Below are 144,179 nucleotides of genomic sequence, written 5' to 3'. Positions count from 1 at the left end.
GAAACTGAATTTAAACAAATTATCCTGTTCAAAAGTTTACTTTCCCTTGGTTATAAAAGGATTAGTTCACCCAAAAATGAAAATTCAGTCATTGTTTACTCACCCCTGAGTTATAACTCCATATGATTTTCTTTCTTTTTCTTAACACAAAGGGAGAAATTGTGAGAAAAAAAAAATTGTGCTCAGTGATGTCATACAATGGCAGTTTATGGTGACCACTTCAAGCGTCAAAACAATACAAAAGTATAATTCGGAGGTCTAACAAATTATTGTATGCGACTCTTGTCTTGTTCTGAAGGAATACGATAAGGTTTGGTGAGAAACAAACCGAAATATGGTATATTAAGTGAAACTTCACCGAACGTTTATCTCCTGTGCGCATTCATGAGATAGACTGCATGTAAGCTTTAGAGCTACTGGCTACTGGCAAACCATTTAATATGGTGTGTTGCTTTCTCTATGATTAATGTTTGTGTAATAATTGTTCATGAGTCCCTGCTTTCTCCTGAGCTGTGAAGCTGCCCACTTAAGAAAAATACTGTACATTCCTTGGTTTCCCAGAATCTGCTGCACCTTTCAATTCTTCCCAACAGTGAGTAAATAATATAGACATCCAGCTTTTGACACTTAGGACAATTGATGGACACATACACAACTATAACAAAAGGTGCAAACATTCATTGATGCTCAAGAACCAAGGGGATGCAAAATTTTGAACAGGATGATTTGTGTAAATAACAGTACATTTTGTGTAATGTAGCTTTTGAAGGGAAGTAGTACATAAAATATATAATCTTTTTTCTCTTATATTTGCATACATTCTGGAAGGGGTGTGAAAATGTATAGGCCTAAAACAAAAGGGGTATGCAAACTTCTGCAATATATAGTTTGTGAAAATGTATATTTTATTTTTTGTTTTTCACTAATCACTCAGCTTTTTTTTTTATATACAATTTCCACATTCTATCCATATAATTTCATATTGCATGTGTAATTATGAGTAGACTTGTTATGTCAGGTACACATTTTAACACAAAATTCACAACATTGGAACCTAAAATTCAAAATACAATCCCCACATCTCAACATTTAAAGGAATGTTACGGGTTCAATACAAGTTAAGCTCAATCAACAGCATCTGTGGCATAATATTTATTACCACAAACTCATCTCTCATTTTCTTTAAAAAAAGCAAAAATCTGTTACAGTGAGGCACTTACAGTTGTGCTCAAATGTGTGCATACCCTGGCAGAAATGTTGGCATTGATTTTGAAAATATGACTGATCATGCAAAAAAAACTCTTTATTTAAGGATAGTGATCATAAGAAGCCATTTATTATCACATAGTTGTTTGGCTCCTTTTTAAATCATAATGATAACAGAAATCACCCAAATGGCCCTGATCAAAAGTTTACATACCCTTGAATGTTTGGCCTTGTTACAGACACACAAGGTGAAACACACAGGTTTAAATGGCAATTAGTGTCTGTGTATAAATAGTCAATGAGTTTGTTAGCTCTCACATGGTTGCCCTGAGCAGGCTAGATACTGAGCCATGGGGTGCAGAAAAGAACTGTCAATAGACCTGCGTAACAAGGTAATGGAACTTTATAAAGATGGAAAAGGATATAAAAGATATCCAAAGCCTTGAAAATGCCAGTCAGTACTGTTCAATCACTTATTAAGAAGTGGAAAATTTGGGGATCTCTTGATACCAAGCCAAGGTCAGGTAGACCAAGAAAGATTTCAGCCACAATTGTCAGAAGAATTGTTCGGGATACAAAGAAAAACCCACAGGTAACCTCAGGAAAAAATACAGGCTGCTCTGGAAAAAGACGGTGTGGTTGTTTCAAGGAGCACAATACGACGATACTTGAACAAAAATGAGCTGCATGGTCGAGTTGCCAGAAAGAAGCCTTTACTGTGCCAATGCCACAAATGACAACACCTTGACATGCCTCACAGATTCTGGCACACTGTAATTTGGAGTGACGAGACCAAAATAGAGCTTTATGGTCACAACCATAAGCGCTATGTTTGGAGAGGGGTCAACAAGGCCTATAGTGAAAAGAATACCATCCCCACTGTGAAGCATGGTGGTGGCTCACTGATGTTTTGGGGGTTTGTGAGCTCTAAAGGCATGGGGAATCTTGTGAAAATTGATGGCAAGATGAATGCAGCATGTTATCAGAAAATACTGGCAGACAATTTGCATTCATCTGCACGAAAGCTGCGCATGGGATGCTCTTGGACTTTCCAGCATGACAGTGACCCTAAGCACAAGGCCAAGTTGACCCTCCAGTGGTTACAGCAGAAAAAGGTGAAGGTTGCGGAGTGGCCATCACAGTCTCCTGTCCTTAATATCATTGAGCCACTCTGGGGAGATCTCAAACATGCGGTTCATGCAAGATGACCAAAGACTTTGCATGACCTGGAGGCATTTTGCCAAGACGAATGGGCAGCTATACCACCTGCAAGAATATGGGGCCTCATAGACAACCATTACAAAAGATTGCACGCTGTCATTGATGCTAAAGGGGGCAATACACCGTATTAAGAGCTAAGGGTATGCAGACTTCTGAACAGGGGTCATTTCATTTTATTCATTGTTGCCATGTTTTATTACTGTGCCATTCTGTTATAACCCACAGTTGAAAATGAATCCCATAAGAATGAAAAGAAATGTGTTTTGCCTGCTCACTCATGTTTTCTTTAAAAATGGTACATATATTACCAATTCTCCAAGGGTATGCAAACTTTTGAGCACAACTGTACAATGGAAGTGAATGGGGAAAATGAAAGTGAATGTGGCCCATTTTTGGAGTGTTTAAACAAGGAAAGAAATGTGAAGCTTATTTTATAAATGTACTTGCATTATTTCTTCTGTTAAAACTCGTGTATTATTTGAGCTGTAAGTTGTTTAAATAGTCATTTTTACAGTCGTTCTAAGGTTTAAGGGTTTGTTGGCATTACATCGGATATAAATTTACACAGAAAAGGTTAGTAAGTGATTTTATCACAAAATCATGTTTACATGCATATCCTTTGTCTTGTGGCTATGTTTTTGAAATAGTGAGTATTTTAATGTTCACAAATTGGCCCCCATTCACTTCCATTGTAAGTGCCTCACTGTAACCCAGATTTTAGCTTTTTCTAAAGAAAAAAATCTTTTTTGTGGTAAATCAACATTATGCCACAAATGCTGTCAAATGAGCTTAACTTGTATTGAAACCGGAATATTCCTTTAAGTGCTTGTACTATGTAAAAAGTGTAGTGTAGCTGTCTGAATGTGAAACTTGTCTGATTTACCTCCGTGCTCGTGGGTAAAATAAACGTTCAGAAAACACCCCGCTTACGTTTTTACGAGTTGCGCGAAGACCTGGATCGGCTTCTTTCAGCTTCTTTTTGCATTATTTTGGGCATTTGCGCTGACTGACAGGACGACATAGAGCACGTGATGTCATTGCCATGGTAACCATATACATTTCAGCTGATTTGTTGAAGATTAGAATATGGACAAATCAATGTGTGATGCAACAAAACTGATTTTCTTATCTGCAAATGATACCAGAGACAATAGTAAAAAGGACAATGAGGAGATTTAATTTAAGAAGAAAACAATCAGTGACCCTACCAAAAATCGGGACTGTCCTGTATAATAAACCGGGAGGTCTGGTCACCCAATCTATAATTAAATTATAAACGCAACATTTCGCTGCCCAAAATAACTTTATTTCATTGTGCATTTATTGTGAAAAAAACTGTAAAAGAACATATTTTAAGCAGCTCGTCAATGCTTTTAAAATAGAAAAACAATAAATAGGTGCTGTTTATCTGTTTTTCAGAGTTGCAGTCTGCTTTAGCAATAACAATTTTTTTCCGACTATTTCAATAGTTAGTTAATTCATCAAGGACCACTGCGTGGACCTCAAGAGAATATGGATTCCTGCATGTGTGGATACATTATGCCTAAAAAGATTTAATAGTCCAATATTAATTTTTCTGAATTTGTATTTTTCTATGTTTTAGTAAACTGTGAGACTTAATGAAGTTCTTAACCACTACGAAACTGCAATGCGAGCACCATCTTGGCTGCACAAACGCCACGCACAATTTTACCAGTTGTCAGGTCCCGTGCCATGCGAAACTGCTTTGTAGTTTCTAGTACATTGGCTACATACCTGTCTCTGTGTTCGTCATGCCGGCCATCTCGGTAATCGGTGTTATACAGCTGTCTCCGTAGTGACATTCAAGCATATTGGTTGACTAAGTGTGCGGCTCTGCAGGTGTGTTTGCTCAACATGGTGAAACAAACTCTGGCTACGTCTATGACATCAGGGGGTGCTACAACTGCTTGCAGACAGAGTGTCAATTTATTTCTGTTTCGTTATTTTTATTTATTTTGTTCATTTCATCACAAATCAAATGCCATGGACTCGATTGGATGCTGAAAAAAATCCAGAGTCCCAAATGCTCGAGTAAAAATGCATCCGAGTCTGTGACAAGTCCAGTAATATTGGACTCATGACTCGGACTCGAGTCCGAATTAGATTACCCCAACTCTAGTTCATGTCTTCTGGTTCTACTCGTGGGCACTACGTGTTCCCTGCACCACCGAAGTGAATAAGAAGTTGAGGCTGCAGGCAAAAAAAACATGCAGAGGGGATGAACTGTCTTTGAGTATGTTAGTGAGGGTGCGCAGGGTAGCCTCATCACACCTTTTACTCGGTGATGGAAGAGAAGACAACGGAATGCCGATGATCCTGCAGCATCGTTTTTTTTAACACTATCCAGCTCTTCGGAAAGGCCTTTTGTCAGCCCACCACAAGCTGGGCTGGCATACTCGGACTGGCCGAATGAAGGTCAGATATATTTGTTTTAGAACATTGCATGGAGACCAGCTCTTTTGGCAACACTGAGATAATGGATCCTTGGCCTTGTCTTTAAGAGCATATAATTAATGTGGGTATCCCATAACAAATCAGATGATATCTGAGCTCCAAGCAGTTTAAATGTGGAGACTCTGCTGATGTTATGTCCAGAAATTGTAGGAGACGGAGCCGAGGGGGTGTTATCCTTTCTCCTGGCACTAATTACCATATCCATGATCTTATTTCCATTCATTGCCATTGAAAACTCCTGTCCCCATTCAACCATTGAGGCCTTCTGAGTCAGACCAGGAAAGGACCCCATCAGGAGCTCAGTGAATTTAAGATTGTTAGCATATTTCAAAGGGATAACAGGTGGCAGACGTGAGTCCAGACTGTTTATACAGATGACAAAGAGCAGTTGGGACAATAGCCCTCACTGCACCCTTTGCTCTCTGTCTCTCCGGTAGCTCCTCACAATGAGCCAAAGAGGGCATCTGACATACATGTCAGCCAGTCTATGAAGCAATGGACAGTGTTTTATTGTGCCAAAAGCATGGGAGAAATCAACAAAAACGGCATGAAATATCCATTTTGGGGTTGTTATTGAATGCTTCATGCCAGCATTGTAGGATCTGAGTCAAAGCAGTGACAGTTGATCTATTAGACATAAAGCCATGTTGTGAAGGGTCAATATTGAAAATTGTATTCTCCAGAAGGGCATCCCTTAGGATCCTTTCATACACTTTACTGACACAGCTGACTAATTAAATTTGATGATAGTCTGCTGGAAAACTGGTCTTTGTTTTTTTTGGGAACAGCTTTGACCAAAGCTTTTTTCCATTGGCTTGGAAAAATGTTATGTTGAATACAAGTATTAAAAACATCACAACACAAGCACCAGTTCTTCATGAAAAGTCTTTAAAACCCAAGAAGGAATGCCATCACGACCAGCTGCCTTCCCTGCATTGATTTTACGGAGTCTAGCTTTAATCTGCCCGATGCTCAGGAGAGGTATAGTACCATTTGACAGCTTATGAGTAACATCCTCCTCAGATGGAATAGTGTGATCCACTCGGTCCCATACTGAAGCAAAATGCTTGGCCAGGGTGTCACTCATGCTGCAGGGAGTTAGGTTCTTGTGGTGCCACAACTTGCCCATCATCCTCCATCCCCATTAGTGCCTCCACATACTTGAACCACTGTTTTGAATTTGAGCAACGCAGCTCCTCCACCTCGTTCTTGTAGTATCGCTGCTTGGCAATCCTTTTTTTTTTTTTTTTTTTTTGCAATGCTTGATTTTAGGTTACTGAAGGTAGATTCGTCGCCAGAGCAAAACGCATGCGGTCTCTCTATCAAATCTTTAATTTGTACAGTCATTCAGGCCTTGTCATTATTAGTAATTGAGCCTCTTTTTAGTGTGACAGCTTTATCCAAAATAGACCCAATAATGGAAGTGAAGGCACTGACCTTGGCCTCAGGGTCAGTGACCTCAAATGTAGGAAAAGTCAGTAGTGTTCATAAGAAGGCCCAGTTGTCTCTTTGCCTCAGATATGTTTTCTACAAGTGATGTACTGTATGGGCTTGAATGGCCATTTACCAGCATTCCACATGATGGTTTGATGGTCAAAGGTGCCAACAGGAGGCAGATGCACAGGTGACTCATACATGGAAGGAATGTTGGTAAGAATTTAATCAAGTTGACTGGATTTTCTTGTTGCTCCCGTCAAAACTTGTTTCAGTCCATGTCTGATAAAGATCATGTCCCTGAGGATGACAATTGCAGCAAGCTGGTAATTGCATTGATGTTGCCAAGGCAACATTCCAGATATTGTGTAATTAGTCTGTCTTGTTGGGCCATTGCTGAGGAGTGCGGTGGAATATACAGCACAGCAGCGATTAATACAGCTTAACCCACAAAGATGGCGGTTAGGGTGCAACCTAACTCATAAGACTTAATACTCATCTTCCAAGTGAGTCAGTTGTTTCTGTGTGATGTTATTACAAACCTACAGTGCAACTCCTCCTCCCCTGCTACCCTCACGATCGTGCCGATGTAAAGAATATCCAGAAAAAATTACAATAGAGTCTGCAATATCTGCATTTAGTCTGACATGGCGATAACAGCTGAATTGTTGTTCACTGATATACTGTGTAACTTATCACATTTGTGGCATAGTGAACGCATATTAGAAAGGAGAAAACCAGGCAGGGATGGCTTTGGTTTATGTTGAATTGTTCTTATACGAACTAAGTTTTTAAAACTGTAGCAACCCGCAGATATAAGCAGTCTTTGCCCAGACAACCGTTGTTCAGTGCCAGCTATGGTTCCATACAAGGTTGGGCGATTACCAACAATTGTACGTATTGGACAAATGATTTTGTTTCCAGCTTTCTTACCTCTCGGGCGAGATCTGAAACGTAGTATTCCGTTTAACTGTAATGCTGACTTCAGAGGCCAGGGGTGAAGCAAATTTCCTTAGGCTTCTGAAGAAGTGAGTATTGTTAATATATACAAGTTGTGCCATTGACAGAAGAGGAACAGAGACATGTTCTGTGCTGCTGTTTTCTTTCTGTGGAAGACAAAATTCAAGAGAGAGTGAGACACGCATGGCCGGTGTATGTGTGTGCGTCTTTGTTTTATGTTGTTTTAAGTTGAATTTGTCATTTAAAGTTACATTGACTGTTCTGCTGGTTCCCGCCGCCTCCCTGCCCATCCTTTACCCGTTACAAAACCTAATGAAGTTTTTACTTTGAAACCTGTTTGTGACAAAAGATTAGAGTCTCTAGTTTCATCCAATATGCCTTTTTTTTTATTTTTTTATTTTTTTTTATTTGAGCGATTTATCGTGAAATGCCACAGTGCTAAACACAATGTACACTAATGTGTACTTTAGTGCATTTTTGTGAACTGTGCATTATCACATTAAGAATAAAGTTCGTCCAAAAGCTGAAAAAAAAAAGTTGCTTTCAGAGGCTTTATATGGAGTTTGGATGAAAATAAGGTGCATTTCAAACTGTTCTGAGTCCAGTGCAGACAGACAGCATACTTGAGGTTAAGTCATTAACTAAATAGGGAGCAAGGGAGCATCCTATAGCTTTCAGCTAAGTGCATTCACTTCTATAATCTGACCAAAAGTTCAATTTCAGGCTGCAGATGATGTTTGGACCACTCAACATATTTGGCAGATATGGTACAATGGTAATCAATGTATAGATTCAGAATTCATAATGTAAAATTTTATTTTAACATGGTTGGCAGTGATTGGATGATGCTGGCCATTACTATGAATCAGATTTAATAATTCTAATTTCTGATGTAATGTCTGTATCATTTTAAAAACATGAATAACCAACACTTCTGGAAACATCATTAACAGTTTGATAAAAAAAAAAAAAAAAAATTCTTTAACTTGGTATTTAAAATTTCACAATCTAGTCCCACTGACGACATATGTTGCCATCGATTTTTAGGAAATGTTTTTTTTTTTTTTTTTTTTTTTGCATGTTTATCAGGTGCTACTAGTTACAAATCAAAAAGTGAAATGGAAAATGCACACAGCAGTCATGCTCGGGTCTCAGGAGGAAAAAAAAAAAAAAAAAACGTATTCCATGTTTTATAATGAGAGTAATTATACATAATATCTTCTGTTTAGCAGTAAAAAAATAAATGGAAAATATATATATATATAATATTACACTACCGGTCAAAACTTTTGAAACACTTGACTGAAATGTTTCTCATGATCTTAAATCTTTTGATCTGAAGGTGTATGCTTAAATGTTTGAAATTAGACAAAAATATAATTGTGCCACCATATTAATTTATTTAATTATAAAACAAAAATTTAATTAAAAAAAATTGATGACTTGGACCAAATAATAAAGAAAAGCAGCCAATAGGTGCCCAACATAGATGGGAGCTCCTTCAATACTGTTTAAAAAGCATCCCAGGGTGATACCTCAAGAAGTTGGTTGAGAAAATGTCAAGAGTACATGTCTGCAAATTCTAGGCAAAGGGTGACTACTTTGAAGATGCTAAAATATAACACATTTTTAGTCACAACATAATTCCCATAGTTCCATTTATGTTATTCCATAGATTCAATGACTTTACTATTATTCTAAAATGTGAAAAAAAAAAAAGAAAAAAGAAAAGTATAATAAAGAATTAGTAGTTGTTTCAAAACTTTTGACCGGTAGTGTATTTGCACTGGTAGCCAAAAGTTTGGAATAATGTACAGATTTTGCTGTTTTGGAAGGAAATTGGTACTTTAGTTCACCAAAGTGGCATTCAACTGATCACAAAGTATAGTCAGGACATTACTGATGTAAAAAACAGCACCATCACTATTTGAAAAAAGTCATTTTTGATCAAATCTAGACAGGCTCCATTTCCAGCAGCCATCATTCCAACACCTTATCCTTGATTAATCATGCTAAATTGCTAATTTGGTACCAGTAAATCACTTGCCATTATATCAAACACAGCTGAAAGCTATTTGGTTCGTTAAATGAAGCTTAACATTGTGTTTGTTTTTTAGTTGCCTCAGTATGCAGTAGACTGGCATGTCTTAAGGTTAATATTAGGTCAAAAATGGCAAAAAAGAAACAGCTTTCTCTAGAAATTCATCAGTCAATCATTGTTTTGAGGAATGAAGGCTATACAATGCTTGAAATTGCCAAAAAAACTGCAGATTTCATACAAAGGTGTACACTACAGTCTTCAAAGACAAAGGACAACTGGCTCTAATAAGGACAGAAAGAGCTGTGGAAGGCCAGATGTACAACTAAACAAGAGGATAAGTACATCAGAGTCTCAACTTTGAGAGATAGATGCCTCACATGTCCTCAGCTGACAGCTTCATTGAATTCTACCCACTCAGCACCAGTTTCATGTAAAACAGTAAAGAGAAGACTCAGGGGTGCAGGCCTTATTTTGAAGAATTGCAAAGATAAAGCCACTTTTGAAACAAAAACAAAAAGAAAAAGTTAGAGTGGGCAAAGAAGCACAGACATTGGACAACAGATATTTGGAAAAGAGTGTTATGGATCTTAACCCCATTGAGCTTTTGTGGGATCAGCTAGACTGTAAGGTGTGTGAGAAGTGCCCAACAAGACAGCCACATCTATGGCAAGTACTACAGGAAGCGTGGGGTGAAATGTCACCTGAGTATCTGGCTACAATGCCAAGGATCTGCAAATCTGTCATTGCTGCACATGGAGGATTTTTTAATGAGAACTCTTTGAAGTAGTTTAATTTTTTTTTTCTAATTGTAATAGTAATTTTTCATGTTATTAATGACCTGACTATACATTGTGATCAGTTGAATGCCACTTTGGTGAATAAAAGTACCAGTTTCTTTCCATAAGAGCAAAATCTGTACATTATTCCAAAGTTTTGGCTGCCAGTGAATAATTTTTTTTGTATTTACACAGTTACCATTTGATGTTGAAAATGTTTTTTCACTACATGTATTCTCTGTTTAACAGATGTTTTGTGTGTGTATGTGTGTGTTTACACACAATTATCGTTTGACATTGAAAATGTTTTTCACTACATGTATTCTTTGTGATTATTGTTTTCAGTTTGCCAGGCCTCAGTCTCTCATTGTGTTTGGCTCTCGCTTTGACAAACTAGACCAGTTAGAGACTAGAAGTCCTGCACATCATGAAGACCATTTCAGAGGGTGAGACTTCTAAGTGTCCTTCACAAACTATTTTTGCCATCCACTCCTGTCAGATGCAATATTGTAACATTGCTTAGCAATCATAAACAACTTTTCTCTAGACAACAAAAACTGATTCGCATTGTGCCTTAAAACATCCCTTGATAAAAACTTTGTCCTTGTCTTGGAAGGGGGCGGGACATTTCTACTGTTGAAAATGAAATGATGATATGCAAATGGTGCAAAAGTTATAATTTCTTTTATAAATGCATTTGAAAACAACTAATGCTATCAAACTTTGAAAACATCGACTTCACGCGTACTAGATTTTGATGCTCTTTGCAGGTGCTGGTTTTCAGTAATGAAAAATGTCAATACTGAACGCAGTTAACAAAGCACATTGTGGTACAAAACTAAAATACCATTAACCATAAATACTTTATATATAGTTAGATATAACTTAACATGAGCCTTCTAAACATTGTCATACCTTGCTTAACAGATTGTTATATAGTGGTTTATAAATCTATTGGTTTAGTGTTTTAATTGGATTCATAATACCAGTATTTATTAGTAGTAATAAAAGGAACATTTAATCAAACCTATCATTTAAATAGTTTTTTTTTTTTTTATTATTTAAATTTGTTTTAATATGGTAGCTGTGTACACCATGCCAGCAAGAAACTCTTACCATGACACTGCAGAAGAACCGTATTTGTTCTTTTATGTTAACTTATTGGACTGTAATTATAACATGTGCATAATGTTTCTTAAACATCATTATGCAATAACTGAACTGAACATAGGCCTATATGATTTGAGTTGACCCATTTCTACCTTTTCACAGCATCATAACCACCCTACTTACTAGGGATGTAGAACAACTACCAATTTTCATAGTCGACTAGTGGGTCAGTGAACGACTAGTCGACTAGGCATAATGTATAATTAGGCTCCGTTATGTTCACGTGACCCCAATCATACATGTTTCAGAGGGATATACCAATGCTAAGCGCATCACTTCCACATGGTAATGAACAGGTATTAAAAAAAATAAGCTAAATAACTATAACATCATATTGCACAAATCTATCAAAGTAAGAAAAGAAATAAGAAAGGCTCCAGTACAGAGCGGCACGAAACTGCTGTGTGTGAATGTGCACATCCTGAATTCAGAATGACACACTTTAACGTAACCGAAGTGCTTCAGGGCGATCCTCGCTGTGCATTCAAAGCGCAGAACTGCTAGATAATATTGCAAGTAAACATCTAGGTCACAACATCAAGCAGTTTAAACCTTTTTTACTGAAAATATTTATTTAACAGTGTCAGACAGAATCAGCAAATAACTTTAATCTCTCCACAGCACCTTGCAAATACGGTAAAATTACTCTCATTAGAGGATTTAATGTCCATCAGTGATCGTCTTGAAATGTATTGTTGATTCAGTGCTTTGCTGTAACTCTTAATTCTCTTAGTTAATTTGAGAAATGTCACTTGTTGTTAGTCAACCACCCTGGCACATCTACTTACTATAGTCTGTTTAAAAAAAAAAAAAAAAAACCATCCTGGAGTAACTCTTTTCCATGTACTAATCCTCTTCAAAAAGACCTATGCTGTAAATGGATGAAGTCCAAGAGGCAGCTGAAACCTACTTGTCCACACCAAGCACTTTTTAAATCCCTTTTGGGGAATTCACTTAGAATTAATTTTGCCCACTGAAAGCATTTATTATGGGCACACACCATCTGCATTGTTTAAACATCTAATTCACTAATAAATTGTGCAAATCAGGTAACGGCGCAAACACAACCAAAAAAATCTGTGCTGAACGCAATTTGCAAGGTGAAATTCCCCATCATGCATGTCGTTGTGTAGCAATCTGAGCGCTTGGTTGTGAAGGATGCAGCAGACTACCACAGTATGACATACTTTACTGGGACTTGACAGCATTTTTGCACAATGGTGATCCAGACTCATGAATCGAAATGAACTGCAACATTAAATGTGCCAGACAAATTGCAGAGTTTTGTGAATAAGGCATCTATAATGAGCCTAATTTAAGTAAAAATGAGGAAAAGAATGACAATGACTTCCTTTAAATATTCACATCGCAGTGCTATTTTAAGTGCTTGGTTAAAAATAGATTTCGGGTGGTTAGTGAATAAGATAAATATAAAATAAGGTTTTGCGCTGAAATACCATATGCAAAAGTGGTGCAGCTGTTTAGTGAATTTGCACTATTTCTCCAATTCTCTTTTGAAACAGATTACGTCTCCAACACTTCAGATTCCTTGGAAAGCATCACATTGTCAGGTAAATGCATCTGTAAGATCATTCCACACTTAGATATGTGTTCACACATGTGCTATAGTAAGTCTAACTGAATCTGAGAGTTGTATTTTCTTTTCCCTTCTGTCTGTCCCTGATTTTCTTTGTATATGTGTTCTCGTGAGAGAGAGACAGAAAACCGCTGGTCTGGAATATCAGATTTATTATTTTTTGCATACGCACAGACATTCTCACATTAAGTTGGTGTTTCAGTGTTTTGAACATAATTTGAGAAGTATTATTTGTAATTCAGTAAAATGAGAGTTTTTAATTGCCCTGGGGTAATTAAATCAAATCTGAAATGTCATTCTGCAAACTAAATTAACGCCTGCTCCCGACCATGTGTAAAATCGTGTAAGACAGCCGAACGTGTTGTTCTTTCAAGCAAACTGCTGTAACTACATTTTGATAGAAGTGAAATTAAATAATGAAAAATTTAAACTAATAATTTGAGTGAAATTAACCTTAAAAAAATAAAATAAAATAAAAAAATAGAAAAAAGCTTTTTCTTTTTAAACCATAGCCTATACTTACTAAGAAACCTTTCTTTACAGCTTGAATTTATATTTTTCAAAGTGTAATTTTTTTCCCAACTCTGCTTATCGTTTTTCCAGCAGAAGTGCTTGATTTTTCCCAAAAAAATTAATGGCCTCTAACGTGACTGGTTGAACAGTTTGTTTTTTTTATTTGTATATGATCTCTTTAATTTAGGTTACATATTTTAGTATAGGCATCTGTAAATCGCATTCAGCTGATAATGTATGGTCAGTGGTAATGCTGTTAAATTTATAAATTAACACATCACGGGCAGGTGCTACACAACACAACAGGGAAAAAATAGAAAAAGCCTGCACATTGTCGTATAGCTTGCAAATCTGTAATATCTTAGTGTTTCAGTCGAAGATCTTCTTCAGTCATTCTATTAATTTCTCTGAAGATTCTTCCAGTTGCAGGTATATCACTGTTACATCATGATTTACCCGAGAAGTTTCACAAATGATGCTGGCGATGCACTGCGAACTGAACCGGAGATGGTTAATGGTGGTGGACATCCTCCTCCCGGTGTGAACTGATTTATTTCTTTACTCATGTCAAACCATTTCTATTGACTTCTTGAACTGTTTGACTCCCAAAAGAGTGTCATATGACAGCAAAAACATGCAATGACTGTAAGTCCTCTCTTTGAGACTCTATTGTGTTTGCTAAATCAACATTTTACAATGTGAATGCACTTAATTCATAAAAAACGATTTCATTACCGTTCTGCATAGATGTTAAAAGTATTTACTAGCAAGTCTGGTGCCTTCCTTACATGGTGTTTTCATGGCCATGGATTATGATAATTGTGAATGAACTTGCACATGCCCCTTGTTTACGAATGTTTGGAGTTCACTAACATTCACACGTTTTACTAACAAATCTGGGGATTACGAATCGTTTGTGAATCCGGCAGAAAGTTTTTGGGAAGGTCCGTTTTACGCGCGAATTACTCGGAACTTACTCATATTTACGAAGTTTCATGAATGAGGCACATTGGGATTTGGAACAACACGTGGTGACTAAATGATGGCAGAATATTTTTTTTCTTTTTTTATTTAACTATTCCTTTAAACACCGATCTAGTAGCTTGGTTTTCATCTGCATGTCTTTAACTGCCTGGCTACTTATGCATGCGGAAGGCCAGTTCAGGATGAAGTTGGCATTAACCCTGCTCTGACTGGCTTGTTTGCGCAGGAAGTTAGCAGCCGCAGTTAAGCTGGCTCAGGCCACGCAGAACAATGGTACCCTGAAGGGGTCTAATGTATCATCACAGTCTTCAGGGCTCCTGCCACAATGGTAAACACTTCACAGATCCGCATAGAGCTACCAAAAATGACTTGCTCGTGGGAAAAACATGACACCGTCTCAGAAGTACATTGCTCCAGGTTAAAATCACTGCAGTTTCCAGGTGAAATGTCCTCTGAGCGGTGCTAAAAGCGAGTCTTATTCTTTCCAATGCAGAGAAGGCTTTAAAAAGGTTAGAAATCTGAACAGATCTCCAAATAATGTTCTATCAACTTTTAAATCAACCAACAGGAATACTTTTCTTCTAAGCCTATCTTCTAATCCTAAACTCTGATGCGTGCATTATCAAATCAAATAAAAAATTGTCATAAATAAATACAATGACATGGAAAGAGGTAATATAGTATTGAGTACTACAGAATTTTGGTTACAGATCAAAGGTAATTATCCCATTTTAGTTGGTTAAATGGTTAAAAAATAACTTTTAAAGATCATGCTGAGGGTTAAGATTCCTTTGCTTTTAATTTGAATTTTAGATTGAAAAGTCAACCTCAGAAGAGACCACAACTTTCTCATAGAATTTTCGCAATGTAAATTCTATGAGTTTGTGTGTTTTCTACAGTAGGAGTCAACACCTTCCTTGGGTCAAACTTTGGCATTGCTAGCACCATGCTCCACCAGTAGCGCTACAGGAAAACATTTACATCACATTTATGCATTTGGCAGATGCTTTCCAAAACAATTTACAGTGCATTCAAGGTGTACAACTTATCAGTTTGTGTGCCTTGGTAATTGAACCCATGATTTTGGAATTGCTATCACCATGCTCCCCCAGTAGAGCTACAGGCTAACCTTAAAAATTGGGATTGTTAACAAAAAATAAAATAAAAAAATAAATAAATGCAGAGGCATTATGACAGCTTTGTGTGAGGAACAGACCAAAATATATGCTGTTATTCACTAATCATTTCCCCCTCTAGTCTTGACTTGCCTCAATGGGAGTAAAGGTTGTACCATTTTTAGCGTCACTAGTGGTCATTTCACCTTGAAACTGCAACTGTATTTACCTGCAGCAACATATTTCAAATTTTTAAGAAATAAACAAAACAAACATAGTCATTCTTTTCTCATGAGACCAGGGGCCTCATGTATAAATGCTATAGAACAAACAGAAAACAAAAACATGAACTGACTGAAGACAGGACTGAACAGGAACCGACTGACTATGACTGACACAAAAACAATCTGGCACAAGACTGAAAACAAGAGGGTTTTAAAATGGGGAAAAAGGAGATAGGAGACAGGTGCCGCTGATCTAATAATGAGCACTGCTGAGCGGCACCTGTGGGAGACATGGAGAGAGAAAACACAAGCACATGTACAAACATAACCAATGGGCAGAGGAGACTGTCATGATCCCGCCACAACAAGAATAAGACTAAAGTAGCAGGATCATGACAGTTATCTAGCCGATATTAGGCTATATTATTTTTACGTAACTAATTGAATAAAGGCATTAAAATATAAGCTGTAAAAAAAAAAACATTGGTAATGTATGTGCTGCTTTTCAAATACTTTCCAGTGGCATCATACTGAGGGAATGTGTTAATTACATTGAGGATTTCTGGGCTCGTTATATTTTAGATTCCCAAAGGCCATACACTTGGAATTGTGTCCTATTACAGATATCACGTTCTGAGGTAAAAGACAACATTCGAATAAAGATGATCTGTAATGCTCACTTGACTCTGACTGAAGTGGAATGGCCTGGTAAAAGAGATATGACTCATTCAGCAGTCGAATGGACCATTGCAAAGACTAGTGGTCAGCTTTCTGGTTGGGGCTTATCAGAAACACGGTACTGTACAGCTGCACACACGTGCAGCACTGCACAACATGGGCATTTGTGCTGCCTGCCCCATTTACCAGTAATCCCGACACAAAACGCAATGATATCCTTGTTTGTAGTAATGAAAAAAATAATGTAAAAATGTCACTGCCGTTCAGCAGTGTTGTGGTATAGTAATTTGAATATAAAACAAAAGAAACGTACACATTGCACGTTTTAATTCTTTTAAAAAAAGCTGTGATCCGATAATCTCAGATAGCATTTACACTGCAAATGTTTTTTCTTTTTTTACTTCTAGAAAATAATCTATTCTATAGATACATTCTAGACATAAAAAGATACATTTTCTGTAAACAAGTCTTAATATACAATTATGATTCTCAGGTAAACTGATCTTGTTTAAAGGATGTTTAAATATTTATATACTAAAACAAGACAAAGATTAAGAAATTATTTTTAGCTGCAGCATTTATTCACATGCAACATGTAGGCTTCAGTCTGTTATCTTTTATTTTCCTGGTTTGTTGTATCATTTAATCCAGTAGTGTCACGTGTCTGGATGGCATTATGCATATGGTAATTACAGTTGCAATCAAAATTATTCAACCCCCCTGACCAGCAATACATTATGGTGATGTGAATTAAAACACATCAACTGAAACCTCAGTAAACAAAGTAAGTTTTTAATACACATTTGAGTGATTTTGAGAAAAAAAAAAAGTCTCTCCACAAATGTCATGTCAAAAATATTCAACCCCCAAAGTCAGTCATTTGTGGAGTATCCTTTATCCTTAATAACAGCAAATAAATGTTTCAGGTAAGTGTTCTCAGGCTTCGGACACCTCTCTATTAGAATTTGTACACATTTCTCATGAGCAAAAGCTTCCAGCTCATTGACTTTCTTTGGTTTCTGTGCTGCCACTGCTTCCTTGAAATCCCAACAAAAGTTTGTAATGGGATTTTAATGATGGACTGAAAGGGCCATTTAAGGACATTCCACGACCTATCCCTGAACCAGATTTTGGACAACTTGGATGTATCCTTGGTGTTATTGTCTTGCTGGAAAGTCCTGTGATCACCGAGCTTCAATTTACACACTGAAGGCATCATATTTTTCATGCCAAAATGGCCTGATACCTGAAAGAATCCATGGTGTCAGTCACATAGTCAGGATAGCCGTTTCCTGCAGCCGCAAATCACCCCCATAACAGGACTGACCCACCACCATGCTTGACTGTGGGCATGGTGTTGTTCTTGTCATCACCTTGTCATCTTACTCCAGACGTACTGCTCTAAAACTCATTTTCAGTTTAGTGTCATACGTCTTTAAAACCTTATTCCAGGACTCCACAGGTCTTTCCTAATTACTTCTTGAATATTCAAGTCAACATTTCCCTTGGTGAAGTTTTGCTTTCTTCCATACCCCAAGAAGGTTGCTGTTGTACCGTATTTAAAAAAATTTTTTATGAATGGTGCTGCCAATTTTGTCTATTGGAAATTGAAGTGCCTTGGAAATGTACTTTTAGTCATGACCTTTCTTGTGTAATGAAATAATCTCCTCTATTAGCTTTTGAGACAGCTTATTTTTAATTGCATTTTTTGCATAGAAATACATTTTTGCGTACAATGCTAAACTTAAATTTTAAAACTTTAAGTGCCATTGCAGATTGATGACTTAATTTTGTTTTAAAACAATTACTTGTGTAGCCTTACATATTTAAGAAACGGCTACATGCAATAGGGGTTGAATAATTATGACATGGCTTTATTTAAAAAAAATCCTGCTATTTAGAAATATTAGGTTATATACTCACACTATGACTTTGTGTCACTCAACTGATATAGATGTAAAGTTTAAAAATTCTGGGTCATCAGAAAAGCTTACCTTTGTAAATCCTTACTGTCTTGGGGGGGGGAGGTTGACTGCAACAGTATATGAAGATGAGATTATGGATAGCAAAAACAGGCGTTGCATGCTCCATATATGGTTATTTCGGGGAGCAGACGAGGAGGGGGATAAAGCACGTGCAAGTAGCACAATCTTCCGCTAACTGGGATTTAGAAAAGCAAGTTTCCATAGGTTCTGGCATGTGTACGGTTTAAAAAATCTGAAAACGTTTGTGCATACGCAAAATCTGACATTTGTGCGTACGCACACTTTTAGTATTAAATGTACGGTAAGTTTTTTTTAGATGAGGGTGCAGGGATCATCTGACATTTAGAACTGATAACTAAAATACTTTTAAACTGTATTATAACCTAACACACATGCACACAACATTTTTCCTGTGTAAAGACGCGTCATAGTTCATCATTTCTATTACAGTTGTTTCCATTTTGTTACATAAAGTAGTTCTCTGTGACATCCATAGTGTGGAAACCATTTTGCCTGCTTCCAGCCCCTCTCATTCACCTAATGTAGTTTATCTTTGTGTTGCTACAAAGAAAATAAATTGCTATTTATTGTCTTTTAATTTAAAGCACATATAAAAAAATGCACAGACATTCACAGTTTTCTAAAAGCCAAGCGTGCAGGTTGTAAATGTGAATTTTCAAGCATCGTGTTACAGTCTGTAAACACAAAGCATTATTCTAAGCTCTCTTAAAAAAAATGAATGTAGCAAATTTAATTATCTGCTCATCTACCTGTACCCAGGATGCTCTCTGCTCAGGACGGGCACAGGCATGCCCGCTCTCAGACCATGCCTATCATCAGGGGTAAAAATGCCCTCACCAACCCCAAACTATTGCACATGGAGACAGGTAAAGACCCACAACAGCTGATTAAACGTATAAATTTCAGACAAATGTCATTACTACAATCATCAAATAGATCATTTAATCAGCCAAAGTGTTTTGTATGTTGCATACATGGTCATATTTTGTTAATTAGTTGTTACTTTAGGTGACACTGCTCATTGAGTGAATCTCAGGAAAATGTCCAGTTTGCATTTTACCCCAAAATACATTTTGTATAAACGAAATGAAGCAATTTCAGGACCATTAATATTTTTTCATTGTAATATTTTCATAACAATTAAGCATTTGAGTCTCATTACTGTAATACAGTAGTATTTTGATTTCTATTCAAATTAACGTAAATCATAAATGCAACAAATGCTGCCATGATGTATAAATCTTTACAATAATATATTCAGTAATATATAATATGATGTTTTGCATTACAGTTATGAGAATGAGATTTTTTTATTTTTTATGATGAGAATTTGGGGAGGGGGAAATGTGCTTAATTGTCATGACTGTAAATGTCACAAAGCTTAATTTAATTATTTCTTTTGATTTTGGGGTGAAATATGACCTGGACAGATTACTTGAGATTCATCCTATTACAGTTAACTTTAATATAACTGTAATCTGTCTTTTTTGTGCGTGTTTGTTAGATATGTTCCTGGGGAAGAGAACTTGAGCCCTACAGACATCGATGCAAATCTCTCTACTGAAGTCTCCCTCACCATGTTGGATGTTCTGTGTCTGTTCATTCACCATCACAAGGTCAGAACATAAGCAGTTTTTGGGGCTGCTGGGTTTGGTAGTGGCTTGGCTAAGAAATGCCCATTTAGACAGGAAAAGCCATCTAATTGACATGTAATGCGACCAATCACAGACGGTTTTGTCATTCCGGGTTGTTTAGGGGCCGGTTATCTGAGATGTATCATACCATAATAAAAGACCGACATGGGGTGAAAAAATAACTTCTATAATGCCGCATGAGTGATTGCACAGAAAACACATGGTAGAATAGCAGAAAATGTGCAGAGAGTTGAAGTACAGCACAGAAAATTATAGTTGATAGAAAATTTCACAGACATAACTAAGTAAACAAAGAAGAAAATGCAGCTCTGCTTGTGAATATCCACTTTACTTTCTGCTACGTGCCTCAAACATAGCCACGGGAAGTAGGGGTGCTGAGCAAGGAGCTCTAAAAGACCATGCTGAGGGTGCTGCAGCACACCCTATCAGCATTCCAGCCAACCCTGTGAAGTGCTGTCAAAATAATGTATGCATGAAAAATTTGACAATTTATTAATGTTATTTGAAAACAATCGTATTCTATGTTAATCTCGTTAATGAAAGTAATGACAAATGTTTAAGGGTATTTTTATTTCATCAATGATAACGAAGACAACAAGAAAAAGATTATAATGATATTAAAACAGTTTTAATTTAAACTAACTCTTGTTGAAAATGTGAGGTGAAAAAAATAATACTGAAAGACCTTAGTGCACTAACAATGTTTTCAAAAAGAATAATCAAGAAAGAATGTATTAAATTATCCAGTGTAATAGTGTTGGGGATTTCCCTGCTTGAGCTGCATGAATTGAGCTGATCACCTGTCTAAAACACAGAACATTAATAACGGTCCCTAAAACAATTAACAACACCATAACTTCTAAAAAGATAATACTGATAGCTAATACTTTTCTCTTTACATGCTTTTCAGGAATGCAGGTTTTCACAAGGACAGTTTTCATATGCTATATATATTAATATGTGGTCATAAATCCGTCCGTCTGCCCGCAGCACCCCCTGTTCAAAAACCACTCCCATGTCTATGGCCTCGAACTAAATTCGGAATATCTTTAAAAGATTTGATGTCAGTAACCTGGCAAACTTCGGAAAATTCTGTGATTATTTCATCCTCAAAAGCGCTCAGTCTATCAACGCGGAACTTTGTGAACACAACTCGGGCTCCAGGCGGACTGATTAAACGTCCTGTGTGCGTCTGCCCTTACAAAAAATCAGGGTTCTGGCAAACTTGCACCAAATTTGGCAACAATGGACAGTTTGCCACAAGTTTGCCGCAAAGCTCATTTGCATGTGAAAATGGTCACTGCCAAATTTGCTGCAAATTTACCATGGACTCTAGATTTTTATAAGGTTACTCACGGAAGTTCCAACAAACCAGCCAATCAGATTTTAGCTGAGTCGATCAAGAAAGCATTTTTTTGATTGTTTGTATTTTTGTGATCTATAAGCATCAGATGGTTAGAGAATGGACTGTGATTGCATTTTAACAATGTACCTGTGCATTTGTCATTACATTAGATACAAAATATCAAAGCAATTGTCATCTGCAAACAATTGGTATTATCAGAACTAGCTTAACTTTTCAATAAAATGTTTGCAATTGCTTTAAAGCAACTGGTGCTAAGATGATTTTTATGTATAAAGTCAGTTCAACTTAAGTTCACACAGGTGTCTTAAACCCCGTTTCCACCTGGTTTTAAGATGAGTCTCGGGTGATCCGATCACGTGGTCAGGTGAGACACATTGCTGTTTACACCTGGTCACTTAAATGTGTCTCCTGTGACCACTTGTGATCGTATTTGGAGGGAAGAGTCTCTGTTTCATGATGACACACGTCAGTCACTATGTCAGTGTGTTACTGCATGATAATAAAGCACAACAAAGTCAGAAAAGACAGAGCAAAAAAAATGGTGCGCTGTTTCTTCCAGATGTGGTTGAAATTAATCTAAGTACAACTGCAACATGTCAAGCAGGATTATTCGTTATTTTAGTGGATTACCTGTATCAATGGAGCTTCAGGTGTTCGTGCTTGTCGTCTGTGTTGATATCAGACACACTTAAGAAGATCTGTGATCCACTCTCTGATCACAAAACATTTTAGACCCCATTTAGACCTCTATTTAGGGCTGACCACATGTGATTGGATCACCCAAAATGCATCTTAATATCGAAATGGGGTCTTAGCAGAGTAACCACAAATGTACAGTAGTTCGTCACAGTATCTATTGACAAATCTTCTGATGTTTGACAACCAGAAATATACATCTGTTGCTTGCTTTTTTGGGGCTAATATAGTCCACAAACAATATTTGCAACCAAATGGTCTGTGATATCAAGATGTAATTTTATGATTTGTTAGTATGTCCCAATTCTTGCTAAGTATTAAAAGTATGTACTTTGCTTTAGTATGCATGTGATTTTGGATGCAGCCAGTATGGGATTGTCCATTTTGATTGTATAGGCAGTATGTGGACACACAGGGCTTGTGACCGTCAAACAACATAATGCATATTTGTATTTTGTTTTTTAAAATGGCTGACTCCTATTATCTATCTTCTCCTACAGAAAGAGTTGCAGCATGATGAAGGACAAAACTCACTGATGAAGAAAGTGTCTGACACATACCTGCTGTTCTTCCAGATCAATCAGTCCACCAGCACTCTCAGACACAGCTCTGTGCCTCTTCATCCAGAAGGTCTTACACTCTCTCTCTTTGTTTCACACACTTCATAAATTCATGAATCAGGGCCCATATTTAACCCTTGCCAAGCGAGTAAAAATGGCTTGTGGCAAACTCCATGTGGCAACGCACATTGTAATATTCCTCACATTGAGGCACCAACCGAATTTTAGAAACAAAATCACAATGTGCAGGGCTCAACAAGACACTGCAACATTTTTTTTATGCTGGCCCAGGGCCAGTAGTTCAGATTTTTTACCTGCTCTTCCAACATTTTCACTGGCCACAAAGCCACAAGTATGATAAATAGCTATTTTAGCATTCGCATTTTATATGTGTCAAAGAAACGAAAAAAAAAAGATATGCAGTTAACTGCATGATGGCTCTAAATCCATCTAAACACATTTTGGATGGAAAACAATACCATACAGCAGATCTATTTAATTCTGTACATGGAGGGCCATGTCCTGAAAAGTTTAGTTCCAACCCTGCTCTTACACACCTGCCTGTAATTTTCAGGTAACCCTAAAGACTCTAATTAGCTTGTTCAGCTGTGTTTGATTATAGTTAGAGCTGAACCAATACTCCAGGAACGAAATTGAATAGCAGTGGCATACAGTGTGAAACAATGATTTGTTTAAAATATATAACCTTTTCTAACTGATGCTTCCAAGAGTGTCACAGGTCATTCTTGCAATTTTGAAAAATACGTTAGAAAATATTCACTTGGTGACCTATTAAATAATCAGAATTTGACAATGCCACATTCTGCAGACAAACACGTTTGTAGTTTTGGGTAAAAAAAAATAAAAATTCTGATCTTCATTTAAACTATCCCGATATCGATTCTTAAAGCTGCACTACATATGATTTATTTTATTTATTTATTATTATTATTTTTTAAATGAATAAAAGTCCATTATTGAGTAAGTACATCAGTTTTGAAAACCCTGTCCTTGTCTTACCCCGATTCACAACGATAAGCCTACAATAATGATTTATATTTTGAGTGGTCGGGTTTGATTTGGCGTGAAATTGCAGGCAAATATCATTCGTCCTTGCATGTTCATGTCATGTCCGTAAGCACAGAAAAGAAGGACCAGCTACTTTGTTGCATGTGAGACACTGGGGAAGCTACAGCCATTTCAGCAGGAAAGCAGTCTAGATGGATGTTTAACTGTTAAGTGTTTGGCAAGGTTGTTTACTTGCTATAGTGTTTGGACATGGTTTCTGGTGGTTGTTGAAGCTCATATAGGTTGTCATGCTTTAATCGAAAATTATTCAGTGGATATTGTGTTTATAGATCGTGAAGGGTTTAATAGGCTACCTTTGCCAGTGAAGTTACAGTAAAATGTTCACTAATATTCATGACTGAGTATTTTATAACATTGCTGCAGGTTTCATACTGTATGTGCCGCTGTTTTCTCATTTATTTTACCCCAGTCGCAGAAATGCACAAGTCCCTTTCCATTGCTCTTTTAGCAGGTAGGCTGTAGATAGTAATATAAAAATAATTAAAAAGATTTCCATTTAAAACATTTCAGCCATGGCAGGGCAGGGCACTGCATGGCATTTGGCAGGACACTACAGTGTTTAACAGTAGTTTACCTCTTCATCCTCAGAGAACAAGCTAGAGCGTAAAAAATCTAGTACCACCATTTCTGGACTCTGATAAACACTACTGCCATCTATAGGCAGATTAGTTATCTCACAATGGCTCAGGTCTATCCACTCAGCTGTTTCTTGCACCTTAACTGCTGCATCAGTTCCTAAAAGAACCTGAGGTGGACCTTCCAATTTGGATTCTATTGGTTTTTGAAGGAGTACACACCGTCACGTACCCTATACCATGACTGCTCTCAGGAAGTGGCTCACATGTGTTCCAAATATGCTTCTCAGCTCCTTGTACTGCCAGGCTGAGTGTTTCACAACTGTGGCTAAGGCTGTCAAATGTTAGATGGCATATACATATCTGCTTTGAGAAAGTCTGTGGTTCCGTGTGAGGATATGGGCCAGCCTGTGACATCTGTAGAAGGGCTTAGTCCAGTTTCTTTTTGGTTGTCCTTGCTGCATAGATTGTCATCATGCAGATTTGCTCCATCTTCCAATAATGACAACATTTGCTCTTTATCACAATGCAAGTTCATCTCTCACCATTTTCCTCATACTTCTCTTTGTCAACCTCAACTTTAGTGCCCTCAAGGGTGTGTAAAAAGGAACAGAAGGGTGATAGAGCCATTAAGGGTGCTTATTCAGATTTAAATACACTGCTTTCTATTTTACTGATCGGATTAAGATACACAGACAAATCAAACATTTATTTCTAAAATAAAAAATGGTCAAATTATGTATCAACTATATCTCATGTACTCTTAAGTGAGCAAATAACAGTTATTGTTATTTTCTCACTTGTGAGAAGTCACACATTTCAATTCTTTCTGAATCCTAGTTCAGAAGGCTAAATTACTTGTTTTAGACTCTTTCCATATCTCTCAGTGGAAGGCAAGTTAACTTGTAATTGCAATATTTTGTCTCTATGCAATCTTTTTTTTTTTAACCATTAAATACATTTTCCAAATTCCTCATAGTTGAAAGATCCACAGCTCAATTCACAACTTACAAAATTACTATAATGCACAATTTCTTTACTTTCTCGCAATGAAGAAATGTACCTATTTAATTCTCTAGCAATTACAAATAGAAATCTTCAGATCATTCACAGCTAAGAATAAATATACCATTGTACTGAATTCTACTTAATTTATTAGCTCCTACAGTTTCGCACCTAGTCAAGAATTTCAAAGTTCTGCAGAAATTTCAGTCCCAAGCTATTTCTATATTTGTACAGCTTCTACAGACTCTGGATGACTAGACCAAATTGTTCTCTTTAACAATTCCTTCAGATTTCAACAGGACTGGAACAAGCCTAAACTCAACAGTGTTCACTTTACTAGCTTCTACAATCTTCGTATGACCGTACCAAATTGTTTCTGTAGAAATTGTTAACTTTCTAAGGACCAAATTGTTCTTTTCAACAATTCTTACAGACTCCAGAGAAAGGACCAAGCTTAAATTTAACAGTGCTATGCTGTATATTGTGACTACATTACATAAAGTTACTGGTCTGCTTACTTAAGTGTGTTCTTTAAGAGAGCTGTTAAGTTTCACTCACCAAACTGGGATGTTTGTAATGGAGTCCAGGTTTTGCAATAAATTGTGTCCACGGACGCAACTATAGAGATTGTACAAGATTTTCTGTTCACTTGATGAGTTGCAGTTGAGAAGTTCTCTTCTTGTTTGTGTCTCCTGATATAAATTAGTTGATAAGTTTCTTCTTTTCAGTCTTTCCTGGCTGGCTTGCCAAATTGTTAGATCTTGAACTTGACTGACCAGATATCAGGTGGCTCGCCAATGTGTCAGAGTTCTTCTAATACATAAAGAAGAGTAAGCAAAACCAAGTGCTTGTGGGGAAAAGAGTTTATTGATGTCGTTCCTGTAGCATAGCTCTTCTGAATCTAAACCCAAAGTTCTGTCTATGTGACAGACCTTTTATACCTGAAGAACACCTTTACAGACAAATATTAAGTTGATTGCATCTGAGGCAGAGTCACAATGTAAACACATCGGACTTCAGATAATTAAAAGTACACACAAACCCTCACCACAGATGTCGATAGAAAGTCCAAAGTTCCGTCGTGCAGCTTTAAAATTCCCAGGTTGATCTTTTACTCAATGCATAACCCTCTACACTTAGTACATTTTTATATTTCGCTCTCCAGTGACTGACTAGTATAGTGGTGTTCAGTTAAAAAATAATTTTGTTTTGTTGAGTAAAAGTTTGGTTTGACCTGTCCGTGTAATGTGTGTTTAAAGCCACATAATCTATTTATTATAATCTATTGGTTTTCATCCGAAAAATGCTCTTGTCATTTGGAACTAATTTCTTCCGCCACATATTCAGTGTCTTGTTTTGATCCACCTTTTTCCTGGGGGTCTTACTGGGGAAACGTTGTGGGTGTGACTTCCACCGGAAGTCGTTCTATAGCATTCGCAAGCTCAGGCTCCAGTCATTTAAGACCCTGTTTACATCTGCTAATAGGTTTTTAATTCGAATAATCCGATGACAAGTGGTCAGCACTAATTACAGATGTAAATGGGGTGCAAAACCTTTCATGATCGGATCACAAAAGCACATACGGAGGTAGTTAAAAACACATGTGACCAGTAACCACATTGCATTTGAGGTGTAAACGTTGTCCTGATGCTTCCCAGGCAGCAGTGACGCGCCACCCTCACCTGTCAATCAACTGCTGTGCTAAAGCAAGAGTTTAAACTGTTCATGACACCGGTTACATACGGATTTAAACGGAAATAACCGTTAAATAATAATTAACCGGAAATAATCATTAAGTGCGTGACAATCACACCCTTAAGGCTCAACTGACACACGCACTCCACTAAAATAACAGAGGAGTCTGCTTGAAATGTTGCGTTTGTGCTTAGATTAAATTTCAGTAGCATCTGGGAGAAACAGTGCATTTTTTTAATGCATTATTTTTATGACATTTTTGTGTTTCATTATCATGTAGTAGCACACTGACATCAGAGACCCTTCCCTCGAAATCCCTTGTGGTCACAGGAGACACATTTGAGTGATCAGGTTTATACACCGTTGTCTCGTCTTACCACATATGATCAGATCACCCAAGACACATCTTAATACCAGGTGTAAACAAGCTTTTAATGATTATTGAATTATAACTGGAACATGTTACGATGTCCTTACGGCCCTCATGGACAACATGTGCGATTCGTGGCTGTACATACAACGTGAGACCACTTCTTTAAATCATACCCCCAACCCTCTAATAAAAAAGGAACGGGTATCCATATATTGTACTTATGAAGTTACATCAGGCTGTGCTTTTACATCTAGATGCATGAATGAATGATCAACACCACAACGAAAGAATGAATGGAAGTACATCAAAATGACAAATGACCCAAGTTCAGCCATGAAACTCTATTGGGCACAAGCTGATAGGTTTTCCAACTGGATGTTGAAGTGGATGTAATAGAAATTCAGATAAATATTTGAGTTTTACATATAATAACCTGAAACACTTTTCATTTGAATAGATTACATTCTACTTAATGTAGTGCCTGTGTGTACGATATAAGCCTGTATTATTTTAATACCAATTAAGGAGTCTGTGTTTTTGAATAATTTTAAATTGTTTTTATGAATAAACATGCTATATAAGATTATGGTTACATTAAGTTAATTGTGCATGAATTCGAACACACATATAGATTCACAGGCAGAGAGAGTTTCTGCTAAAAATGTGTGGCATGTTCCCTTGTGTGGAGCCGGGCCCGTTTTTTTTAAACTCTTTACAAAAGTCCAATTTGAAAGTCTGTGATTTAAAATTCCATTTAAACCTCTCTGCTTTAATTCTAGGTCACTAATCAATTTAAGCAACTTTGTGTCACTGACTAATGTATGTTATCTCCTTGTTAACCAAATGTGAGTTCCCTATAAGGAAGGTAACTTTAACACTGTGTGTTAACCTGACGCTATGGGAGCACCTCCCAGGAGCGGTGACCTTGAAACCCCACACCATCACGGCAATTTAATTGGCTGCTGACACTTGGCACTCCGCCTATGCTGAAATTATTGTGGGCATATAAGCCAGAGTCCAGCACCACACCATCCGAATTTTCCTCTTTTAGGGCAGTGTAGACCCCTCTTGTGCTCTGGAACCCTAAACCCAATGCTTCGTTGTTGACCTGCACCCTGTCAGTGAGAACAAGTTATATTCTTTTCCCTGCTGTGTTCTGGCAAAAAGAAGCACCTCTTCAAAAACTCTTCCCATTGTACAAGATACGGGAAGACAAGGAAACAGTGTTGCTAGTTGTGCCAAAATGGCCCAGCAAGTATTTTTATTTTTTTTTATTTTTTTTTTTATTTTTTTTATTTCTATAGCGCTTTTAACAACACTATATAATTTCAAAGCAGCTTTACAGAAAATTATTCTTTAACAGAAAAAGCTGTAATATCTGTAATATAATTGTGCCGTTTGATAAACATGATTGTAAATTGTGCCTTTAAATAATTAAATAAGTAAATAATATTTGAATTTAGACCCCCAGTGAGCAGGCTGAAGGTGACTGTGGCAAGGAACACAAAACTCCAGATGTTGGCTAATGGAGAAAAATAAACTTGGGGGAAAACCAAGCTTACTGTGGGGGCCAGTTCCCCTCTGGTTAAACAGCATTAATATAATGCCAATATTAGTTATTTATGTGTAGTACAAGTCATGGCATAAAATTAGAAAACTAAGTAAGTGTTAGGGGCCAATGTTTAAACAAAAATATTTTGTATGAACTATAAGATGAATGACTAAAGTCTTTGAATTCCATCCTGAAATTAACTGCAGAAGTGCAAACAGATGCATCGTCCATTGTTATTTGGCTGATGAAGGCTTCAGTTAGTAATTATTTTATTATCGATGTATTCCATTTAAGAGTGTAGTCCATCCTTTAACCAAGGTGATGCAGGCAGAGGTCAGTGAGGTCTTTAGTCTTGACTTAAACTGAGCAAGTGAGTCAAGAACCATGTTAGGAAGAATATTCCATAGTATAGGAGCCAAATAGGAAAAGAACTTACACCCTTTGTGGATTTTGATATTCTAGGTATAATTAACAGGCCAGAATTTTGCAATCGTAGTGAACATGATGGAATATAGTGTAAAAGAAGGTCGCTTAAGTACTGTGGAACTAGACTATTCAAAGCTTTGTCAGTAGTTAACAGAATTTTAAAATGTGTATGAAATTTAACAGGTAACCAATGTAGCAACGATAAAATTGGGTTGATATGATCACATTTCTTGGTTCTAGTCAGCACTCTAGCTGCTGCATTTTGAACCAATTGAAGTTTATTTATTGAACCTGCAGGACATCTTCCCAGTAATGCATTACAATAATCTAGTCTTGAGGTCATGAAAGCATGAATTAGTTTTTCAGCATCAGAAACAGAAAGCATGTGTTGTAACTTTCCAATATTTCTGAGATGAAATGCTGTTCTACAAATATTGGAAATGTGATTTTCAAAGGACAGATTGCTATCAAAAATAACACCTATGTTTTTCGCTGTAGAAGACGATGTGACACTACATCCATCGAGAAACAAATTATATTTTAGTGGTTTATTTTTAGAGGTTTTTGGTCCAATATTTAGTTCCTCTGTTTTGTTGGAATTGAGTAGAAGGAAATTTCTAGCCATCCAATCTTTGATATCATTGATTCAATCTAACTTGGAGAATTGTGAAATTTCGTCAGGTTTCGAAGAAATATAAAGTTAAACGAATTCCATGGTTTCTGATAATGTCTCCCAGGGGAAGCATATATAAGGAGAAAAGCAGAGACCCTAAAACTGATCCCTTTGTCACTCCATACTTAATTTGATCTTACAATTCCTCATTTACACAAACAAAGTGGTAGCGGTCGAATTAATAGGACCTAAACCAAGCTAATGCCTGTCCAGAAATGCCAACATAATTCGCAAGCCTATCCAAGAGAATGTTTTATCTATGGTGTTGAAGGCAGCACTATGATCTAAAAGCACTAAAGAGAAATGCAGCGGTGATCAAATGATAAGAGAAAGTCATCTAACTCTGATAAATGCAGTCTCTGTACTATGATGGGGCTTAAATACTGATTGAAATTCTTCATATATACAGTTTCTCTGTAAAAATGAACAGTTGGGAAGAGACTACCTTTTCTAGTATTTTCGACATAAATGCGAGATTTAAGATTGGTCTATAATTAGCCAACTCTCCAGGATCAAGCTGTAATTTCTTGATAAATGTTTTGATAACTGTCAGCTTAAAGTTTTTTGGACATGCCCTAAGGATAATGAGGAGTTAATAATATCAAAAAGAGGTTCTAAGATTACGGGAAACACCTCTTTTAAGAGCTTAGTCAGTACTGGATTTAACAAACATGTTGTTGCTTTTGATGTTTTTATGAGTTTTGTTAGCGCTTCCTGGCCTATGACAGCAAAGGACTGACGTTGCTCGTAGGGAATAATATGATTCACTGTCTTCTGAGGTGCTATGGCAGATGATTGCATAATTCAAATTTTCTCCGATCATTTCAATTTTATCATTAAAGAAATTCATAAAGTCTTTACTACTGTGCTGCGATGGAATATCTGGTTCAGTCGCAGCTTTATTCCTCACCAATTTATCCACAGTACTGAATAAACACCTACGATTGTTTGCTATTTCCTATGAGTTTCCTAAATATGCAGACCTGGCAGCTTTTAGAGCCTTTCTGTAGCTAGAGACACTATCCTTCCAAGCACCATGAAACACCTCTATTTTTTTATTCTTGTGCTCAATTTCCAAAGCTGCTCTCTTGAGAACATGAGTGTGATCATTGTACAGTGGTGTGGGGCTTTTCTCTTTAATTTTCTTTAATCGAAGGGGGGCGACACTATCAAGAGTGCTAGAGAAGACTATCTATATTTTCTGTGTCTACATCAAGTTCTTCTGAAACTTTTGGCTTACTGAGTATTTGAGACAAATCTGGAAGGTTATTAGTGAAGCTATCTTTAGTGGTCAAAAGAATAGTTCTACTCGATCAATAACGTGGCGTAGATTGTGTGACCTTTGCTAAGTGCAGAATACAAGCGACGAGGTAATGTCGAGATGTCATCCTGGCAGAATTACCATATTATCAACATCAATTCCAGATGACAAAATTAAATCTAGCATATGATTATGGCGATGAGTTGGTCTTATCACATTTTGTCTGACCCCAACAGAGCTGAAGGAGCTTCTGATTGGCTTACTCATTTTGGTAAGTATGCTTGCATTGGCCATTTGTAGTAGCGGGTGTGACTTTGAATGAACGTACAGTGTTGAATGAAAGGGCGGTTAACAATGCTTTGAATCAGAGAAAGCATAACACAAAGTGATGAAAGATGACAAAATTGAATGAAAACAGTAGTTTATATTAACAATTATATTTAAATATATATTATATTCAATAAAGTGATTTGATTTGATAAATATTCATGGTGTCATTTTTATTTTCACTCTTCTGTTAGGTTAGCACTGCTTACTTTGCTTATATGGGCGGCACATCCTTGGTGGCCTATATACTGTAGCAAACATTTTTTATTTTTTATTTATATCTGACCATGTCACATTAAGCATTATCATTCAAAAGAATTAAACTAATTTCCTGACCTCTGAGTAACACCAAAAATATCATTGAAAACTGTAGCAACACCCTCTCCTCGACCCTTCAGACAAGGCTCATGTTTATAACAATAACCTGGGGGAGTAGACTCATTTAAACTATTATATTCATCCGGTTTAAGCCAGGTTTCAGTCCAACAGGGCGAATCCAACCTCTGTAATTTCCTTTACAATTACTGCTTTGGATGAAAGTGATCTAATGTTTAGTAACCCTACCTTTTATGATGTTTTATGCAATGTTTACCTTTTTATATGCAATTTTTAAAATTACTTAATGAGGGTTTTGTGTTTGGTAGTTCGGGGAACAGACACAGTCTCTATATGATATCTAGGTGATACAGTACCTATGTGTTGTAGTTTATGTGACCTGTGTGATGTCTCAAGGCAGCTAGCAGATGTTAGGATTTGTCAGTCTGTCTGCTTCCTGACCTGGGCCCCAATTAGTCAAACACTATCACTATGAAGACCATGAGACTAGAAAGTACTAGAGAGGAGAGCAGCACCTTCCCTGTGTAATGATTACCTGCCGACCACCAGAGGTCACCATATAGCTCATTGTTTCCTTGTCTTTAGTTGGCTTATGGGTTTTGAAGTTCTTTTTCATTGGTCCTTGACATTAGTGTCAGATGTCCCTTGTTTTATCATTAGTTCTCTGTGTATTTTGTCCCTGTGTTCCCCAGTATTCTTGGCCAGTTGTTGTCCTTCGTAGGCTGTAGTGTTTGTTTTCCATTTTTTTTTTTAATTGATTTCATTTGTGTTTTTGCTTTGCTTCATTAAAATTACTGCATTTGGATTCTGATATTTGGAGGAATCTGACTTTACCATGGGTGAGATACCCGAGTCTCCGGCAGCCCCGCCCTCAGAGTCTCCGGCGGCCCCGCCCCCTGAGCCGCTGCCTCCTGGCCCCCACCGTTATCCATCCACGCCTCCTGTGGCCTCCAAACTCTCTGAGCCCATGCCTCCTGGCTGCCCACTGGATCTGTCCATGCCTCCTGTGGCCTCTGAGCCCACGCATCCTGGCTACCTGCCTGATCCCTCGTGGTTTCCAGTGCCACTTTATTTTTGTTGTTACTTTGGAGTATCAGGAGCCACTCCTTAAAGGAGGGGCTCTGTAATGATTACCCTGACGACCACCAGAGGTCACCATATAGCTCATTGTTTCCTTGTCTTTAGTTGACTTATGGGTTTTGAAGCTCTTTTTCATTGTCTTTGTTCATTGGTCCTTGTGTTCGTTAGTGTCAGGTGTCCCTTGTTTCATCATTAGTTCTTTGTGTATTTAGTCCCTGTGTTTCCCAGTATTTTAGATCAGTTGTTGTCCTTTGTAGGCTGTAGTGTTTGTTTTCCAGTTTTTAGGATTCAATTTCATTTGTGTTTTTGCTCTGCGCTTTATTAAAATGACTGCATTTGGATTCTTCCTTTTCGTCTTGCTTCTCAAACATTACACCCTGGAGGGATGGAGTCCATCTCTCTTTAGCAGGTCAGGTCTACACCCAAAACTCATCCAGTTGTCTATAAATCCTATGCTATTCTCCAGACACCACTCAGACATCCATTCAGTAACACTAATGTACTATAAACCTCATCACTACTACAAGCAGGAAGGGGGCCAGAGCATATTAGTGTCTGACATAGTTTTTGCAAGTTCACACACCTCTTTAACATTACTTCGACTGATGAAGCCGGACATCGTTAGTGCCAACATGAATAACAATCTCAGACTACATTTAGCATTAGCCAGTACTTGTAAATTTGATTTGATGTCAGACGTTCTGGCTACCAGAAGACATTTTACTGTGGTGGCTGGAGTCTCTATTTCCACATTCCTTACAATAGAATCACTATAACTAGGGTGCTTCCAACAGGCTTCTCAGTGGGTGCATCACTGAGTGGGGAGAATCTATTTGAAATCATAACAGGAACGGGAGAGTGGTGTCTAACTAATTAATCTTCTCCGTCAGCCTAACTAATTCCTTACATTTATCACATGTATATCCCTCACTGCTGATGGATGAAGCTATCATAAACATGTGGCATGCAGTGCAAGTAATAATGTGTGCTGATGCCATGATGTAATGCAGTTGTTTGTTGTTGTGGAGGTGGTTCTTGAGCAGTGACGGTTTGAGATCAATGTGAATCCCTCATGCAATTGTTTGTTGTTTTGGTGGTTTCTGATTAGAGGTTGTTTGGGATTGATGCAATAATCCATGTAAATCGCAGAGGAGAAAATGGATTGCTGATTGGTGCCCCTGCTGGGGTGAGGACCCAAAGCATTGCCCTGTGCAGACGATACTCTCCTTCCTGCAGGACATTTGGATGCAGGACACCCCCATCTATGCTCAAGGTTGACGTTGCTACCATAGCAACCACTTGTGACCTCTTAAGGCTTGTCTATAGGCAAACACCATCTGATCAGCAGATTTCTGTGTGGTGCGAGATGACCCATTTTTGCCCCGCTACCATCCCGGTTTTGGACTTAGAGCTGGTGTTAAACAGGTTTCCATACTCTCCTTGAAGACTGTGCTGCTATTCACTTTGACATCAGTCAAACATTTTGGGAACCTTCAGGCCCTTTTGGTAAGTACTCTCGCTTTGAATTTGGACTGGGCCTTTTTAAAGTTCATTCTCAAACCTAGAGAAGGTTATTTGCCCTAAGTGCTAGCAACCCTCTTTAGGGATAATGTTGTTAGCCTGCAGGGATAGGTTTTCTCCTCCTCCCTTTGAGTCAGACAAGGCTAAGAGACAACACATGCTCTGCCCTGTAAGGGCATTACATTTGTACATTGACTGAACGGGTCAATTTAGGGGTATCAGACCAATTATTTGTTTGCTTTGGAGTCCGTTCACTCATTTTGGCTATCTCCAAGCAAAGAAATTCCCTCTGGGGTTTGTGGATGCTATTGCGCTTGCTTATAATTCACAAGGCATACAATGTCCCATGGATGTGACAGCTCATTCTACCAGGAGTATAGCCAACTCCTGGCCATGGGTAAAGGGTGTGTTGCTAGAAGACATAGGTCTGGCTGCAGGTTGGGCTTCCTCTAACACCTTTGCCAGGATTTATTGCCTGCATGTATCTTCCCTCTTTTCCCAGATCTTTAAAGAGGAAGAGGGTTGATCACTGACCAATTGGTTATTATTGCTGTTAGATCAAAAGCTGTGCTCTTTTTCCCACTGATGTGAGTGAGAGCATGTATGCAATGTTTCAATACCCTGTTGGTTAGTGTCATTGTATAAAAGCCTTTGGCCAGACTAACTGGGAAGATGTGTTAAGACATTGGACCACTACCCAGGTTGGCTAGTGTCTCTGACTTGGCATCAAGCCATTGGTTTATTGTTCCAACCACTCTCCTTCTGAAGGTGTTTTACTACCCTGTTGGCTAGTGAGCACTGCCCATCAGTGCTACAATGTTATGGTATATGGCTCTCATAGTGTCAGTTACTTACACAGTGTCAGTGTTACCTTCTAGAAAGGGAACAATTTGGTTGCTTTCATTACCTTGTTTCCCTGAAAGAAGGGAACGAGACTCTGCGTAGCTTTGCCGCAACTACTGATTTTTCACTGTAATGGGACGAGAGATACGCTCTCATTCCTTTTTCAGAAAATCCTAATGGTGTGGTGCTGGGCTCCGGCTTATATGCCTGCAATGACGTCGGCATAGGCGGAGCACCAAGCTTCACTAGCCAGTCAAATTGGTGTGATGGTATAGAGTTTCAAGGTCACCCTCCCTGGGAGGTGCTCCTGTAGTTTTAGCTGTAAGTTTAATTAGACATATTATTGTGACTTAAATATAGAGCAAATCACATTCGGGACATTATGGTAGACAGCCAGATAACTTCAAAGTGTGTGTCTCATATTTGAATGACTAAAATGAACTAGTGCTTTAGATTTAAACAGACTTTAGCTACTGTATGAATATTAATTCTAAAATTATTTGAAAATATATTTGAAAATTTTTTCCATTGTCTATTTCAGGCAGCCATGTGCTATATCCACATCTCAGCCCTTATAGCAGAGTCTCTGAAGAGGAGAGCTGAGTGCCACCTTGTGGACATCAATATTTAAGCAATGCCTGCTAATGTCAACTTGTGCTAGTTTCCTGCAAACAAAGCTTGAGTAATCTTCCTGATGAGCTTTCCTTGGTGTGCTGTCTGATCAGTGCTGCTCAATTTTTTTCTCCACTGCTGTTTTTCAAAGTGAAAATGCTGCTAGCTACTATCAGCTCTTGTTTATACTGCGTTTTGTTATAGGCTTGTCATTTACTTTGTTCTCTCTGATCTGGTAGTAGCTGATTGTCTGGCTTTTGCATGTGCATGCAGGCATGAGCATGTGTTAACATTAGGTGCATGACTATAGTGCTTGATATCATTCTAAGTGTGAAATATGGGTGGGCGGTCTGACCAAAATCTTATCGCGATATGAGTAATTTTCTATCACGGTAGCAGTATATACTTTATCAAAATATATACACTATATTGCCAAAAGTATTCGCTCATCTGCCTTTAGACGCACATGAACTTAAGTGACATCCCATTCTTAATCCATAGGGTTTAATATGACGTCGGCCCACCCTTTGCAGCTATAACAGCTTCAACTCTTCTGGGAAGGCTTTCCACAAGGTTTAGGAGTGTGTTTATGGGAATTTTTGACCATTCTTCCAGAAGCGCATTTGTGAGGTCAGACACTGATATTGGACGAGAAGGCCTGGCTCGCAGTCTTCGCTCTAATTCATCCCAAAGGTGCTCTGTCGGGTTGAGGTCAGGACTCTGTGCAGGCCAATCAAGTTCTTCCACACCAAACTCGCTCATCCATGTCTTTATGGACCTTGCTTTGTGCACTGGAGCGCAGTCATGTTAGAACAGGAAGGGGCCATCCCCAAACTGTTCCCACAAAGTTGAGAGCATGAAATTGTCCAAAATCTTTTGGTATGCTGAAGCATTCAGAGTTCCTCTCACTGGAACTAAGGGGCCAAGCCCAGCTCCTGAAAAACAACCCCACACCATAATTCCCCCTCCACCAAACTTCACAGTTGGCACAATGCAGTCAGACAAGTACCGTTCTCCTGGCAACCGCCAAACCCAGACTCGTCCATCAGATTGCCAGATGAAGAAGCGTGATTCGTCACTCCAGAGAACGCATCTCCACTGCTCTAGAGTCCAGTGGCGGCGTGCTTTACACCACTGCATCCGACGCTTTGCATTGCACTTGATGTATGGCTTGGATGCAGCTGCTCGGCCATGGAAACCCATTCCATGAAGCTCTCTACGCACTGTTCTTGAGCTAATCTGAAGGCCACATGAACTTTGGAGGTCTGTAGCAATTGACTCTGCAGAAAGTTGCCGACCTCTGCGCACTATGCGCCTCAGCATCCGCTGACCCCGCTCTGTCATTTTACGTGGCCTACCACTTCGTGGCTGAGTTGCTGTCATTCCCAATCGCTTTCACTTTGTTATAATACCACTGACAGTTGACTGTGGAATATTTAGTAGCGAGGAAATTTCACGACTGGACTTGTTGCACAGGTGGCATCCTATCACAGTACCACGCTGGAATTCACTGAGCTCCTGAGAGCGGCCCATTCTTTCACAAATGTTTGTAGAAGCAGTCTGCATGCCTAGGTGCTTCATTTTATACACCTGTGGCCATGGAAGTGATTGGAACACCTGAATTCAATTATTTGGATGGGTGAGCGAATACTTTTGGCAATATAGTGTATTTTGGCTTGAAAATCAATGGGAAAAAAATGGTTCAAATATTAAATATCAACCTGGTAATTACTATTTTTGGATTCTGTAATGCATTAAATACTTTACTAATGAGAGATATATTAATGCGGGAGGTATGCATCCTGCTTTGGGTTTTCACAGTACTCCATGTTTCTTTATTGCTCTCGCAGTCAAACTAGTAAAGCAGCCCTACCCACTAAAATATCTTCTGCAGTATTAACGGTATAAAAGAATTTCTACCTCTGCAGAATCTATACTGTCCAGCTTCCCACGGTCTAGGAAAACCTGAAAATATTAGAGTATTGTAAAATTGTGATATTCAGGCCTGGATAAACCATGGGAATCTATCTTTAAAAGTTACATAAAAGTCAGGGAAATTTCTTTAGACAATAAACCTTTTCTATGCTAAGTGTTGAGTAGCCATTCCTTTGACTGCAGCTAAAGGTCTGGGGCTTATTGCAGCTAGTGATGTCAAAAGTACTGATATTTTGGTACCAAGCTGATACCAAAATAAAAAAAAGATGTAACAATACTGGTGTTTCTGCAGTACCAGTAGTACCAAGCACCGACTCAATACAGTCCCCCCACGCTGTCTGACTGACAGACGGCTGCTTTAAAATGCTCACACTCATATGAGCGTGTGCCGTGACTGTGATTAATCTGCATGAGCTTAGTGGTTCAGCACACATGTGATTATTTGAAACCACTTATAAGCTTAAAATCACAGACTGATAAAAACACCACATTATATGACCACCATGCGCTGTGCTCATTGGCGTAACTACAGGGAGGGCAGTGTGGGTAGCCACCCTAGGGCCCAGGGTGAGAGAGGGCCCACGACAGTCGACCAAAAGGAAACATAATAATGACTGTGGCCCGACAGGTGATAATGACCGAGGCCCCCCAAGGAGGCGGCTCGACAGGCTCTTTGCACTGGGGCCCATAAGATCCAAGTTACGCCACTGGCTGTGCTTGTTGTATTAGAAGGCATAAGAGAGCTCACGTTTACTGTAAAGTGTGCAGCGCCTTCAGACTATATATTTACATAATTAAATCACAGCATTTTGCACTTTAATAATCACATTGGGCCATATAACCAATGTCTAAACTGGAGGTGTGAAACTACCATTAAAAATGACGTGGGCGTTTCAGGTCAAAAAAAGTTTGATTCAAAATAAAAGCTTGACGGGGGAATTGAAGAAATCATGACAGAAATATACAACTACTATACAGTAGAATGTAATATTTACTATAATAGTAATAAAAATAATTATATTTAACCAATATCTCACAAGCAAGAGTGATGTACTGAAGTAGAAGTTTTTATCAATATTTAAATTTATAATGTAATGCTCTGTTGTGCAGCAATTTATTTGACAAAAATAAGACCAATTTTGTGTTTTGGATTATGCTGTGAGAATCTTTACTGAAGCAATTAATTTGATTTAAAAAAAATAAATAAATAAAAAGTGGCATGGTATGTTGAAAAGTAATTGTTACATTTTCAATTGATTGAAGTTTTATTAATTCATTTGATAAGACCCTGGGCTAAAAAGTCTAAAATCAGTTCCTGCGTTTGCAATTTGGGGATTCCACCAGCATATGATATTAAAGAGTGTCAGTTGATCAGTAGGTATAACAATAATAATGCATTTATTTTGTATAGCACCTTTCCTAAGCTCAAGGTTGCTGTACAGAAATTAAACATAAAAAAATAAAACAGAGACATACAACAAATCTACATTACAAAACAATGAACAGTGGGAGAGCTACAAATCTTCAAGCATCCCATAACACTGTTTAGAAGGCAGGGAAGAAAGGACGATAGAGAACACATACATCGTGGTCCGGAGGCAGGAGGAAACAAAAACTTCCTCTGTAGTACTTCACTGCTAAACACCAAAGCGCTGGAACGATGGCAGACAAAACAGGAAAGAGTTCAAAGCAAGGACGAAGTTATTGCGCAAAAGAATGTAAGACACAAATTTTTATTATTTATATTCTTCTAATGCATTACATACAGCCCATTTACACAACCAAATTCTTATAATTTCATTTATAGTCTTCATTTATACAGATGCTGCTTGACAGGGAATGGAATTTACTATAGGAAGCAGACAGTGCAATAACCGGAAAAAAAAACCTCCGAATTAAATTGCTCTTGACCCTGCCAATTAGCCCTGTGCAGGCGTGATTTCACCAACCCACTTGTGCCTTGACTTAGCGCATGCTTTCACAAAAATACCAAAAATTCATGGCCATGCCCACTGACTTTGTGCGTATGACCTATCGCATAGTGCTACGCTTAAGGCAAAGCGCTCTTAAAATAGGGCCCACTATTTTGATGTTGAAACTGATTAAACTTTAAAACATGGAAGTGATAACACAGAATTTAGAAAAAACAAATTAAACTGATTTCATAGGGCCCTATTTAAAGCTACACTATGTAACATTTGGTCCTCCTTGAAGCATAAAATTGCAAGCAACTTGCTGAACACTTTACATGAATTGCGATTCAGCACTGCTCATTAGCACGGATGAATCTAATGGTTTGAGGTTACCTGAACATTGCCTGTGATCACTCAGAGACATTCATCTGAGTGATCATGAGCAGAGCCGGAGTCATAACGAGCTTGTTTTCATGTTTCATTATGCTATTCGTATAAACGTTTATAACCGATATATTACTTGCTTTGAGGAAAATAAACAGCACTCGTATTTATATTTTTTAATGAATTTTCAAGTGTTTTGTACACTTCTCGTTAATGTTTGTACTGTACAGAACTTGTGAAATGGCTGATATGAGTTCAATGGACGACACTTAATATTTGTTATATTACAATCTACAGCCTAAGTGGACAGTGCAATTGAACTGTAATACTACAAAAAGTTTATGCACTGCGAAAAATAAGACTAATATAAAAACACAACACGAGAATTCAGTAATAATTGTGATGAAAATAATATGCAGAAATATGCTATATTGCAATTACAATCATCATCAGTTTCCTTAATCATTTTTTGTAAGTAAAATTATAATACAGAGAGGGTTACACGGGTTAACCCTAAACAGATTAATATTACATTACTGTGTTATGAAACCGGTACATTTTAACTAACTTGAGATGAGCATACATTCATGGGGAACCATCTTGTACCTATAGCAGCATTTAAATGCAATTTTAAATTGTCTACTGTGTTTAAACAGACTATCTGTTAAAAGGGCAATGGATGAAAAGTGATAATAAATGTGCATTTCTGTGACTGGGGTTAAAGAAATAAGAAAACAGCAGCACACACCTAGACACACACACAAACACACTCATCGAAACTGCAGCAATACTCAGAAGTAATGAATATTAGTAAACATGTTACACAGTAACTCCACTGGAAAATAAAATATATTAAACACATTATGATCTGTAAACACAATATCCCAAAGTGATGTTCGATTCATTAATGCATGACAACCAATATAAGCTTACAGAAGACTACCCTAACAGAAAACATTTACAAGCATTATAGTAAGTAAACAACTTCACCAAACAGTTAACAATTAAACATCCATCCGGAGAATACTGTCGTCATGCTGCTGTCTTGAACTGCGACTGATAGAAGAGCCATTGCTTTCCAAGCGGACACACACGCGTGATGCGACACAGACAGTAGCCAATACTTCTTTCTAAGCTTACGGACATGACATCAACACGCAAGGACGAAGGACGCAAGTTTACGATTTTTATTTTTTTTATTTATTTTTTTTTTCATTATTGAAGGCTTGCCATAGTAAAACAGGGTAAGACAAGGAAAGGATTTTGAATATGGATTTTTTTGTGTACCCAATAATGGACTTTTGTTGATTGTAACAAAAAAAATCTTAAATAGTGCAGCTTTAAAAAAAAAAGCTTAAAGCAAAAAAAAAACAATTATTCTTGATTCTTCTTTTTTGTAGAATCAAAATTGGTATCAAGAATTGTGAACAGTGGTACAGACTGCTGAAATTTTGGTATCGTGACAACCCTAACTGCAGCTTAAACTGGCCACTGAGACAAAGAGATGTCTGACTGCCATGTAAACATGTATCACAGTTTGTGTTGTACATACATGTCGTTTAGGGGCAAGGTTATCGGAGATGTATTATACCATGATAATAGACCAACATGGAATAAATTCATTTAAATAATAGCGGAGTGGTGTCCGCAAGTGGTTGCTAAGAAAACAAATGGTGGAAAATGTGCTAGTCTAAGTACAATACAGAAAATAAGTACAAACTATTTCACAGACATAACTGAAAAAACTAAATCAGAATATAAAGTTCTGCTTGTTTTTTTTTAATTTTATTTTTTTTATAATTACTAAAAGCACTCGTTGTATTTTATAAACAACTTTTATTTTCAGGCGGACTGATATAGGTGTGCATCAAGGTGTGCTTTTACTTTCGGAAGTTGCATCAAACCAAGCGAAACTAGATATGTGCTTATTGGATTCAGAAAGTGTTGTCGAATTTTGTGAGTGCAATTTCTATCAAATGTTTTCTAAAAATCCTTCACCAATAATCACAAACAACTGGAAAATCATTGAAGTTTCATGAAAAGTGGGAATGCTAAACCCTGGTCACACCGCCCAGCCCTAGTTTAATTGTAAACCTATGTTAAACCTGATGCCACTCTGCAATCACAGGTTACAGGTAGCCTGAGAAGGGTTGGATCTCAAGTGTGAGCAAAGACGAAGCCTGTGTAATTAATTGTAGCCCCTTACTAACTCCCCAAGGTGGAGAAAGTGAGTCCCCCTCCACCTACCCTGACCTGCTGTATTCTTTACCTAATCAGGGGCCAGTGTCTTTTACTGCCTGAACTAAAACATTGATCCTTTTAGAGCTACTTTTTTGCTTGGAGCAGCTGGTTTACCTTTGTAGTGTGGACATGTCAAGTCAGATTTATTTGTAGATCACTTTTCTCAATAAACTGTTTCAAAGCAGATTTAAAGAAAATTGTGCATTACAAAACCCCAGTGAGCAGCTGTGTGCTCCAGGAACCGTTTGAGAACCACCAACTTAGGCCAAACTTAGAAATGTTGGAAAGTTATTCCATAGATATCAAAATATCAAACCAAGGTGCATCTGCGCAATAATGATGAGATCTTTTCTTAGAACTAACTTCACTTTTCTTTCACTGTTTTTGCAAATACTTTTAACTAGTCCCACTCCCAAGGTTATTTTTTAGAGGATGTATGAAGTCAGCTTCTCTCAAATTCATAATAAAGTGCTTTAGTGAATGCATGTGTGCGTAATAAATAAATAAATGAACAAATAAATAAATTTATATATATATATATATATATTATTAGTATACACTGATCAGCCACAACATTAAAATCACTTACAGGTGAAGTGAATAACATTTATTATCTCGTTACAATGGCACCTGTCAAGGGGTGGGATATATTAGGCAGCAAGTGAACAGTCTGTTCTTGAATTTCATGTGTTGTAAGCAGGAAAAATGGGCAAGCATAAGGATCTGAGCGACTTTGACAAGAGCCAAATTGTGATGGCTAGACGACTGGGTCAGGGCATTTCCAAAACGGCAGATCTTGTGGGGTGTTACTGGTATGCAGTGGTTGGTACCTACCAAAAGTGGTCCAAGGAAGGACAACCGGTGAATTGGCAACAGAGTCATGGGCGCCCAAGGCTCATTGATGTGTGTGGGGAGCGAAGGCTAGCCTGTCTGGTCTGATCCCAAAGAGCAGCTACTGTAGCACAAATTACTGAAAAACTTAATGCTGGCAATGATAGAAAGGTGTCCGAATACAGTGCATCGCAGCTTGCTGACCCCTGTCCAACGCCAAAAGCGCCTACAATGGGCATGTGAGCGTCAGAATTGGACCATGGAGCAATGGAAGGTGGCCTGGTCTGATGAATCACATTTTCTTTTATATCATGTCAATCATGCAGATACGGGTCAGGAGCTTCAGTTAATGTTCACATCAACCATCAGAATGGGAAAAAATTTGATCTCAGTGATTTAGTCTGTGGCATGATTTTTGGTGCCTGACAGGCTGGTTTGAGTATTTCTGTAACTGCTGATCTCCTGGGATTTTCATGCACAACAGTCTTGTTGATGAGAGAGGTCAACGGAGAATGGCTAGACTGGTTCGAGCAGACAGAAAGGCTACAGTTACTCAGATAACACCTCTGTACAATTGTAGTGAGCAGATTAGCATCTCAGAATGCACAACATGTCAAACCTTGTGGCGAATGGGCTACAACAGCAGAAGACCATGTCCGGTTCCACTTCTGTCAGCCAAGAACAGAAATCTGAGGCTGTAGTGGGCACAGGCTCACCAAAACTGGACAGTTAAAGACTGGAAAAACATAGCCTGGCCTGATAAATTTTGATTTCTGCTGAGGTACACAGATGGTAGGTCCACTGCAACCTCAGCTTTCTGTTCTTGACTGACAGAAGTGGATCCCAATGCGGTCTTCGCTATTGTAGCCCATATGCCTCAACATTTACTGACGCTCCTGACCCGTATCTGCCTGATTTTATGCATTGCACTGCTGCCACATGATTGGCTGATTAGATAATCGCAAGAATAAGTAGGCGTACAGGTGTACCTAATAAAGTAGTCGGTGAATGTATATACAGCATATAAAAGACGTTATGAGGTAGAATGAATAAGAAATATTCAAGATTCTGCACTGTTTCTAGGTCACTAATAAAATAAGCAAAGTGTGACACTGACCATGTAAACTCATTTGTGAAAAAAAAGTTCAGATTTTCTTGATTCCATTGAAGCACACAAGATGCTCTTTGGAACGTTCTCAAATTATTTTGGGATAACTTGGATTATCAGGTTTTGCAAAACTTGTCAAGCCTTGTCCATGCCAGTTTGAGTGCATGCAAAGCAAAAGGGGGACGTACCAAATTCTGAAATTTATGTTCATTTTTCAACTTTCAACTTTTCTGTCAAATTGTTATGCTGATAATATAATTTGTAATAATCAACAAAACAGTATTAAATAAGACAAAAATGCAAAATAGTGGATGGATGGATGGATGTGATCAAATATTCTGCTTCTAAAATATGTCTCATGTTCATGTATAAACCTACAGCATTATTCAGTATGGGCTGGGCTGCCTTCATGAACATCTCTCCTAATGTTAAAGTAGAGGGAGCAATGAAAGAAGACACTGGTACTCAAGACACTCCTTACACTGAGGTACAGTAACATGGTATGAACTTCAAAGTAATAACACACTCTCAAACACACTGAATAATCTCTGGTGTGTGCAGGACACACTAGTGGAACAGTTAGAAATGTGTGTGGATTATCTGTGGAAGTCTGAGAGACGAGCTCATTGCAGACATCAACAAACCTGTCATAGCAGTCTTTGAGAAGAGACGAGATTTTAAGGTACTTAAAGCTGTTTGTTGTCAGACTACTCAAACACGAAAATCAAAATCAAATCAAAATCAAATCACTTTGTCACACAGCCATATACACGAGTGCAATGGTGTGTGAAATTCTTGGGTGCAGTTCCGATCAACATAGCAGTCGTGACAGTGATGAGACATTATACCAATTTACAATAACATCAAATTAACACAACACAATTTAAACATCTGTTATACACATAATTACACTCAACAATATACAAATAATAACATACACTGTACAGTATACAATACGCTGTTTTTTTTTTTCTTTTTTTTTTTACTATATAGATACACATTATTCAGTAAAAATTAAAAATAAAAATATATAAAAAAAGTATATATAGAATGTACAGTATTGTACTGTATTGACATTCAGGCTGTCGGTTGATAGTCAGTTGTTAAGAGAGAACATAATATAATAATAATATAATTTATGACAGTCCGGTGTGAGATATAAGAGTAAGGGTAATAAAGTGCACTGCTGATGTATTTTGATCGTGGGAGATCAAGAGTTCAGAAGTCTGATTGCTTGGGGGAAGAAGCTATCATGGAGTCGGCTGGTGCGGGTCCTGATGCTGCGATACCGCCTGCCTGATGGTAGCAGTGAGAACAGCCCATGGCTCGGGTGGCTGGAGTCTCTGATGATCCTCCGAGCTTTTTTCACACACCGCCTTGTATATATTTCCTGGAGGGAGGGAAGCTCACCTCCGATGATGTGTCTGGCAGTTCGCACCACCCTTTGCAGTGCTTTGCGGTTGTGGGCGGTGCTATTGCCGTACCAGGCGGAGATACAGCCAGTCAGGATGCTCTCCACAGTGCAGGGTGTGAGGATGTGGCGGTTCATTCCAAACTTCCTCAGCCGTCTCAGGAAGAAGAGGCGCTGATGAGCCTTCTTCACAACGACTTCAGTGTGGATGGACCACGTGAGTTCCTCAGTGATGTGGACACCCAGGAACTTGAAGCTGCTGACTCTCTCCACTGGTGCTCCATTGATGGTGATGGGACTGTGTTCTCTGTCTTTTCTTCTGAAGTCCACCACAAGCTCCTTTGTCTTACTGATGTTGAGGGAGAGGTTGTGCTCCTGACACCAGTGTGTCAGGGTGTGCACCTCCTCTCTGTAGGCTGTTTCATCATTGTCAGTGATCAGACCTACCACCGTCGTGTCATCAGCAAACTTAATGATGGCACTGGAGCTATGTGTTGCCACACAGTCATGTGTGTACAAGGAATACAGTAGTGGGCTGAGAACACAGCCCTGCGGGGCTCCAGTGTTGAGAGTTAGTGATGAGGAGATGTTGCTGCCTATTCTAACCACCTGGCATCTGCTTGACAGGAAGTCCAGGATCCAGCTGCACAGCGAGCTGTTTAAGCCCAGAGCCCGGAGTTTCTCATCTAGCTTGGAGGGCACTATGGTGTTGAATGCTGAGCTGTAGTCTACAAACAGCATTCTCACATAAGTGTTCTTTTTTTCCAGGTGGGAGAGAGCAGTGTGTATTGTAGATGCAATGGCATCATCAGTGGAGCGGTTGTTGCGGTAAGCAAACTGCAGCGGGTCAAGATTGAGTGGCAATACAGAGCAGATGTAATCTCTGATTAGTCTCTCAGAACATTTGCTGATGATGGGGGTCAGAGCAACAGGACGCCAGTCATTTAAACAAGTTATTTTTGATTGTTTTGTTACAGGCACAATGGTGGATGTTTTAAAGCATGTGGGGACTACAGACAAAGAGAGGGAAAGGTTGAAAATGTCCGTAAAAACACCAGCCAGCTGGTTCGCACACGATCTGATGCGGCCCGGAATGCCGTCTGGGAGAGCTCTCTCCGTGAGGGCGGTGTTATTTCCCTCGAAACGAGCATAAAAAGTATTTAGCTCATCCGGTAGAGAGGCAGCGGTGTTCATGGCGGAGTTTTTATTCCCTTTAAAGTCCGTGATGATGTTAATTCCCTGCCACATGCTTCTAGAGTTGGTGGTGTTAAACTGTCCTTCAATCTTGCTCCTGTACTGGCGTTTTGCGGTTCTGATAGCTTTTCGGAGGGCATCTGTTTGACAACCATGTTTGTGTGTCATCTAGTGGCTATCAGAACTGTACTACGACATTCACAGCTCATATCTGAAGGTGACGGAGGTCGTAAACTCTGAGAAACGGGTGTTCGGTCGATTCTATCGTGTGGCTTTCTATGGACAGGCGAGACACTAATGCAGTCAAAACCTAATTTGAAAACATACATTGTAAAAAAGAAAAAAACATCCCAGGTTTAACACAAGTTGAGCTCTATTGATAGCATTTGTGAAAACTGTGATTGCTACAACAAAAATATTTTGACTTAGTTAATTTTTTATTTTATTTTTTTAAAATAAAGCACAGTTAAAGTAATGCACTTACAGTGGAAGTAAACCGGGCCTGTATTCCGGAGGTTTAAAAGCACTACTGGATGAACTTGGTTATGCACTACTGGTGTAATTCTTGTGGATGGAGCTTCCTGTAGACAATGCTACCAAGTTTCCAGGTTTACTGGCTTTACCTGTGTTACGTGGTCATGACAATGAAGTTGAAAGATAACCCTAACCCTGTCTTTACACTGACAAGGTTTGTAAGCGATTCTTTAAGACTAGTTTTATTCTAACACTTACTGTATAATTCTTACATCTTCCTTTATGTTTTTATTTTTGGTTTTATTTTTTATTTTTTATTTTTTTGTTCTGGCTTCGCCGTTCTGCAACTTCCTTTCCGAATGGTAACCAGTTATTACAACCTGTTGTTGTTGCCAAATCTCACGAGAGAAATGAGGCATCTGGCCTGGAAAAATAAGTGACTTGCTTCACCAAAGTAAGCGGAAATAAGCTAACCATTTTTTCCTGTATGGGGGCTTTCTATTGATCAGCATAGAAAACATAAGCATAGTATACAGTAGCCTATAATGTATTTTCAATAAATGTATCCTTAATATTAAATATATCTCCAAAAAGAATTACCCACAGAGAGTGCATTCACAGACCATATTCTTCTAGAACTAATAAAGTCCTGAAACTTTACTCTGCTTTAATAATTACATTGGGGTGAAACAGGTTGTACACACTCATTTCCTTTGGCTTTTTAGTTGTAATAAGCCATTTGGCACTGAATATGACAAAGTCGTAAAATGGAATATGACAAAATCGGACCAAAATATTAATGTTATTAACCAGTTAATACAATTTATAAATAATGTTTTCACTCTGGAACAAGTGAAAGGAACTTTTTCCCTGTTTTCGGTTAGGTTGTGCAAAAAATTTGTTTTCAGTTTTCATTTCTTAAACAGTTTCTAGTCCCTGATTTTTAAGTGCCTTACTGTAAACACAATTATGACTTTGTTTTTAAAAACAAAACAAAAACTGTGGGACGAGTCAACATTATGCCACAAATGCTGTCAACAGAGATTAACTTGTATTGGATCTGGAACATTCCTTTAAAGAGCTGTTTCTACCTGATCTGAACCTTAAAATTACTTTCATTCAGGTATTAAATTATTTCTTTAACCAGTTCATTTAGATGTCAAGTAGATGTGGACAGGTAACTGGCAATTTTTTTTACAGTGTATTTTGACTATACTGTATGCGTTTTATGGAAGGAATAATTGACGACGGACCGTCGTATTACTGAAAAATAATGTACACCCCGAGGTGGTAATGTGACCACAATGTGCAGCGGAGTGCATTATTTTTCAATAATTCAGTGGGCTGGAGTCAGCCCAAGGCTTCGTTGGTAGTTCGAGAACGTCACTTTTGAACTAGCAACGGAGAATTACACTGCTTTACTGGAGCACTTACTGGAGTAGCAGTGTGTGTGTGTGTGTGTGATTGAGCAAGAGGGAGAAAGTCAGAAACTGAGGGAGATCACGTGTGGGATTACAATTGTTTGCTGCAGCTCTCGTCATAAGTAACATCGCTTCAAATTGACAAGATGCAAGTTTAAGCACACTTCTCAGCAGCAGCATGTTTCACCATTCTTGTATATACAAGATATACCAATTTTAGGGATGAATTCTTAGAACTGCTCTCTGATTTGGTTTTAAAATATGATAAAATGATTATTGTTGGGTATTTTAAATTTCATATAGACATGGCTGATGATCTTGTGGTTAATTTTTAAACATTACACAGTCTTTTAATTTGTATCTGTAATCATGTATTTTCTTCATGTAATTTATTTAATCTGTAAACAACATTTCCAAGGTGAGACAGGTTTTGAGTTTTAGGGATACAGAGCTTATTCATGGTTTTATTTCATCTCGCCTAGATTATTGTAATGCACTAATTTTCAATTTTAAATCAATGTGCTTTAGCACGGCTACAATCAGTGCAAAATGCTGCAGCTAGACTTTTGACACAAACTAGGTATTTTAATCATTTTACTCCAGTTTTAGCTTCTTTGCATTGGTTACCAATTGATGATTTTATTAATTACATATAAAGCATTACATAGTTTGGCGCCAGATTATTTACCAGAGCTTTTAAGACCTTACGAAACAGTTCATCTTGTCGTGAACTGTTGGCTATTCCAAGATCCAGATTCAAAACAAAAGGTGATAGAGAATTTGTTGTGAAGGCCCCATGATTATTGAGCAGTCTGCCCTGGGACATTAGATCTGCTGAATCTGTGTCTGTTTTTAAGTCTAGTTTAAAAACTCATTTGTATAAACTTGCTTTTACTACTTTGTAAATTTTTGTTTTTACCTTGTGTTAACTGACAAGCGATGACTCTATCAAAAATGTGAATGCCTCTTTTACCTGTAAGGTGGGACGCTCTTTTCCCAAACCGTCATATTGCGAGTTTTTTTTTTTTCTCCCATTCCTTTTAATACAAGTGGTCTGTCTCAGCTAAACTGTCTCTGGTTAAAGTGAGACATTGCTCAGTGAGGAATTGAGTTAGCTTAATTTTTATTTATTTTCTAAACTATTATCAAACTATTTTTTACTCCATTGAAATTTTAGATAAATGTTTTTTGTTGTTTTTTCTAATAGGACAGTATGCTTAAGAGTGAGACAAACCAACTGTTACATCATTCTTGTGCCCATGAAGTGGGCATGCCACTGAAGCAGGAAGTCTTTCAAAACACCTTAAGAGCTTAAAGGGTTAATTTCTGGATAGTCACAGTTTGGTTATGCATGATAATTGCTGTTGCAGTTATGCTACAGCGCCAGTTATGTGCTGCTTATGCCCTGTCCCAAAACCTCCACTTGCGATTTTGGACTTGCCTACTTACCCACTTGTCTTCCGGTGTTTGGCAACAGTGTGCAAGTAGACGTGAAGACTGCAAGAGTGTGTATGTCTTTTGATTGCACATTGGGACACTCGTAGGCTTAGTGATGCTGGTCCTGGTTGTGACTGCTGTTTCACTCAGAAGACTGATTGTTGTTGGTAGTGGTGATTTTTATAGCCTACTTATAGTGGGAGTAGTTAATAAAATTGTAATTTTAAAACATTTACTAAATCGTATACTATATGCCACACTGGCTGATAAATAACCAAAGCGAGAAGAATAGCAGATCACAGGGAGAACAAACAAAATTAAGTGAGAAGGATAACAAAGAGGTATATAAATATACACATAAATAAATATTTAGTAATTAGGATGCTGCTAGTAAGTCATCCAAAAGTTGTGAACGTTATATTGCGCTTTATGTTGAATACATTCATATATACAACAATAACATACAGTATGCTTCACTTACGTTTTACTATCTGATTATAATAACTTATATTGAAAAGCTTTACTTGACATCATCATGGTGAAAATACACTGATTGCTCAGGTAGGTGGGGTGTAGGCTCCTGGACGTGATGAACTCTGGGATATATTTAGCCTGAAAAACTGCTCCGAAGTGGTATTCGGGCTAGTGTGGATTTAGTGTACGTTAAGTGCACTGAGCTTTGGCAAGTTTCAGACATGGGAGAGTCTTGAACACTTACTCGGTGCTGCATACACACGCACTGAAGTATTAAGTATGTGTGGGTATTGGGACAGGACGTATGTATGTGACGTGCACACTTAACACTTTTCTGAGCCTGGGCTACATTGACAGCTGTTTTATACACTTTTCTGCCACCTTGTGACAGTGTTCTCAGATGCATCATACTGTATCCAGGCCCCAGCTCATGTGCAATATTATGTTTGACAGGGATTCTTTGAGGAAGAGGAGAGTAAGGAGTTCATCTATAAAGAGCCGAAACTCACAGGACTATCTGAGATCTCTCAGCGTCTCCTTAAACTGTACTCTGCCAAGTTTGTAGCTGATAATGTCAAGATGATCCTGTGTGTCCTGTATGCTCTTGACTACCCATGAAAGACACTGCCTAGCCTTATATTTTCTTTAAAAACAGAACATTTTATATGTTGATGGGGTTACAGGTGTTTTTCTGCTGCACATTGTGCCTAACAGCCTTTAGCAGTGATTAAATTCTCAATATAGCACAGCCTTGAGTGATGTACAGAAGTGTTACATAGTCTTGAAAACAAACAATAATCAAAGTTTAATCTGACATATTTTTCATGGAAACTAGGATGACAATCTGGTTTTAAGTTTCAATTTATGACAATCTGGTTTTAACTTATTTTTCACAGGTGAACCCTAAAAACCTAGACCCAAGATTTGCCTACATCCAGGTGACTTATGTAGTACCTTATTTTGATGAGTAGGAACAGCTGGAGAAGAGGACTGACTTTGAGCGGAATCACAACATCAAGCGCTTTGTCTTTGAGACACCATTCACCCTATCTGGAAAGAAACATGGAGACATGGAGGAGCAAGGCAAGAGGAAAAAACCATCTTGACCAGTGAGACACTTTAGTCAACATGACATCCAAATGATATTGTTCTTAGTGCATGTTCCTTGTCCTAGTGTGTACAATTCATCAGTGCATGTTATTTAAAAAAAAAAAAAAAAAAAAAAAGTCTTTGTAATGTTTCAAAGTGTAATAACTTTCCTTTTCAGCTGACATCACCAAGCTTTGTTATTTCAAACCCCTCCCCTACAGCCAACTGGCTACATTCTGCTACATAACACCCATTCTTCACAATCCAGTCAAGTCCCACCCTACATTTTTTTTCTTGTTGGATAACTATTTCACTCTGAAATATAACACTACATAGAAGTAAAATGGGTTGTGAACGCAGTTTCATGTTTTACTTTAAAGTAATATTCCGGGTTCAATACAAATTAAGCTCATTTAACAGCTTTTGTGACAATGTTGATTTCCATTAAAAATAATTTCGACTCACCCCTCCTTTATAAAAAAGGCACTTAGAATGGAAGTGAATTGGTACATTCCATAAACACTAAAATACATAGCTACAAGATGTAAACATTATACATGTTAACATACTTTTAGTGTGATAAAATGGCTTGCTTTGTTTGTGGAAAAATTATACACAGTTAGTAATTATATTGTAATGACAACAAAACCCTGTAATCCCAGTATTAGATACTATATAACTTTACACAGAAAAGGTTATTAAATTATTTTATCACCCTAAAATTGTGTAAATAATTCACTTCCATTGGCGAATACAAATATTATTATTTATTTATTTTTGTTGTGGTAATCGACCTTATGCCACAAATGATGTTGATAGAATTTAATTTGTATCAAACCTGGAATATTCCTTTAACAATAATAATAAAAAAAACTTATTTCACACTAATGTACTGTGTAGTGTGCACCTCTGTTCATTTTGTAGTGTACCTTTTTTAATGTTGTTGTTTTTTTTTGTTTGTTTTTTTTTCTTAACGCACATACAGTAAAATTCTAGACTGTGTCTTTACCCAATCTAGAGTTTTGGGTAGTTGATGCATAACATGTCCATGGACATGTTTTTATCAACGTGAAAATTTTAGGTTATATTTTTTATGAATGTATAGGGGAAAGTGTATATGTTAGGTCCTGTAACTGTTCACCATTTCTTTGTTTTTTTTTTTTAAACCATTTTTAATCACCTTTTTGTCTTCACTAGTGCATTTTGAATTGGTCCTGCGGTTTGACAAATGCATTTTTTGAATTACAAATATTCCATGTAATCTCTCAATTAATATGAGGTCATAGATGCTGCATGCATAATAATTATAAAAGAATTAGCAAAATAATATTTATTAAGTATTTCATGTCAACTACCCTTTACATGCTGCAACTGAAATCAGGCAACAAAGCACTGTAATGTACAGTGGAAAAGTAGAAAACCCATGCACAGAAAGAGTTCACTATTTGCATTTGACAAAAAAAAAAGCAAATAATTCAATATAAGCTAAATCAGACTGATACTAAAAAAATACTAGTATCAGCAGATACTAATATAATCACCAACGTATTGTGCATCCATAAATTACTCTCTTAAGTGGTCCATCAAATACTTCATGCACTTTTATAGAACATATTTTTATAAATGCATTGCCACATCTCCCTGAGTCTCTCTCTCTTTTGCAGCGAGCTCTAGTTTCCCATTCTTGAAGAAGCGGATCGAGGTGGTGGAACAGCAGAGCACAGAGATGAACTCTATCGAGGTGGAAAAGATGAAATGAGCCGGAAAGTGTCTGAACTCAATCAGCTCTGTAACATGGAGGAGGTGGACATGATCCGCCTCCAACTTAAACTACAAGGCAATGTCAGTGTGAAGGTGAATATACACACACATTAAAGCAATAAACCACAAGAGGCTGTGCGGTAAAATTAATTACTGATAAAATCACTGTAACGCACAGAATCAAGTGGCTATTTGATTTTATAAAATGGTGGCAACAGCAATTTGATAAGACACCAATAATCAATAAACGGTTTAATATATTATTTATAATGTTTAGAATAACAAGTCTTCTGCCAAGTAATCTAGTTCATTATCCTATCTATAGGCTGTTTGTGGTTGCCGAGCAGTGAAGCAATTTGGTACATTAAATGGATAGTTCACCCAAAAATGAATTCTTTCATCATTCACTCACCCTCATGTTGTCTCAAACTTGTAACATTTTATTTATTCTGAGGAACACAAACGAAGAGATTTTGAAGGATGAATGATGTTTTTGTCAATACAATGTAAGTCAATGGGGTCCAAAATTTTCAAGCTCCAAAAAGGACATAAAGATAGCATAAATATAATCTATACAACTTGAATGGTTTAATCCAAGTCATCTGAAGTGATACAATATATTTTGGGTAAGAAACGGACCAAAATTTAAGTCTTTATTCACAATATATATCGAAAATCCTGAGTCCCCTTGGCGCATTCACACTACCTCACGCTTGACACATACAGCGCTGTGGAAGTGTGCACGAGCTTCTCTCATGAACACGCCAAGGTGACTGCAGATGTCAAGATTTATAGTGAATTTATTGCACAAGACAGAATGAGGGTCAGTTAAAGATGTCATTGATTTTTTGTAGCTCTAATATCGACTGGACAAAAATAACGGTTAACTTTATCTACACGTCGTTCGATCTAGAGTTCTGCCCGATCTAAATTAGACACAGAGTTAAAGAAGTGCAATAAGATTTAAATAAAAAGCTGTACAAATAACTGAAAAAAAAAAGACATGGGTTTTTTGAAGACGACACACACTGTAAAAACTCTGAATTTGAATGCAAAATCCATAAATTGTAATAGCCACAGAATGTAGAAGGGTTGGCACTAGAGGTCGACCGATAGTGGGTTTTGTTGGTACTGATAACTAAGGTGGGAAAACAGGCTGATAGTGGATCAATCGGCCGACAGTTTCCAAAATTCATAGTATAAATAAAACTTTCCACTCAGTGTAATATAGTGCTGAACTTTATAACAAAATTAACATGCCCCAATGCTGATTATTTTGTAACAGATTTGGCATTGTACTTTCCTGGCAATACCACAATAAAGTACTCCCACACTGGTACCTTCTTCAAAGCCTTTGCCATCTGAAATTATTGAAAATATTAATTAAAATATTACAGGTCAAATGTGTTTGTTGTTCAGCAGTAACATAAAACACTGCCTTATGGAGCCAAATAGCTACTGTATGCTTCATCACTACTGACAATATATTTTATTTTATTGTCATATGACATATACTGTATGAATGATATACAAGAAAGGGAGAGAGATGGGGGATAGAAATAAAATCATGTCATCTTTTAAAATTACATTTTAGAATGGCATTGTATATGTATACTGTATTATATATCCATGTGCCCTCACATGAACACATTGTATATACAGAATCGAGTATTCAAATAGACCATGGTATAAATAAGGGATGTCCTGATGCCGATACTGGTATCGGAATCGGGTCCGATACCACACTCATGTACTTGTACTCCTACTCGTAAAAGTGCTCCGATACCAAAAACCAATACCATCTGATGTACGATTGTCATTATGTAAATAATCAGTGCACAAATTCTAATCTTGTTATGTCCTAGTGAGATTATTTAACCGCAAAAGCTGCAGTTTAATGAGATATGTAGTGTACTTTGAATGTGTAGCGCTCTTCAAATGAGAGCAGAACACTAGTAAATGTGTGGAAACAGTGTTGTGCCGATGTCGGCTGCACCGCATGTACCTTTTAAAGCTCCTCCTTGGCTTATACAGGGAAAACACCATCATTAGCATTGAGCACTCTGTTTGTACCAGATGACAGCAAACAGAGCTTTTTAAGACTGAAAAGCTACCATCACACAGAAACACTTCAAAATAAAAGCTCCATCAAAATAAAAGCTCAATTTAAATGAAAAAAAAAAAAAGTATGACAGAAATATATCACTATGGTGGTTATATTCACTGTATTACTACTACTACTACTACTACTACTACTAATAATAATAATAATAATAATAAATGGTAATTGTATTATATTTAAGCAATATCTCACATCTGTGATGCTCTGTTATGCAGCACTTTATTTGAAAAAATATAACTCCAGTGCTGTATTTTTGATTGTGTTGTGAGGTTTTGTATATAAGCACTTCATTTGATAAAAAAGAATACAGTATTATGTTGAAAATTAATTGTTATATTTTCATTTTATTAAAGTTTATTAATTAATTTATTTAAACAGCACAATTTAAATAATCTGTTAATATGGAGTTTAAAAAAAAAAAAAAAAACAGGTATTGGACTCAGTCAGTATCAGAAAGAAAGTATCTTTACTCGTACTCATTCTCAGAAAATGGTATCGGGACATCCCTAGTATAAATTATATTATATTATATATCTTATTATGCAACCTCATGCCACAGGTAATCCTAGCCGTGCTGATATACGGCCATAACTGCACTCTCACTCGTGATATTGTTTTTATGGAACTACTTTCTTACACCATGGATCAGGATCTGCCATTGCTAGATGTGTTCAAGCCAGATACAAATTCAAAAGTGTCACTTTAGAACTAGTAATGACAGCTTGGGCTGTTTTTAACAAGTTATTAGAGTAACAAGGACGTGTATTTGTGTGAAAGAGAGAGAGTGCGACTGAGCGTGTGTGATTACTTGTCTGTCGCAAAACACCCAAGCAGTAATGAACAATAATGCCGAAGCTGATAGTTTTACTCTGTTCCTCAGCTGTAGTGTGGTAGTAAAGTAATTTGCTCCGAGCGATCATGGAGTGATTCGGATGTGCTATCGGAGATATCCTACGAGTATTTCACTCGTATTAACAAGTGTAATGTTGTCAAAGAGAAAACACAGAGGACACCAGTTTCATTCTTGTTTTTTGGGGGGGTTTTTTTCAAAGGACAAGACACATAATAGGACAAGACATGGATACAAGGCCAATGATACAGAACATTTACAAAATAGCAGTAGAATATACAGGTGGTTTTGCATGATTGTGTAGGGTGTGTTGTATGGGTATGTACTATTCAGTCTTGAACTAAGTATATATATAATGTACTATTCAATCTTGAACTAAGTGTGTGTATATATATATATATATATATATATATATAGAATAATGTGTCCCTGAACAAGGGGGGGGGGGGGTTCAAAAGTAACAGTCAGTATCTGGTGTGGCCACCAGCTGCATTAAGTACTGCAGTGCATCATCTCATCATGGACTGCACCAGATTTGCCAGTTCTTGCTGTGAGATGTTACCCCACTCTTCCACCAAGGCACTTGCAAGTTCCCAGACATTTCTGGGGGGAATGGCCTTAGCCCTCACCCTCCGATCCAACAGGTCCCAGATGTGCTCAATGGGATTGAGATCCGGGTTCTTCGCTGGCCATGGCAGAACATTGACATTCCTGTCTTGCAGGAAATCACGCACAGAACGAGCAGTATGGCTGGTGGCATTGTCATGCTGGAGGGTCACCACATGAGGGAGGAGGATGTCTTCCCTGTAACGCACAGCATTGAGATTGCCTGCAGTGACAACAAGCTCAGTCCAATGATGCTGTGACACACCGCCCAAGACCATGATGGACCCTCCACCTCCAAATCAATCCCGCTCCAGAGTACAGGCCTCGGTGTAATGCTCATTCCTTCGACAATAAACACGAGTCCGACCATCACCCCTGGTGATACAAAACCATGACTCATCAGTGAAGAGCACTTTATGCCAGTCCTGTCTTGTCCAGTGAAGGTGGGTTTGTGCCCATAGGCGACGTTGTTGCCGGTGATGTCTGGTAAGGACCTGCCTTCCAACAGGCCTACAAGCCCTCAGTCCAGCCTCTCTCAGCCTATTGCGGACAGTCTGAGCACTGATGGAGGGATTGTGCGTCGGGCAGTTGTTGTTGCCATCCTGTACCTGTCCCGCATGTGATATTTGGATGTACTGATCCTATGCAGGTGTTGTTACACATGGTCTGCCACTGCGAGGATGATCAGCTGTCCTTCCTGTCTCTCTGTAGTGCTATATTAGGCGTCTTACAGTACGGACATTGCAATTTATTGCCCTGGCCACATCTGCAGTCCTCATGCCTAAGGCACATTCACGCAGATGAGCAGGGACCCTGGACATCTTTCTTTTGGTGTTTTTCAGAGTCAGTAGAAAGGTCTCTTTAGTGTCCTAAGCTTTTATAACTGTGACCTTAATTGCCTACCATCTATAAGCTGTTGGTGTCTTAATGACCGTTCCACATGTGCATGTTCATTAATTGTTTATGGTTTATTGAACAAGCATGGAAATCATTGTTTAAACCCTTTACAATAAAGATCTGTAAAATTATTTGGATTTTTATAAAATTCTTTAAAATACAGTGTCCTGAAAAAGGCGTTTATTTTTATGCTGAGTTTTATATATATATATATATATATATATATATATATATATATATATATAATATACAGTTGTGCTCAAAAGTTTGCATACCCTGGCAGAATTTGTGAGATTTTGGCATTGATTTTAAAAATATGACTGATCATGCAAAAAAAACAAAGAAAAACCCACAGGTAATCTCAAGAGAAATACAGGCTGCTCTGTAAAAAGACAGTGTGGTTGTTTCAAGGAGCACAATACGATGATACTTGAACAAAAATTAACTGCATGGTCGAGATGCCACAAAAAAGCCCGGTTACAATATGCCCGATAACACCTTGACACACCTCACAGCTTTTAGCACACTGTAATTTGGAGTGACGAGACCAAAATAGAGCTTTATGGTCACAACCATAAGCGCTATGTTTGGAGAGGGGTCAACAAGTATTGTGCTCCTTGAAACAACCACACAGTCTTTTTCCAGAGCAGCCTGTATTTCTCCTGAGGTTAACTGTGGGTTTTTCTTTGTATCCCGAACAATTCTTCTGGCAGTTGTGGCTGAAATCTTTATTGGTCTACCTGACCTTGGCTTGGTATCAAGAGATCCCTGAATTTTCCACTTCTTAAGTGATTGAACAGTACTGACTGGCATTATCAAGGCTTTGGATATCTTTTTATATCCTTTTCCATCTTTATAAAGTTCCATTACCTTGTTACGCAGGTCTTTTGACAGTTCTTTTCTGCTCCCCATGGCTCAGTATCTAGCCTGCTCAGTGCATCCACGTGAGAGCTAACAAACTCATTGACTATTTATACACAGACACTAATTGCAATTGAAAAAGCCACAGGTGTGGGAAATTAACCTTTAATTGCCATTTTAAACCTGTGTGTGTCTGTAAGAAGGCCAAACATTCAAGGGTATGTAAACTTTTGATCAGGGCCATTTGGGTGATTTCTGTTATCATTATGATTTAAAAAAGAGCCAAACAACTATGTGATAATAAATGGCCTTCATATGATCACTATCCTTAAATAAAAGACAGTTTTTTTGCATGATCAGTCATATTTTCAAAATCTATGCCAAAATTTCTGCCAGGGTATGCAAACTTTTGAGCACAACTGTGTGTGTGTGTGTGTGTGTGTGTAATATATATATATATATATATATATATATATATATATATAGCCTATGTATAGCAACAGGGAGAGTGCTAGGAGAGCATTGGCAGTATGTCCGTGTGTCTGTCCCAAGCCACCAGCACCAGAGTGGTACGAGATCAGCCAAGACAGCAGTATTGTTATTTTATTAAATTGAACGTTTTATTATTTACCAAGCATGGTTTTAATTTATTTTGGTAACCGAGACTGCTGTTATGCAGTTCTGAGTCACCCCCAAACACTGCCAGGAGAGAGCTGACCCATTGCATGATCCCTTCCAAAACAGCCCCCAAACCCTGAGGAGGGAGCCTGTTAATAAAAGGGAAACAATGACTTGGCCTTCCCCACCCATGCTGTCCACCCCCAGGGACCCCCCTAGTATGACCTGAATCTGCATACCACAGCTACCGTGGGCAGGGCAGTTTCTAGTGGCTAATCAAATAAATAAATAATACAAACATGCAAATTAAATAATAATTATATATATAGGGGGGTCATTAATGCATTTCTTCCTTATGTGGTGCACACTCTTCAGCTGAAACAGAAACACAAACCTTACTAAAAGTAATAGCCATACAGACACATTACTATAATAATATAATAATGGATTATAGTATAATAGTATAATAGTATAATATAATAATGAACTGCAAGAATACAAGAGTAGCAGTTGGTAGTGAAATGACAGGTGTGATATGTATGTAAAAAAAAAAAAAATAAAAAGAATAAAAAAAAGGGATGTGTTCCAAGACGCAACAAAACAAGTGTTAACAAAACTGTGTAATATTAACAGCAATAATAATAATACCTCCACTACTAACCCCATTATCATAGCCAGTAGTGATAGTAATAATATTATCAATGATAATAATAGCTTGTTGTATTTTTATATTTTTGTAGAGATGTGTGTGGATGCGGCCCCAGGTGTCTGGTTTAAATTAAGATGAACTAGATAAAGTTTGTTAACACAATCTTTGATGTTGGCTTGAGAAAGCTTAGCCTGAAAGTTTGAAGTAGTTGTAAAAGCTTGAAGTTTGAAGTAGTTACAAGTAGTAGTTTTAAAAGTTCAAATTTTAAAGATTATGAGATCATTCAGTCTATCAGATATATAGATGGATAGCTCATTTGGTTGCTAGGCAGTTACCAAGGTGATACTCAAAATGCTCCTTGCTACCCTGAGTCCAATGAATGAAACCAGAAGTCTTTGTTGTTCTGGTGCAGAGATATGTGATTTGTTACTTGTTTGCTAGGGTAACCCCATTTGGTTGTTATGCAGTTACCACGGTGCTACTCACAAGGCTTCTTGCTACCCTGAGTCAAATGAACGAAACCAGAAGTATCTATAATGTTCCAGTGCAGAGATATTTGATTTGTTACTTGGTTGCTAGGGTAACCCCATCTGGTTGCTAAGCAGTTACCAAGGTGATACTTAACATGGCTCCTTGCCATCCTGAACGTTTAAATAATCAACCCGGAAGTCTCTATGATTTTCTGGTGCAGAGATATGTGATTTGTTACTTGGTTGCTAGGGTAACCCCATCTGGTTGCTAGGCAGTTTCCAGACTGATACGTAATGAGACTCCCTGCTATCCTGAGTGAAATAAGTCAACCCGGAATTCTCTACGACATTCTGATCCTGAGATACCATCTTAGTGATTTTGAATGGAAGTCAATGGTTTTTGGTTGTTAGGGTGCTCTAAATGGTTGCTAGGGCGTGTCTAAGTAGTTCCCATGATGATACTTGAAGATTAATTGCTCACCCAATTGAGAAAAGCCAACTCTCATGTCTCTAGGGCATTCTGATCTGAAGATATCACACTTTAAGTGAAAGCAATAGAGTTGGTTGCTAGGGTGGTCTAAATGGTTTCCAGGGCGTGGCTATCCAGTGAACAGAATGATTCTTATTGGCTGTTTACTAACCTGACTCAAAAGAGCCAATCCCCAAGTGTGTACGACATTCTGTTCTGAAGATATCCTTCTGAGACATTTTGAATGGAAGTTAATTGGGGGTGGTTGCTAGAGTCCCATAAATGGTTGTTAGGGCGTGGCTATGCCATTTCCAAGGTGATACCCTGTGTTTGGGGATAAAAAAAGTATGTTTGAAGATGGCTTGCCAGCCCGAATCAAATGAGAGCACCCACATGTCTCTACGAAATTCTTATCCGGAGATATGATCGACAATTTTTTTTTTTCAATGTTAAGTCAATGGGATGTTTTGGAATGGTTTTGTGGCCTCCAGGGGTGCACCATACCCCCCCCCCCCCCCTTAGAAAAGTCATAGCACAGGTGTCGTAAATAGGCCGGTCGATTTGACACCTCATTCATGGGTCTACACCAAACGGTGCGGGACGAGTTAGGTGCCGAAATTTTGTATGGAAGAATAATAAGAATAACTAGATAGGTACATTTCCTGAAGAAAATGTGAGTGGTGCTTGCCATGGGAAAATTTCTCACCACAATGTCCCACCAACTGCCCCAAGCTGAAAGAGGCAACCCCCATGACAGTAGGATATTCAGGTGCAAATATGTTGCTGCTCTATGTTTGCTAGGCAGTTACCAGGGTGACACTCAGAATGCTCCTTGCTAGACTGAGTCAAACAAGCAAAACAGGAAGTCTCTGGTGCAGAGATATGTGATTTGTTACTTGGTTGCTAGGGTAACCCCATCTGGTTGCTAGGCAGTTACCAGGGTGATACTTATCAAGGCTACTTGCCATCCTGAGTGAAATAAGTCAACCCGGAATCTCTACGGTGTTGTCTCTATGATGTTCTGGTGCAGAGATATGTGATTTGTTACTTGGTTGCTAGGGTAACCCCACGTTGTTGCTAGGCAGTTTCCAGACTGATACATAATGAGACTCCTTGCTATCCTGAGTGAAATAAGTCAACCCGGAAGTCTCTACAATGTTCTGGTGCAGAGATATATGATTTGTTACTTGGTTGCTGTTGTAACCCCATCTGGTTGCTAGGCAGTTACTGGGGTGATACTTAATGAGGCTCCTTGCTATCCTGAGTGAAATAAGTCAACCCGGAAGTGTCTACGACATTCTGATCCTGAGACAGCCATCTTGGTGATATTGACTTCCATTCAAAAGTGTTTGGTTGCTAGGGTGCTCTAAATAGTTTCTGGGGCATGTCTAAGTAGTTCCCATGATGATACTTGAAGACCATAACCCCCCATCCCTTAGAAAAGTCATAGCACAGGTGTCGTCAATAGGCCGGTCGATTTGACACCTCATTTGTTGGTCTACAACAAACAGTGCGGGACGAGTTAGGTGCTGAAGTTTGTACGGAATAATAATATTATTATTATTATTAAAATTATTATTATTATTATTTAGTATGTGAGATTACATTAGTGATGCTTTGCTCCGCAAGCACCACTAACTAGATGGGTACATTTCTTGAAGAAAATGTTAGTGGTGCTTGCCGTGGCAAAATTTGTCACCACGATGTCCCACCAACTACCCCAATTGAAATATGCAACCCCCATGACAGTAGCATGCTTTGGTGCAGAGATATTGGTGGTGTTCCATGGTTGCTAGGGTGTTCCATCTTGTTGCTAGGCAGTTACCAGGGTGATACTTAACATGGCTTCTTACTATCCTGAGTGAAATAAGTCAACCCGGAAGTCTCTACGATTTTCTGGTGCAGAGATATATGATTTGTTACTTGGTTGCTAGGGTAACCCCATATGGTTGCTAGGCAGTTTCCAGAGTGTTACTTAATGAGGCTCCTTGCTATCCTGAGTGAAATAAGTCAACCCGGAAGTGTCTACGATATTCTGATCCTGAGATAGCCATCTTGGTGATTTTGAATGGTGGTCAATTGTGTTTGGTAGCTAGGGTGCTCTAAATAGTTTCTGGGGTGTGGCTAAGTAGTTCCCATGATGATACTTGAAGACTGATCGCTCACCAAATTAAACAAGCCAACTCTCATGCCTCTAGGTTAGGGATAAGGTAGAGCGAGGGGTTCGCATCATGGTAGGCGAGTGTTGGTGGTGTTTTGAGGTGAATGTGTTACCTCTCTGAAAACCAACATTCAGTACGGACTTTAGTCTGTATATATTCTGCCTTTCTATGATGGGTAGATTGAGGATAAATCTTATTTTGAGGTTCTGAGGATTTACATGGATTGGAATTGCACTGCCAAGACTATATGCCAGGTGTATCTGTGAAGGTTGCACAACAGAGGTAGTTGCAGATCTAAGGATTTGTTCGACAAGGTCTAAGGAGACCAGGTAAGCTGGAATCTTTCCAACACTCAGACTGTTGACTGAGGAGCTAATTTCCCTGATGAGGTACTGCATTAGATCTCTAACGATACGCACATAAGTTATGTCTTCTCTGACAACCTCTGACAAAGTCCCTAAAGCATGCGAAGTGTTATTGATAAGAGCAGAGTGCAAATTTACAGTGACTATAGTACCCTGAAGGGTTTTACCCAGGCTCTGTAATTGTTCTTGTTGGAGGAGGAGTCTCTGCTGGATGATGGCGACATGTCCAACTGAAGCTGGCGAACTGTTTTCGGGACCAAGTGGCCTCGGTGTGTCAACCTGAGCCCACGTGTCCACAACGGCAGTCAATGAGCGGAGCCAGTCGGTTCAGTAGGTCCTGGCCAATTAACAGTGGTTCTATATTAATGGGACATATGAAAACAGGGTGTACTAGTGTCATCCCTTGAAAGGTAATGTCGATCCATGCCCATTTTGTGATAGACGACCTATCTTGCATGTAGCTTGTGATGCTTATGTTGCAGGTCTCTGTCTGTAATGGTACATGTGTCTCCCATGCCAGTTGCACATACCTTCTGATTTCCTGCATGGTGGGGTTGCCCGTTCTGCAGTGCATCGTGACGTCATATCGCACGCTCTCTTGGAGGTTGTGAAGGAAAAGAGACTTGAAAGCCCGTTCCTCCTCAAGATCTGGTGCGTTACGCCCTTGGAAGTACGCGGTTCTCAGGTGTCTGTAATACTCACGCGGAGGCTCATGCCTCTTCTGCGTGATGGCAAAAGCACGTAGGGTAGCAGAGGCTTCGTTGATATACTCCTCACGTAGGGCTTTACACAGAGCTGAGTAGCGGTCTCTGGTACCAGTCGGTAGCATTTCCATGAACACATGGACACTCCCTACCATGGTCTTCCATATGAGCTTGAGTTTTTCCAGTGATGAAGCATAAGGCAAGTCAACCAGGCAGTGCTCAATTTCTCTGAGATAATCGTCGTTGTTTGAATCTTGATTACTCGGGTCAAAGCGCTATTTGTCCCCTGCGAGGGACTCAAGTTGTCGAGTGCGCAAGCCTTGGTGTCGGTATGACCGCGGGTCGTCCGAGTCATCCGAAACACCATAGTCACTCAGATCACTATAGCGATGAGGATGACTTCCTCCCCTTCGTGGTGGGGAAGGAGTCCAGTCGACACATGGGGGTGGACCCTGCATTGCGTACAGCTCCCTGGCTAATGGGATCTTCGAGCAGCTTGCACCACTCTGGGCTTGGAAGTATGTATGTATGAGCTGGGGCACCACCCTGGAATCAGGGACTAATAACCAGACATTATAACAGTCTCAATATTAGATTGTTCTCTAAGGAAAGTTGACGTCCGGAGAACATGGACCCTCAAAAAGAAACAATGAAGGCTTGAATCCAAGCACTGACATCCCCTGCCAGTCTTTGACACAAGTGTATGCAAAACAAGCCAAAACACTTCTCTTTGAAATATAACAGTATATTGATGCAGTAATATCAATTAATAATCAATACAATTCAGTCAATAAACTTCTGACTTACAACTACAAAATAAACAGTGACATGATTAGATATGGTAACCAAAATAAGCCTATAACACATGGGAGGAAGGTGTGTGTGTGTGTGTGTGTGTGTGTGTGTTTGTGTTTGTGTGAATGGGTGTGTGTGTAAGGAGTGATGAGAACAAAATGGCAGACGTGACTCTCGTGGAGAGTACGTCACGCGAGATTTCCAGCCAGAGAATATGGCCGAGAATGTGGGCGGAGAGAAGCCGGTTAATGGCGTCTGCCCGTTTGCCGTGTGTCTCCGCTTGTACGATAACTTGGGGACAAAGCTGAGCTTTATCACCAAGTTATCTACTAGCCAAAAGTGTGTGCGGGAATGTTTGTGAGGGGTCGCGTGTGTGTGTTGTTAGTATGAGAGTGAGAGAGAATAAAGTGGCGGCACCACAGCCGGTTTCGTGATCATGGGAGAGAAAGCAGCTGTTAGTTTATCACTCAGAGACACGGTGAATGGCTTGTAAACCGTCCCACAGTCTTTGGTTCTTTAATGGATAAACTCAGTGTGCTGGTCTCACCCGCGATGGTGGAAATACACAAAAGTCCAACGTGGTTGGACTACAACAAAACAAATATCTCATTCGTGATAACAGTACGTTACAGTAATACCTTAAGTATTATTAGCAGCAATGAGCGGACTCGGTGGTCATTAACTGTACAAGCAATAACCTTGATACACAAGAATAACACACTATAATATTCTATCTCTGCCCAGACATAAACCTCTTACTTGAATCGCAGGAGGACGCAGGTAGAATGTGTGTTAATCCGTCGTTTGACTCCGACTCGGTCCCTCGAGGCTCGGGTGATGATGGGAGGCCATTACCTCGCTCTGTCGGCGGGCGGGCGGAGAAATCAGCGTCGTCGACTTGTTGAAGAGGGAAGAGAAATCTTCTTTCTTCACTTCTGCAGTCAAACGGATGAAGATGCGGATTGCTCGGCGGTCTCCTTCGGATCCGTTAGAGTGTTCGGTGGAACACAGAGTAATCTCAACTCGTCCAGCAAGATGGAGATTGTATGGCCACAGTTTCAAGTTGTACGTTACTTCCTTGTGCCACGAGGCTGCACCTGAGAGCAGCGATGAGCTGCATCTACTACACGGCAAGCAAAGTTGCTGGAAGCAATGCCCAGAAGGATCTCAGAGGTATTTCTACTCCCGATGACGTCATGGTTGAGGGGAGTTCTGTCGTGTGCCTTATCCAATAGGAGTTGAGAGTTCGCTCCTTTGGAATTTCACACACAGGTGCAAAGTGAGCAAGGCTTCATTGGATTTGTAGTCTGTTTTGGACTCCCTTTGTTTGATTTTGGCGCAGTTTTTATCAGTAAGATTTATGACTCTGTGTGTGTGTGTAGACCTCAGTCAGGCTTACGACTGTGTTAGGCCTGCCTTTTGTCTTACATCTGAATACATGAGGCCCAACACCTCCTTTGGCCGATCAGGGCGAGTCCATGCATATGGCTAGTCAGCCGGAGTACTACCATTCCCCAAAGTCACTAGGCCTTACAGTTTGGTCTGCACGATCAGTTTTAGGGCAGAATAATAATAATAATAATCCTTACAAATACAATAGGGTTTCAGCCCTTCGGGTTTGAACCCCTGAAAATAACAATGATAATAATCCTAACAAAAACATAGGGTTTCTAGCCCGAAGGGCTTGAACCCCTAAATATAGCCACAAGCGGCAATGTGGTTCGCTCTCTGTGGGGCACGTGGTGAGTTGTGCGTGGATGGCGTGGTGGATGGCGTAAAGCCTCCACACGTGCTATGTCTCCACGATAACTCGCTCAACAAGCCACATGATAAAATGCGCGGATTGACAGTCTCAGACGCGGAGGCAACTGAGATTCATCCTCCGCCACCCGGATTGAGGCGAGTCACTACACCACCACGAGGACATCCCACATTGGGAATTGGGCATTCCAAACTGGGGAGAAAAAGGGAGAAAATCAGTACAAATACAATAGGGCTCCAGTACCAAAGGTGCTTGGACCCCTAAAAATCAGTACGGACACAATAGGGTTCCAGCTCCTTTGGTGCTTAGACCCCTAATGATGGTTTGGATGAATACTTAACATTGTATCAATGTCAACTTGCTGTCTGGGAAAATAATTCATACTTGCAAAGTCAATGGGCATGGCCATGAAGTTTTGGTATGTTCTTGCATGCATGCATGCTCTAAGTCTAGGCACAAGTGGATTTGGCAAAATTTGCACGCAAAGTGCTGATGGGCTGGGTCAAGTGCAATTTAATTCTGAGGTTTTTCTCTGGTTATTCCACCATCTGCGTCCTATCATATTGTCCATTACCTGTCAAGCACCAGTGATATAAACAAAGACAGCACATTCATAAGAAGTTGGTAGTGTAAATGGACTGTATGCAATGAATAAGAAGAATAGAAATATGGATTTACCTCTTATTAATTAACTGTGTCCTTGTTGAATGTCAGGCATTTTTCTTTGACAGTGACATGCTCCTTTTATATGCATGGTAAATGTGGTTCTCATCAGGATTTGTAGGATCGTTAAATTACAAAGCATGTAAGTATTATTAATCATTTTCATCTACAGACACACAAATCATGCTTAGTATAAGCAGTAATATGTGTCAGCACACACTTCTTCTACATGTCAATTTTGAAAAATTAAATTAATTTATTGAAACATTAAAAATGTTAACCAAAAATATTACTAAATTCAAATTACACTTCAAACCAAATGAAAATACAGTATAATAAAAATTTACTCCATCCAACTTCTTCCATCGGCCCCTTTTGCAGTGATTTAGAAATCACTATGACAACACGAGAAAAAATACCAATACAAATTAGATCATAAATACAGTTTTAAATATAAACATAACAATAATAATTACTTACAAATAAACCATGACCTATAGATAATTTAACACAAATCTAATAAATTTTTGTTTCTTGATGTTCCACTATATTTTCTGAGTTTGGACAGTTACTTAATTACCATTTGCTGGTGGAATCTCCCAACTGTAAATGCAGGAACTGACTTTAGACATGTTTTTGAAATGTCTTAGCGTAATGTCCTATTTCTCAGGAAAAAAGCAAATTATTTACCATCCAAAAACCCACAGTTTGCGTGCATACACTCGCAGATAGCACAAAGACTCCCACTTACGGCCACTTGTGCTTTGCACTGGCACTAAGAATAAGCGCTCTCACAAAAATTGGATCAGACGTTGGCCACTGTTTTAGAACATAGCGCTGTGCTTTCCGTGCTCAGGAAAATAGAGCCCAATGACATAAAACTTTAAGTCCTTGAGTTTGGTTCAGGGAGATCTTTGTGCTGGGTCGATGGTCTGGGTTTCTGTTGAAGAATATGGAATCGATTATGCATGCTGGATGGATGATGGAATGACCAGCGGAGCTTCAGAGGTGGCTGCAGAAGAAAGCTTGTAACTTCTGCATTCTAGAGATTTCGGGAGCTCTGAACATGAGGAGTCCCGTGAGGGAAGGCCTCAGGTCCCTTGAGAGTTTCCAGAACTTCACAAAACTGGCGAACTCAGACAGGAGGAAACGTGATGGGAACTTAAACTCTACATGGTGTTAAATCTGGAGAACTCGTCGTTTGGTGGTCAGGCATGGTCTTTTAACCCTTTCCGTTTGATCCAAACCCCAAATTAATTCTTCCCAATCAGAAGTGTCTTTTGCTATAAAATGTGACTCTCTCTTCCCCTTATTTATGTTCGGATGTTTTCTCAGTTTCCCACTTCTAAAATGTCATGTTTTACTCGTGCATTTTAATATCATGATTACAAAAGGAGATTTTAGAAAATAACCTTCAATAACATTTGAAACATGTAAAACAAAATTAATGATAGTAAATATGATGTACTTTCATGAATATTCAACATGCTAGTAACAAAACATGAAAATATGAGATTAAAATCATAATATTTGAATAGTTGAAGAGTGATTATAAGTCAATAACTTCTTTTAAAAGATATAATTAGTGTAAAGTGAATTTGGTCCAGTTTTTTGTATCAAAACTAGATTCTGCATTTGGAGAGTGAGACTGGAGGAGATTAACTCTCCTCCAATCTCACTCTCCAAATGCGGAATCTAGTTTTGTTCTGTGTCCACAGAAGGGTTCAAAGAAAAAAGGGTTCCAGCAAAGAAGGTCTGTTTAAGCTCTCTTGTCTTAGGCCCCATTTCCACTTGGTATTACTATGCATCTCGGGTGATCTGATCACATGTGGTCAGGTGAGACACATTGCTGTTTACATCTGGTCACTTAAATGCATTGTTGTGTTCGAATTTGGTGGGAAGGGTCTCTGTTTCATGACGACATCAATCACTCTGTTAGTGTGTTACTGCATGATAAAGCACAACAAAGTCTGAAAAGACAAAGAAAGTGGGGAAAAAAACGGCGCGCTGTTTTTCCCAGATGTGGTTGATATTTAATCTAAGCACAAACGCAACATATCAAGTAGAATTATCTGTTATTTTAATGGATTACCTGTATTATAGGAGCTTCTGGTGCTCGTGCTTGTCATCTATGTTGATATCAGACACACTAAAGAAGATTTGTGAAGCTCTCGTGATTGTGTATGTATCAGCTTTTTTAAATTTTCCGATCGGATGGTTATTTCCTTTTAAAACCGCTCATAAATGGCAATGTTTAAACACTTGTTTTAGCACAGCAGTTGATTGACAGGTGAGGGGTGGTGCTTTGCTACAGCCAGGACGCATTTCGGACAGATTACTGTTTACACCTCAAATGTGACATTGACACATGCGGTTTTTACCACATTCGTATGTGGTTTCTGTGATCTGATCACACAACATTTCAGACCCCTTTTAGACCTGTATTTAGGGCTGACCACATGTGATCGGGTCACCTGAAACGCATCTTAATACCAGGTGAAAGCAGGGCCTTAGATAATGATTTTTTAGCATGTGATGGTTAGGCCATGCCAGCCTTGTGGTTAGTCATTTGGTATATAATTTTAAGTGTACATTTGTTTGTCATGTGTGGGATGCAGACCTCGGTGAGCGCTGGAAAACAGACATGAGAAGCAGACACACACAGCAAACAACAAGACAACACTTTGATCAATGGCTAAAGTACTGGTGCAGAGTTTGGTAGTAGTGGTTCACATTAAGATGGTTCCTGGTATGGTGCAGTACTAGTTTGACTCTTCTGCGATTGGTCAGGTTTCAGAGTCATCTTTAATTATCCTTTGTGGTTCGGAAACCTGTAAAGTGAAATTGATTCGATTGGACTGAATTGTCGTGGAAAACGAGCAATTGCTCAAGTCGTATCGAAGAGTGTTTAATCAATTAGAGTTACTGCCTCCTTGGTTGTTATTCGGAATCAAGGGTAAAGGAATGCTCTTTTTAAACAGGAAAAATTTAGATCTGTGTTTGATACTTTCTGGTTAGGAAACACTCGTAGGAGTGTTTCAGTTCATCTCTAACCATGTCAGGCTCATCTTTGGTGAGGTCAAATTTTGGTCTGGGTATTAACTTCAGTCCTGGACATTTACAGATGGCCTTCCAATGCCTTGTTTCCAGAGTTTGTGTCTTTTCAGTCAGACCTGTCTTTTTCCAGTTGTGCTTTGGTGTGCTGGAGTTTCTTTTCATTTCCTCTTGGAGGGCCTTTGCCTGCTGCTCTCTGTGCTTGTAAGCTGTCAGGGCTTCCGCCAACACTTCTTGGAGCCAGCCTATTTCTCTCATTGATACTTCTAGTTAGTCTATGTGGCACTGGGTATGTGTTAGCTCCTTTTGTGTCTGTGGACTGCAGCGTTAGGTCGTTCACTTCCTGTTTCAGGTGGGCGGTGTTTTTGTTGCTCCGTTTCATCTGGCTTACGAAGTCATGAGCCAGAGAGCTGGTGATATTTGCCAGCAAGTCTTCCCAGTGTGCCATAGGGTCAGTCTTCAGAGACATGTTGGCACACTGTAGTGGAAGACTAGGGAGAGAGCTAACACAGATCTGAACAGGATTAAGGGCCTAAGGGTAGTGTTACAGCTATTGTTGACTTCAGTGTGAGGAGACACTTATGAAGTGTAGTAACAGCTAAGTGTTGGTTTCAGTGAATGTAGGCAACTAGTGAAGTGTATTTACCTTTTTTCTCAATCTGTCAAGATTGACATCATACACCTAATGGGAAGAAAAGATACATTTGAATCTACTTTCCAATTAAACTCAATTTAAAATGTTATTCAATCAATCATTGAGGGGGTATTTTAGTTTAAGATGAATGTGATGGAGAGGGAGAAATATTGAATAAAAAAGGAGAGACTAAATATGGGTGTTAAATTTGAGACGTTTAAGGGGTTAAATCATTTCAACACTGCCCAAAACACAAGATGTTTTTAACTGTAACAAGCTAGTGGATTTTAACTGCTAGCCTTTGATGCTATGGCTATAGGCTAGACTTTCAATAGTAGATCGCTAGTTAAAGTTAGCTTAGCTATACTGGAGGCTTTGTTTACAATATGGCGTCTGAAGGTTGTGCATGCGCAGTTCGGAGTTGACCCGGAAGAGTCTCCTAGGACTTACCGTGACAACCCGTTGTCGTGGCAACTATCACCAATACTGTTTAGCTACAAGCACTTAATGCATGCAAACACAGTTTCAGCAAATCACATGAACTTCCAACAAAGCACAAATAACAGCTCTCACATTCAGCTTGTTACAACTCAACTGGCACTTGCAATTTTAATACACAAAGTGAATCTTAATGCAAAAATAAGACCGCGCGCATATCCTGTTTACAGCATGGTATTTATAACACTAGTTCATTCAGAGCAATTCTTAAGCAATGCAAACACAACACAGTGACAAGTGGCACTTACAACTTAAATTCATTTAGAGCGAGATTAATCTCTATTTAAGTGGCAGGTTCACTGTGACTGTATAAACAACAGGTAATTTGGCTCAGACTTCTTGGCGCCCCCTCGCCATATGGTGACATGTTGTTATAGGGCTTTTCCTGTGAAATCTTGTTTTAAACTGTCTTGCCTCCAATGCTGAAGTCCTACAGTACCCACAAGCACAAGATTTAAGCAATGTGCATTGCAGTGCACATAAAATGCCAGAGGTGCTTCCTTTCGAATCCTTGCTTGTACTCGAGTTTTTCATGATGGAGGAACCATCGTATGCGTGGCCTGCTAAATTATTTTTGTAATCAAGGCCATAATTCTGAAGCATTCAAATGATTTTCTCTGTTAGAGCAACAGCATCCAAGTGCACTGCAGCCTTATAATATAAGAAGCTTTCATGCACTGCACCACTGTAGTAGTACCTGAACACCAAAGACATTTCTTCCTTCTTACTAACATCTATTGTTTCATCTACCATGGTACTAAAAGACTCACTTTCTTTAATAACCCTGATTATAGACGTACAGACCATTTTGGCAAGACAATCCAGTATTTCATTTTGTACACTGCGACACAATGTAGGTTGCGCTGCATTTTGTAATCTTTCTTTTAACAGTTTCATCATGTTTAGAGATAATATCCATTATAGCAAGAAAGTTACCCTTATTATCATCTGTATCTCTGTGGCCAGAAGCAATACATCAGCAACTGTTTTTATGTATTCACCATTTTCCTTCAATTTGTTGTACTCATTATTTAAAGTGCTCAGTACAGAAGAGCTGGTTGTAGCTGATTTCCTATACTCTGTCCATGCTAGCATGGCATTAATGTGAGATTCCGATTTGGCACGAGTTGCAAACCCTCCATTTTTGTAAGTGGCCTTTTTCCAGTTTCTGAATCCCTCACTGGATGTGAAGACTGAACCGCCAGAGTTAAGGAGGCTAAAGTGTTTGCAGGCTCTTTACTCAGAGTACTGTTGCCATTTATCTATGATGAAACAAAAAGCCATATTAACAGTGCAATTCATAAAAGTTTATGCTCATTAACACTGATTCATTAGCTGCTTGTGTTTTTTCCACAGATCAGGCTAAATAAAAATCTTTCCAAATAATTTAAAGTATTAATTTACAAATAATTTACAAATTAAATGGATTTACAAATTAAACATCTTTTCAATTACACTTTCAGAATGGTTTGCTAGTTATCCAGTTTTTGGTGAGTACAGCATGTCAGTCATACCTGTTGGGTCAAAGTCTGTGGATCCAGCTGACTCCTCTAACTCCTGCCTTTCCCTCTCTCTTCTCTGCTTTGCTTGTCAGACACTGAGCTCTCACTATAACTGTCTTGCTCTTCATCTCTGTCCTCCACCCTAACTGTCTCACTCTCATCATCACCTGCCTCAGAGAATACAGCCCTTTTGTTAAATTACATAGATATATTGACTGTTTTCCTCTTCATTGTGATGATTTATTTTATGATTCACACTTTTTATTTTTTTCCTTCAAATTAACAAAACAGTACATTCCATTTTACAAATATAAGTGTTTTGTCAAACCCCCTCCCCCATTACCCACCCATCTAACATGTCAGTCATAATTATATGTAGATTGCTAGAATAAATCCACAAAAAACAAATAATTGAAAAAACAAATAAACTTGTAAAAAATAATTAAATAATTAAAATAATAATTTGAAAAGTTAGTCACCAAATATATTAATGACACTCTTATATTGCGTCTCACCACCAGGTCATTATCCAGTACCTTCAATAAATGTCAAGTATTTACCCCACTTTCTCCTATAAATTTCCAGTTTCCATCAGGGTGAGTGGTAACTCACCTTTCTCCATTGCCTCATTATACATGTTAAGCAGTAATGGAGACACTTCAGCAGTATAGCACTTAAAAAAAAAAACTCTGCAGTAAAGCCATAGGAGACTTAGAGGAGGGCAAGGACCTGATTACTTCTACAATTTCATTCATTGTAATGGGGGAATCAAGTTCCTTTTTCTACAATTCTGTCAACTTAGGTAAGTTTAATGAGTTCAAAAAATACTTTATCTCCACCCTCTTCTTCACAGGTAGATGTGTATAAATCCATATACAATTTTCTAAAAACCTCATTAATATCCTCTTAGTAACAGTTATTCCTTCAGTACACTGAATAGCAGGAATTAGAGCAGACATTCCTCTTTGCTTAATATAGTTTGCCAGAAGCTTGCCTGCTTTGTCCCCAGATTCAAAATATTTCTGCCTTGCCCTGAACAATCCAAACTCCACCTTCTTAGTATATCATTGTACCTATATTTCAATTGCGTTAAATATCTCAAACCTTCATGTGTGGTCTTTCATCATCTCTAATTCCCCCTCTTTAATTTCTCTTTCTAAATTAGCCAGTTTTTTAATATTACATTTTTTAATATATGATGCATACTGAATAATATAACCCCTTAACACTAGCTTCAATGTTTCCCAAAAAAGTCCTGCAGAGGGCGCCGTTGCCACATTTGTCTCCTCATATATTTTAATTTCAGTTCTCAAAGCCTCCTTAAAATCAGATCTCTTTAAAGGGAAGAATTTAATCTCCATCTGTAAGTTGCCTATTCTGATATGGAGTCATTTCCATACACACCCAAGCATGATCTGAAATAATAATGGTGCCAATAGAACAGGTCGAGCAAGAGACAAGAGATTTTGATATCAAATAATAATCAATTCTAGAGTACATCTTATGAGAAGCAGAATAGAATGTATAATATCTCCCATCCGGATTCAAAAGCCTTCAAATGTCTACTAATCCAAAAGCTTTGCACAGATTTTTTAACTTTACACTAGCTTTGGTCATTTTACATCTCATCAAACTACTCCGATCAAGCACCGGGTCGAACACCAAATTCAAATCCCCACCTAAAACAATATCATACTGCCCAGCTGCATATAACATACCCTCCAAATTTACAAAGAAAGCTGGATCATCCCTATTTGGTGCATAAACATTGGCTAGTATGATATTCTGCCCATGCATTTCCCCCAGTGAAACAAGAATTCTCCTCTCTCTATCCTTCATTTGCTTAATGCATTTAAATTGTAACTGTTCATTTACCAATATTATCACACCCCTACTATTACTTGTACCCACATTATAGAATACTTTCACAACCCAACCCCGTTAGCTTCTCTGTTTCCTTCTGTGACAAGTGAGTTTCTTGAAGAAACACAACATCCCTTTTCTCTGTCCTAAGTTTAGACATTACCTTTCTTCTTTTAATTGGATGACCTAACCCCTTGACATTCCATGTGGAGAGATGCAGTACTCTAGATAAATGCAATACCAACTTTCAAAAAGAAAATATAAAAAATAGCTATCAAAAACATAAATGTACCATTTTGCCACTGACACCCCAACCCCAATTCGAACGAGATAAACTGCGCTTGAACAAGAACAGAGCGCATAGTTGTCCAATCATTATCAATAAATGTCTTTTCAAACAAAAACTTGACGTCCATGACTCGCATGCAGGTCAAAGGCTGCAAACAACTGTTACACACCATCGAAATACTAATCCCCGGTCAGTATGCATACTATATACCTAATATGCATTAGCCTATCTATAGATGGCATAACCAATACTAAATAAATACTTGAAGCTATAAAATAAATTAATCTCCTAAATTTCACATTACTTTTCTTACCATCTAAAACAACTCAAGTCATAATAATGAAATAAAAACCAAAAAAGATACATAGATCAAACATGAAGGATCAGTCCAGTCACTGCTCCATCTCTGTAACATACTTCAAGGCTTCTTTTGGGCAAACGAAACATTTATATCCCTCGTTGGTCTCAAGCTTAAGGTCACTGGATACAACATTGTAAATTTCACCCCACGAGCATGAAGGACTCTTCGGCATTCTCTGAACTTCTCTCGCTTGAGTTGCATCGCTCTTGCAAAGTCAGGGAAAATCTGTATCCGATTACCCTCAAAGTGGATCTCCCCTTTCTCCCGTGCAGCACGCAACACAGAATCACGATCCATTGATCTTAGAAATCTCACCAGTATAGGCCTAGGTCTGTCCTCGGGATTGGGTCGAGGACCAAATACTCAGTGAGCCCGTTCTATCTCAATCCATAGCTCCGATGTATCGATTATCGTGGAGATCAGCTCCCCCATGTACTTAATCATGTTTCCGCTTTCTTTTCCCTCCGAAACGCAGATAAAGCGGAGATTATTCCGTCGACTCCGATTCTCCATGTCCTCCACTTTATCTTTTAACTGATCAAGTTCGCATTTAGTTGCTGGCAGATTCGCTTGCCATTCTTTCTCCATTTCCTCGAGGAATTCCACACATTTTTCGACATCATCGATTCGCGTGATCAGCGCTGATAGCTTGCTCTCCACAAAAGTTGTAGTTCGGCGAATATCTTCAATGACCCTCATATCATCCGAGATTTTCTTCAACATAGTGTAAATATTCGCTATGTGTTGTGACATGTCATTCTCCGGACACGGCTGCGGGGAGAGACTCTCTCTATCCTGAGGCAGTTCAGGAGCCTGTGATCGCAAATGTCTCTTAATGTCTCCAGCATTCGAGTTTTTCAACTGTTTCGACATTTTGCTCATTCAGCTTTAATCAGGATACAAATCGCTATTAGAACTGACCGTCTTATATTAGTTTAGTAGGATAATTCTCAACGTGGCGTGGAGCTCATATTTATGATTTACCACACATTAGGGCTGCGCAATTATTGCCCTTGATATTGTAATCGCGATTATGAATATCGATAAAAATATTAAATTAACATGACGTCACAAAGCAAGCAACCATGCGGTTCTTCAGAGTAGCAGATTTCAGTGGTGGGTATGAGCTGCGCTCCAGTTTCTTTTAAGCATTAAATATTGTAATGTTTGTTAATGTTAGGCCAAAGTAAAATAATTTTAAATGGATATCTATGGTATAGAATAAATTAAATTTATTGCTAAATTACTGCTTAAATTATTAGTCCATGTACAGTAAATAATATGACACATTCAATATTCAAACTTATTAACAGCCGATTTAAATTGACCAAGTTACTTATTGCATTCAGTAAGCCCTTTGGTGGTGAGACGGGACCATTCATCCCGTTAGATCTTCAATGGTGATCTTGTTCATGTAAGATCCATGGAAAACTCTGAGGGCGGAGCCGTGGAAGACTGAGGGCAGAGTCACCATGGTCAGGGATACTGGCAGCGTCGGAGGAACAACCTCCGTGGTTGTAATCATGGGCAGTGACGAGGGAACAACCTCCGTGGTCGTGATCATGGGCAGTGATAGGGGAATGAACTCCGTGGTCATGAGCACTGGCAGTGACGAGGGAATGACCTCCATGGTCGTGAGCACTGGCAGTGCCTGGGGAGTAGGAGCCCTTCTCCTCTTCCACTTCTGGATGGCTGTGAGCACAGCCGTGGGAGGCTCGAGGGGCGGAGCCGTGGGAGGCTCAAGGGGCGGAGCCATGGGAGGCTCGAAGGGGGGGAGACACGGGAGGCTCGAGGGGCAGAGCTGGGATCACCGGGGCCGGAACAGACATGGAAGCTGGCTCTGGGATGGGCGAGGCTTGCAACGCTGGCTCTGGGAAGGACGAGGCTTGCAGAACTAGCTCGTTGGCCGTGGCAGGCATGGGCGTTGGCTTGTTGGCCATGGCAGGCGTGGGCATTGGCTCATTGGTCGTGGAAGGCCTGGAGGAAGGAGCCGTGGAAGGCACTGCAAGAAGGAGCCGTGGAAGCCACTGCAAGAGGGTTGGCTGCTGGGGTAGAATGCAGAAGACCAGCCATTACAATGTTAGTAATGAAGTCACTAAGGGGCAGGCCGTCGCAGTCCAAAGGGACCATCTCCTTCACCGAATCATTCAGTCTTAGCCAAAACATGGTCCTGAGGATTCTCTCATCCCAGCTTACCTGAAAGGCCAAGTTCCAGAACTTTACACAGTAAGCCTCCAATGAAGATGACACTTGGGTGAATTGCCCGAGTTGCTCTGCTGAATCCATCCTTTTTGGGTCAGTTCTTCCGTTACGAGACTGGGAAGGACAAGACAAGAGATTGGGGATCCAACTGCAGAACTCTTTATTACGGAACTCAGAAGATGAAGGTGAAGGGAGCATAGATGAAACTAAAACACTGGAGCAAAAAGGGAACTCGAACATAACAGCAGTTTGCTGGCTAATGAGGTAAGTAACATCATAAACTACGTGCTAACAAACTATTAAGATCCAACAAAGACTAAGGGTAACATGAGGGATATATATATATATATATATATATACAGGTGCATCTCAATAAATTAGAATGTCGTGGAAAAGTTCATTTATTTCAGTAATTCAACTCAAATTGTGAAACTCGTGTATTAAATAAATTCAATGCACACAGACTGAAGTAGTTTAAGTCTTTGGTTCTTTTAATTGTGATGATTTTGGCTCACATTTAACAAAAACCCACCAATTCACAATCTCAACAAATTAGAATATGGTGACATGCCAATCAGCTAATCAACTCAAAACACCTGCAAAGGTTTCCTGAGCCTTCAAAATGGTCTCTCAGTTTGGTTCACTAGGCTACACAATCATGGGGAAGACTGCTGATCTGACAGTTGTCCAGAAGACAATCATTGACACCCTTCACAAGGAGGGTAAGCCACAAACATTCATTGCCAAAGAAGCTGGCTGTTCACAGAGTGCTGTATCCAAGCATGTTAACAGAAAGTTGATTGGAAGGAAAAATTGTGGAAGAAAAAGATGCACAACCAACCGAGAGAACCGCAGCCTTAAGATTGTCAAGCAAAATCGATTCAAGAATTTGGGTGAACTTCACAAGGAATGGACTGAGTCTGGGGTCAAGGCATCAAGAGCCACCACACACAGACATGTCAAGGAATTTGGCTACAGTTGTCGTATTCCTCTTGTTAAGCCACTCCTGAACCACAGACAACGTCAGAGGCGTCTTACCTGGGCTAAGGAGAAGAAGAACTGGACTGTTGTCCAGTGTTCCAAAGTCCTCTTTTCAGATGAGAGCAAGTTTTGTATTTCATTTGGAAACCAAGGTCCTAGAGTCTGGAGGAAGGGTGGAGAAGCTCATAGCCCAAGTTGCTTGAAGTCCAGTGTTAAGTTTCCACAGTTTGTGATGATTTGGGGTGCAATGTCATCTGCTGGTGTTGGTCCATTGTGTTTTTTGAAAACCAGTCACTGCACCCGTTTACCAAGAAATTTTGGAGCACTTCATGCTTCCTTCTGCTGACCAGCTTTTTAAAGATGCTGATTTCATTTTCCAGCAGGATTTGGCACCTGCCCACACTGCCAAAAGCACCAAAAGTTGGTTAAATGACCATAGTGTTGGTGTGCTTGACTGGCCAGCAAACTCACCAGACCTGAACCCCATAGAGAATCTATGGGGTATTGTCAAGAGGAAAATGAGAAACAAGAGACCAAAAAATGCAGATGAGCTGAAGGCCACTGTCAAAGAAACCTGGGCTTCCATACCACCTCAGCAGTGCCACAAACTGATCACCTCCATGCCACGCCGAATTGAGGCAGTAATTAAAGCAAAAGGAGCCCCTACCAAGTATTGAGTACATATACAGTAAATGAACATACTTTCCAGAAGGCCAACAATTCACTAAAAATGTTTTTTTATTGGTCTTATGATGTATTCTAATTTTTTGAGATAGTGAATTGGTGGGTTTTTGTTAAATGTGAGCCAAAATCATCACAATTAAAAGAACCAAAGACTTAAACTACTTCAGTCTGTGTGCACTGAATTTATTTAATACACGAGTTTCACAATTTGAGTTGAATTACTGAAATAAATGAACTTTTCCACGACATTCTAATTTATTGAGATGCACCTGTATATATATATACACACACACAGGTGATAACAAAACATAGAACACCTGGGAACAAAGATGGGGAACAGATGAGTGTAATCAACAAGGTGCATCATGGGAAGTGTAGTGTAACAGTCCAAACATAAAGGGAAAGTGATGGGATAAACACAAGTGAGTTTGTGACACATTTGCGATCAGAGTTTGTGCGATTCCTGAAAATGTTAAATCTACTAATACCAGCTGCGTGGCAAATAGGTCTTATTAGAGCAGACACGATAACAATGATGGTGATTCCTGAAATATGCTATTCATGCCATATTCTTTATGTTGGCTACACCTCCAAAACAAACTTAGAACAGTTAAGCTGAATTACTTTATTGCTATTTTGTACAAATTAAATTCACATTGGCCTACTTATTAACATGACAAAACAAAACTGTTATTACATTTTTAATAAATTGTACACAGAAATCGAGCAATGCAACAAACTCTCCCATTACAATGACTGCTGTCACTCACTGCAGGTTTACACTGTTTGAGACCTGCGCTTCGACACGAGCTCAATGATGCTCCGCACAAAGTTCTGCGCTTTCGTGAATGCTCTCATTAAAAACAAAGCTGTCTAATCAGCATAATAAATCGATTATTTACACCACATCTATGCCTTGATTAGAACGGTAGCGTTTTAGTTTTGTCGTGTTGGTCATTTGCAGTGTATTTAATATCTACGTTCAAAGCGAGCAGTGCAATATGCAATGAATCCAAAACAATTCCAAAGTGCTTTTCGCTCTTGTTCTACAGCTTCTTTTCAAGTGTCAGGTGATGTTTCTTCAGTATTCATTATCATGTGCCACCGTGAACAGAGTTGGAACATAAAGCAAGCATCTGGGCATTCAGACGGTTTAAAACATGCGCATTAGGATCAGTTGTCATTACTTATAGGACGGAGGACTAATTTAAGCAGCTCTGATTGGCCATTGCCATTTCATCGCGCAACGGACATGTTAGTGATTGGTTAGAATACTCAACCACTGCAAAAACACATTGTAAATGGAAACCATTGATGCAACAGGAGCAGGCTTCAATTGAACGCTGTAATCGTGGCAGCCGTAATCGTACTTGCGATTAGTTTTTTGATTAATTGTGCAGCCCTACCACACATCTGTTTAAACAAGTTAAGTGTTCAATCTAATATACACACACTAGCAATTTAATCTTAAGAACTAGCCTATATTTCAAAGGTGAGAAGGTATGAAATGTTGCCCCATACTGCCAAAACAATAATTAAAAACTGAACTACCTGAGAAATGTTAAGCTACCAAAATTAATTAGATGTGAACCACGGAAACAGCTACATTTAATAGGGAAATCCCACGAATGTAATTATTAGCCTAATCTTAGATAAACACATCTGAGAAAGAAACTAATAGCTGAAGAAACTAATGACAAGGGGAGACTATACCTAAACTCTATCACTCACTTTTACAAGGGATTTTAAAAAATCCAATAAAATGTTTTATAAATACTTACATTGTGAGTTTGTTGATCTCAAATTGTCGATCCCCTCACAGTGCTCTTAAATCCAGTAGCGCAGCATCGTGTCCATTCACATGTACATGCTTGTTTATTTATGTTTTAAATCACACCTGGAGGCACCACAGGCTCAGTGCCCTGACTACTGAACTAGGGAGCAACGCACCCTCTGCTATTACAGCATTTCCAATTTGTGTATTTTAGTGACTGCCCCCACTCACCCATTCCTTGTCTTCCACTTACTATCTCTAGGGATTCTTTAAGGTCACATCCTGTTTATTGAATTGGCACTACCCTCGTTGAGCATTGTTGCTCTTTAAATACACAAGAATGTGTCAAGAATAGAACATAATAAATGAGACAGACCATTTTCCAACTAATTTTTAATGGCAAATATGGGTCTTTCCAATCATTTACCTATGTCTACATACAAAGTACATTAACACTGCCAACCGACTACAGAGAATGGTTTACAGCAGAATTGACATCATATATTCTGACCAAGATCAGACATATTAGACTGAAAACAATGATGGAATTGTGACTTTGACAGTGTTAATGTATGATTGTAATTTCAACTTCACTATGGTTGTATGGTAGAGCAGTAACAATTCTATATTGATATTTATCCAACATATTTCAAGCATTTAATTCATTAGAGGAAGTATTTTTTAAACATATATTCAGTCAAGTGTGTCCACATCTGAGAATTATTACAGACACTACAAAGTCACAAAATAGTTTTTGCATAAACTATGATCTATATGTACAATGAGAAAAAGAAGACTCATACAGGTGCATCTCAATAAATTAGAATGTCATGGAAAAGTTCATTTATTTCAGTAATTAAACTCAAATTGTGAAACTCGTGTATTAAATAAATTCAATGCACACAGACTGAAGTAGTTTAAGTCTTTGGTTCTTTTAATTGTGATGATTTTGGCTCACATTTAACAAAAACCCACCAATTCACTATCTCAAAAAATTAGAATATTTTGACATGCCAATCAGCTAATCAACTCAAAACACCTGCAAAGGTTTCCTGAGCCTTCAAAATGGTCTCTCAGTTTGGTTGACTAGGCTACAAAATCATGGGGAAGACTGCTGATCTGACAGTTGTCCAGAAGACAATCATTGACACCCTTCACAAGGAGGGTAAGCCACAAACATTCATTGCCAAAGAAGCTGGCTGTTCACAGAGTGCTGTATCCAAGCATGTTAACAGAAAGTTGAGTGGAAGGAAAAAGTGTTGAAGAAAAAGATGCACAACCAACCGAGCGAACCGCAGCCTTATGATTGTCCAGCAAAATCGATTCAAGAATTTGGGTGAACTTCACAAGGAATGGACTGAGGCTGGGGTCAAGGCATCAAGAGCCACCACACACAGACATGTCAAGGAATTTGGCTACAGTTGTCATATTCCTCTTGTTAAGCCACTCCTGAACCACAGATAACGTCAGAGGCGTCTTACCTGGGCTAAGGAGAAGAAGAACTGGACTGTTGCCCAGTGGTCCAAAGTCCTCTTTTCAGATGAGAGCAAGTTTTGTATTTCATTTGGAAATCAAGGTCCTAGAGTCTGGAGGAAGGGTGGAGAAGCTCATAGCCCAAGTTGCTTGAAGTCCAGTGTTAAGTTTCCACAGTCTGTGATGATTTGGGGTGCAATGTCATCTGCTGGTGTTGGTCCATTGTGTTTTTTGAAAACCAGTCACTGCACCCGTTTACCAAGAAATTTTGGAGCACTTCATGCTTCCTTCTGCTGACCAGCTTTTTAAAGATGCTGATTTCATTTTCCAGCAGGATTTGGCACCTGCCCACACTGCCAAAAGCACCAAAAGTTGGTTAAATGACCATGGTGTTGGTGTGCTTGACTGGCCAGCAAACTCACCAGACCTGAACCCCATAGAGAATCTATGGGGTATTGTCAAGAGGAAAATGAGAAACAAGAGACCAAAAAATGCAGATGAGCTGAAGGCCACTGTCAAAGAAACCTGGGCTTCCATACCACCTCAGCAGTGCCACAAACTGATCACCTCCATGACACGCCAAATTGAGGCAGTAATTAAAGCAAAAGGAGCCCCTACCAAGTATTGAGTACATATACAGTAAATGAACATACTTTCCAGAAGGCCAACAATTCACTAAAAATGTTTTTTTTATTGGTCTTATGATGTATTCTAATTTTTTGAGATAGTGAATTGGTGGGTTTTTGTTAAATGTGAGCCAAAATCATCACAATTAAAAGAACCAAAGACTTAAACTACTTCAGTCTGTGTGCATTGAATTTATTTAATACACGAGTTTCACAATTTGAGTTGAATTACTGAAATAAATGAACTTTTCCATGACATTCTAATTTATTGAGATGCACCTGTATATACTCACTTATATTTACTCAAAATTGAATACCACTTTATAAGACGCAATACCATATGTTTGAAGTTGAACCATAAAAAACAGCAACATAAAAAGGCATTTTTTAACCTCATCAGTGATGGGACAAGATGTAATTTTCTGGGGGGCTTGGGGTTGGGGGCTATTGGGTCCTGAGAGCATATTCTCCAGTGCAGTGGTGTCACATTTGGCTTGGGCTTTGCTCCGGTGAAGTGAAGGCTGATATTTAGCAGGCAGCTCTAAGGCAGGTGGTGTGTTACATCAAGCTGAAATACAAAGAGCACTGTAAGTGTGTATATAGGCAGTCTCAAGTAGCCAGACCTTTGACAACTGTAAAAGTTCTGGTCCACATTGCAGCTTATTCTGGCGAATAACCTCCTACTAGACTGTTTGAATTGCTTTTGTGTTGTTCAGGGGTGGGTTTATCTAAAAAAAAAAAAAAAAGATTATACCACAATAATAGACCAGTAAAAAACAAATTATTCAAATAATGGTGTGACAAAAGGCTGTCTATTTAATTTACTTGCAGCTAAGTGCTTCATATCTTTGCATATCTTTCTAAGATTTGATGCCACCACAAATTTGGTAAATAAAGTGATTCCCTTTCAAGTCGGCCACTTCAGCTCTGTGTCAGCAGCTGACGCTTTGGGAAACCTGTCCCAGGAATGACAATCTCTGAAGCCTTTTAAAATCATGCCAATATATTGGCATATGGCGCTTGACATTCCGTCCCTGATGTGCATGTCATCACGGGCATATAAACCGCACAGTACCACTTCATCAGAATTTTTCTCTTCAGGGTCGGGAATTCATCTTTCGTGCTCTGGACGCCCCAATCTTTGCTTCATCGTTGTAACTGCACACCTTAACAGCGAGTGGATTATTTCTACCTCCCTGCTTGTGCTCTGATGAACAGGGTATCCTTTTAACACTTCCATGTTTGATATTGTGCATTGCGTTGTATTGTGTGTGTTTCTTTCAGTGAAAAAGAAACAAAAAAAGCCATTTGCTTAATATCTTTATAAGGATGATATTTTGTAAATGTTTCCACAAGCACATGAAAGAATGTCCAATATATCCTTCTGTCAAATGGGCACGAGCATTGTTTTATGTAAGTGGTGTTCGTTGAGACTGATTGTGTACACTGTAAATGCATCAATTTCAAGATGTTTTCATTCTGAAAGCCAAAGCCTGCATCTCTCCTCTTCTCCACGTCAAGCCGCTTTGCCTGTTCAGTGTGCCCATGGCGATTTGCAGCTCGCTCCGGCGCACTTCTAACATTCACATTCAGGGGAGGTGAGGATTTCAGGGATATTTTGTTGCTGGGCTTTCATTAGTGAGACATGTATGTGCTCAGGTGAGGTGCTTACCGTAGTTCCTACCCGCGGGCAAGAAACGGGACAAGTGCCCTTTGAGACTGAGTTGCTTCAAGTTTCTTGAATGAGCCTCAAAAAAAAAAAAAAAAAAAAAAAAAAGACGAGGATGAATTTGTGTTTACTATGATGGCACGCCTCCCGAGTTTTGCCATTCTTGCCAGAACTGCACGAGCAGCTTATAATGACTTGTTGTTCTCCCATTTCAGTGAGAGTTCAGGGACCGTATTCACAAACAATCTGAAGGCTCACACAGAAATTTAGGAGCAACTCTTAAAAACTAGGGGCATGTCACTCCTAATTTTAGGACTCGTAAAGTTTCATCTAAGAGTAATTCATGTGGCATTTTAACACTAAAACACCTTAGAAATCCTCCTGAGGACTTCTAAATCCTTAAGTGACTCACAAACGATCCGAAGCATGGAAGCTGTAGTCAATCCACATCAAAAACGATGTATTAAAATATTATGACATTGGCCTTTTAAAATTGAATCGCCTGAATCACAATTAAGTCGATGTATTTTAATAATATAGTATAATAAATATTTTAATGTTGACATTGACCTTTAAAAAGGGTATCACCTGAATCATGAGGGTGTTTTCATTATTGTTAACTTAGTGATTCAGTTACCTCTCCCACAAACCAAAACGATCCAATTACACCCGAGATAAAGGTTTTGACATCTCTGCGCTCCCTGGCCACATCAAAATGAAACTGTAGCGCAGATGAATTGGGAATTTCTGTCATCCGTCAGCAGAATCATCTATCAAACTATATATGCATATAATTCTCCAGACCACATATAATCTGCTTGTTTTCTCCTATGGATGCGCGCTCGCTGAAGAGAATATATATATATATATATATATATATATATATATCTCTCTCTCTCTCTCTCTCTCTCTCTCTCTTTATTTATATATATATATATATATATATATATATATATATATATATATATATATATATATATATATATACTCTCTCTCTCTACATTTTCAGGAATTTGTTTCTCACTTTCCCAGACGTTGTGAGCCGCGAACAAGAGTGTGACGACATCTCTGTAGCACAGGACAGTTTCACCCTGTTTTTATTATTGTTGATGGCATGCCAGGAATGCTCATGCCATGCTCAAAGTCAGTTAGGCAAAAAGTATATTGGTGCCCAGTCAGAAAGTTTCCTTCTTGGATTTAAACTAGACACAGTTGCCATGTCGGTGGCCATCTGTTCTCTGGAGCTTGACAAGTTCAAGCCAGGGGTTGCCCTTCTGCTGCGACAGTTCCAGTTGTTTTTAGGTTTGATGGCCACCACAGCAGCTGTAACCCCTCTGGACTTATTACATATGAGGCCTCTCCAATATTGGGGTCAACTTAAGGGTCCCTCTTCACATGTGGCATCTCCCAGTGACACGTCGTCACTAGCCAGGCTAACAATGTGAAGAACACCCGCGCCCTATCAGAAGGACTTTGTGCTCAGCTCAGTGGCCAGATGCAAAGTTGTCATGACTGACGTGTCCGGCGCAGGCCTAGAAGCCCTGTGCGACATTCATCTGTTTTTTGGCACCTGGACTGGTTTGCAAACTACGTGGCACATAAATCACCTAGAACTGCTTGAGGTCCTCATGGCTCTGAGAGCTTTTCAGACAGATGTGCAGGTTCAAGGTCTGATCCGCATAGAAAATGCTGCAGCTGTGGCCCTGGAGACCAAGCATTGTAACCTCTGGTACTCCATGAGTCAGGCTCTGCTGGGCTTGGATGCCCTAGCTCATAAATGGACAGTAAAATGGAAGTATGTGTTGTGCAAAATTTGGGAAGTCAGGGAAACCATACTCTTGGTTGCGCCAGAGTGGCCCAACTGCCCTTGGTTCCCGGAGCTGGGATTGAGACCCTCTGGCCCTGCTACTGTGCTGGTCTAGGACTTGGGGCTTGTACTGAATGCACTTATGGGTTCCCTGTTTGAGCCACTTGTGCATACTCTCTCTGAAGAATGTGCTGCTACTTGCCTTGGCTTCAGTCAAATGTGTTGGCGATCTTCAGGCCCTGTCGGTCCATGATTCTTGCTTAGAATTCAGACACGGCTTGTCAAAAGCCGTTCTCAAGCCAAGGGAGGGTTAAGTGCACAAGGTTTTGGCCACTCCCTTCAGAGTTCAGGTGGTAACCTTACATGCTTTCTCTCCTCCGTTTGAATCGGACGAGGTGCAGAGATTTCACATGTTCTGCCCTGTGAGGGTGCTGTGCATGTACACTGTATATATGAGAATTCAGGCTGATGAATCAGTTTTTTGTCTGCTTTTGAGGCCATTCAAAAGATTTGCCCATCTCCAAGCAAAGACTTTCTTACTGGGTTTTTGAAACCATTGTGCTTGTTTATAATTTGCAAACCATGTAGTGTCCCATGGTTGCTAAGGCCCACTCTACCAGGAGCATGGCCTCCTCCTGGGCTTGGGCGAAGGGGTGTGTCCTTGAAGGGCATCTGCCTGTCTGGAGGATGGGCTTCCCCTAACACCTTTTATAACTTGATTGTTACCTCTTTCCCTTTCAGATCCTTGCTGCAAAGGACAGTAGATTTCTCAATGTTCACAGGAACATTGTGTTCTGGCTGTTAGTCTTATGTGCACACCATTCCTTGAATCTTCTCAGAGAGAAGAGCAATATATTTATGTTCTACTACCCTGTCGGCTAGTGGCATTACTTAATTTTGTCAGTCTATGACTGTTCTGAATTCATTTCCCCACGGCAGGTTTCCCTACACAGTAGGGCTTGTGTCACTGTTATATTTTCTAACCATGCATGGTTATGGAGTTTCTCTCTTTTCCTTCCTATTGTTCAATGCGAAGAGGAGACTAAGGCAACTTCTTTCAAATACCGTAATAGCTAGTAGGCGTTGACTTGTGTATATGAATCAGTAGCATGGTGCAATGGTACACATTTCCGCATAGCATCGAAGTGTCCGACTTGAAAGGGAAAGTTCTGGTTACGACTGTAACCCTGGTTCCCTGAAAGGATGGAACGAGACACTGCATACTGATTTCTCACTGTTAAGAGGCCGAGAGATGTGCTCTCTTCCCTTCAGTCGAAAAAACCTGATGAAATGGATTGTACTCCAGTTTATATGCCTGTCGATGACCTGCACATCAGGGCTGGAGTATCAAGTACCATCTGCCAATAGATTGGCGTGATTTTAAAGTGCTTCAGAGATTGTCACTCCTGGGAGGAGTTTTCCATAGTGTCAGCTAGTGACACAGCATCTTGTTCCCTCCTTTCAGGAAAACAGGGTTACTGTCATTACCAGTATGTTATTTCATACTCAAAAGTGCTCAATATACCTTGTACACACAACTTTGTTTTAAGGTAGATTGATAATAAATCATATGTGCCATTACTTGTGGAAGTTCAGTAAAGTTCTGTAAAGTCATCCAATCAGATTAGAGCTTGCAAGATCAAGAAAGTATTTTCAGTTTGGTGTGGGTAATTTTCTTAAGATGGTTAGCAAACGGACTGTGGGTGGTACTGTATGTGAGTGTGCTGTCTGAGGCTTAGACTAGATACGGGTTGCCCAAGTCTCCCTCATTGGCTTTATTAAATGCATTGCTGGTGTACCTCATTTAGCTTCATACGCTAATGGGTTAAAGCTTTTCTTTATCATGCTAATGTCACTTAAAACCATAATGTCCCCCCATAAAAGGGGGCAAACTGAAAGCACTGTGAATTTGGCGACAGGAGGTCAAAGTTCTGCTTCCAAATTTGGTCTGTGCTTACCAAAATTCAAACCTCTGCCCCCAGTGGCTGAAGCTGGAAGTTTTGTTGAACCAGCCTGATCTCATTGTTATATGTAACTATTTGAACGTAACATTTAAATGTACATTTTTGTACCTTTGTTTAGACACTGCAATGTGCATGGACATATTGATAGCATCTAAAAGGTACATTTTATAAATATATTTGTATAGTTACATTTGTACTCTTTTAGAGGTATTTTAGGCCCCTTAAACCTACCCCTAAACATAACCAGTTTTCAACTATGTACAGTGACAATAATTTTAACGGTTGCCCTAACATTGCACATCATGAAAGTCCTGGAGAGACTGATATTGGCCCATCTCAGACCTCAGGTGAGCACTACTCTGGACCCACTGCAGTTTGCCTACCGCCCCAAGGTTGGAGTTGAGGATGCTATCATCTACCTGCTTCAGCTAGCCCACTCTCACCTGGACAAAGCAGGCAGTACTGTGAAGATAATGTTCTTTGATTTCTCCAGTACCTTTAACAATCCAGACTACATTACTGCGTGAGAAGCTTCAAAAGATTCAGGTAGATGTCTCCACAACCTCCTGGATTATTGACTGCCTGACGGACAGACCACAATTTGTGCAGCTGAAGGGATGCATGTCTAAGCAGGTGGTTAGCAGCACAGGAACACAGCAGGGGACTGTACTCTCACCTTTCCCCTTCACCCTGTATACCTCAGACTTCCAATACAACTCAGAGTCCTGTCATCTGCAGAAATTTTCAGATGACTCTGCAGTTGTGTGGTGTGTCAGTGGTGAACAGGAGACTGAGTACAGGTGGACTGCTTTGTGGCATGGTGTGGGAACAACCACCTACTCTTCAATGTGACAAAGACAAAGGAGATGGTTGTGGATTTTAGGAGGACCAGGACTAAGCTGAACACTATTTCCATCCTGGGAGAAGAGGTGGTGGTGGAGGGCTATAGATACCTGGACGTTCACTTGGACAACAGACTGGACTGGAAATGTAACACTGAGGCTGTCTAAAGGAAGGGGCAGTGTAAACTGTACTTTCTGAGGAAGCTTAGGTCCTTCAATTTGTGCAGCAAGATGTTGCATATCTTATACCAGTCTGTTGTGGCAAGTGCAATTTTCTTTGCAGCCATCTTGTGGGGCAACAGCATCAGAGCCGGCAACTCTAAGAAACTGAACAAACTGATAAAAAAGGCTGGTCTGTCCCGGGTGACTACACTAGAGCCCCTAGAGGTGGTTGTGGAAAGAAGGATGTGCACAAGCTGCTCAACATAATGGAGAACACTACACACCCCCTACACAACCTACTGGTCAGACAACAGAGTGTCTTCAGTCGGAGACTCCAACTCTGCTGCAATAAGGACCGTTACAGGAGGTCTTTCCTGCCCACTGCAATAGCCATCTACAATGACTCCACTCTGTGCAGGGAGAGAAGACTCCTTCTCTAAGTGGCAATTCACAATGCACATTTTACATTTAATTTGCACATTAATAGCAATATCTTGCCGTATAGTAGTTTTTTGTATGTACTATATATGTGTATGTGTATATATACCGATAAGCCACAACATTAAAACCACCTGCCTAATATTGTGTAGGTCAGAAATACTAAAACCAGCCCATCTTGCACCAACAATCATGCCACAATCAAAATCACTGAGATCACATTTTTCCCCATTCTGATGGTTGTGAACTTTAACTGAAGCTCCTGACCCATGTCTGCATAATTTTATGCACTGCTGCCACACGACTGGCTGATTAGCTAATCGCATGGATGATTGTTGGTGCCAGACGGGCTGGTTTGAGTATTTCTGTAACTGCTGATCTCCTGGAACTTTCACGCACAACAGTCTCTAGAATTTACTCAGAATGGTGCCAAAAATAAAACATCCAGTGCGCGGCAGTTCTGTGGAAGGAAACGTCTTGTTTGATGAGAGAGGTCAACAGGGAATGTCCAGACTGGTTCGAACTGACGAAGTCTACGGTAACTCAAATAACTGCTCTGTACAATTGTGGTGAGAAGAATAGCATCTCAGAATGCTATTTTGAGATGCAGATTGGTGCTGTTTTGGTGGCACGAGGGGGACCTACACAATATTAGGCAGGTGGTTTTAATGTTGTGGCTGATCTGTGTGTGTGTGTGTGTGTGTGTGTGTGTGTGTGTGTGTGTGTGTATATATATATATATATATTAGTAATTCTGTGTTCTGTACTCTTACCTACATCTTTGTGTGGTTTTAGTCATTTATGTGAATTGCAGCTGTAACTCCCTTGGGGATAAATTAAGTACTGTACAGAGTCAACACAACATCTATACATAGATGATAGATCATCCATCCATCAGCAACCAGTGTTGGGGAGTAACGGAATACATGCAACGGGATTACGTATTTAAAATACAAAATATAAGTAACTGTATTCCACTAGAGTTACAATTTAAATAATTGGCCATTAGAATACAGTTACATTCAAAAAGTATTTGGATTACTTTGCATTTTATTGTCAGTTGTTTCATTTAATATTTAGTCCTTTCAGATGGAAAACATTTATACATTTAATTGATGCGATCCAAAGTGCATTTGAACAGCGGTGAAAGACTTTCTTATGATGTGTTATATTCATATGAGCAGGCAGAGAAATTTGAAGTAAATTTGGAGCAGAAGAAATAGAAATAAACCTTGTGTAAACTGTCAGCTTTACGCTAAGCTAAAATGCTATTTCTAGCCATTTTACATGCACATGTTACCAGGCACGATCATATTTTTTTTTTTTTCAAGAAAATTCACATTGGATCATAATCAAGACCTTTGATATTAGGGCAAAAATCTTATTCTTGATAATACTTTCTGTATTGTTTTCCTGAAAAAATATCTAAAAATTCTTAAGATTCAAGATTAGATTGATCTTGTTTTAGAAACAACACCGCATAAGACATTTAGGTTTTTCAGAGAATGTATTTGTAACGTGTATTTTGTCTTACTGTACTGGCAGAGTTTGTATAGTCAAAACAAGTGAAAAAATCTACCAGTGCTGAAGTAATCCAAAGTATTTAGAATGTTATTGACCTTGAGTAATCTAACGGAATACGTTACAAATTACATTTTACAGCATGCATTCTGTAATCTATAGTGGAATACATTTCAAAAGTAACCCTCCCAACCCTGTCAGCAACAAACAGGAGATAAGAATAGAAGTTTTAAAGAGTTGGATGATGAACTAGATCTAAACTGAGGTGTAATCAATTTCCACTGAGTTTTAAATTACTTAGTTTGGATAAAAACATATTTGACTAAAGTTAATCTCTTTATGTAAAGCTTTGTATATTCTGGTTTTATTGTACTTACTCTAGATAATTTTAGCATTACTAGTATACTGCATGTATACTGTAAACTTCAGCTAAAGTAACTATTACAGTAAAACTGTGAGGTAAAGTTTAAAGACTTTTAAAGATCTTAAGTCCTAAATTGTATACAAATACATCTAAAAAAATAATACAATCACAACTAGTCAATATACCTATCACCTTGTTGATCAATATCTTCTTAAGTCCTGGACGCAGTGCTCTATCTATGTTATCCTACAATGCCACCAAGTGGCAGAGAGGTTAAAGAAACAAGTATTACCTGTGGGAAAATTCCAGGTCCAAAATCCTCTGCTTCAGAAAACTAGTCTTCTGCCTGAGAAGTGCACAGATTACATGTTATTTTATTCATTTAGTTACCTTTAAATAGCACCAACACAGTACTGAATTAGTCAAATGCTGTCAATCCATGAAGTTTCTGTATATTCTTTTTTTCATAAATTCAACATGATTAAACTCTAATCTGTGATATGCTGTTGATTCACAGAAAATAGTTTAGACTCGTCTCTCAGTTTGTAAAAATAAAACAAAATTGCACCTTCAATACTGTCTACAGTGACAATGGAAGTCACTGTCTATCAGGTAAGGCACTGCAGCAGGTTTAAGTGTAGAAATGTGAAGCTCATATTTTTCTTAAAGTGCTTATATTAATTCTTCCATACAAAATGTCTTTAAATTCAGCTGTTGTCTAGTTGTCTAAATTGTTCTTTTAGCAGTGGAACTAAGCAGGTAAACTTCTGGTTATACTATCAATGTAATTCCTGTTCGCTACATGTAAACAGTTTGTAATCTATGGCTACGTTCACACAGACACTGTGTGGGATGAAAACCAAATTTACTTACAGGTGTGAGTCTTGAAATTTCCTGTTCATACAACAGCTTACATTAGTGGCTTGAATACTGTCTGTATGAATGCTTAACCGAAGTAAAGCCCATACTATTCCTGAGTAACACGTAATAACAGTGATAGTTGCTAAAGTTAATATAAAAGATGTCGACTTCCATAATACAGTGAAGCTGTATTAGGTCAAGTAATTTTTATTTGTATAGCGCTTCTTATAACACACATCGTTTCAAAGGAGCTTTACAGAAAATTATGCTGCAATGTCTGAAAGTCCTCACTGAGCAGTTTAAATGAAAAACAAGATTGAAAATCGTGCCTTAAAAAATTATTTGTCTTTAGGCCCCCAGTGAGCAAGTCAAAGGCGACTGTGGCAAGGAACCCAAAACTCCATAAGATGTTAGTTAATGGAGAAAAAACCTTGGGAGAAACCAGGCTCAACTGGGGGAACTGTAAGATTAATGATTGTGTCTTTTGATGTCCATCCCACAGAATTGACTGCGGAAGTTCACGTAGATGCAGTGTCCTTTTGTTATTTTGCTAATAAAGGCTTTAGTTGGCATTGATTTATTGCCTATGTATTCTGTTTTAAAAGAAGTGATGCAAGCACTGACTACAATCGAGGCGCAAATTGACCTTGTTTGGTCTTTTGTTTTAGCAGCTACTGCTATGCTACTTCATCATCTTTCTCCTTATTTATCCTCTCTCACTCAAGAGGACACATGGAAAATGCTCCAAATACTGAGCCCCTAGGACAACTTGCTATAGTCCACACCAAAACAATTCATTTCCCAAATAAACAAACCATGCCAGCTTAAAGGTCAACATGAAGAGCAAAGTTCACTTTCTGTTTGTCTCACTGATATTCACTTATATTCACTGTCAAATTAACATGTTCTGCATGCTGACAGTCTTTATCACCATTCACAGATAAATTCTGAAAGACTTTCTAAATGCACTGACATTTCACTGGTTCATCAAAAATCTTTGGTGTAGACAGAACAATGCATTTGTTTTGTTTTTTCAATTCTGTGCATTAAATGAACTCTTGTTGTGACATTCAAATAAAATAAACATGCTTATATTTCATAAAAAAGGAGAACCATAAAAACAAACAGTCAGCATCGTAAAAACATTGTTTGGCCATCTGGAAGTAAATGAAAACATGGGGTGTGTCTCTATCAGCTCCCTAGTTAAGTTCAGTAGTCAGGGCTCTGATCAGGGAGTTGGCCATTTCAAGAACTGTCTCAACTGCAAAATCGTTTCAGTGCACCGAAACTCAGAATGCACCGTAAAAACCAGGGAACATCATTGCTCACTATAAGTGTTTCTGACTGCCAAGAATGCAAAGAAGGGACTTGCGTTCTTATGAAGACCAGTCTTGCCATGATACCTTGGAAGAACGAACTCGGAAGAACAGGAGGACATAGAACGCATCTAATGCTATCTTTGAGATGTGCTGCGATTTTCCTGTTGTGTAATTGCCCATCCCAGCACATCTGTAGCCAGTGAGAGAACTGGCATTATTACACACCAGTGACAGCATTATTATCATCACAGCAGTGAGGTTTTGCAGGACTAGTGATACGTTGAAAGAATAAAGTCACTCGTTTCCTCCACGTGTATTATTTTATTAAAATGATTCCCAACAAAATAACAAATGTGGACGTAATATGATGACCCTCACGAGCCATCAGACTTTCCCGAGTTTACAACAGGAAACTCTTAAGGGGAAAAAACATAAATGTCCTTCATCTGCAACCGTTGTGCCACTATGACTTCTAGCACAAGTCACCATCCAATGCATCCTCGATCTCATCCTGAACAAAAACACATCTGGGCATTTTTATGCATTCTTGGTACTTGCATTCTTGAGTATTGAAATTGAAATTAAGCAGTGGATGTTGACATCGAACAAGTCCACAAGAATGTGAAAACACATAAGAACGCACATTGAGATACAACGTATGTTCCCTTATCAGAAACATCGTCATGTATTTTGAAGTCTCTCAGGTCATTAGAAGACGAGCATTAGAGTAAAGCATTGAAGTCAAAGCCTTATTTTCTCTTTAAAAGAGAAGTTGTTTGTAATGTTTTCCATTTATAATGACCATGAAAGGGAAACAATCTTTTAAATATTAGAGTTGTTAGAAGGTTAAAAATACACTCCTTTATATTTTTATATCTTTATGTAATTTATCCTTCGTAATAACACTGTATGTTTGAATATCTACAACAAGAATGTATGACAGTGTCATTTATACATCAATGTTTTAATGCACAAGCTCATAATCATGTTGCAGTTGATTAAGTGTCCCAATATTCAGTGGATAAACACCCTTGCCAGTGCTCGAATTCATGTTCACATCACGATATACTAATTCATTACATAGGGGGATAGGGTGCTGATTGAGACACACTTGTATTGTTGCAGTTCTTGAATGTCCTGTGACAAAGGTATAGTCCTAACAATTCTGTCATAATTTCTCAGCCACTTGTTGTTCCAAACCTGTATGACTTACTTTCTTCCTAGGAACACAAAAGTACATTTTAGGCAGAATGACTCAGCCACCATTTATTTTAATTTTAATGAAGAAAAAAAAGATGCAATGAAAGTAAATGGTGACTGAGGGTAACATAGGGTTATATCAATGTTTCACTACCCGGACTGGCTAGTGTCATTGCTTGTAGTGCATTTACCAGGTTTCATAACCTGGGTATTTCTTCCCACTCTGATGCGAAGATGAGCTCATTTTCAATGTTTTCCAGTACCCTGTTGGCTAGTGAGCACTGGTCTTGTGCATCTGAATCAGTACCATAGCGTATGGTATACAATTCCCAAAGCATCAGTTACTGACGCAGCGTTGAGAGACAGACTTGAAAGGGAACGTAACAAATGTAACCTTAGTTCCATGAAATGCTGCTTAGCTTTGCCGCACTACTGATTAATTTTCACTGTTTAGGGACTGAGAGAATGCTCCTCCCTTCAGCTGAAAAATCCTGATGAAATTGTGCTGTGCTCCAGTTAATATGCCCGAAATGATGTGCACATAAGTGGCAAAGCATCAAGCACCATCTGCCAATAGACTGTCATGATTCAATACAGGCTTCAGAGATCAACACTTCTAGGAGTCCCCATAGCATCAGCTACTAATGCAGCCTCTAGTTCCCCCTTTTCAGGGAACCAAGGTTACATTTGTAACAGAAATGTTAATTCTGTGGTAACTATGGTTTTACTACAAATAGCATCATTAATCTATGGTTACTGTAGTAAAACATGGTTAATTTTTGTAAGGGAATGTCACCCTAATTAAATATATTACTATCTGGTGATATTATTGAATTCTGCAATCAGAACATCTAATCGCAGATTAAAATTATATCATCCAACTGTTATATCTAAAAATACTTTCTTCAATTTTCTTATATTTATTAGTTCTCTATATGTAATAAAAGTCATGTATTAATTGAGTTAACTGAGTAGATATTGGTGGGCAATGTTTAAAACTAAAGGATACTGACTGAACTACAAGAGTAATGATTAAGTGTCTCTGAAGTCCATCCCAAATTGACTGTAGAAGTGCACATAAATGCAGTGTCCTTTATAGCTTAGTGTAGTTAGCTAATTTTTGTTAGCAGTTTGTAGGGATGTAACGGTTTATCGTGGCACAATACATCGCGGTTCAAAAATGTGCCAATGTGATGGGTTTTTTTAAAGGTTTGGAACAACATTAGAGTAAAAAAATAAAAAAAATATGACAGAATTTTCATTTTAGATGAACCATCCCTTTAGATGTGCACTAAGTTATGTCAGTGGCCTAGAAAAAGCTGTTTTATTCTACCCGCCTTGTTTCCCCACCTTCATGGGAGCCACCATGTTGAGATAACAGTCACATTACATTAAAGCCGAATAGTACTTACTGTATTTGGTCTCTGTAACCCACCTATTATCGGACAGTTGTGTAACAAATTAATCATGGGTGAATAGGGTTTTTCTACAATGGCATCAGTAACCAAAAAACATTGCTTTTGCATGATAATGCATCAACACTAGTAGGTGTCATTGTAAGTCTTTGACCACTGTTGTAACATCCACTTTAACATAAATCAAACATTACTTAATAAATAATAGCAATATAAGAGCAAAATGAAATTATATACTATATTAAAGCATAATACTGATATAAACACACTTGAAACTACACAAACAAAACAGTCACAAAATAAGTCTTACTCAAAGACAAACAATCTGATTAAAAAAATACTTTTTAGGTCTGTATTGAACACATTGACCCTGCATTCATCTTGGTAAGCGTTAAAATTAATGTGTTCAATAAAAATATAAAAAAGTATGTTCTGTTTGTGTTATTTGTTTGATCATTTTAAGCATTTCAACACTGTGACTGTAAAAATACTAAAGCAATCCAGTGCAACAAATACTCAATGAAAACCTGTTCAAAACCATCTAGTCAATCTTAAAGATAGCAAACAAAATTGATGCTTCATGACTGGCATGCACCACTGGCCCCTGACCTCAAACACCCACAACATGCTGAAAACGAGCTGAAAATACTCAAGGGTACCTCAGAGCCCTGCTCCTCTTCCTCCTGTTATGAAGGAATTTAGCATTAAAACAGAAGAAAACATTACAAGCAGCCCATGTAGTATTTGAGTAACAGAAAAAGATACTGAGGGAGGAGAAGGTTATGCTACATCCAACTAAGGAGTGAATTCAAAAAGAATGAATTGCACCAGCAGATAACATTGTTTATTTGCATACGCTGGCACCTGAATAGTAAAATACTGAGAGTACACTTGATTTCTCAGTACTACTGAATTTTTGGCAAATTATGATGCTCTTCTCCATTATTTGATGAATTACTGCAGCAATGATCACTAGAAAATGTACACAAATATTCTATTTGCCAGCTTTTTTCTGCCAGGGGTTACAACTTGACAATGTTAGTTGCTTTATTCTCTAGAGAATAAAGCACAATCTATAATGACCCTAATTTACAAAGAAAAGAGGTTTGCACTAAAATGAATTACAATGATTTCATTTTAGTACAATGGCACAGTGCTATTTCAGTACATTTTGAAATTCGCTGAACTGGATTGCAGGTGGTTACTGTATTAGACACCTTTTTGTTTTTTTGCAATGAAATACCACATGCAAAATTGGTGCAACTGTGTAGTGAATTCACCCCCAAGTATGTCATGGCCAAGAGTTTGGGTGTATGTGTGTTTCCACAAGAAACAGATGTCAATAGTCACAGCCTCAAAGAACTACTTCTGCTCCTGTAACACAGGTGAGGGGTGGAATGAATGGATGGAGAAAAAATGAAAGGAAAGAAGAGGGAGAACATTAAGAAGGAGATGGAGAGAAAAGCATCATGTTTATTGGAAAGGGTGGGCAGGTGATGATTATGTAGATCAGGTCCTGATTTTCTCCATTTTTACTTTAATTTGACTGCAACTGAATGTGACCAACAAAATGCAGATTAATGTGTTTGGTAAGATATGTTACAGTCATTTTATGTACTTAACATTAAAGAATCTCATGATATGTTAACTAATATAGTAGTTTATGTAACATTTCAAATACTTTGTTCATTCTAAAAATCATGCAATTTGTGCCTGTAATGCTTTAAAAAAGTAATGGGACACCACATTTCCACATTCTGAAATAGTTTTGCATTGTATTATAAAAAGATATGCATTCCCATGCAGTTATTTTTGTTCCCTCACAATAGCTTTATCCATCCCTTATGAAAATGAACCATTGTTTTACTACAGTAGCATTAGTTGAACTATGATATTTGTAGTAAAACCATAGTAACCACAACATTTACCATGGTTTTACTAGAGTAACCATAGTTTAACCATGATATTTGTAGTAAAACCATAGTAATAATACAGGAAAACAAAACTACTGTATATGGTAATACAAATCAAAATCATTCCACCAAAAACATGGTTACTACAGTTTTTTTTTAAAATATATATATACTGTATATATATATATATATAGTAACGCCATGGTTAATTTGTGATGCATGTACCATGGTTTTTAAAACAAAAGTTCTTATAAAACAAAATAGTAACTACAGTCATGGTTACTGCCGTTTTACTATAATGGAACTATAGTACATTTTCGTAAGGGCATGTTTTTAGGTGGAAACCAAAGTTGTATCACTTGTACCACAAATTAACCATGGTGTTACTATAGTAAAACTATAGTAACTATGTTTTGTTTTTCTTTTTTTTTTTTTTTTTGGCAGAATGACTAATAATTATTTTTTACCATATTTTTGGTTTTCCTGTATTATTACTGTTTTATTATGAATATCATAGTTAAAATATGGTTACTATAGTAAAACCATGGTAAATTTTGTGGTTACTATAGTTTTATTACAAGTACCATACTTCAACTATGGTTACTTTAGTAAAACCATGTTAAAATTTCAGAATGGATAAAGCTATTCTGAAAGAAATAATTGCGAGGGAATGCAAAACTTATTAAGAGAGAGTGCAAACTATTCTAAGGAAGCACAAAACTTTTTATGAAAATAAATTCCCTCTGTGTCCTCTAAGGGGCTCTGTTCTACCCTCTTCGTGGAAAGTGCCATTTTATTTTATTAATTTTTTAATTAATTTTTTTGAGGCAGTGTTTGTTCTAGCTTTGGTTCTGTATTTCCCCCTTGGTCAAGAACCAAACTCATGCTTTCTAAAATCGTTGTCAAATTTCTTAATGAAATTCTCATGACTGCTATAATCAGTGATTAGTGAATGGGGAGTAATTACAATGAATGATCACTACTGTAAAATAGTCTAATTAGTAGTAATTTTCATAGTAAAAACTAAATAATATAGTACTTTAAAACATAATGTAACACCTTACTAATAGGGGTGTAAATATTTGCTAATTATAAACCCTAACTCAATTAGAAGATTATTTTCAAATGTTTTAGTCCCCAAGGACTATCTTCAGTTCTTGCTAGTGCTTTTTGTACACACTTTAACTTTTCTGTTGAGCACCTTGTACCATTTTTCATCACTATGTAAAGTTCGTACCACTCTTCAGTAAAGCATTTTTTTTATTATTGGATCTTGGACTTTAGGCCTTATGTTTCTTTGAATTTAAAATTTGATTCAATGTGCAAGTTGTACTTTAACTTACTGATGAAACTGTTTTGAATCAACACACCAGATAATAATTTACTATACATAATTTTGCACAGAACTGTAGGTACAATTTTGAGAAAATATTGAGGGAAAAAAAGTTAGGCTCAAAGTGGTTTGGATAAAAAATTAACACAATGAATACTTTGGGTATTATTATAGTAATTACAGTACATTTCATTATTAAATTATTTAATCGATGCATTGATGAACATGAAAAGAGTGAAAGAAACATGAGAGAGGGAAAGAGGTAAAATTTAAAGGATGTATGAATCTACCTCAAGCTTTTGTGGAGGGGAGAACAGACTAAATGAGATGACCATGAGTGATGAAGTTGGAGAGAACAACATAAGAGAGACACATGCAACTGGAGAAACAGATGGAGAGTGATGAAGAGATACAGACATGAGGCAGCTACAGGACTAGGGAGAGAAGAGAAGAAATTAGGTTAAAAGAATGAAGGACGAAAATCATTTAAGAAATGAGGGTAAAAACCGCAGATCACCAGTAAATAAATAAAAGTACTAAAATCAGTCTTTGCTGATCAAACCAACACAGCAAAACAGATCTAGTCACAGAGAAATACACCATTCTTCAAAACTAAGTTACCTCTGACACCAAATCATCTTCTGTCTGAAAAACATGGGTGGAGAGAGGAAAAAGAAAAAGCTTTTAGGAAGCTGAATTTGAAGGAATTAAATAGCACTGGTGGATGGTATGAGACATTAAAAATGTAAGATTATTGCAAATAGTTGTAATTTGAATAAGACTTATTAAAATGGCAGTGAGGCGCACTTGGGCGTATTTAAAATGTTCAGATGGAAAAAATCTGATTTGGATTACTTATGAAAACTGGGACAAATAATAGACAATGCCACCTTGTGTCTGCGAAATTATTTGACAAACTGTTTTAGTATAGTATTCTTATTTCAATTAAACACCAGCTAACAGGTAGTGCTTGTAACGAGTCAGGAGAGAATGAAGGATCTAAGTGCAGCGTCTTTAATAGAAACAAAAGATGAACCAAGAAACTCCGAATAAAAACAAAAACACAGGGAACAGAACAAGACAATACAAGTGAAGACTGACAAGGGAAACAGGGAAAACAAGGGCTTAAATACACAGGGGCAAACAAGAGAACACCTGTAGAAACAATCAGGGGAAAACCAATCATAAAATGAAACTACAAAAGGACTACAAACTAATAAGAAACAGGAACTAAACAAGAATTTCAACATAAGTCAATACAAAAAAACAGGGAATATGTGACATGGGATGAGACTTGGGAACGACCTCTGTGGTCGTGGGCATGGGATGAGACTTGGGAACGACCTCTGTGGTCATGGGAATGGGCAGAGACTCGGGAACGACCTCCGTGGTCGTGAACATGGGATGAGACTTGGGAACGACCTCTGTGGTCGTGGGCATGGGATGAGACTTGGGAACGACCTCTGTGGTCATGGGAATGGGCAGAGACTCGGGAACGACCTCTGTGGTCGTGTACACGGGAAGAGACTTGGGAACAGAAACTTTACTCTCTTCCTCCTCCTCCTCTGGATGACCAAAGTTGGCAACGCTCGCTCTGGGACGGGCGAGGTTGGCAACGCTGGCTCTGGGACGGGCGAGGCTGGCAACGCTGGCTCCGGGACAGGCGAGGCTGGCAACGCTGGCTCCGGGACGGGCGAGGCTGGCAACGCTGGCTCCGGGACGGGCGAGGCTGGCAACGCTGGCTCCGGGACGGGCGAGGCTGGCAACGCTGGCTCCGGGACGGGCGAGGCTGGCAACTCGTTGGCCGTGGCAGGCGTGGGCTCATTGACCGTGGCAGGCACGGGCGCTGGCTCGTTGACCGTGGCAGGTGTGGGCACAGACAATTTTGAGGTAGGGTCTTCATGGACCTACGCACCGACATCAGTGGCAGATCATACAACTTGGAGACAGGGGCCACGGAGGGCTTCGAGACAGGGGCCACAGAGGGCTTCGAGACAGGGGAGCTGAAGATGCAGGTTTTGGCCCGCCTTAATCCACTGGATAAAGGGAACCGCAAAGTTCCAGAGCCATCTCCACATATTCGCCAAGCGCCCAGTGAGGATCAGCCAGAGGCATCAGTGCACTATTCAGACCAGCCCGGAAGAAAACCACCAAAGAGCGGTCTGGATAGTGCACTACACTTGCCAGCTCTAAAAACTCACGGACGTGATCCTCAACTGGACGGTCCCCTTGTTGAAGGAGCAAAATTCTGACGGCCGTTACATCCGTTTTTTGAGGTCAGTCTTTCTGTAACGAGTCAGGAGAGAATGGAGGATCTACATGCAGCGTCTTTAATAGAAACAAAAGATGAACCAAGTAACTCAGAATAAAAACGAAAACAAAACACAGGGAACCCAGAAGAGAACAAGATAATACAAGTGAAGACTGACAAGGGAAACAGGGAAAACAAGGGCTTAAATACACAGGGGCAAACAAGGGAACAAGGAACACCTGTGGAAACAATCAGGGGAAAACCAATCATAAATTGAAACTACAAAAGGAACTAAACAAGAATTTCAACATAAAAGTCAATACAAAAAAACAGGTTATATGTGACAGTCCTGCTCCCAAGCTCATTCTATTGGTTGAGCCACAAAAATATATAGAGAGATGTTTTGAAAGTGCCACAGAGCTACAGTGCTTACACTCTTCTGAAAGTCAACCTACGAGTTGCTTACTTATAATTGCTTCTGCACATTAATCCCAGGATAGGAAGTAGTAGAAGTACTTTAACAAAATAAATTACACTCTTTTCCTTTAAAGACTTTTAAAAATAGAAAATTCATCCATGTTACCTGGAAGAAATTGTAAAGGTGAGGAATGAAAGAGGAAAAACCCAACTTGCCAGAGAGCCGCCTTCCGTTTGTTAATGTTTTTAAGGCTACAAGGAGAAGGGTAGTTAGTTAGCAGTCAAGGGGGACACTCAAACACATAGATGCAAAAATATGCAAAGATTAAAAAAAAAACAGAGAGAATAAAATTAAAACAATAATAGGAAAAAATGGTGTCAGTAAAACAAGAAAACCGAGATGTTTGGGACAGTATACAAAAGTTCTGTATCACACACTCCAAAGATCTAGAATCAACTTATTCTAGATTAAGAATCACCTCTGACACCAGATGATTGTCTTCTCCCTGAAACTGTGAATAGAAATCATTAGCTTTGTAATGATCTTTTCAAAAAGCTTTTTTTTACCTTATGATTTTATATGTGAATATATACATTTGCAGGCATGAATTAGCATGAATACCTGCAATTGATACCCACATCTGTTTCTCTGTTCATCTTTTGAAGGTGTTGTAGTCCAATGAAACAGTAATTTCACATCTTTCAATGAAGTTTCATGACCTAACATGAATATGCTCAATGTGGAAAGAGCAGAGCTGCTAATTTTGTTAAAATGACAAAATGCCTCTTAACACACTAAAAATTTAGATTTCATCTTACCTTATCAAACTCTCCTTCATCCTGTGAGTCAAAGAAGATAAAAGGGTTAGAGTGATAAAACAAATTAAAAAGAAATGCATGTGGTTTTATACTTTGTTCCACCTATCCATCCATCCATTCATCCATCCATCTATCTATACTGGTTAAATTGTTATACATTATTTAAGGCATTGCAATATTTGTTAGCAAAGATCCATTTCCTATATTGCTACAGTCTAAATTAAAAAATAATATACTTGCTTTGGTTGAGTCAGTGTTGTCAAATCTGGTGTTGGGTCAAATTGTTATCTGATTAGTGATATCATCATCGGAATTTTTTTTATCAAATCACTAGTTACTTTTAGGTTAATTCCTAAAAACACTTTCCACAGATATGTTTTTTTTCCCCCCTGCTCAATAAATTTAAAAAAATTTCTGTATAATATTATTTTTGAAATAGGTGTAACACAAGTCATGACCTTAAAAATAATTAACTTAATTCAGAAGCTGTAATCTGATTACAATAATTTACAATGTAATTACACTACTTTATGTAACAAAAAGTAATTAGATTGCAGTGACTAATTACTTTGTAATTAGATTACACCCAACACTGATTGTAGTAACTTATGAACCATCTTAAAATGAGCATATATTTAAAAGTCTAACTAAACTAGATATGCAGAATTGTTCAAGCACATTTTACTTACCTGGTCTTCCTCCTCAGCTGCCTTTCTCTATCAAAAAGAAAGTATTAAAATAAGTAAATTTCATGAACAGAACAACTAAGAGGCAAAAGAAAACCATATAACATTTATAAAAAACACCAAATAATCTAAAACAAGAAACTGGCTTTTAAAATCAACAGAGACCCTGATCAAATGTTCAACAGTCACATTTTCAGTGGGAATGACTCAAATGTAAACAGAGGAAAGAAAAGCAGGAATGAAACTACAGGAGAGGAGATGGTAAAGCAGGAGGTTAGATGTTAAGTTCAAGGTTGCAAAGAAGAAATGACAGCAAGACCTGCATGAAAAACAAAACCTTGAGATTATAGGTGAAGCAGAAAATTAGATTAAAAGGAGAAGAAATAAGCAGCTATCAAAGACAGACAAAGTGTGAAGAGGAGCAGGGGTTAGGTGATAGTCAGTTACACTCTCTTCCTCTTCTTCTTCTTCCTCTGCCTCCTCTGTTGGTTCTTCCTCTTCCTCTTGATCGGCAGCCTCTACCTCCTCAGCCACAGCATCTTCTTCCAGCTCTGCTGTATGTGCATCTCCATTCTGCTCAACTACCTTGATTTCCTTTCTCTAGAAGAATAAACAATGCATCCCAAGACAAAAGAAATTGAACTGTTATGATAGTACAGGAGCTGCTAAGACACCAATATGAGGCACCACAATTGTGCTTCCACACCATCCAGAGTAGTTTTAGAACATTTTGCTCATGATGAGGACAGGCAAATGTAAATGAAATGTGTTTTTTGGAGAAACAACAGTATGCAACAGTGAATGCCTACTTTTTCAGCATCCTTGGTTCGGGAAGTATTTGTTCCATTTATTTTCTTCATAGGGATTTTAAAAAAAAATTATTCAGTTAAACGTTCCAAGTCAAGAACCAGACCAACAAGCTCAGCAATGAATCACAAAAAGTATATGACAATGATAAAAAAGTATAAAAAACTTAAATTATTTTTATGAGGGAATGAACTGCTCCTCCCATCAAGCATTGCGAATGATGTAACTGAATCGTCAGCAATGGTGAAATATAAAACTATTGACTTATAGTCATTGATTATTATAAAACAATATATTTTAAATGTATTGCTGTGTAACTGAATCATCAACAGCAGTAAAATATACAACTATTGACTTGTAGTCACTAACTGCATGTATAAAAACAATACGTTTAAAATTTGTTGTGAAAAATTCTGATATATGCAAATAGTAGACTGAGAGTATAGGAAGACTCGATTATGTCATTTGCAATGCTTTGTGGGAACAGGCGATCACTGCTGAAAGAGCTTAAACAACACAAAGCTTTGTGGGTTGGAAAGTTGGTGAAACAAATAAACAAGAAGTACTTATATCCTTAAAGACAGGAATATGGCGTGAGACTTATTTTGGTTATAGTGATGTCGTGTAGATATAGGGGCAATAAATATAGTGCAAATATAGTTCAACAAATGCAAATAATTTTGAAACAGCAAGATGTTGTTCTGAGTAACAAATTAAGACAATGCTTACTCAAAAAAAGAAAAGGGTGCAAAATTAACTGTTAATTTCAAACACATTTGGCATTTTATAACATCTCAAGTATTCGATAAACAAGTTAATCTCCATTGTGATTAGACCAGTCAATGTGAGCCCAATTTGAACATTTTTCAGAACAAATCTATTCGCCCCACAATGTGTTTTATAGGGGCTTTTAGCCCCAGCAACAGGGTGGCTTTTTATCCAAAACACTATTGGACAGTTATTATAAAAACCTTAGATTTAAAGATCTTGAACAAAGCTGTAAATGATATATAAGAATTTTGTCTCACATTAAATGTGTTAATTTCCAGGATTTTCATTAGCTACATAAATCTGCAACATTTTAAAAATTATTTTAAAAAACAATTAGATAAAATTGCCTAAAAAATCAACCTTTTGACACCACACTCAAAGATCTCATGGATCAGCAAAATTTTGCAGTGCATAGTGACAAACAGGTGTTTCGAAAAGTGCTGAGGTACTTTTTGTTGCTATTTAGTGTTTTGACCCCGTTGGCCCGTTGTACCCTAATTAAAATGGAGATCCTTTTGACTTAAATCTTAAAAACATAAAGAAAGCATACTTGGGAGACAGACGTGATGCCATGTGAGGCTTGGACATGTGAACAGCAAGCTCTGCGCACTTTGCTAGTTTTAATACTTCTTATGTCATAAACCGGTGGGATTTGATACACCGATCCTTAACTGTTCAAGGAAGACAATATGTCAGAGAATTCAAAATCATCGGGCTCTGGAGACATTAAAAGACAATTACATGCTCAAGCTGATACCCCTGACAATGCCCCAAGCCAGGGACTCGATTTGGCCGGAGAAGTGATGGAAATTCTGCGAGAATTTTTGAACATGTCGGCAATGCTGACAAAGGTCGTTGCTGACCTGGAGGATCTTGCTGTAATATGTCGATCAATAACTGCCATGGAGATGAAATTCACTGAGGTGGTTACAAGAGAAGGGGATGTCAAGAAACGGATCGATTATCTGGAGACATCGGAGAGGGAATTAGCTGCTAATCCGCTAGCGACCGAGGTGGATTTGGAGCGCGTCTGGGAGAAGTTGGAGGACTTGGAGAATCATTATCGGTGGAATAATGTCCGAATTGTTGGAATTCCTGAGGACAAAGAAGGTCGGGATATAGGGGGCCTGGGTAGCTCAGTGGTAAAATATGCTGGCTACCACCCCTGGAGTTCGCTAGTTGCTAGTTCGAATCCCAGGGTGTGCTGAGTGACTCCAGCCAGGTCTCCTAAGCAACCAAATTGGCCCGGTTGCTAGGGAGGGTAGAGTCACATGGGGTAACCTCCTCGTGGTTGCTATAATGTGGTTTGTTCTCAGTGGGGCGCATGGTGAATTGAGCGTGGTTGCCGCGGTGGATGGCGTGAAGCCTCCACACGCGCTATGTCTCCGTGGCAACGCGCTCAACAAGCCACGTGATAAGATGCGCGGGTTGACTGTCTCAGATGTGGAGGCAACTGGGATTCGTCCTCCGCCACCCGGACTGAGGCAAATCACTATGCGACCACAAGGACTTAGAGCGCATCGGAAATTGGGCATTCCAAATTGGGAGAAAAAGGGGAAAAAAATACCCCCCCCCCCCCCCCCCCAAAAAAAAAGAAGGTCGGGATATGGTGAAATTCCTGGACGGGCTCTTTCTGAGTCTGCTCGACATAACAGGCCATAAGCTGGAAATCAAGCAAGCTCACAGGGTTCCAGCTCAGCAATCCACAGAGGGAGACAGGCCCTGATCAATTCTGGCCAAATTTCTGAGATCATTTGATAAAGATCTCATGTTACGTGAGGCAAGGAGTAAAGGAAGGCTTTCTTGGAAGAACCACATCATTTTTCTTTTTCCCAGACTTTGCGAAATCGACAAGAGAGAAACGTGATCGATTCAAGGAATGCAAGAAACTCTTACATCAATGGAAGGTCGCTTTTGCACTGATGTTCCCGACCAAATTGAGAATAGATGCTAAGGATGGCCGTAAAGTATTTACATGCCCCCATCAAGTGATGTCCTTCATAAAGTCAATGGACTGAGTAAGTTATTTTGTGGTACTCATGTTGCAGCCAAGTGGACCGACTCACTGAACATCCACTTGACTGTCCGAGGAAGCTGAGCGCCTTTTTTGTTTCTTTTTGTTCTGGTTCCTCCTAGCGGCTGGAGTTTGTTTTATGTAATAGCACTCCTTCTGGACAGTGTTGTGGATGAATCTGCATGTTCTTTGTGCTTATGCCTCCTAATGGTTGGAGTATGTTTTGTGGAGTGTTTCTAGCAGGACATTGGAGTGATTGGGTTATTTGCTGCACTCATGTAGCAGTCGAATGGGCCGGCTCACTGAACATTCGTTTGACTGTCCAAGGAAACTGAACAGCCTTTTTTTTTTTTTTTTTTTGCTTGTTCTGCTAGTGGCTGGAGTTTGTTTTGTGGAGGAACACACCTTCGGGACAGTTATGTGGATGAATCTACAGGTTCTTTGTGTTTATTATGCCTATTGGCTGGAGTTTGCTTTATAGATTATCTTCTGTTGTGTCATTCTGTCTCACAAAATTTGAATAGAAACATTGGACTTGAGCCATCTGGTGCCAAAGTTGTCGCGGGGGCTCTCGTAGGTGTACATGGACTGTTTGAGTTTAGAGGGATAGAAGCCGGTTGGCGCTGTCATGCGCATGTTTTTTCTTTTTTCTGTTTGTTTGGTTCGGGGGATGTTTGGGCTTTGATTGTTGCACTAATGTTGGAATGTGGTCTTTATAATTTTATTTTTGACACACAATCTATTTTTTCTAATATGTCAAAATGTCAAATGTTAGTATGAGTGGATTGTTTCTCTCCATGTGGAATGTGAATAGGCTGGGGCACCCCATAAAAAGAAGGAAGGTTATTTCTCTTCTTAAACGTAAGAAATATGATATAGTGTTTCTTCAAGAAATGCATCTTTCCCCACAGGAAGCTGAAAAATTTGGGAAGATATGGGGTGGACTTTTTCTTTAGTGCTGGCTCAAGTAAGAGCAGGGGAGTCATTACACTGATAAGTAAGCATCTACAATTTAAATGTCTCAAACTGATTAAAGATAAATTGGGAAGAGTCATTACTGTTTTAACAGAAATTCAGGGACAAAGTTTGATTTTGGCTAACATTTACACACCTAACACTGATGATCAGGGCTTTTTTATAGATCTTGAAGGGATGTTGCAAGCCGCTGGCACCCCTCATGATATAATATTGGGAGGAGACTTTAATCTGTTCATGGACTCAGCCCTTGATCATAGTGAAGCAAAAGTGTGTAAGTCCCCTAGAGCAACATTGAGGCTTCACAGGATGTGTAAAAATCTTGGTCTTAAAGATATTTGGAGACTTTTGAACCCATCTGGTAGGGACTATACATTTTTTTCATCAGTCCATAAGATTTATTCTAAAATATATATATATATATATATATATATATATATATATATATATATATATATATATATATATATATATAAAATATTTATTTATATTTATATCTAAGTCCTTCATTTCATCTGTTGTTGATTGCTCAGTTGGAAACATCTCAGATCACGCCCTGGTGAGTTTAGAGGTGTTGCCACATATGGAGAAAAAGAAATCATATAGTTGGCACTTTAATGTATCCCTTTTGCAAAATCCTGAATTCCAACAAATGTTAAAGGCTGAAATCAATGTTTATATGGAGACCAACTGGTCCTTAGTATCCTCTGTGGGCGTGGCTTGGGAGGCACTTAAGGCGGTTCTTAGGGGTCAGATCATACAGTATGCCTCATTCACCAAGAAATCCAAAGCACGAGAACTCGTGGAGTTGGAAGGGAATATTAAAAGTGCCGAGACAGAGCTAAAGCGCCGAATGTCGTCTGATGGCCTCAGAGAATTGACCCAAAAACAGATATAATACTATTTTGTTGCGGAAGGTGGAGTTTTGGCTATTCAGGGCAAGACAGTCATACTTTGAGTCAGAGGACAAAGCAGGGAAGCTTTTGGCTAGATATATAAAGCAGAGAGAGTCTTTTTCTACCATTCCCTCAGTGAAATCTGCTGGTGGTGAAATATTTACCTTGGCCATTGATATTAATAATGATTTTAAAGAATTCTATCTTGATCTCTATAGTTCCATGTCTTCGTCTACTGATGAAGATATTAGAAACTTTGTGGAACCATTAGAACTCCCTAAACTGACAACTGAGCAAAAACATTATCTTGATTCTGAGATAACCTTGGAGGAGCTTGGCGAGGTAATTAAGGCCTTGCCTACAGGAAAGGCTCTGGGGCCAGACAGCTTTGCCGCTGAATTTTTTAGATCTTATGCTACAGAACTGGCTCCACTTTTGTTAGAAGATTATACGGAATCATTAAAGAATGGAAAGCTCCCGCCAACCATGACACAAGCCAGGATCAGTCTGATTCTTAAAAAGGACAAAGATCCAAGCAAGTGTAAATTTGCCTCCACAGAATTATTAATTCCTTTTCTAAGTTCTCGGTATACAGAGTTAATTGGTCTAAATCCAAAGCTTTGGCTCTGACAGCGTACTGCCCAGTAATGGCTTTTCAGCCGTGCGCCTTTCAGTGGCCCAAACAGGGCATTAAGTATTTGGCTATTTTATTCCAAGCAAATTTGTGTGATTTAGTTAGAGTTAATTTTGACCCTTTAATAAAAAAGTTTTCAAGCGATGTGGGCAGGTGGGCTTCATTACATTTATTGATGATTGGGAAGGTTAATGTTATTAAAATGAATTGTATTCCAAAATTCAACTACCTGCTACAGATCTCTCCCTATAGATGTACCCCTCTCTTATTTCAAGCAATTTGATAGCATAGCGAAGTCCTTCATTTGGAATGGTAAACGTCCCAGATTACATTTCAGTAAGTTTTGTACTGAATAGGAAGTTTCTGCCCCTATTTTGCCATTGCAAAGCCTTTCTATCAAACTAACAGGAGAAGTTAAGTTACACCTCATTATCTCGCATTTGCACATGGTATGGACAAAAGTGTCTAATTCTGACATTTTGCCTCAAGCATATAGCTGAACTCAAAATGATGTATTAATAAGTCACCTTTCTGCTGGTCAGAGTGGATTGTGAGGGGGGTTACTACACTCGGTGACCTATATGAGAGTGGAGTGTTGAGATCCTTTGAAAATTTGGTTCAACATTTTGGGATTCCCAGATCTCAGTTTTTTGGGTATTTACATCTGCACCATCTGCTCTGTACTATTTTTGGGAGTAGCATACACCCCCCTAAAGCGGCAAACATTCTAGGAGTGGTGATTACTGCTTTTGGAAAAGGTCATGAGGCATCAGTGTATTACTCCCTGCTAATTCAGAATCTGGGGGATGGATCTTTAACTTCTATCAAGAGATTATGGGAGAAAGATTTAAACTTGGTATTGGAGGAGGGAGCGTGGGCTAGGATTCTAAAAAAACGTCAAGTCTGCATCTAGAGATGCAAGGGTAAGCCTTATGCAATTCAAGATTTTACATCGATTCTATTGGACCCCCTCTAGATTGTAGACTGCTGGCGATGCCAATCAGAAGATAGAGACACAACCCATGTCTTTTGGTGGTGTGTTAAGATCCAAGAATTCTGGTTGAAGGTTCAGAGTTTTATGTGTGATGCATTGGGCACTCAAATTTCATTTTGCCCCAGACTCTGTATTTTAGGCGATGGAGGGGTCATCAATACAGAGAATAAACACATACAAAACTGTGTCCTAACTAGTGTCATGATTGTCAGGCAAATAGTTTTAAGGGGATGGAAGTCAGCTGGAGCGTCCTCATTTCAGGAGTGGTGCTCGGAGATGGGGAGGGTGGTGGCTTTTGAAGAAGGGTCATCTAGAAGAGTGGGGAATTTGGACTCGTTTGTGGGGAAATGGGGCAAATATCTGGCGTTTAGGAGGGCTCTCGGGGAGGGGCAGTGGACTGAGAGGTGTAGTTGTTAATGTGTGTGATTATCATAATTTTTGTGTGTGTGTGTGTGTGTGTGTGTGTGTCTATAATCATGTGTGACCGCTGGGATGTTGTTGGGGGTCAGGGTGGGGTTGGGGATTGGGAGGGGTAATAGCGGGGGTTAAATATTGATTCTGTGTATATATGTTTTGTTTTTCTTTGTTTAATATACAAATCAATAATAAAAAAAAAATTTAATTTAAAAAAAAGAAAGCATGCTTGATTAATTAAAATTGCTTCATGTAAAAAGGTTTATATGTGGCTATGTTTGGAATGGAATACTAGCATACTGCTTACTGTACAGACAGTATACACATTATACTGCCTACTATTTTTTTATATTATTTGAAATAGTATGCATTATGCAATGATGCTACATTGTTGTCACACTGGCATCCAGTAATTAGTTGAAATAAAATTAAACATAATAATAATTTTGCATTTTCAATCCAAAATTGTGATTTTTTTTTTTTTATAACTCTAAGCAGTCCAGTCAAAAAATGGATCAAAAAGGAGATGTTAAAAATTTCAGCTGATATTGCTACCAGTTCATCTGTCACACTGGAAATGGAAGGTCAATTCAAGAGCACCGCATAATGGAATACAATATGTAATGTAGTGTACTCTGTTGCATTCGTATACTGCAAAAAAAAGTACACACTGCATACTGCAGAATTAGTACAATTAGAATGCTATTCCAAACATAACCTGAGTGTTAAATTAGGAAGTGATAGAGCCGGTAAATAACTAAATAAGATAAATATAAAAGTTGATGAGGAACACACATTCAAGTCCAGTTCTGGTACATGTCTGGAGATGAACTAGAAGTGGATATTCATTAAAAATGGTGGAAAATAGTGAGTAAAAAAGGTTCAGTGTGGTATTACTATTGTTTCATCATTGACATGTTCCTCTATGGCAGATCCATTATGAAACTTTTGTGAATTTTCAGCTTGTTTTGCCTCCTGCACCAAGAGAGATATTTCTTTAAACAGTGTTAAGTCAATTTCATTGCTGTCAGCATAAGGAGAAATTCACCAAAACTGCAAAAAAGGAAAGAGCAAGAAAACATATGTTTACAGAGTCACACACCTCCTTAAATGTACTGTGAGAACCTAAAATGTCACTCTAATGATATTTATCTGTGCACCACCAAAACATCCCTCTGGTAACATTTTTACCTAATTTTACAGGATTCCATAAAGTCTTGGTTTTATTCCTTTTTGGAGCTTGTCAGACATGGTCTGACAAGCAACAAACTGTTATTGTACAAGAGCTGCATGAAGATTCTTTAAAATTCTCCATTAGCTTTTTGGGTGAACTCTTTACTTTAAAGTTACTGTAAATTATTGTTCATTTATATTTTATATGGCATGTTAGCTTTCTTTCCACACATGTGTGTGTTTCACTATGTCCAGTTGTGTGCTGTAGTGGCTGTGCGGTGAACAGAACAATTTCACACAGTTCATGTAATTCATTAGGAAAAATATTTCGACATGCTTTTGTCTGTATTGTCATAATCTTCATCATTCAAGCATACTGTAACTTCCGTAACATTCAAACATCTGAAGACAGCAGAGATTTTAAGAAATCCTCGATAATAAAGTTAAAACATTAATACAGCTATGTTTTGGTGCTACGCTATTAAATGTCATTACTACACTTATATTTTCTTTGTGAGATTGGGCTGAAGCCACACTAACACAATAAGCACTAAATTAAAGGTCTTTGAGTAAACACTGACTGGAAAATATACAACACAAAACTGCGGCAGTATTTGACTCCTCTGCCCTGTTGTTATTTCATTATTACTGCTAGCCTATTACTATTTTGCATTCTAAGATGTTATCTAAAAAAAAATTAAAGGGGTCATGAAATGGAGAATCACATTTTCCTTCAAATCAAGAGAGCAGGCCTTGTGTGGATAACTATTCCAAACATAACACCAAAGGGGACCCATCTGGACTATTTTGGATTATTTTTGAATGCACTAGACAGATATCTTTGACCGCTTGATACATATCTCATGCCGCTTTTAAAAGATGCGGCGTCAAGTTACAACTCCAAAAGGGAGAAGCAATACTCTTTCATTCAGCTGCTGCCTCTTGCTCGTCATGCATGCGTTCTTTCGCCAATCTGCACTATTTTTAGTAGTGGTGTATTCTTGGTGTATGAAAACATGATGGAATGATACTGGAAAATGGATGTGTATGTGTCTTCAGCGTATTTTAGTATGGATTGTATGTTCGGCATATATCATACCAGTCATAATATGATTCAAGCTTTGCAAAGGAACTGTTATTGAAGGATGGGGCAGTTAAAAACACTTGGACCTGATTGCAAAAAGCGTTTCATTCATGAATATTTCAAATGTCATGACTGTTTGATAGTTTATGATGCTGACACCCTGTTTACACAGGCGCATTCCATTGACGCGATGCAACAGCTTGAGGCTCTCTACACTGGGCGTGTCGACACAAACTTTCAAACCATTCATTTGTGTTGCTGGCAGTAGTAGCGCCAGCGCGTGCAGTGCAAAATTGAACGGGATATCTGTTTACCGTCAGCGCAACGTGATGCGCCACCACGGATGCTTCCATGGTAGACAGCATCATTGATTATAATGGGTTCTATTGCTTTTGATGCAACTCTCGCATCCGGTGTAGACAGGGTGTGAGTGTTAACAGTTGTGCTTGAGATGAACAGTTTAATATATTCAGATGCAATGTGCTAGATGTACATTATGTGTAAACCCTAAAATTAAGTTTTATAATATTTTGGTGCTTATTCATTTTCTTTCCATTGAGATTCAAAAATGGCTCTATTCAAGGGGCTGCAAGATTCTAGCCAATCATAACAGTAGGTGTTTACATTGAAGTGGTTTACATGGAGGTGCTTAGGCAAAAACTGAGCGTTTTTAGATAGAGGGCCAGAGACAGAGTGGAAAATTATCATATATGACTAAATGATGACTGTTTTAATGCAAAAAAAAAAAAAAACTAACATTATCAGTGGACCTCAGGGAAAATAATAAAACTATATATATATATATATATATATATATATATATATATATATATATATATATATATATTAAAGAGCATTTCATGACCCCTTTAAAGAAAAGAAAAGGAAAGACTCATAGTAAGAAAAGACAACTACAACCTTTGATCCTGGTGGAGGTGTGAGGCCCAAAAATTCAAAGACTGTGTCGTCCTCCTTGGCATTGAAGAATGTTTCATAGTCCTGCAATTTAATAACTTTATTAGCATTGTATGTCAATTAATGTAAGACACACATGAAATAGTTTACCCAAAAATAAAAATTCTGTCATCATCTACAACAGTGATAGGCTCCAGCACCCCCTGCAACCCTTCATAGATTTTTTTTTTCTCACAGCACCATAAAAAGTATCCTCTCTCACCGTAACATGATGTGGTATGCCAGTTACACTGTGGAAAACCATAAAGACTTGTAGTGAAAACAGCCATATGGGATCACTGGTTCTGAACTCCCTAACCTGGACACTGTGTATGACAGCCGACTAAATATAAAGGCTAGCAACATTAGTAAGGACTCAACCCACCTGGGACACAGTTTGTTTGCTGGTCCACCTGGGAAGAGGCACAGAGTCATGTTGGGCCTCATGTATTCAGATAGAAGACAAAGGCAGGCCTAACACAGTCGTAAAAACATAACTCAAGCCCCCACCTTCTAAGTCGTCAATTTTACTGATAAAAATCGCGCCAAAATCAAACTAAGGGAGTCCAAAACAGACTACAGATCCATGAAGCCTTGCTCACTAAAGGATCGAGCTCTCAACTCCTATTAGATGAGGCACACAACAGAATGTGCCTCAAACATGACATCATCAGGAGTTGAAATAATTCTGAAATGCGTCCAGAATTCAATTCCAGCGACTTAGTTCACCGAATATAGACGTAGCTTTTGCTGCTCTCTTGTGCAACCTCGTGGCACAAGGAAGTAATGTTGGACTTGAGACTGTAGCCATACAATCTCCATCTCGCTGGACAAGTTGAGATTACTCTGTGTTCAACCAAACACTCTAACGGATCCGAAGGAGACCGCCGAGTAATTCGCATCTTCATCCGTTTGCCTACAGAAGTGAAGAGATTAAAGATTTCTCTTCCATCTTCAATCAAGTCGACATTTCTGAGTTTTCCGCCAGCCCGCCGAGAATCAACAGCCGTATCACCCGCTGACAATCAACAGCCGTACCGCCCGCCGACAGAGCGAGGAAACGGCCTCCCGTCATCACACGAGCCTCAAGGAACCGGGTCAAAGTTAAAGGACGGAGGAAAACACATTCTACCTGTGTCCTCATGCGATACAAGTAAGAGGTTTACGTCTGGGCAGAGATAGAATATTATAGTGTGTTATTCTTATGTTTCAAGGTTTTTGCTTGTACAGTTTACGGACCGCCATGTCCGCTCATTATTAATACTCAGGGTATTAATTATCACAAATTTGTTTTGCTGTATTGTGGTCCAACCAAATTGGATTGTGCAATTTCGCCATCGCGGGTGAGACAGAAACTGAGTTCATCCATTAAAGAGTCAAATAACGCAGGACTTTTACGAGCCCCGCTCGTAAAACCACGTCTCTGAGTGATGAACACAGCTGCTTTCTCTCCCGCTATCGCAAAATCAGCTTTAGGGCTGTCACTTAATCATCTCTCTCTCTCTCTCTTACTAATCACACACACACACTGTCACACACACACACCTGATGTGTTATAGGATTATTTTGATTTCCATATCTAATCATATCACTGTTTAGTTTGTAGTTGTAAGTCAGAAGTTTATTGACTGCATTGTATTAATTATTAATTGATATTACTGCATAAATAAACTTTGTTTATATTACAAAGAGAAGTGTTTTGGTTTGTTTTGCATACGCCTGTGTCATGCTGACGGGATGTCAGTGCTCGGATTCAAACCTTCATTCATTGAATTTTTTCCCGAAAATCGATATTCTTCGGATGCCGATTTTCATAAGAAAACAATCTAATATTGAGACTGTTTTACTATTTGGTTATTAGTCCCTAATTCCAGGGTGGTGCCCCATCAATGTTAATCCTTATTAATATTCTATTGATTTTTGATAATTGATAATTATCTTTGATGATTGTTGAATTTGAATGATCAATAAGCTAGTGTTAATTTTAATTAATGTTTCATCGATGTTAACAATTAACAATTATCTTTGATAATTGTTGATTTTAAAGGATTAAAAAAGCTAACATTGATTCTCATCAATGTTCTATTGATTTTAATAATTAGTAATTATCTTTATTAATTATTGCAAATAACCAAACTTGCTCCTAAACATAGCACACTACATTTACTGGAGCCCCATACGAGGTTTTAATGAGTTAGATTCAATTGATTAATTTAAATATGAATTAATAACTACAGAAATAATTATTAATTATTTCTGATAGTAACACTGATCTAAACCACCAGTAAAGCCCTACAGTCATCAAGTCCCACACAAACAGACTGAAACACACCTTCTTTCCCAGAGCTGTTGCCCCTTTTTTACAAGTCACATGCTTAACACCCACCCGAAACACAAAAAGCACTTAATTTTATGCATACATCCATTCATTTTATTGAATTTTTATTTAAACCTTTAAAGTCAAGATTTTCAGCAAAACACAATTAAAATATCTGTTTGTTCCGCAAACTATTAAAAAGGCTTTAGAGAACTCTGAGTATAACACACAAGCTGTATGCACAACTTTTACAGTGCTTTTTTTCCACTTTTGAAGCTTAACAGCTGTGGCCCCTATGTACTTTATTTGCATGGAAAAAAGCAGTCTGGACATTCTGCTAAAAAAACTCCTTTTGTGTTCCACAGAATAATGAAAACATAACGGTTTCAAGTGACATGAGGGTGAGTAGATGATGACAATATATATATATTTTTTTGGATGAATAATCCTAATGGACCCACTTTATGTTAGGTGTCTTTTAATATCTTTATCTGTGTTCTGCAGAAGAAAGAAAGTCATATGAGTTTGAGACGGCATGAGGGTGAGTAAATGATGAGAGAATTATCATTTTTGGGTGACCTGTTCATTTTAGAACTATGTACTTTAAAGAAAGCATTAAGCAGCATTACTTATTATGTGCTGCATGTGTTGTTTAGGGTTAAGAGTAAGGTCAACAGTATACTTACAGTTGATAACTACATGCAGGAACCTTAAATGTAAAATAAAATGAAAAAATAAAAGTGAGAAAAAAATATACAAACTATAATCGACTGAATCTAATGTTTTAATTAAATACATGTATTTATTTGTTTAAATCGTGCAGCTCTTGTTGATTTGAAATGGGATTAACCTGGTTAAGACATTTTTATAGAAACCCCTGTTGTAGCATGTTCTTACCCCACAATATATCTCCTCATTGAAGATCTGTGGAGGAAGAGGAATTCCACTGGTGGGCTTCATCTCTCCAGGGACATTTTCCCTCATCCACTGACGATTGTCTTCATTTGAAGCAATGTCAAGTTGTGTGTAATCGATTTTTAGTGCCTCAAGAAACCCAACAACTTCTTGCTGTTTCTTTTTGATCTGTGGAAGTCGGGATGAGAAATTATACATGTAAATCCCAAGACATTTGAAGAATTTTATTTAAAAAAAAGAATACTTAAAAAAAAAAAAATCAAAACAGTTCATCACATTTTTCCAGACTAGCCAGTCTATGTGGCCTATGGTACTTTAAACTAGTACAAAAAAAATCATCATTATTTGCTCATCCTCATGTTGTTACAAACCCTTATGATCTCTCTTTTTTTATGCCCTTTTTTTCCCCAATATGGTATGCCCAATTTACAATGCTCACTAGGTCCTCGTGGTGGCACATTTGCTCACCTCAATCCAGGTGATGGAGGACAAATCTCAGTTGTCTCCACTTCTGAGACAGTGAGCCCGCGCATCTTATCTCGTGGCTCGCTGGCAGAGGTGTAAAGTAATTAAGTACAAATATTTAAGTATACTTAAGTATTATTTTCGGGGATTTGTATTTTAATCGAGTGCAATTTAAATGGAGTTTAAATGGAGTTGTACTTTTACTTAATTACATTTCCAAAGAAAATTTTTTTACTTTTTACTCCTTACAATTTTATTTAAACTTGAAAAGTACTCATCATTTTTGTAGATAATTTTCTTTCATCTTACTGGACTGAAGCCGCCTTTTCACTGCATCCGACAAACGAAAGACCAGAGGTCAGTCGTTTCAAATGGAGTGTCGCATGGTGGCTGTGTGGAGCTCTGACCATCTGCAGAGGTGAAATTTCGGATCCAATTTCAGCTTCGGATCCGTTGAAATACTTGTGAGACTAGACCGTATATGACCACCTGACTGAATATGATGTATTCATTCAAAACTATGAGGATGAAGTGAGAAACACTGACGTTTTTTTGTCCTAAACTTTATTCTAAACGTCTAAAGATTGGACAGTTATGAAGTCAAAAATTATAATTTATGTTGCAAATATATATACACAGTACTGTGCAAAATTTTAGGCACTTAAGATGTTTCACAAAAACATTTGTCTTAAGATGGTTATTTATATCAAAGAAAGCTTACTGGAATGCTACTTGCTGAAAGGACCTTGTAAAGTAATCCTAGAAGGTGCTCTTTGGTTGGGTTTCAAACATATACTCTAGAAGAAAGTCCAAGGCACATCTTCTGGTCCCAGAAAGTTAAAGTCAGGTCTGACACACTCTGAGGAAGGCTGAAGGCCGAAATGCATCAGTGTGCAGTGTTTTAGTCATTTTAATGTTTGTACTGTGATAGCCATTATCTGAATAAAGGCTTTTTAACTTTCTGGGACCGGAAGATGTGCCTTGGACTTTCTTCTAGAGTATATGGTTATTTATATCTTCAGCTTTAGTGTGTCAATAGGAAAAATACATTTTAGACTCCCAAACATTACTTTTGCAAATAGAAAATATTAGAATAGAAGAACAGGGCGCTCTGCAAGAGATGGCATTGCCCCCACAGAGCATCGAGTCAGTCTGGGATTTCATGAAGAGACAGAAGCAATTGAGACAGCCTAAATAGATAGAAGAACTGTGGTGAATTCTCCAAGAAGCTTGGTACATTCTATCTGCCAACAACCAAGAAAAACTGTGTCCAGGTGTACCTAGGAGAATTGGTGCTGTTTTAAAGGCAAAGGTGGCCATGATAAATATTGATTTAACAAAGTTTACTGGACTTTGTATGATGTTAATTGATAAATTAAAACTATTTATGGCATTATTTTTGAAGACATCCTAACATTTTTCACAAGTGCCTATAACTTTTGCATAGTACTGTGTATATATATATATATATATATATATATATATATATATATATATATATATATATATACACAAAGCAGGGCTTTGCGGTTGTGGGCGGTACTATTGCTGTAACAGGCAGTGATGCAGCCAGTCAGGATGCTCTCTACAGTGCTGGTGTAGAACCGTGTGAGGATGTGTTGGTTCATTCCAAACTTCCTCAGCCATCTCAGGAAGAAGTGTGTTCACAACGGCTTCATTGTGGACGGACCATGTGAGTTCCTCAGTGATGTGGACACCCAGGAACGTGAAGCTGCTGACTCTCTCCACTGATGCTCCATTGATGGTGATGGGACTGTGTTCTCTATCTCTTCTCCTGAAGTGCACCACAAGCTCATTTGTCTTACTGACGATGAGGGAGAGGTTGTGCTCCTGACACCAGTGTGTCAGAGTGTGCATCTCCTCTCTGTAGGCTGTTGTCAGTGATCAGACCTACCACCGTCGTATCATCAGCAAACTTCATGATGGCATTGGAGCTGTGTGTTGTCACACAGTCATGTGTGTACAGGGAATACAGGAGTGGGCTGAGAACACAGCCCTGTGGGGCTCCAGTGTTGAGGGTCAGTGATGAGGAGATGTTGCTGCCCATTCTAATCACCTGGCGTCTGCTTGACAGGAAGTCCAGGATCCAGCTGCACAGTGAGCTGTTTAAGCCCAGAACCTGGAGTTTCTCATCAAGCTTGGAGGGCACTATGGTGTTGAATGCTGAGCTGTAGGCTACAAACAGCATTCTCACTTAAGTGTCTTTTTTTCCAGGTGGGAGAGAGCAATGTGTATTGTAGATGCAATGGTATCATCAATGGAGCGGTTGTTGCGGTAAGCAAACTGCAAGGGGTCTAGTGATGGAGGCAGCACAGAGCAGATGTAATCTCTGATTAGTCTCTCAAAGCATTTGCTGATGATGGGGTTCAAAGCAACAGGACACCAGTCATTTAAGCAAGTGATTTTGGATTGCTTTGGAACAGGCACAATGGTGGACGTTTTAAAGCATGTGGGGACTACAGACAAGGAGAGGGAAAGGTTGAAAATGTCCGTAAAAATACCAGCCAGTTGGTTCGCGCACGCTCTGATGACACGGCCCGGAATGGCGTCTGAACCCGAGGCTTTGCGGATATTCACCCCTCGGAAGGATCGGGTTACATCCACTACAGAGACAGAGAGTGAACTAACCTCTGTAGCTTTGGCCGCGAGAGCTCTCTCCACGAAGGCGGTGTTATATCCCTCAAAACGAGCATAAAAAGAATTTAGCTCAACCGGGAGAGAGGCAGCGGTGTTCACGGCAGAGTTTTTATTCCCTTTAAAGTGATGATGTTAATTCCCTGCCATATGCTTCTAGAGTTGGTGGTGTTGATCTGTCCTTCAATCTTGTTCCTGTACTGGTGTTTTGCTGTTCTCACGTTACGCTATCAGCATAAAGCTCAATGTCGTCATCAGAGGCGGACCGGAACATCTCCCAGTCCGCGTGATCAAAACAGTCTTGTAGCATAGAGTCTGATTGGTCCAACCAGCATTGGATCGTTCTGAGGGTGGGTGCTTCCTGTTTCAGTTTCTGCCTGTAAGCGGGCAGAAGCAGAATGGAAGCGTGGTCCGATTTGCCAAATGGTTGGTGGGGGAGGGATTTGTAGCCGTCCCGGAAGGGAGAGTAGCAATGGTCCAAAACCCCATGGTGTGTTAAAACTAATGTGTTGGTGGTATTTTGGTGCGACTGATTTGAAACTGGCTTTATTAAAGTCCCCGGTCACAATGAATGCGGCCTCAGGGTGCGCGGTTTCCTGCTTGCTTATAATCCCATACAGTTCCTTGAGTGCCCGGTCTGTGGCAGCTTGTGGCGGGATGTACACAGCAGTGATAATGACCGCTGTGAATTCCCTCGGTAGCCAGAATGGTCGACACAGAAGCATGAGAAATTCCAGATCAGGAGAGCAGAAAGACTTGATAGAATGTACGTTCCTCTGATCACACCAGGATTTGTTGATCATAAAACATACACCACCACCTCTGCTTTTACCTGAGAGGTCTTTCGCTCTGTCCGCTCGGAGCATGGAGAACCCCGCGGGTTCAATGCCTGAGTCTGGAATCTCTGCAGACATCCAAGTTTCTGTAAGGCAGATAATGCAGCAGTCCCTCGTCTCTCGTTGGAAAGAGATCCGCGCTCTCAGCTCGCAGAGTTTGTTGTCCAGAGACTGAACATTTGCCAGTAGAATACTGGGTAGCGGGGGTTGATTTGCACGATGTCTTACTCTGATGAGAACGCCGGCTCCGTTTCCCCTTTTCCTTTTGCATTTCCGCGGCCGGGCAGCCCAGACAAAAGGCTCCGCTGGTGTGTTTGTAAACAGTGGGTCTGCATTGAGGAATTTGAAGTCCGGTTTACAGTGTGTAATTGCAGAACCAATGTCCAAAATTGTTTGTCTGTCGTAGACAATAAGGCAGACAACATCCAAGACAAAAAACATAAGAATTGTAAACAAAACAAACAAAACACTACAATGTTGTGTTGGAGCTCGCAACGCAGCAGCCATACTCGGCGCCATCTTGAGTCCAATCCTATCTTACACTAACCTATCAGTTTGCTAAAGAAGACATTAATTGATCGACTGGAGTTATGTGGATTACTTTTATGCTGCCTAAATATGCCTTTTGGACTGTGACAAGGAGGGTGTGGCTGGGCCGTAAGGATGGATGCCTGGTGCTGAATTACCCCAATCAGCCAGGAAAGGGATAAAGAGGAGCCGGAGATGCCAGTTTGAGAGAGAGATGCATGCAACCGACGAACGTGTGCATTCTGCATCTCTGGCTCCTCTTTATCCCTCTCCCGGCTGACTGGGGTAATTCAGTGCCAGGCGTCCATCCTTACGGCCGGGACACGCCCTGCTCATCACATGAACCATCAAATAACCAGCAGCCTAATGGCACCTACAGTTGAAATCAGAAGTTTACATATGCTTAGGTTAAAGGGTTAAAGTCATTAAAACAAATTTTTTAACCACTCCACAGATTTCATATTAGCAAACTATAGTTTTGGCAAGTCATTTAGGACATCTACTTTGTGCATGACATGAGTAATTTTTCCAACAATTGTTTACAGACAGATTGTTTCACTTTTAATTGACTATATCACAATTTCAGTGGGTCAGAAGTTTACATACACTAAGTTAACTGTGCCTTTAAGCAGCTTGAAAAATTCCAGAAAATTATGTCAAGCCTTTAGGCAATTAGCCAATTAGCTTCTGATAGGCTAATTTGTTAATTGGAGTCAATTGGAGGTGTACCTGTGGATGTATTTTAAGGCCTACCTTCAAACTCAGTGCCTCTTTGCTTGACATCATGGGAAAATCAAAAGAAATCAGCCAAGACCTCAGAAAAAATATTGTGGACCTCCACAAGTCTGGTTCATCCTTGGGAGCAATTTCCAAATGCCAGAAGGTACCACGTTCATCTGTATAAACAATAGTACAAAAGTATAAACACCATGGGACCATGCAGCCATCATATCGCTCAGGAAGGAGACGCATTCTGTCTCCTAGAGATGAATGTAGTTTGGTGCGAAAAGTGCAAATCAATCCCAGCACAACAGCAAAGGACCTTGTGAAGATGCTGGAGGAAACAGGTAGACAAGTATCTATATCCACAGTACAACTAGTCCAATATCGACATAACCTGAAAGGCTGCTCAGCAAGGAAGAAGCCAATGCTCCAAAACCGCCATAAAAAAGCCAAACTAGAGTTTGCAAGTGCACATGGGGAAAAAGATCTTAGTTTTTGGAGAAATTTCCTCTGGTCTGATGAAACAAAAATTGAACTTTTTGGCCATAATGACCATCGTTATGTTTGGAGGAAAAAGCGTGAGGCTTGTAAGCCGAAGAACCCCATCCCAACCGTGAAGCATGGGGGTGGCAGCATCATGTTGTGGGGGTGCTTTATTGTGGGAAGCTTGTGGAAGGCTACCCAAAAAGTTTGAACCAAGTTAAACAATTTAAAGGCAATGCTACCAAATACTAACAAATTGTATGTAAACTTCTGACCCACTGAGAATGTGATGAAAGGTATAAAAGCTTAAATAAATAATTCTCTCTACTATTATTCTGACATTTCACATTCTTAAAATAAAGTAGTGATCCTAACTGACCTTAGACAGGGAATATTTTCTACGATTAAATGTCAGGAATTGTTTGAAGAGTTTAAATGTATTTTGCTAAGCTGTATGTAAACTTCTGACTTCAAATGTATTTATTTGTATTGTATGAAAGTCATGAAAAAGAGCTGAAATATGTTATAAAAATCTTCACTTCGGTTCTGCTGAAGAAGGAAAGTCATATACATCTAGGATGGCTTAAGGGTAAGTAAATCATGAGAGAATTTTCATTTTTGGGTGAACTAACCCTTTAAGATACTTCAGGGTTCTACAGTGCGAGCGTTTCACTCGCATTTGCGTGCGATTAACCAAATTAAAATCTAAATCGCGATATGAACCCAGTGCGATTTTCAAACCGTGAGGGCTGCGATTTCATTAAATAAATAGTCTCAACGTGCTGCCTGCTGTGCTGTGCTTATGTGCATGGCTGTTTTGTCTGTAGTGTATAGTGCTTCTTAACATTATTATATGTAACGTCTGTGTAAGATCAGTGATGGCTAATTACACTTTGTTTGAAAAAAACTTTGTTTGAAAAAAAACCTTTTAGCCTTTTGACATTTGCATATAAATTACTGACCTGGTCTCCACGTTTACATTTATATGGGTGCTAAATTGCAGATGGTCTTTATCACTATCAAAAGGATGCTAAAACAGGCCTCCTCTGAAGTGTCTCCATCAAGCTTCAAACACATTCCACAGAGAGGAGGGTGACTCCCCCCCCCCCCCGTGCCAGGCACCAGAGCAGTTGTCTGTCTCCAGTAATTCCAATACACGTCACACACACACCTAAAGACATTTTCTCTATTTTAGGCCATAGTAAGCAGTTATAAATGTATCTGCTATATGCATGTGTTGTATGTATATTCCCCTATCATATTAACTTAGTTAAAACCCTTTACTTGTATTAGTTAGACGTTAAATGCCTATATTCAAGTGTATGAGTGTTTCTCTGCTTTAATATCGTCTGGAGGTTACCTTCTTGGTATCAAAATGATCTTCCCTTTATTTCTCACACAATAATGTACACCATGTGATCGTGAAATGCATCGAACAATTCTTACTATGTTTTGAATTAAAAGCTGCACTAGCGGTCCAGATCAGCAATAAAATGCGAATGGGCCATAAACGGAGACAAAGGATGTTTCTCCCGCTCAAAATGCATGCCTCTGATTGGCCACTCCACCCACAAAATGGGTGCGGCAATGAACTATCAAAACTCCAGAGCGCAAAGAAATCATCGCTCAAAACTTCTTCTTCTTGAGACCAACCCACTCCAAAACTCTCTCTTGAGTTTAACCTTCTGGCAGTGTTTACCTTCAAGTAACTTTGTGGATTTCCTGTGGACTTCTTCAACTCACTCCTAAAGAAATCATCGAGAACCTCGTCTACCGCATCAAGACTCTTATTCAGCAACAAACCAATGCAAGTAACAATTTACAACTGATTAGATGCGCGTTTAAGTTTGAACCCCTTTTAAGGTGAATTGTGCCTCTGATGATTCTCATTTAGGTTGTGGTTAACTGAGAGTTTTAAAACCCTTGAAATACTGCCATTCTTTGCTCTCTCTCTCTCTCTCTCTCTCTCTCTCTCTCTCTCTCTCTCTCTCTCTCTTTTCCTTACATTCCTTCATTCTATATATGTATGTTTTGCTTAGTTTGTTTGTATGTTAGTTATAGTTTCATTTATTAAATCCCTTATATTCACGATTGATTGTCTCTGTGTTCCGCTCACAATTCAAAGTCACTGAATGTTGCTCCTTGCTTCATGCTAAACTACTGCTAACACTGTATAAGTAGGAAGGCTATTGTTCCTTGGCCAGGAAAGTAGTCTTCCAAGAGTTGATAAATAATTATATTGTCTGCTCGCTGGACGGACAGATCAAGTAATTGTAATATCGATTCTGCTACAGTTAATTCTAAGATCTAATCTAAATATTTATTATTGATTATAACCAGTTATAATTAATTATAAATAATTCCCTTTTAAGCTAATTTGCTACATATAACTGCAATAATATAAAATTCAAGTTGACTGGGTTTAAATAAAATAATGATGACAAGTGATTGTGATGCACTGTTCTATTTATTTATTTTTTAGAGGACTCAAGTGTGAACACCCTTTCTAGAACAGTATTTCCATTTGGCAGTAAAACATGGGCAAAACATGATTTAATTTAGGTTAAAAGGAATTACACATGTTTTTTGTTTTATGTTCATCATATGGCAGTTCACATCGCAATCGCATATCGCAATTATAGTCTCTTTCTCACATGCACACCATTTTATTCTCTCACACACACTCTTATACTCACTCACACACACTGTCATACTCTCTATTACACACTATCAAACCACTTACACACACTATCATACTCTCTCACACACACACCATCATATTCTCTCACACAACTATCAAGCCCCTTATACATACTATCAAACTCTCTCTCACACACAATATCAAACCACTTACACACACTATCATACTTTCTCACACACACGCCATCATATTCTCTCACACAACTATCAAGCCCCTTATACATACTATCAAACTCTCTCTCACACACACTATCAAACCATTTACACATGTTATCAAAGCCTCTCACACATGCACTATTGAACCTCTCTCATGTGTACTACCAAACTTTTTTGTTTGATGGTTTGTGCAAGAGACTTCTATGCCATTACCATCTCTATAAAAGAAATGTTTTGGAATGGCTCCTTTTACATGCATGGATCAACAAGAAGATAACAGAGAAAGAGGAGGTGCCAGGAGTTGGAGAGGGGTGCAACTGTGTGGTAGAAGACCAATGAGGGGAAGACCAAGAACTGTAGTCTGTGATGAGATAAGGGCTACTATTATCGATCATGTGATAAACCATGGTCTACCTTTGAAATCTCCCATGCTCAACAGTGGAATCCAGTGTGCAAATATTTCAACAAACAAACACGTAAGATATTCATTCTGCAAGTGAACCTAACTGACCTAAATTACAGTGGGCAGTATTATGTACTGTAAATTGAGATAGCAGAAAGATTTTGTCATTGTCTTTTTACAGTAATTTATACTGTAATCTGCTTTACTGTGGGACCCAATGGGATATTCTCTGCTGAGCAAGAAACTGCACTTGTGAATATGGTGATTGGCAAAAATACAATAAAATAAAATAATAATAATGCAAACACAATTTTTTGGCAGACAACGGTACATTTGCAAATGTTCATAATGTAAGCATATATACAGTGCATTCAGAAAGTATTCAGACCCCTTCAGTTGTTTTCACATTTTGTTATGTTGCAGCCTTATGTTAGAATGCTTTAACTTATTATTATTTTCACATCAATCTACACTCTATATCCCATAATGACAAAGCAAAATTCAGATTTTTGATAACACTGCAAATGTATTAAAAATAAATAAAACTGAAATATCACATTTAATCACAGTATTCAGACCCTTTGCTATGACACTTGAAATGTAGCTCAGGTGCATCCCATTTCCCTCGATCATCTTTGAGATGTTTCTTCACTTTGATTGGAGTCCACCTGTGGCAAATTCAATTGATTGGACATGATTTGGAAAAGGCACACACCTGTCTATATAAGGTCTCACAGTTGAAAACACATAACAGAGCAACAACCAAGCCATGAGGTCAAAGGAACTGCCTGCAGAGATCAGAGACAGAACTGTGTCGAGGCATAGATCTGGGGAAGGCTACAAAACAATTTCATGCATTCCCAAGAGCACAGTGGCCTCCATAATTCTTAAATGGAAGAAGTTTGGAACAACCAGGACTCTTCCTAGAGATGGCCGCTCGGCCAAACTGAGTGTGGCAGGGAGGAGGGCAGGGCCGGGTCGTGATGCTGCACACCCGGCCCCTAATCAGGCTAATCAAGCCCTCGAGTTGGAAAAAGGCGACCGGAGGTGGCAGTTCCAGAGAGAGAGAGTTACGGGCAGCTGCCCAGCATGTGTTTGTGTTTGTCTTTTTGTTTAAGTTTATTATTAAATTATTACTTATATTATCATGCCGGTTCTTGCCTCCTCCTTTCCCTCTAACCCCTTTACACTGGTGCTGCAACCCAGGAAGGAGGAGGGATGCGCTGTAGTAGAGTCCTCGCCACTACCATCCACCCCAATGGAGCAGCCGCGGCCATCTGCCAGGGGACGGAGGAACCTGGCCGCCTGAGAGCGGAGGAACGGCCGCCAACCACGAGGGGAATAGGGGCTCCTAAATGGCCGCCTGGAGCGGGAGGACCACTGCCAGGGGTGGGGGAGACCCCTTCCGTCCACTGGAAATGCGCCAGGTTGGTCTGTCCGCCAGGGGCCAGAGGACTGCCTCCAATCCGGCCCGGGGAGGCGCGGCTGTCACCCGCTAGAGGGTGGAGCAGTGGCCGGGGACCAGGCTATGGCGTATCGGAGAACCGATGAGTAAATAATGATTTTTTTTCTCTCTCTCTCTCTCCTCTCTCTCTCCCAGTGCCGCACCGCGTTGGCCTTTCCCTCTCTTTTTAAATATTATTATCGGTTTTTGGTTGGTATCATCACTGTCACAGTGTGTATGTACCATGTTGTTTTTGTTATTATTGTTGTTTCCCTCCCCTTGTCCCCTCCCCAGTTCCAGGAAGACGGGGATGACTTGCCGGCAGATGGGGCAGAAGGGCACGCCGCCCCCTTACGTCAAGCCGAGGGCTCCCCGGCCTGAGAGAATGAGGGAGGAATGTGGCAGGGCGGAGGGTGGGGCCAGGTCGTGATTCCGCACACCCGGCCCCTAATTAGGCTGATTAAGCCCGAGAGGGATAAGGGTTACCGGAGATGGCAGTGCAAGAGAGAGAGAGTTACGGGCAGCTGTCCGACACCTGTATGTGTGTGTTTGTCTTTTTGGTTCAGTTTCTTATTAAACTATTATTTATATTATCAAGCCGGTTCTCGCCTCCTCCTTTCCCTATAACCCTTTTACACTGGTGCCACAACCTGGGAAGGAGGAGGGATGCACCGTATTAGAGTCCTCACCACTACCATCCACCCCAATGGAGCAACCGCAGCCATCCGCCGGGCAGCTGTCCGGCATGTGTTTGCGTTTGTCTTTTTGTTTACATTGATTATTAAATTATTATTTATATTATCAAGCCGGTTCTCGCCTCCTGCTTTCCCTCTAACCCCTTTACACTGGTGCCGCAACCCAGGAAGGAGGAGGGATGCACCGTAGAAGAGTCCTCGCCACTACCATCCACCCCTACGGAGCAGCCACGGCCATCCGCCAGGGGATGGAGGAGCCTGGCCGCCTGGCCTGAGAGAACAAGGGAGGAATGTGGCAGGGCAGAGGGCGGGGCCGGGTCATGATTCCACACACCTGGCCACTAATTAGGTTGATTAAGCCCAAGAGGGATAAGGGTGACCAGAGACAGCAGTGCAAGAGAGAGAGAGATTTATGGGCAGCTGTCCGACACCTGTGTGTCTGTGTTTGTCTTTTTGGTTCAGTTTCTTATTAAACTATTATTTATATTATCAAGCTGGTTCTCACCTCCTCTTTCCCTCTAAACCCTTTACACTGGTGCCTCAACCCGGCAAGGAGGAGGGATGCGCCGTAGTAGAGTCCTCGCCACTACTATCCACCCCAACGGGGAACGGCCGCCGACCGCGAGGGGAGGAAGGGCTCCTAGCCGACCGCCTGGAGCGGTCAGGGCTGCTGCCAGGGGCGGAGGAGACCACCAGCCGCTAAAACACAGCGGGTTCAAGAGGAACGCCGACCGCGAGTGGAGAGGGGCTCCTGGCCAACCGCCTGGAGCAGGAGAACTGCTGCCAGGGGCAGGGGAGACCCCTTCCGTCCACAGAAAACACGGCGGGGCTTTCCGTCCGCCTGGGGCCGGAGGACTGCCTCCGATCCACGCGGGGAGGTGCGGCTGTCGTGGGTGGAGGAGTGGCCAAGGACCAGGCTATGGCGTATCGGAGAACCGGCGAGTAATTTTTTTTCTCTCTTTCTCCTTTCTCTCTTCCGCTGTCGCTCCGTGTTGGACTTTCCCTCTTGTTTTTTTGTTGTTGTTTTTTCCCTCCCCTTGTCACCCTCCCAGGTCCGAAGAGGCGGGGATGACCTGCTATGAGGTGGGGCCAGGAAGGCACGGCCCCCCCGGGGGCTCCCTCGCCTTAAGGAAAGGAGGGAGGAGTGTGGCAGGGAGGAGTGTGGGACCGGGTCGTGATGCTGCACACCCGGCCCCTAATCAGGCTAATCAAGCCCTTGAGGGGGATAAAGGCAACCGGAGGTGGCAATTCCAGAGAGAGAGAGAGTTACGGGCAGCTGCCTGGCATGTGTTTGTGTTTGTCTTTTTGTTTAAGTTTATTATTAATTGGTTCTCGCCTCCTCCTTTCCCTCTAACCCCTTTACACTGAGCAATCGAGGAGAAGGGCCTTAGTAAGAGAGATGACCAAGAACCCGATGGTCACTCTGGCTGAGCTCCAGAGATCATGTGTGGAGATGGGAGAAACTTGCAGAAGGACAACCATAACTGCAACACTCCACTGATCTGGGCTTTATGGCAGAGTGGCCAGACGGAAGCCTCTCCTCAGTGCAAGAGGAACAAGATTGTGAGAAACAAGATTCTCTGGTCTGATGAAACGAAGATTGAACTGTTTGGCCTCAATGTCAAGCATCATGTCTGGAGGAAACCAGGCACCGCTCATCACCTGTGCAATACCATCACAAAGTTGAAGCATGGTGGTGGTAGCATCATGCTGTGGTTTATTTTTTCAGAAGCAGAGACTGAGGGACTGGTCAGAGTTGAAGGAAAGCTGAATGCAGCAAATTATAGAGATATCCTTAATGAAAACCTGGTCCAGAGCACTCAGGACCTCAGTCTGGGCTGAAAGTTCACCTTCCAACAGGACAATGATGCTAAGTACTCAGCCAAGACAACACTAGAGTGGCTTAGGGACAACTCTGTGAATGTCCTTGAGTGGACCAGCCAGATCCCAGACTTGAACCCAATCGAACATCTCTGGAAAGACCTGAAAATGGCTGTCCACCGACGGTCCTCATCCAACTGACAGAGCTTGAGAGGATCTGCAAAGAAGAATGGCAGAAAATCCCCAAATCCAGGTGTGCAAAGCTTGTCACATCATACCCAAAAAGACTTGAGGCTGTAATCGCTGCCAAAGGTGCTTCAATTCAAAGTACTGAATTTAAGGGTCAATGTGATATTTCAGGTTTTTCTTTTTAATAAATTTGCAAAGTTATTAAAAATCATTTTTTTGCTTTACAATTATGAAGTATGAAGTTTAGAATGATGTAAAAAAAAAAAATAATAATTTAAAGCATTTTAGCATAAGGCTGCAACATAACAAAACGAATTGTGTGTGTGTGTGTGTGTGTATATATATATATATATATATATATATATTAATTTAAAGCATTTTAGCATAAGGCTGCAACATAACAAAACGAATTGTGTGTGTGTGTGTGTGTGTGTGTGTGTGTGTGTGTGTGTATATATATATATATATATATATATATATATATATATTAATTTAAAGCATTTTAGCATAAGGCTGCAACATAACAAAACGAACTGTGTGTGTGTGTGTGTGTGTGTGTGTGTGTATATATATATATATATATATATATATATATATATATATATATATATATATATATATATAGACCAAGAAAGATTTCAGCCACAACCGCCAGAAAAATTGTCCGGGATACAAAGAAAAACCCACAGGTAACCTCAGGAGAAATACAGGCTGCTCTGGAAAAAGACGGTGTGGTTGTTTCAGGGAGCACAATATGACGATACTTGAACAAAAATGAGCTGCATGGTCGAGTTGCCAGAAAGAAGCCTTTACTGTGCCAATGCCACAAAAAAGCCTGGTTACAATATGCCCGACAACACCTTGACACGCCTGTGGAGTGACGAGACCAAAATAGAGCTTAATGGTCACAACCATAAGCGCTATGTTTGGAGAGGGGTCAACAAGGCCTATAGTGAAAAGAATACCATCCCCACTGTGAAGCATGGTGGTGGCTCACTGATGTTTTGGGGGTGTGTGAGCTCTAAAGGCACGGGGTATCTTGTGAAAAGTGATGGCAAGATGAATGCAGCATGTTATCAGAAAATACTGGCAGACAATTTGCATTCTTCTGCACGAAAGCTGCGCATGGGACGCACTTGGACTTTCCAGCACAACAATGATACTAAGCGCAAGGCCAAGTTGACCCTCCAGTGGTTAAGCAGAAAAAGGTGAAGGTTCTGGAGTGGCCATCACAGTCTCCTGACCTTAATATCATCGAGGCACTCTGGTGTAGGGCTTTACTGGTTGTTTAGATCAGTGTTACTATCAGAAATAATTAATAATTATTTCTTTAGTTATTAATTAATATTTAAATTAATTAATTGAATCTAACTCATTAAAACCTCATATGGGGCTCCAGTAAATGTAGTGTGCTATGTTTAGGAGCGGGTTTGGTTACTAGCAATAATTAATAATTATCAAAGATAATTATTAATTATTAAACTCAACAGAACATTGATGAGAATCAATGTTAGCTTTTTTAATCCTTTAAATCAACAATTATCAAAGATAATCACTAATCATTAACATCGATGAAACATTAATTAAAATTAACACTAGCTTATTGATCATTCAAATTCAACAATCATCAAAGATAATTATCAATTATCAAAAATCAATAGAATATTAATAAGGATTAACATTGACGGGGCACCACCCTGGAAACAGGGACTAATAACCAGATAGTATAACAGTCTCAATATTAGATTGTTCTCTTAGGAAAATCGACATCCGAAGAATATCGATTTTCGGGGAAAAAAACAATGAATGAAGGCTTGAATCCGAGCACTGACATCCTGTCAGCATGACACAGGTGTATGCAAAACAAACCAAAACACTTCTCTTTGTAATATAACAACATTTATTTATGCCGTAATATCAATTAATAATTAATACAATGCAGTCAATAAACTTCCGACTTACAACTACAAACTAAACAGTGATATGATTAGATATGGAAATCAAAATAATCCTGTAACACATGAGGGTGTTTGTGTGAGTGTGTGTGTGTGTGTGTGTAAGGAGGGACGCGCACAAAATGGCGGACGTGACTCTCGTGGAGTGTATGTCACGCGAGACTTCCGGCCAGGGAATATGACCGCGAATGTGGGCGGAGAGAAACCAGTCAATGGTAGCTTAGGGACAAAGCTGAGCTTTATCACGAAGCTATCTACTAGCCAAAAATGTGTGCCAGAATGTTTGCGAGGGGTCGCATGTGTGTGTGGAGAGAGAGAGAATTAAGTGACAGCCCCAAAGCCGATTTCGCGATCGTGGGAGAGAAAGCAGCTGTTAGTTTATCACTCAGAGACGCGGTGGACGGCTCGTAAACAGTCCCACATTCTTTGATTCTTTAATGGATAAACTCAGTTTGCCGGTCTCACCCGCGATGGCGGAAATGCACAACAGCCCACTGTGGTTGGACCACAATACAGCAAATCAATTCATGATAATTAATACCCTGAGTATTAATAATGAGCGGACATGGCGGTCCATAAACTGTACAAGCAAAAACCTTGAAACACAAGAATAACACACTATAATATTCTATCTCTGCCCAGACGTAAACCTCTTACTTGAATCGCATGAGGATGCAGGTGGAATGTGTGTTCATCCGTCCTTTAACTCAGACTCAGTTCCTCGAGGCTTGGGTGATGACGTGAGGCCGTTTCCTCGCTCTGTCGGCGGGCGGTACGGCTGCTGATTCTCGGCGGGCTGGCGGAGAAATCAGAAACGTCGACTTGATTGAAGATGGAAGAGAAATCTTTAATCTCTTCACTTCTGCAGGCAAACGGATGAAGATGCGGATTGCTCGGCAGTCTCCTTCGGATCCGTTAGAGTGTTCGGTTGAACACAGAGTAATCTCAACTCGTCCAGCGAGATGGAGATTGTATGGCCACAGTTTCAAGTCGGACGTTACTTCCTTGTGCCACGAGACTGCACCTGAGAGCAGCGATGAGCTGCGTCTACCCACGGCGAGCAAAGTTGCTGGAAGCAAATCCCAGAAGCATTTCAGAGGTATTTCTACTCCTGATGATGTCATGGTTGAGGTGCGTTCTGTTGTGTGCCTCATCCAATAGGAGTTGAGAGTTCGATCCTTTAGTGAGCAAGGCTTCATGGGATCTGTAGTCTGTTTTGGACTCCCTTTGTTTGATTTTGGCGTGGTTTTTATCAGTAAGATTTACAACTTGGTATGTGGGGGGCTGAGTTAGGTTTTACGACTGTGTTAGGCCTGCCTTTGTCTTCTATCCGAATACATGAGGCCCAACACTGGGGAGAACTCAAACGTGTGATTCATGCAAGACGACCAAAGACTTTGCATGACCTGGAGGCATTTTGCCAAGACGAATGGGCAGCTATACCACCTGCAAGAATTTGGGGCCTCATAGACAACTATTACAAAAGACTGCACGCTGTCATTGATGCTAAAGGGGGCAATACACAGTTTTAAGAACTAAGGGTATGCAGACTTCTGAACAGGGGTCATTTCATTTTTTTCTTCGTTGCCATGTTTTGTTTTATGATTGTGCCATTCTGTTATAACCTACAGTTGAATATGAATCCCATAAGAAATAAAATAAATGTGTTTTGCCTGCTCACTCAAGTTTTCTTTAAAAACATCCTGGTTACTTGCGTAACCTCCGTTGTATGATGGAGGGAACGAGACGTTGTGTCGATGTAATGACACTAGGGGTCATTCTTGGGAACCTGAGACACCTCTGGTCTTTGATAAACGGCTAATGAAAATTGGCGAGTGGTATTTGCATGCCACTCCCCTGGACATATGGGTATAAAAGGAGCTGGTATCCAACCACTCATTCAGGTTTTATGCTGAGGAGCCAAGACAAGGTCCGGCCATTTCAGCGGGTAGTTCAGCATTATGGCAGGTGGGACACAACATCTCGTTCCCTCCATCAGGGAACGGAGGTTACGCAAGTAACCAGGACGTTCCCTATCACTCGACGTTGTGTCGATGTAGTGACACTAGGGGTCCCTATACAAAGCGCCGCAACTGGCAGAACTGTGTTACGTGAACTGGCGGTGTGTGATGGGCAGACAACTGTGTGCCTCATAGCCAGAGCACCAGGCCAACACGTAACCTCCCCCAACATAGTTATGAGTGTCGAACGGCACTTTGGGGACAAGTCGACTACCCAAAAGATAGAGACAGGCTTAACCCAGTCGTGGCCTCTTTTCCCCTTCTTTTTTTCCACTCCCTAAAAAACAAGGGGGATTATCCGTCTGGGCTGCCAGGTCTATTCGGGGGTGTCCCTCCCAAGGGGAGGACCCTGCGGAGACCACACTTCGCCCAAAGAGAGTGGGGGATATTTAAGTGGAAAATACATCACAAACTGACTTGCCGACCATGTGGAGAAGTCTCATGATAGATCCTACCCAACGGGGGAGGAGTTACTACAAACATGGAGACTGTGGCAGAGGGGGCTCTGCCCAAGGAAGACGCAGTTTGCCAACAGGGAAACTAATTAGCAGAAGATATACATCACACGGGGTTACCTTACAGGGAACCGCCACATGCGGAGCACCTACCCCAGAACAGGGCTCTTAGATAGCACGTGTACTGGGTCGGCAGCGAGTCCCTCCGAAAACTCGACTGCCGCAGGGCTTGGAGGAAGTCAACCAGGGAACATAGTTTCTGAACACTACTGGGAATTAATGGCGCACATCATCAGCTCAGAGGAGGTGAAAGGCCCTATGTGCAAGCGATACACCCGGCCAACTATCCCGGGCTTATACGCTTGTAATGCGTGCCACTACCCGGGATGAAATCGGTTCCACCCGGAGGTTGTAGAACCTCACAAAGGAGTTGGGTGTTGCCCAACATGTTGCTCTGCAAATGTCTGTTAGAGAGGCACCACTGGCCAGGGCCCAGGAGGCCGCTACACCCCTGGTAGAATGGGCTCATAGCCCTACCGGGGGCAGCATGTCCTGGGCGATATGCCATAGCTATGGCGTCAATGAGCCAGTGGGCGATCCTCTGTTTGGAGACAGTGCTTTCTTTCCGCTGTGCACCAAAGCAGACAAAGAGCTGCTCAGAGATCCTAAAGCTCTGTGTGTGATCCAAATAGATGCGTAAAGTACGCACCGAACACAGCAACGACAGGGCTGGGTCTGCCTCCTCCTGGGGCAGCGCTCGCAGGTTCACCACCTGGTCCCTAAAAGGGGTCGTGGGAACCTTGGGCACATAGCCCGGTCGGGGTCTCAAGATCACGTGAGAGTAGCCCGGACCGAACTCCAGGCACGTTTCACTGACAGAGAACGCTTGCAGTTCTCCTACCTCTTGATGGAAGTGAGTGCATTCAGGAGGGCAGTCTTCAAGGAGAGTGCCTTAAGCTCGGCTGACTGCAAAGGCTCAAAGGGGGCTCTCTGTAGACCCTGAAGAACTACAGAGAGGTACCATGAGGGAACGAGGCACGGTCTGGAGGGGTTCAGCCTCCTGGCACCTCTCAGGAACCTGATGATCAGGGCATGCTTCCCTAAGGACTTACCGTTCATTGTGTCATGGTGTGCTGCTATAGCAGCAACGTACACCTTCAAGGTGGAAGGGGACAGCCACCCTTCCAACCTCTCCTGCAGGAAGGAAAGCACCGATCTGACTGCGCATCTCCGGGGGTCTTCCTGTCGGGAAGAACACCACTTAGCGAACAGACGCCACTTAAAAGCATACAGGCGCCTCGTAGCCTGAGTGATCGTGTCTACCACCGCGGTCATGTTCTCGCAGTGAGAACATGAACCATCCACGAATGCTGCCTCTGTGTGGGTCGCGCCCAGACACAAAAGACAGCGATCGTGACCGTCTGAAGTTGAGAGGTAACGACCGCAACCAGGAATAACACACAATTGGAAAGGCACGGTAGATTGCTAAGGTCTTCCGCATCCCATCCAGGGGCTAGAAATGGAGATTCCAGAGGTCTGGTCGCAGGTGTCTGATGGTGCCCCGTCCCTGAGAAAGAAGGTTCTCCCTCAAGGGAATTCACCAGGGGGGGCTGTCGCGAGGAGCGTGAGGTCCGAGAACCACGTCTTGGTGGGCCAGTAGGGTTCTACCAGGACGACCTGCTCCTCGTCCTCCCTGACCTTGCACAGAGTCTGCAAGTAGACTCACTGGGGGAAACGCATATTTGCGCAGGCTTACTACCAGCTCCAATGCAGTGGGTTCCGTCAACCCTGGGTCGCCTGTCTCAGGGGCGCTTTGACGACCTTTGTGGGTTCTTGGTGGCCGGCCGTGAGATGGGTGGCATCTGCTTCCTGCGATGGGCTTCACGCCAGGGCCAGGCCGAAGGGGTTGGCTACGGCGGAGCCAGTGCAGTCACCGCAGGGGGACACCCTTGGTGACGAGCAGACAGGGTGCAGGATCTTGAGCCACGCCGGTGGACGGATATGCCGGATAGCCTCCTCCTTCTGCTTCACCGTCGAGAACTGCTGGGCAAAGTCATCGATGGTGTCGCCGAATAGGCCAGCCTGGGAGATAGGGGCAGCAAGGAATCATGTCTTGTTGGCCTCACCCATCTCGACCAGGTTGAGCCAAAGGTGGCGCTCCTGGACCACTAATGTGGACATCGTCCACTCGAGAGACCGCGCCGTGACCTTCGTCGCTTGGAGAGTGAGGTCGTTGCCGAGCACAGTTCCTGCATCAGGTCTGGGGTGGAACTACCCTCGTGCAGTTCTTTTAGCGCCTTGGCTTGGTGGACCTGCAGGAGAGCCATGGCGTGCAGGGCAGAGGCGGCTTGTCCAGCAGCGCTGTAGGCTTTGGCCATCAGGGACGACGTGAACCTACAGGGCTTCAACTGGAGCTTTGGCCGTCCGCGCCAGGTAGTGGCGCTCTGCGGGCATAGGTGCATTGCGAGCGCCTTATCCGCTGGGGAAATCGCCGTATAGCCCCTGGCCGCCCCACCATCGAGAGTAGTGAGGGTGGGGGAACTGAGAAATCGTGACTGGGCAGTAAAAGGTGCCTCCCACGATTTTGTCAGCTCCTTGTGCACTTCCAGGAAGAAAGGTACTGGAGCGAGGCGCGGCTGCTTTTAGCAGCACCGCAAGCCCAGGAACCAATCATCAATCCGTGAGGGTTCAGTGGAGAGCGGAGGGTTCCACTCTAGCCCGACGCTCGCGGCCGCCTGGGAAACCATGTCCATCATCTCTGCATCAGCCTGTGACTGGGCAATCATCCCCGAAGGGGGGAGCCCAGCTGAGGCTTGTGCGTCCGACTGGACAAGCTGCGCTCGAAAGCTCATCAGCTTCGCGGGCTCCGAACAAGAGGTCGAACTTGCTGTGAGACGAGCCGGCGGACTCATCCGGAAGTCTGATCAGGGCAGACGAGCGTGTTGGGGAATGGGAGGTCCGCAGGGGGATACCTGGTGGAGGCGGTCCCATTGGGGGCCCCCAGTGCTAGCCGCGCTGGCCTCAAACCATAGATAGAAGGACCAAGGTGGGGAGCCGCTTGGGTGGCTTGCTTTCTTATGAAAGCAAGCCGCGACCGCAACGTTGCCATGGTCATGTTCTCGTAGTGAGAACATGAACCATCCACGAATGCTGCCTCCGTATGGGTTGCGCCCAGACATGAAAGACAGTGATTGTGACCGTCTGAAGTTGAGAGGTAACGACCGCAACCAGGAATAACACACAATCGGAAAAACATCTTTAAAAAGACGCGTCTTTAAAACATGCTGCTCTTTTAGAGAAATACACTCTTTCAGGAAAATATACTCTCTTTTTTCTGCCGAAGCGCCCAGGGGCGTTCTCTGCAGTGCACCAGTGCAGAGGAGGGAGAAGCCGCTGAAATGCGCCGTCAGATCCAGCAGAGGTGAATGAAAAGTCAGCTCAGTAGACATCTACCGTACAGTTCTGAAGAGAAAATCTGAATGAGTGGTTGCATACCAGCTCCTTTTATACCCGTATGTCCTGTGGAGTGGCATGCAAATACCACTCGCCAATTTTCATTGGCCTTTTATCAAAGACCAGAGGTGTCTCGGGCTCCCAAGAGTGACCCCTAGTGTCACTACATCAACACAACATCGAGTGAGTGACAGACAGGGAATGGTACATATATTACCAATTCTCCAAGGGTATGCAAACTTTGGAGCACAACTGTATGTATATATATATATATATATATATATATATATATATATATATATATATATATATATATATATAGTTTGTATATCTATGTTTATCTTTTTGTATTGATTACTGGAATTACTGCTTCATTTTTGGATTTTGAGATTTTTTAAAATTTATTTTTTACAGCAATACAGATGAAAATACTGCTTAGTGCTTACTGTAACTTTATAACTTTTTTCATTTTGAGCTTTGTTATTTTGGAATTATTGTGCACCATGCACACATATGTGAAAATACAGTAAAGCACACTGATGAATATTGCAGCATTTGAGATTCATTCCATACTTAGTGTAGAATGGAGTTCATTCTCCACAGTGAAGTGCCTCTCTTGCTTTGTAACAGAATAGTGGTTTGCAAATGTAAAAAAAAAAGAAAAATCAAGCATACCTTAAGCCAAAATTAAAATTCTTGTAATGATTCCTGTTGTTTGCATTACATCACACACAGAAGTGGTGGCAAAAACAGTGGCTTCAAGCCATCAACAGAGCTGACTGGACTGAGAAGATCATTTAAATTCATGGCTTTGTGGCAAACATTTATAGCAAATATTATTACAGGTATCTTTTTAGCCCATATCATTATAATAATTGTATAGCTAAGAATATGTCTGTATTTATGATCATTCTGTGTCACACTTTCATTTAATCATCTAATCTGTCAAATCTAACAAAACAGTTTGCCGGCTTTCTGCCACCACTTACTGCGCATGTGCTGAAATTTCAGAGGTTGCATTTTCTTTCTAAGAATACATTTTTACTCCATTGACGGTTAGATTTAGGGTTGATGTTTGGGGATACAGATAGTGAAATATGTGTTTCTCTTCACTGGCTATGTTTACATGAACTAATTTTCGTCAATCCGAATAAATTCAATTAGATTGCAGATTCCGAATGTACTGTTTTTCCCCAAAACTTTGCAATCCGATACAAATATTTGTTTACATGTGCATTACATGTATTCCAAACCAAACTTCTGCACATGTGAAGAGTGTCAGTTGTTGCGTTCTGAAGAAGCAGAGAAAGTGAAAATGGCACCGAAGTCTGTAATTGGCATTTTTGCTTTGTTGAGATATCTAAAAAAATATGCCAGAAAAGCTTTCTTCTTATGTTACTCACTCTACTCGGCAAACAAAGAATTAGAAACAGCGTCTAATACCCTGTCTGACTTTACCATGTATTCGCCTCATGCCCATTCTTCCTCCAATCTAACAGTAGGCATCACTGGATGCGAGTACAAAGTAAAGACAGGTGTTTGAGAGTTGTCGTTAAAGGAGTTTACAGCTGTGGAATGGAAATTAAATAATAGGGACTTTAAGCAACATCTGCGGACAAGACGCTATGCAAAAATCACTGAACAATAATTAACAGAGCATTTAATCATTCAAGAACAAAAGGTAGGCTATTTAAAACAGAAGGGATGCTTGCAGCGTTAAATAAATGTCAGAGGAAGAGTTTTAGTCTTGTACAAAATAAATAGCCTACGTCTAAAACCTAGATATTATTATTAATAGGCTATCGATATTTTTGAGGTTTTTTTGTTTAAAGCCTATAACCGCAATTTAACATAAGTTTTGAGGAGGGTGTTTTAGCTATTTTCTGTGTTCACTTTGCATCATCTCTTGTAAAACATATTCTAACATTTACTTTCCTAATCTGTCACGTATGATCGACTGTCACTATGGCAAAGAAGAAATGCTTTAGAAATTAGGTTTCGATGTCAGGAAGTGAAGTCACGTATATGCAATGGAACACAGAACACCGTAACCACACCTGCTGTTTAAAGTCCCTATTAAGAATGATACAACATTCTTTTTTGCTTTATGTGATGTCATGAAAGAAAATATGTGCCCTGCAGAATATTCAGTGTGAGCCCCCATACCCTTAATAATGTGTTTTGTCATTTCTTTGTATAAATTAGGTTCCAGCTAAGAGTATCATGTATAAACATACATACACACCACATCTCTGTGCATGAGCGCAAGGTATTTTAGAATACGATTGAGAAAGTAGTCAGATTCAAAAGTTTTCATAGCTAATATTTGTATTTTAATCTGATTATTTTAGGTCTACACCACCTCCTTCAATGTGATGGAAATTTCATTTGGATCCAGCTCAGTCGAATCATTTTTGTGTTTACATAAAGGTTTTTCAATCCGATTGAGCTATCAGTCGGATTCTTAATGGATTATTTGGTTGCATATAAACGTGGCCACTGTATTACATCCTTTACAGCTAAAAACAACTCACTTTTGGCACCCCTCTGTGGGCATTTCACCTGGTAAATGGATCTTACATGTGCCCTTATGGCCCAAAGCACTTCCCACTTCGGCCACTGGAGGCAATGTTTCGAATTTCGGTAAGCACAAACTGAGTTTAGCTCAAGAAAAGTCAATCCACTGTTTCTGAATTCACTGTAAGATCATTCTGCATAAATACAAAGAAGCTATGTGATAGCACTGTGCCCAAAGTTGAAGTCATTATTAACTTATGATGGACTACAAAAATGGCCACTGATGAACACCAATGGTTCTTGCCTGTCTTGTGACCAGAGTCCTTCTATCAAGTGGAGCCTACAAGGTTAGCAACAAAATGCATAACGTGGCGATCCCATAGATTTTCTATGGGCGATACACCAATCTTCAACATGTTTTCACTAAACAATCTTTTTGGAATGAACTATGTGTGCAGTTTACTACGTAAAATTGCTGTTTTATAAGAGAAGACACAGACAATTTTGCGACAGGCAGATGTCAGTTTACAGCTCTCCCATTAATTTGTATGGTATCCGCAAATGGTGACTTGGTGAGATGGTTATCTCAGTAATTAAAAAAATCTCTGTTGTGACCAAACATCATTGACCTCAATAGCACCATATTTGATTTGAGAGCTACAGCAGGGGGAACATTTTTCAGTGAATAACAAATGTAATTTTGGTCTGTTCGTCAAACAAAGCTATCCAATGACTTCAGAAGAATTCTAATATAGCGCACAAGTATGGACTACTTTTATGGTGCTTTTTGGTCACTGTGTCAGACCGAGTCCTTTTTCACTTTCATTTTATGAAAAAGAATGTTCAATTCACCTTTTGCAATCCCACGGAAGCAGTGGTGTAGTAGTGACTGGAAAGGTGGGCATACTGTGAATTTATCAGCACGGGTGCAATCAGGACGATTACAAAGTTTAATAGTGCAAGTTATGTTTAAATGCTTAAAAATTTTCATGTTTAGCAGCTATTTAAATTTACAGCGCAATTGAAAATCTTAACTTTTTAATGAGTTTATTTACAAAGTGTAAAGAATATCTTGGTATTACCATGAGGCATATCGAAAAACATGGTAGTACCATTATAGGCTAGGTTGTGATGAAGAAAAAATTGTTAACTGTTTTTTTTTTTTTTTTTTTTAGTATTGCATCCCTTAAACATGTAAATCTCCAAATAAACACTTTTTATCCCTCCAGATGAACTATTGAAATGAACTCTGAAAGATTCTTTTTCTAAAGGAAAAACTGGTGCAGGTTTGGAATGTGATCTCAGAGATATATAAGGAAACTGGAGGGACCCTGCAACTGTTATTAGATCACACAGAATTTTTTAAACAGGGTTGAGTTCAAAACAACTTTACTTTTAGAACCTTATTAAATCCACTGCTAATTATTGACAATGCACTTTTGGACTATTGACTAATTTACTCGGCAATCTGTATTTAGCTAAATCGAGCATTTCGGCTTGTGTGACCTGTTGAGTGAATGAATATAGACACACTTGTGAATAAATGAACATGCGATTTCTTACCGCCGTCGATCCTGAAGATGATGCTAGGAAGACTTTAATGACCATTTTGTGGAGGTGTGAAGTTAAATGATGGGAAACAGTGTTTAAGGGAACAGAGATCCACCCCCCTTGACTGGAATTCACACAGCCTTGCAGGGTCAACTTGATCCACTCTGTTTCTATTTTTGTCCCCAGCGCATCATCGTCTGGCGGGATTGGTGCGTTTGGTCTTGGTGTCTGAGTGATTGGCAATTTCAGCTGTCCGTCCATATCAGGAGCTGTCAAAGCTAGTCTATAGCGACCTGCATATTTGGACAGAGATTTCTGAAAGTTTTGATAGATTTAATTTGCATTGACAACATAAAGTGTAATTGCATGTTTTGTTTTTGCCATTAAATAAATTGTTACAATTTTAAAATAATACTACTAATAATAATAATGAATTATTATAAATAATAATTTGTTTAATTTTTTAACTGGTGCGACACCGAGAAGCGCTCAGCCGTAATTACACGTGTTGCATTCATGAAAAAAAATAAGCAGTTTACAAATACATT

The 144,179-nt window shown here is 39.5% G+C and overlaps 1 protein-coding gene and 1 pseudogene across 1 annotated transcript; one reads left to right on the top strand and one right to left on the bottom strand.

Annotated features, from left to right (window-relative positions):
* The first annotated feature begins 38,483 nt into the window (after positions 1 to 38,483).
* Positions 38,484 to 64,021, top strand: LOC127421799 (dedicator of cytokinesis protein 10-like; annotated as a pseudogene).
* An 18,474-nt stretch (positions 64,022 to 82,495) lies between these two features.
* LOC127421798 (SH3 domain-binding glutamic acid-rich protein-like) lies at positions 82,496 to 143,892 on the bottom strand. Its single transcript, XM_051664924.1, has 9 exons — positions 143,644 to 143,892; positions 118,564 to 118,749; positions 115,314 to 115,394; positions 105,081 to 105,233; positions 104,637 to 104,663; positions 103,948 to 103,968; positions 97,874 to 97,897; positions 92,712 to 92,765; positions 82,496 to 84,220 (listed from the first exon to the last, which is right to left on the bottom strand). The coding sequence occupies exons 1-8, from the start codon at positions 143,890 to 143,892 to the stop codon at positions 92,754 to 92,756; spliced, it is 753 nt and encodes a 250-aa protein (XP_051520884.1). The 3' UTR covers positions 82,496 to 84,220; positions 92,712 to 92,753.
* Positions 143,893 to 144,179: the final 287 nt, after the last annotated feature.

Source organism: Myxocyprinus asiaticus, chromosome 31 (assembly GCF_019703515.2).
Source record: "Myxocyprinus asiaticus isolate MX2 ecotype Aquarium Trade chromosome 31, UBuf_Myxa_2, whole genome shotgun sequence".
In the NCBI taxonomy this organism is placed as follows: domain Eukaryota; kingdom Metazoa; phylum Chordata; class Actinopteri; order Cypriniformes; family Catostomidae; genus Myxocyprinus; species Myxocyprinus asiaticus.
This window is presented reverse-complemented; position numbering and strand designations above follow the sequence as displayed.

Coding starts and splice junctions, on each gene's coding strand:
- LOC127421798 (XM_051664924.1), bottom strand. CDS start 143,892: ATGGACGGACAGCTGAAATTGCCAATCACTCAGACACCAAGACCAAAC. Junction 118,750..143,643: donor CATCTTCAGGATCGACGGCG/GTAAGAAATCGC, acceptor CGACTTCCACAG/ATCAAAAAGAAACAGCAAGA. Junction 97,898..103,947: donor ATGAAGGAGAGTTTGATAAG/GTAAGATGAAAT, acceptor CCTTCATAACAG/GAGGAAGAGGAGCAGGGCTC.